This window comes from Schistocerca gregaria, chromosome 7 (assembly GCF_023897955.1).
Source record: "Schistocerca gregaria isolate iqSchGreg1 chromosome 7, iqSchGreg1.2, whole genome shotgun sequence".
In the NCBI taxonomy this organism is placed as follows: Eukaryota; Metazoa; Arthropoda; class Insecta; order Orthoptera; family Acrididae; genus Schistocerca; species Schistocerca gregaria.
In genome coordinates, this window is record NC_064926.1 from 233,959,482 (window position 1) to 234,095,330 (window position 135,849).

Here is a 135,849-nt window from a genome sequence, read left to right on the forward strand (position 1 = left end):
CTATAGCTTACTCATACTTTTCTCAGAATTTCGAACATCTTTCACCATTTGTCATTGTCGAACGCTTTTTCCAGGTCGAAAAAACCTATGAAGGTACCTTGATTTTTCTTAAGCATTGCTTCCATTGTCCACCTCAACTTCATAACCGCGTCTCCGGTGCCTTTACCTTTTTAAAGCCAAATCGATCGTCATCTAACACATTCCAAATTTTCTTTTCCATTCTTCTGTATATTATCGTGTCAGCAACTTGCAGGCATAAAATTTTAAGCTGATTGTGCAGTGATTCAGGCACTTGTCAGCTCTTGCAGTCTTCGGAATTTTTTGCATGATATTTTTCCGAAAGCTAAATGGTATATCGGCAGACTCATACATTCAGCACAACAACGTCAATATTGGTTCTATTGCCACTTCTTCCAATGATTTTAGACATTCCGATGGAATGTTATCCATCCATTTTGTCTTATCTAATCTTAAATCTTCCAAAACTCTTTTAAATCCTGGTTCTAATAGTGGATCTATCTCTTCTATGTGGACTACTGTTTCTCCTTCTATGACATCCGATAGATCTTCATCCTCATAGCGACCTTTAATGTACTCTTTCCACCTATCAGCTCTCTCCTCTGCCTTTAGCGGTGTAATTCCCATTCTACTCTCAATGTTACCACCCTAGCTTTTAATTTCACATAATATTGTTTTGACTTTCCCATATACTGAATCCGTCCTTCCAACAATCTTTTCTTTTTCGATTTCAGTCACCTCGTCTTAGCTTTCCTGCGCTTCCTATTCATTTCAGTCCTCACAGACTTGTATTGCTGTATTTCTGACTTTCTTTGAACATGTTCGCACATTCTTCTTTCGTCGATCAACTCAAGTATATCTTCTGTTACCCGTGGTTTCTTCATATTTACTTTCTGTATACCTATGTTTTTCTTTCCAACTTCTGTAATGGCCCTTTTTAGAGATGTCCATTCCTCTTCAGCTTAACTGCTTACTGAGCTATTCCTTATTGCAGTATTTGTAGCCTTAGAGAACTTCAAGCGCATCTCTTCATTCCTTAGTACTTAAGCATCTCACTTCTTTACGTATTCATTCTACCTGACTAATCTTTTAAACTTCAGCCTACTCTTCATCACTACTAAACTGGGATCAGACTCTATATATGCTCCTGGGTACACCTTACAATACAGTATGTGATTTTGAAATCTCTGTGTGACCATGAAGAAATCTAACTGGAATCTCCATATATCTCCTGGCGTTTACAGAGTCTGCGTCCGCCTCTTACGGTTCTCGAACAAAGTGTTCTCTATTACTAGCTGATATTTATTGCAGAACTCAATTAGTCTTTCTTGCCTCCCATTCCTGGTATGAAGTCTATATTCTCCAGTAACCTTTTCTTCTACTACTTACCTTACAACCACATTCCAGTTCCCCATCATTATTAGATTTTCATATTCCTTTGCGTACTAAATTACCCGTTCAGTATACTCATATACTTTCTCTACCTCATCATCTTCGACTTGTGTCGCTGGTATGTGTACCTGAGCTATCATTGTCAGTGTCGGTTTGCTGTCGAATCTGATAAGAACAACTCTGTCACTGAACTGGTTGCAGTACCACACTCTCTTCCCTACCCTTCTTTCGTAATGAGTCCTGTTTTCGTATACCATTTTCTGCAGCTTTTGATATTATCGTACTCATTTGACCAGAAAGCCTTGTCTTTTCCCATTTTTTCCATATTTCACTAACCCCCGCTACATCTAGATTGAGTCTTTACATTTATCTTTTAAGCTTTTCTAGCTTTCCTACAACGCTGAAACATCTGACAATCCATGCCCCGAGCTGTAGAACGTTATTAAATCTTTTTGTGATGGTCGCCTTCCCCTTAGCAGTTCCTTCCCGGAGATCCCAATGGGAGACTATTCCGAGATATTTTGCCAACGGAGAGATCATCATGACCGTTTATCAGTTACGGGCCACATATCCTGTGTGAATACATTATGTGTCTTTAATGGAGTGGTTTCCATCACCTTCTGCTTCTTCATCCCGTCGATCGTTTCTTATTTTTCCGCCTTTGGAGGACGTTTCCCACCCGAAGGACAAGAGAGTGTCCTGAACCTCTGTCGTATGCTACACTCTCTTTGATAAGGCTGTTGGAGGAATGAGGATGACTTATCATGCCGGAAGTCTTTGGCCGCGTAGCTGATGATTTTCATTCAGTATTTAAGGGGTGGCGTTCGAACCTGGGATCGAGGAGGTTTTGAGTACTAAAACGCTATCCTTGGACTAGCGGTTGTGTCATAGCAATTGCTTTAACTCCTGATTATTATAATACTATTAATCAGAGTTCTTACCTTAATGAGAAACCTTTTTTAAATTAAATTACAGGAAGCGTAACTTAGAACATTCAAAGATAGTGGTACCGTCGCTAGCTTAAGCTTCGAGTTTGTGACAAAGATTGTCTCTGATTTGTGAATAACCACTGTTACTTCAAATTTGAGTCTAACATGTATTTTACATTTCTTGACTTCGGTAGAGATATGAAGTACGGATAGCCTTGAAAAGATCTTGGACAGCTCACCTTCGTTCAAAATAATGTTCACAAACTCGTAATTTCAACAAACCAGAGATTTAAGCTTGAGTTGAGTAATAAGTGAAACTTCCTCATAGTAAACTTCATTTGGCTGACACAGAATAGGATTTTCAAGTCGCTGAGTCACAAACAATCTTAAAGTGATTCACAAAAAATCTTTAAAACCACTGCGTTCTTGTTTTAACAACTTTATTTCAATAACCGTTAAGCTTCAGTAACATTGGCACGTACTGAACATGTAACGTGCGCGTGGGGCACACAATACTCCTTAAAGCCTGTACTATGGTAAGTGAACGGGCTTCACCTTATGAGAAAGGACTTTCGTATAGATATCGACCTCGTGTACCTGAATGGTGGCAAATCAGACTTGCACCCACTCTGTAATAACAATGATACGTCATGTAAGTTCGAAATGCAAGTACACGTCAGGATGGACAAAAAGCAACACAGAAGATGCTACCAATTTGTTAATAATACGGTCCCCAGCCTAATTAGGCATTAACTGAGTTTCTTCCATGTAGAAGTTGGCAGATATTCGTGCAAAGCAAAAAGTAGTAACACAGCATAATATAGTTTCACGTTCTGTGGTGATATGGAAAAACCATGAATACATAACACTACACTATAATGTGTTCTATAAAACTTCGTACTGTCTATTGATCTGATTAAAACCGGGCATAGATTACCCTAGAAATAGCACTTTCGAGCCACACACAATATGTCAATTTTGATAAAGATAAAACACTGATAAATTTTGAGTTATATTTTGACTTTAACTTTTGCTGGTCACACCAATGTGAAACACTTCAGAATTCAAATGAATAAAGGGGGGGGGGACCCTAAAACTGTTATGATCACTATATTAAAAAAACTGATTACTGAAATTATCATGCATTCAAGATTTCCAGTATATGAGTTACTACTCTTTTTTTCTTATTTACTTCTCTTTAAATACCTTTATATATATCTGTCTCGAAATAATAGAACTTCTTTACTATATCAATATTAAAGTTATCATTCAACTTCGTTAGACCTTCGTTATTCATTTACTAGTTCATTAACGAAACATTTCTTTAAACACTATTCTAACATAACTAGGTCTGCAAGTAATTATTATTAACACAAAATTTTATTTTTCATTTCGGGACACTCGGATTGCACAATATTTGGAAAGGACCCTGTCTATGTTAGCTGTGAGGATAATTAAATGAGGGGAAAGTTCTGGTAAAATTTAGGTTATTATTGAGCAGTTCACTCTGTGGTCCATACGAATACAGTACTAAAAGTTTCAACCTGCTTGCATCGATGCGGCGGTTGCGAGCGGCGAGATGGCGACGCACAGAGCGCACATACAACCACAGCTATGGCTCTTGACGTATCGACACAGTAATTCTTCTTAGCGTCGCAATACTTCTCTATTTAGTGCCTATGGACTTTTGCCATGCTGTGTTGGCGTTGGAACGGCATCCCCGAGGCTCAGTGAAGCTACGTCTTCCATGAGAGCCTCCTCGCTCCAGAAGGTGTTGCTCAGACCAACGCCAGACTCCAACTACTCCTGCTGAGCCCGTTGTGCCGTGCAGTGCGCGCGTGCATTTTCCCGCGCTCGTCTGCCATCCACCTTTTACCGCTCCCTTACAGACAGGGTACTCACCCGAGGTTTTGCATTCTACATATCCTAACACATTGACTACGTATGGACCAGACGCACAGTTACCATTTTAAACATCTTACAACAGTTTCAACATTTGTTACATTTCTATTCTATTACAATATTGCTTGACATTTGACATAAACATTAATTTTCACATTGAAACTCGTTTACAGTTTTCTTAACATAATGGCATGAAACAAAAAAGAAATGAGAGCAGAACATTAATTACACAAGTTTTTCGAAAAATTAGAAGAAAAAAAATTACTTATTGATACAATAGTACAGCGTTGTTGTTGTTACAAACATTAACAACTCATATGCACATATTTCACCTGTTCGTGGCCATATCATGAACTATTAGTATTTAATTCTATTAGAAGTTAACACTATTTATTCCATTTGTTCCAGTTATTAATGTAGGATCGAGCGACTCGCTTCGGGAGGCCGTCTTTGACAAACCACCGTCGTTTTAACGCCAACGTTGACCAGCAGATATGGCAGCATTACGACTGAAGGACTGGTCCTTCTGCTCCTGTCACGCCCCATGCTCAAACCATGGAACGGGAAACAGAGCAATCATCTCTTGCAGTATCATATTACAAAACGCAATACATAAGATCTTTCCATTTCATCATCAGCAGAAATTTTAGGACGACTTACAATCCCTGTGTTGCCAGGCGGGGACTGCTCGATGGTAGAAGGTACTAATCACTTGACCTCACCGCCGGTATATCTTTTTCTATCCTTCCCACGTAATTCTAAGAACACATTTACTGTCACTGTTAAATTTATGACTACTTAATAATTCATGTATTATTTTCGTTAGTCTTTGAAGCAGGAATAGTTTTTCGTAAGGAGATTGGATATAAAAACACGACACACAAGAACTTTCATTCAAACCTGTATAACCATTTTATTTACATAATTGCAACTACATTTGTGATAAATGTAGGCTAATGTGTAATCCATGGAGGATTGCACCAATCAGGTTGGTGCTAATCATAGAAACAGGAAAACTAATAATTATCGCGACGCACAGCACAAGTAAGGAAAGCTGCGTTTTTGGATGTGCATGGTTTTTTCAATATGTCTTTTGCTGAACAACCATGGTTTACATTCTGAAACAATTCTCCATCTTCACACAATTTTGTCGCGTACAAAGCATGTCTGTTTTTATAATTACAGGTAATGAAACAAAAAGGCACCGGAAACGAGATTAGATCCAGAGACTTCGCGATGCTAGCGACCACATGAAACACACAAGGACGCCTAAAATATTCAAACACGATTTTCTCGAATACTGTTAATAGTTGCTCCTCCCTGTTTAAGTATGTTGAAGTTGTAGTTATCCCCTACACGAATCAAATCCACTTTTAAGTAAATCCACTGGAGCTGTGAATTTGGGTATTTACTAATGAGGGTTCAGTATATGTATTTAGGTCTTTACTGCTACCTGCAACTAAACCTATCGGAGTTGTCTATTTGGGTATGTACTGAGAGCTCGATTAGATGTCAAAAACTAAACGTTGGTAATTGTCGAACTGAAAAGGAAAATATCTAAATGGAGATAAAATATCTCCATATATACACTCCTGGAAATTGAAATAAGAACACCGTGAATTCATTGTCCCAGGAAGGGGAAAATTTATTGACACATTCCTGGGGTCAGATACATCACATGATAACACTGACAGAACCACAGGCACATAGACACAGGTAACAGAGAATACACAATGTCGGCACTAGTACAGTGTATATCCACCTTTCGCAGCAATGCAGGCTGCTGTTCTCCCATGGAGACGATCGTAGAGATGCTGGATGTAGTCCTGTGGAACGGCTTGCCATGCCATTTCCACCTGGCGCCTCAGTTGGAGCAGCGTTCGTGCTGGACGTGCAGACCGCGTGAGACGACGCTTCTTCCAGTCCCAAACATGCTCAATGGGGGACAGATCCGGAGATCTTGCTGGCCAGGGTAGTTGACTTACACCTTCTACAGCACGTTGGGTGGCACGGGATACATGCGGACGTGCATTGTCCTGTTGGAACAGTAAGTTCCCTTGCTGGTCTAAAAATGGTAGAACGATGGGTTCGATGACGGTTTGGATGTACCGTGCACTATTCAGTGTCCCCTCGACGATCACCAGAGGTGTACGGCCAGTGTAGGAGATCGCTCCCCACACCATGATGCCGGGTGTTGGCCCTGTGTGCCTCGGTCGTATGCAGTCCTGATTGTGGCGCTCACCTGCACGGCGCCAAACACGCATACGACCATCATTGGCACCAAGGCAGAAGCGACTCTCATCGCTGAAGACGACACGTCTCCATTAGTCCCTCCATTCACGCCTGTCGCGACATCACTGGAGGCGGACTGCACGATGTTGGGGCGTGAGCGGAAGACGGCCTAACGGTGTGCGGGACCGTAGCACAGCTTCATGGAGACGGTTGCGAATGGTCCTCGCCGATACCCCAGGAGCAACAGTGTCGCTAATTTGCTGGTAAGTGGCGGTGCGGTCCCCTACGTCACTGCGTAGGATCCTACGGTCTTGGCGTGCATCTGTGCGTCGCTGCGGTCCGGTCCCAGGTCGACGGGCACGTGCACCTTCCGGCGACCACAGGCGACAACATCGATGTACTGTGGTGACCTCACGCCCCACGTGTTGAGAAATTCGGGGTACTTCCACCCGGCCTCCCGCATGCCCACTATACGCCCTCGCACAAAGTCCGTCAACTGCACATACGGTTCACGTCCACGCTGTCGCGCCATGCTACCAGTGTTAAAGACTGCGATGGAGCTCCGTATGCCACGGCAAACTGGCTGACACTGACGGCGGCGGTGCACAAATGCTGCGCAGCTAGCGCCATTCGACGGCCAACACCGGGGTTCCTGGTGTGTCCGCTGTGCCGTGCGTGTGATCATTGCTTGTACAGCCCTCTCGCAGTGTCCGGAGCAAGTATGGTGGGTCTGACACACCGGTATCAATGTGTTCTTTTTTCCATTTCCAGGAGTGTATATATATATGTGTGTGTGTGTGAAAAATCAGGTTACCTTCCATTTGGAAAGTGGGTGCACTCAGCGACTGTTATGTGACTTATAAATTGTAGGGTGCAGAAATCAGTTGTTCTCTTTTAGATTTTATTACGCAGATACAGATTTCGGCTAGTAGTTAGTAGTCCCTGTTGTTCGGGCGTCAGTCACAATCAGTCAGTATTGAAAGAAATGTGACTGATGCCCGAACAACAGGGACTACTACTAACTACTAGCCGAAACCTGGATCTGCATAATAAAATCTAAAAAAAAAGGACGACTGATTGCTACACTATATATATATATATATATATATATATATATATATATATATATATATATGGAAAATTATCTCTACGAATGAGAATCATCGACAAATGTCGCCATTTGGCAGGTGTTGAATGCTTGGAGATCCATATGTTTCACGTCTTACCGAGAACAGCTATTGACCAAAATATCTTAGTGTGTCTGTCAGAAATTAGTCTCATTAATTTTCACAAATGATAACCAAGAACTTGGTCTGATATACAAATGACTAAACCAGTTGGCTGATACAATATCTTCCTATCGATGATTGTACATACTAGGCTACAAAGCTGAATTTCATGAAATCCGAAGCTGTAATTTTTAAAAACAAATTGTTTGTGATACTTGAATTTGAGTTTGAGTAGCTTTCAATTGACAGACTTGATATAGAAAATCACTGACATTTGAATACATGTTGACTTAATCTTCCTGGCATCTAAAAAGCTGGCACGTACAGTGACTTTACAGATGTTGGTCAAATGGTACAATTGTAGTCAAACTGTAGTTAACACTGGTACTTAGAACCATCAGTTAAATGGTACGCGAATTGCAATAATGATCATAATTATACATATAAGCTGGTTTAATTTTTTTGTAATACCTTAGGTGTGCTATATTCGTTTTCAAACTGGAGTTGTTACCTTGTCTTGTTTAGTATTACTGACCGGCGTAGTGTATGAAGTGAAGTGTATGAGGAAACAGGATTGGTGCGTTATAAGAGTGAACCTGGTATTGATATAAGTTTATAATGATTTCGAATTGCACGCTATTGGATCTGTTCCTTCCGCGCTTTTAATGTGATATTGATAGTTCGCACTCTAATGCCCAAGTCATTCACGCTCTAGCATCAAACATACATCCTCTTACTTTTGTTTGGATCTTTGTAAGCAACGTAACAATTGCCCCACCTAGGAATCAGCTTGTCAATGAGAGGTGTCATTTCACGCTGCTAACATCATGTCTAGATGTGTGTGCGTACACCAATAATTGCAAATGCGTTGCTATTCGTATCAGTATTCATCAGAAACATCCTCAACGTTATCCACTTATTCTCTTCAGTATACTTCATTAGTTTAAAAACAAAAAACTAACGTTATCTAATCGTGCAACATATTTAATTTAGTTTTGTTTTACAACAGATATTGTTTGTCATTAAAATATGTATAGAAGAGTAAAATAATGCACCATTGCAGCTCTGGCTTCGCTGAAACAAAATTAGAATGATAGTTGACGGAGGGCGAAAAGAATACATGCAGCAAGATTGGTCTACATGAGGTTTTCCGAAGTCTTACACATATGAGATGACAATCAAAATTCTGTATTGATGAGTCAATTTCCTGTAAGCTGATTACGATTGTGAAGTATACATAATATCATTTGGTCACTCTGTAAATTCTGTTTCTTACGTAAATACCGATGTGCATAGCTCACACAAACAAAAACCATGTAGCTGAGTAATCTTTGACTATTGCCACAATATCTTTGTGTTGCTACACCGTCTCAGCCTGAAAGATTTAGCAAACTTAAACGCTTTGTAAGTCGAGCCGTATTTTGAAAGATGGTCAGGAAATTTTCTTTATAAGTGAGATATGAGACTGACGGAATTGAGTATGAATATTTTTGATGTAATTATGGAGACAGAGACTAAGGAGACTAATATTAAATTTTTATGGAGTGCTGTGAAGGTGAGGTAAGGGCGCGAAAGCGTAGCATTGTTTTGTGTTGTTGAAATTGTATTACCGAAGCTCAGTTAATAGGACTGTTACAGTATGCGTGTTACTCTGATAGGAAGACTGGGTTCCCCTTGCTTAAAATTATTTCCTGAAGTCAAGTTAGGTAAATACTATAGTGAACATTCAGTTGATTTTTAAAGCATTATGAAACTTCCTGGTAGATTAAAACTGTGTGCCGGATCGAGACTAGAACTCGGGAGCTCGAGTCTCGGTCCGGCACACAGTTTTAATCTGCCAGGAAGTTCCATATCAGCGCACACTCCGCTGCAGAGTGAAAATTTCGTTCTTTAAAGCTTTACTTTTCAATGTACAGAGTCATTTCAATTTTGTCGGAAGTCATTTCTTATTAATTAAAATTCCTACCCTTTATTGCATTCTGCAGTATGGAATTTTAATTTTACTTTGCTGCTGTATGCTGAGAGCTGCTTTCGAGAAATCTGCAAAAAATGTTTCTCAAGACACAAGGTAAGTGAAAATACACTTGAAGACCAGGAACTTCTTTGTAAGTTCACCTACACATTTATTTCGGAATTCGGATTACATTCAGAGTAGCACTGCTTCTTTCCAGAAACAGTTAGCTTCAATTTGCAGACAGTGTTGAGCAAATCGTAAGTTGTGCACATTACTCGTATTTGAGTAAGCTATTAATTTGTTTGATAATCATTTTTGAGAAGGTCTGGTATACAGTTTTAGGAATAATCACTTAGAGAGAAGCAGACAGGTGGTTAAGTTACACGATGAGGAAGAATATGTTGCTCAAAGCGGAATGATAACACAAAATAGTTGAAATCACATTCTGTTTCACTGATAGTAGTTACACTCAGTCACGCGGGGAGACTGTTCTCGGAATTTTAGTTTAGATAAAAACCCCAAACATCAGTTGGACAACAGCGATCAACGCTGCTACCCAGAGGTGCACTCCAAGCCGCATCGCAGCAGACGTTTCATTGGACGAAGTAGACGTTTCGGTGGACGAAGTAGACGTTTCGGAGGACGTAGTAGAGTTGAAGTAGCTCTCTGGGATTTCGCGCGTAGCCGCAATGTTCTGGAACATCTCCACAGACCCTTTGGGAGTGCGTGTCCTGTTGGGACTTTCGAAGTCCACGTGGTAGATGCCAAATTTCTCCCTGCAGGCAGACAGAAGAGACACAGTAGAATTATTCAGCGACTGCGAAGCTAGTGAATATACTTGTGATAACGATACGATTGGGCACCTAAAGGAGTTTAAGATTAATTCCGTAGCTGCAGTGATAATGAAGTGTCAACTACCGCCAGTAAACTGTGGGCTCTGTTCACTTAACTGCTGAGGTAATCAGTCCCCTGGAACATAGAACTACTTAAACCTAACTAACCTAATGACGTCCCACACATCCATTCCCGAGGCAGGATTTGAACCTGCGCCCGTAGCGGTCGCGCGGTTCCAAACTGTAGCGCCTAGAACCGCTCGGCCACCCCGGCCGGCCCAGTAAATTGTCTAATTATGTAATGGACATCTTGTGTCCGTTCTTTCGGACATGTCGAGGGCGTGCTATGGTAATTTGTGTAGTTGTAGTGCCCACTGTGTCTGGATGGCGTACTGGTCAGCACATCTGCCTTGTAAGTAGGAATCCAAGACTGGGATAAATTTTGAACTTGCCCCATGATGTAAATCACTGCCCACTTGCAGATAAAGTGTAATTCTTTTGTGTCTTAATTATTATAGTAGTAAGTTTTACCAAATTGTAGTGGTTATCGTCTCAGGTAGATTCTGTCTCAGATAAGAAACACAGTTGAACAAACCAAAACTGTTTCCAAATCCGCAAGGGTCTTCATAGGGCTATAGGTATCAACGCACTTATCAAGGTCATTCCAGACAGGCTCTGTTTTCTGTTATGTCAGTCCCAGTGATCGCCCCATGAATTGCCACCTTGTGTCATCATACTCCTCTTCACTTAGACATTCCTCTTCTCCTGTTTCTGATCACTCCATACAGTATTTTCTTATTTCCTTTACTCTCCAGATCTATTATCTTGACCCATGTTTCCACCCATTCACTCTTTTTCTACAACCACTCCTTGTGTCTTTTCCATTTTCCGTTTTCCATTGTATCCGATGTCCTTTCCGAAACCGTAGTCAAGATTAGTAATGGAATATACCGGAATCCGGTAACAGTTGCAAGTTGCCTACATACGACTTCCAAGAGCATAAACTGGATTTTCAGTATTTCTCATAATTGTTGACCGAACTTAAAAATTTAAAATGCCGTCATAATCTGATCATTAATAGGTATCATATTAGGTTCAGAGTTTCACGCAATAAGACAGGTATTACAGTTATAAACTGTGCGTTTGTCTTGAGACAGCACTACTGGCAACACGGTAAAAGCCGGAATTTATTCATCCAGTATTTGAAGGAGAGAAAACACAGCGTCTTCCAACAAACATCACACATAACTCAGTTTTCACAACGTTTCTCTTGGAGAACAGGGCCGGTATAAAAGTGTTTTAAAAACAAACGCAAACAGTTTCGACCATAAAAACATTTATTTTGATGGTAACCGGTTTCGGTCAGTTTTTGACCATCCTCAGACCCTCATAGCAGGCTGGTAGGCGGAGGCGGTGAATGGAGCGGGTGTTGTAGCTCCACGAACTTCAACTGCTCAATCCTCTACGAAACTTTCTTCACTAACACGTCCCACAAAATGATGAAAGGATAAACGTTTATCGCTTATTAAATGTTCGTACCTTATACAGTAAAACGTCAGCATCAGACATGACGTTTCAACTTATTCTATCTTTACTAGGGACTCCTTTCGCAACCCAACATACAGACAGAATCCATGTATACCACTGAATTTACCTGCAAAATTATGTCACTGTGCGAGACATTTAAGAATATGTTACCTCATAGATACACTCCTGGAAATTGAAATAAGACACCGTGAATTCATTATCCCAGGAAGGGGAAACTTTATTGACACATTCCTGGGGTCAGATACATCACATGATCACACTGACAGAACCACAGGCACATAGACACAGGCAACAGAGCATACACAATGTCGGCACTAGTACAGTGTATATCCACCTTTCGCAGCAATGCAGGCTGCTGTTCTCCCATGGAGACGATCGTAGAGATGCTGGATGTAGTCCTGTGGAACTGCTTGCCATGCCGTTTCCACCTGGTGCCTCAGTTGGACCAGCGTTCGTGCTGGACGTGCAGACCGCGTGAGACGACGCTTCATCCAGTCCCAAACATGCTCAATGGGGGACAGATCCGAAGATCTTGCTGGTCAGGGTAGTTGACTTACACCTTCTACAGCACGTTGGGTGGCACGGGATACATACGGACGTGCATTGTCCTGTTGGAACAGCAAGTTCCCTTGCCGGTCTAGGAACGGTAGAACGATGGGTTCGATGACGCTTTGGATGTACCGTGCACTATTCAGTGTCCCCTCGACGATCACCAGAGGTGTACGGCCAGTGTAGGAGATCGCTCCCCACACCATGATGCCGGGTGTTGGCCCTGTGTGCCTCGGTCGTATGCAGTCCTGATTGTGGCGCTCACCTGCACGGCGCCAAACACGCATACGACCATCATTGGCACCAAGGCAGAAGCTACTCTCATCGCTGCAGACGACACGTCTCCATTCGTCCCTCCATTCACGCCTGTCGCGACACCACTGGAGGCGGGCTGCACGATGTTGGGGCGTGAGCGGAAGACGGCCTAACGGTGTGCGGGACCGTAGCCCAGCTTCATGGAGGCGGTTGCGAATGGTCCTGGCCGATACCCCAGGAGCAACAATGTCCCTAATTTGCTGGGAAGTGGCGGTGCGGTCCCCTACGGCACTGCGTAGGATCCTACGGTCTTGGCGTGCATCCGTGCGTCGCTGCGGTCCGGTCCCAGGTCGACGGGCACGTGCACCTTCCGGCGACCACTGGCGACAACATCGATGTACTGTGGTGACCTCACGCCCCACGTGTTGAGAAATTCGGGGTACTTCCACCCGGCCTCCCGCATGCCCACTATACGCCCTCGCACAAAGTCCGTCAACTGCACATACGGTTCACGTCCACGCTGTCGCGGCATGCTACCAGTGTTAAAGACTGCGATGGAGCACCGTATGCCACGGCAAACTGGCTGACACTGACGGCGGCGGTGCACAAATGCTGCGCAGCTAGCGCCATTCGACGGCCAACACCGGGGTTCCTGGTGTGTCCGCTGTGCCGTGCGTGTGATCATTGCTTGTACAGCCCTCTCGCAGTGTCCGGAGCAAGTATGGTGGGTCTGAGACACCGGTGTCAATGTGTTCTTTTTTCCATTTCCAGGAGTGTATTTAGAAACGTGAAAAACTAGTTTCTGCTTAAAACAGGACGCAGTAAAATACGTGAATTCCTAAGAGAACAAACTTCTGAGGTCATCGGTCCGTAGACTTACGCACTACTTAAACTAACTTATGCTAAGAACCAACACACACACCCATGCCCGAGGGAGAACTCGAATCTACGTCGGGAGAGGCCGCGCAATTCGTGACATGGCGCCTCTAACCGCGAGGCCACTCCGCGAGGCAGCACGACGTAATTTTGCATACAGTACCTGGATGAATCAGTGAATGTACCTACAGAATTATATTATTGCACGACAAGTAATTCAAGAGATATGAGGTCATAAACACTGAGATGCTTGAAAAATTCGTTATCGCCTAAAACGGCCCACAAATTACGCATACTACATTGATCCACTATTTTATAATGAGATCACTTGGATACTTCCAACAGACTTTAAGCACAATCTGAAACATTTAACAAACTTCGTCTCGCTTACTCCGTTAACTTAAAATATTTAACATATTAAACAATTTGTACTAAGGTGATTGAAATTGTTTTTATACATCGGAGTTCGATTCTTTAAAGAATCGGGGTTTTCATACTTAACTGTTTTTTTTTAAACCAGAAATCCACAAAAGCTTCTCATTGTAACGTCTCCAGTGACCACTTCTTGAACACATCCAGCGGTTCTGTTTCTTATTTTGACAGTCGAAAAATATGAGAATGTAAAAAGTGGTTCATAAATATGACAGCCCGCATCTCGTGGTCGTACGGTAGCGTTCTCGCTTCCCACGTCCGGGTTCCCGGGTTCGATTCCCGGCGCAGTCAGGGATTTTCTCTGCCTCGTGATGGCTGGGTGTTGTGTGATGTCCTTAGGTTAGTTAGGTTTAAGTAGTTCTAAGTTCTAGGGGACTGATGACCATAGATGTTAAGTCCCATAGTGTTCAGAGCCATTTGAACCATTTGAACTATAAATATGATAACTACGGAGGACCACTTCAGAGAACTGTGTATCAGTTACTTAATTCAAATGGAGAAGCGAAGCAAGATAGAGGTATAGAAGAGACAGCATATGGACTGGAAATGGATGGAAGTGGAGGAGGAACTGAAGAAGTCCTGGGGTTGTGTGAATTAGGTGTAGAAATAATCGTAGGAGCGGAAAAGCTGAGTACGCAGTGCCTGTAGAGAGTTATGACTGCAGTACAGAGGGAAATGAGAACTGCATAAGCCTGACTGGTGACGAGTTGAGTACGGTGAAAAGTTTCAGTGAAGGAAGAAGGAAGATTAGAGTTTAACGTCCCGTTGTCAATGAGGAAATTTCTAGCATTTGTGGAGTGTAATACAGGTAAACGGAAGAAGTCACAGAGAACAGAACGTATAAGACTAGCTGATAGCTGTGTGAGACATGTGAGAGAAACGATATTGAATAAAGAAAAGTAAGAAGGTGATATGCTAGTTCTGGGTCATGAAGGACAGGGAGGGAAGTAAGGGGCGAGCCAGTGAAATGATACTGAGTAGGTATAATAAAAATGCAAAAGAAGAGAAAAGACCATTGTAGCTACATAATATTTTCCATTTTTGTTTCTCCTATTTTGTAGCATAAGGAACGCCTACCGAACAAGATTAAGCAAAGATGATTACGATATGGGCACACGAATATGTAACTGTTGATACGAGGATGCCTAAGGAGGTGCACTAGATGAAGATGGAGAGCAAGAAATCCAGGCAAAATCTAAATGATAAGTGACTAAAAAAAGTAGAACAATACAGGTAGAAGACTAGGCCACACTAGTGGCAGAGTAGTAGTGGCAACACTGGAGACAATGGAGAGACTTGACTTCCAGTCAGGCCATTCCATTGGCGGCAAATTGTACGAGATGGTGACGATAATGAAGATGAATAAAATGGTGGTAATTACGACAATGAAGAAAATGGTGGTGGTGATGAGTCTTCTTACTGGTAATGGGAGAAGTGGTGGCAACACTGGAGAAAATGTAGAACGAAATTTTCACTCTACAGCGGAGAGTGCGCTCATATGAAACTTCCTGGCAGATTAAAACTGTGTATCGGACCGAGACTCGAACTCGGGACCTTTGCCTTTCGCGGGCAAGTGCTCTACCACTGAGCTACCCAAGCACGACTCGCCTCTCCTCCTCACAGCTTTACCTCTGCCAATGCCTCGTCTCCTACCTTCCAAACTTTACAGAAGCTCTCCTGCGTGCTTGTGTAGCTCCGTCGGTAGAGCACTTGCCCGCGAAAGGCAAAGGTCCCGAGTTCAAGTCTCGGTCCGGCACACAGTATTAATCTGCCAGGAAGTTTCATAGCAGCGCACACTCCGCTGTAGAGTGAAAATTTCATTCTAGAAAAATCCCCCAGGCTGTGGCTAAGCCATGTCTCCGCCATATCCTTTCTTTCAGGAGGGCTAGTTCTGCAAGGTGCGCAGGAGAGCTTCTGTAAAGTTTGGAAGGTAGGAGGCGAGGTACTGGCAGAGGTAAAGCTGTGAGGACGTGGCGCGATTCATGCTTGGGTACCTCAGTCGATAGAGCACTTGCCCGCGAAAGGCAAAGTTCCCGAGTTCGAGTCTCGGTTCGGCACACAGTTTCAATCTGCCGGTAAGTTTCACTGGAGAAAATGACTTGCCTTCCAGTCACGCCATTCCATTGGCAGCAACTTGTATGAGATGGTGATGATAGATGAATAAAATGGTGTTGGTTACGATTATGAAGAAAATGATGGTGGTGATAAGTCTTCTTACTGGTTTGATACTGTCCGCCACGACTTCAGACTGTAAAAACCTCTTCATCTCAAAGAAGCAATTACACCCAACGTCCTCAATTACTTGTTAGCTGTATTAGAATCTCTGCCTTCCTCTACAACTTTTACCGTCTAAAACTCCCACTAGTACTTTGGAAATTATTCTCTGATTTCTTAATAGTATCCTATCGTCCTATCCCTTCTTCTTGTCCGTCTTTTCCACATATTCTTTCCCTCGCCTATTTTAGGGGAGAATCTCGTTATTTCACACATTATCAGCTCACTTAATTGTTTTACTATTAATTTGTTTTATCATCATAGCATCAAATCATAGCTTATTGCAGCGGTGTCAGGACGTATATCCTCAAAATAAATTGATGGGGAAATATCTCTCAAGTAGTGCGTAGTATTCCCGCACTGCCTTTTGTAACGATGATACCAGAAATACACGGACACCACGGGAGGCGTGTGGTGCGTGGGGAGCCATCCTCATCCACGACTGCTTAACCACCACCCACAGCTCACAGAGAAACGTCGGAAAAGTGCCCAACAAGCACTTATTGTTTTCATTGGCCTTCAAGATGTATACAGTAGGGATGAGTTCCAGTAATCAGAAACGTTATACAATTGCCCTAGTGTCTGTGGAGATTTCCTCAATTGTTTCAGACACGTCAACCATGTGCAGCATTTTTGTTTGTTAATGTAACAAGTTGCTCGTGGTATGTACATGATAGAACAGTAATTTCCAATGGAACTATTCCATTTCCCGTGACAAGGGCCTCTCTAACACCAATCAGCCGCCTCTAATATATTGACACACGACTGTATAGCAGCAAATATTGTCATCTAAGAGCATCTGTTTCTTGGTCATACTAGTCCGACCATTTCGGATACTGAACTTTCATTGTTTAGATAAAAGAGACACCAACATTTAATTATCTGACAGCGTAAGTCATCGTTTGGCTTAATTCCTTATTGAAATTTAGGGACTATGTAAATTATTTTATATTATCTTTTGCTACCGCTTTTTTGCTTTTGCCTCATTTATGGTACCTAGCTGTTAAGAGTTATATCGTTTGTTTGATGCGTTTAAGTTGACCTCCGTGTTTCAAGATGTATTCAGGCATACACAGGCACAGCACTTCAAAACTGAAATGCTTAAAGGAAATGATTAAAGACACTAAGGAATCAATGACATAAGCTAACAGTGGTCAATTGTTTAAATCAATGGAAAAAAGTTGAAAATTGGGACCGGACTGGGATTCGATCCCGGGTCTCCTGCTTTTTTTTTTCAAGCAGATGTTCTGAATACTTGTTTGCGGAGGGAGGGGAGTTTGCGAAGAAAATAGCAAGCCAAACGCTATCCAGAAGTAGAATCGTCTGGGACTGGATCGGGAGGCAGGAGTTCGGAATAAAAAGAACGAAGTTTTATTTTTATTTTTTTATTGTTTATTTTTTCTCTTTTTTTTACAGTCGTATTGACCATCTATGATCACGTTAACAACTTCAGTTCCTCTTTTTCCTTTGTTGTTGTTTCCTATGTCTCCACTATTCCCTCATTTTCTCCCCATGAAGTTTCTTCCTTTCCTCTGTCCAGGTTCCCGATTTGTTTTATATCTTCTGCTTCGAAAGCCTTCCAAATTTAGTATATCATTTTTAAAACTGTTTCTTTATGCTATTTCTGATTCTTTTATGTTGTTTCTTTCTAGATCTTTTCTTACTTGTCTTGTTGGTCTATTTCCATCCATTCGGTAGAGGTGTTCGAAAAAGTTTAATCTTCGTTTGCCCATTACTTCATATATTTTCTTTATATTTTTGTAGATCTTCTCATTACTTGTTATTTTCCAGCCATCTGCAGTTTATATTTTTTCTTCATTCTATTTCATTTTATTCATTTATTTATTTCTTTATTTTTTTTAAAGGAAAGAGAATTCCGTCCACCCAACTGAAAGATAATAACCATTCTACTAGTTGTTGCCACTAGGGTCCTCGCATTGCCTGATCATCCTAGCGCGTCTTCTCATTTCTTTCGCTGGATCAGAGTTGCTCGTTTTAAAGTCATCTACATTGCAACACCTTCACCGTTTCTCGTCGTAGACGATGCAGCTGCGCGGCGCATTGTGAAGTGCACTCAAGAGCTAGTTCGAAAAATACAGTCTATATTTGGGGTTCGTAACTAGCGCACAATACCAATCCTGCATGTAGTTCCCGATATCAGGTACATTCATTCGGCCGTCACTGAATAAGTGATGGACTGTACGGTCTCGGATCCTCGTGATCGTGGAAGTGGCTGTGCGATGTGTGGAATGTGCGATGCTAGGTAGACATTGGCCATTGACATACTGTGTCCTCTGGAGCATGTTCAAGATCAGCAGGTGGTGATTTGTTATCCCTGCTCTAAGCTGGTGCACGAGGTACCTATAATTGTGGGTTGTCGTACGGCGTATATAGTTTGTGAAGTCTGAAACCCAAGCATTTCATCTGGTCGCTAAGGCGCAAGGGGGTGACACTCTCAGATGGTAATACCGTCCCGATTTGCTTGGCTACTGACTTCTCGACGTTAACTCGGCTACCTGAGACTGTGGCGAATGTTCTGATCCAATGCATGGCGAATCGCATATCATCACCACTACGGAGTACCAGCGTCACGTAGTCCACGTAAGCGTTGCATCGGAAGGTGGCGGTATCGAGCATTATCCCACTCAGTCTATGGCGCAGGCCGCATAATAGGGGTTCTAAGGTCAACGCGTATAATATCATTGATAACGGGCAGCCTTGGTGCACTGAGCCGTGAATCTGGACGGTTGACATTAAAAGACCATCAACGAGCGCTATCGACGACGCATCGTGTTGCAGGCGCATCAACACTTCGATAAAGGGATCTGGAGATCGTGTGCTCCGGAAAACTGCAGACAAGAATCAGTGGTCAACTCGGTGAAATGCTTGACTAAAGTTGATGGATGCCAGCGCACGTGGTATGCGCCAAATCTTCGCCTGTGTTATCAAGTCTCTGTATCAGCACAGAGTTGCGCGATCGTTGTGGGGACTCACGAACGATGCCTGATCCTGCTAATTACATACTGTATAGTTCTAATATTAGAACTACTGACAGTCTTGGGAGAGCCAGTCCTGACAAAACTCTACCATATGGTGAGCAAGATGTATGAGACAGGCGAAATACCCTCGGACTTAATATAATAATTCCAATCCCAAAGAAAACAGGTGTTGACAGATGTGAAAATTACCGAACTATCAGTTTAAAAAGTCACAGCTGTAAAATACTAAGGCGAATGTTTTTCATGTGAATGGAAAAACTGGTAGAAACCGATCTCGGGGAAGATCAGTTTGGATTCCGTAGAAATGTTGGAACACGTGAGGCAATAGTGACCCTACGACTTATCTTAGAAGACAGATTAAGGAAAGGCAAACCTACGTTTCTAGCATTTGTAGACTTAGAGAAAGCTTTCGACAATATTGATTGGAATACTCTCTTTCAAATTCTGAAGGTGGCAGGGGTAAAATACAGGGAGCGAAAGGCTACTTACAATTTGTACAGAAACCAGATGGCAGTTATAAGAGTCGAGGGACATGAAAGGGAGGCAGTGGTTGGGAAGGGAGTGAGACAGGGTTTTAGCCTCTCCCCGATGTTTTTCAATCTGTATATTGAACAAGCGATAAAGGAAACAAAAGAAAAGTTCGGAGTAGGTATTAAAATCCATGGAGAAGAATAAAAACCTTGAGGTTCGCCGATGACATTGTAATTCTGTCAGCAAAACACTTGGAAGAACAGTTGAACGGAATTGACAGTGTGTTGAAAGGAGGGTATAAGATGAACATCAACAAAAGCAAAACGAGGATAATGGAATGTAGTCGAATTAAGTCGGGTGATGCAGAGGGAATTAGATTAGGAAATGAAACACTTAAAGTAGTAAAGGAGTTTTGCTATCCAATATATACTATTCATGAAGAGAGGATATAAAATGTAGACTGGCAATGGGAAAGAAAGAAATTTGTTAACATCGAGTATAGATTTAAATGTCAGTAAGACGTTTCTGAACGTATTTGTATGGAGTGTAGGCATCTATGGAAGTGAAACAGCCGGCCCCGGTGGCCGAGTGGTTCTAGGCGCTACAGTCTGGAACCGCGCGACCGCTACGGGCGCAGGTTCGAATCCTGCCTCGGGCATGGATGTGTGTGACGTCCTTAGGTTAGTTAGGTTTAAGTTGTTCTACGTTCTAGGGGACTAATGACGTCAGCACTTAAGTCTCATAGTGCTCAGAGCCATTTGAACCATTTGAAGTGAAACATGGACGATAAACAGTTTAGACAAGAAGAGAATAGAAGCTTTCGAAATGTGTTGCTACAGAAGAATGCTGAAGATTAGATGGGAGGTATTGAATAGAATTGGGGAGAAGAGGAGTTTGTGGCATACATAACTTGACTAGAAAAAGCGATCGGTTGGTAGGACATGTTATGAGGCATCAAGGGATCGCCAATTTAGTACTGGAGGGCAGCGTGGAGGGTAAAAATCGTAGAGGGAGACCTTGAGATGAATACACCAAGCAGATTCAGCAGGATGTAGTCTGCAGTAGCTACTGGGAGATGAAGAAGCTTGCACAGGATAGAGTAGCATTGAGAGCTGCATGAAATCACAACAACAACAACAACAACAACAACATAGGACTACTGAAACTCTGAGCTAGTAACATGGTGAAAATTTTCATACGACTATCCAGCAGCGTCACGAGTCGGTAATCAAGGATACAGGACCCACCATTCGGTTATGAATAGGCACTGTCAGTACTCGTAAGAAGGTTACAAGGAAGTGGTACATCTGGAGGTATCAGTTCTTGGTGTGTCTCTTTCCAGCACGGCACCAACAGCAGTTTCAAGGTCCCTTTTGCTGGCCGCGTGTCGGTCTCTGGCATGAGAGACTCCGCCTTCTGGCACGTCTCCTATCAAGTCCGCCTCCAGTGCCTGCGGCACGGGGCATGGATCAGTCCTGAGACGTCTGTAACGACAGCCAGATCCGGTTTCCGTGCCGAAAACACTCGAACTTAATGGTCATCAAAAGCCTTGGCTATATCCCGTTGTTCATTGAGATGTCTACTGCCCTCCATGTAGCTAACGTGGACTAGCGCCTGTCGCCGCCTTTTGCACTCTGTCGGTATGTCAGATATTGAAGGTGGTTATGTGGACAAGCCTCGTTCCAAATGGAGGTGCACGACACGATCTATACTTTGGCACGATTGAGTGATGCGTTTTTGTCTGGTGAGGGCGACCGCTCCGAAAACTCTCTGAGGACTGTACGCCACGCAGCTGCTTCCCTACGGTATATAATTAAAGTTCGCCAGAGGGCCGGTTTCGCAGTTAGTCCACCATCTTATCATCTTACGGCCGAGGGGTAAGGACGGCAATGACGGACACACTTATTCCATGTATCTTCCCCATCTACACGACGGACTGGAGAGGAGAGATGGGTGGTTTGAGCTTCCATGGGCTCCTGCTTTCCCATACCCTAAGGGAACTGAAAGCTGTGGCACAGATGTAGGCCGAGTGATCCGAGAATATTATTGACCATAGTTTCGCATTACACATCGCCATCTGTAATTAGGAAATTCCGTAAAGCCGTCCGGTCGGCTGGATGAGTGACTGGTGAAGTGAGTATAGCAGCGTCTATCACAGTGGATGTGGCGTCATGTGCCTACCAGCTGAAGATTGTGGATGAGTATGTCAAGCTCAGTGCTCGGGAAATGGCGCGGAAGTTGGTCCGAAGGTGCTTATGTACAACAAAAGTCCCTGCCAATAACCAGAACGTCAAACCGATCCTGAGACAGCAGCCCCATGTTCTCTGCAAAAAATGCTGAAGCGTTCCCGCCGTCGATCTGCACCGGTAGGGGTATAGGAACTGATGACTCAGACTCCGTCCACCATGGGGGCTATGCTCCGTGGGCTGGGGAGATATCGAACGTCATCTGCTGCCAAGCACTAAGAATGTCGGCGACGACACTGCCGGCGGGCGAAGTTCAGCTGTGTAACCGAAGAGGTCAGGAAATCCAACTGCGTGGATCTCTTGCAGGAGAGCGATGTCGATGATCGTAGCATTAAGCATATCCTGCAACTTGGAGAATTTATGGCACGTTCTGATAATGTTGAAGTTGATTCTTGCCTTCCTTCTACCTCAGATGGTGTTGTCATCGATGGCGACACTGTGGGGTACTGTTAACTGCCACTCTCTTGGTCGCCGCAGCGGTAAGGGCACGCTGGGTGTCGCTCTTTCGTCCTCCCTCTTTTCTGTCGTCGACTCACATGCAACGTCGTATGCCCATGGGGCTGCTGTTTCGTAGAATTTCCAATGGTCGAATCCCGTATCTCTTTCCTATGGCAGCTGATACAGGGTCAGCTTCCCCTGGTGTCGCAGCCAGTAGGTCAAGAGGCGACGACGGGGTCGCATCTTGAGCGTAGAAGGTGTCTGGTCAGCTCGCCCGGCGGCGGGCGCCTTCTCTATGGCTTCTGCAAACGACGTCACTTTCCCGTTCCGTCGCGCGAATGAGTCAATCGTCGGAAGGCGCCCCGTGTCGCCTTTTATGTTTGCGAGCTAATCGTTGCTTACGGAGATGAGTTGCCCTGTCGGAGTGGGAGTGCTGATCGGTAGCCGTCGCTCCCTCAGTAAGAATGGTTGAAGTCGGCACGACCCTGTAATCGATGTCCGTATTTTCTTGAGGTTCGCCTGTTGACTGCACTTGTGGGTGTTGCAGTGTTGTCGCCTGGAGAATCAGGACGTATATGATCGGTGCTTCCTTCGTCCATGGGAGATGTCTCCTCCACTTTGACGTAGCCGAGTCTCCGCTGGTGGCGCCGAATCTCCGACCGGTGTTTGCGCCAGCCGGCGTTGAATATACTCCGAATTGACATGGCTTTCCTGGGCCCAGCCAGAACAAGTGCGTGGCTGGCCATCGCACATTAACATCACACAGCAACCGCCGATACTCAGGTAGGACGGAACGTATTTCTGTCAGTTTGATTTTTATTTGGCGAACACCATTGTACACCTTAAACGTCTCGGCGATTTCTCGACCACATGGGTGATAATGTTTCCGTGCGGTCGGAAAGCCGCAGTTAAGACGTCGGCCGGCACCTCTAAGTGGAGTTCAGAGACTATAAGTGTGCGGAAACCTAGGCCCGCATGGTCCACTTTAACCGTCCTGACGTGTCCATCTGAGTGTTTCAGCTTTAGTGAGTTCCTGAATTTCTTCACTACAGATGTGCACACCTAGACATTTATCATCTTGACGTAAACGACTCTGGACGTAACTGAGAAGTGGATGCCCACGATTTCCAGGGTGTTCAGACGTAGATGGTCTCGTAGTATTCCTTCATCCTCATATGCACTTGGTTTGTCGCGTTTCTGTTGAAACGTGATTGGAACGTTGCCTGCCTAATTGATTGCACCATATTTGGAATGTGTGCCTAACGACTCGCGACAGGTAGGAAGTAAACAACTGCTCTCATGCAGCTCCGCTGTCGAGGCTCAAACAATACTTTCGCACCTCGCCGGTGCTAAGCGTAAAACTGTTTGCTAGGAAGATGCATTTTCGGCTACGCCATCCCGACATAGTGGTCATCGCAACTGCACGGACTACAGTAGCGCGCCTCCCGTCAGATCTAAGTTTTCAACTTACCAGCACACTTCCCATGTAGTGCTCCTTGCCCATTAGCCTCATCACTCGCGGAATTTCACCGATTCCCGTAAGAGTTCGAACATCCTCAGTAAAGTGATCATTGGCCATCATCGTCTTAATTATACACGTGGTGTATGCTCTATCGGACATCTCTAAAAGAACAGACACCACATACACATGAATTGCGTGAGACTCTGCAGACCAGTTTGGCTACTAATAGATAGAGCTTTGTTTCCAAAAAATATTCGATTCCACAACTTAGTACTGAAAGTGGGTCTGAAAAATATTGGGACAGATATCGCGTTCCCAGCAGGCTTTTTAGTGTTATGGCTAGAAAAAAATCAATGCGAATTGATTATTATGACTAAACAGCAATAGTTGAGTATGTTTAAAGCTATGAATACAAAATTTTGCTATTGCTACTGTTAGGGAACAAGGAACCGACGTCAGACTAAACCCGTCGTCAAAATATCGTCAAGCTATAAGAGTAAAAACGGGCAGGGAGCTGGCATCCCCATCATATAAATCCAACAGTACTATAAGAAGTTTGAACAAACAGATAAATACACATTCATAGAAATATAACTGCTTTCTTTACCTTTTATTCTGGGCAATAAGTATCCGAACTTTGTGGTTCAAAGATGGGTTAAATTAGTTGGACTAGTGCTTCAATCAAATCATGTTGAACAAAGTAGGATTACCAGGAAAGCGTCGATGAAAAGAAGGCTAAATGGAATAATACTCATGATATATGAAACATCCTGGCAGATTAAAACTGTGTGCCCGACCGAGACTCGAACTCGGGACCTTTGCCTTTCGCGGGCAAGTGCTCTACCAACTGAGCTACCGAAGCACGACTCAGGTCCGGTACTCACAGCTTTACTTCTGCCAGTATCTCGTCTCCTACCTTCCAAACTTTACAGAAGCTCTTCTGCGAAACTTGCAGAACTAGCACTCCTGAAAGAAAGGATATAGCGGAGACATGGCTTAGCCACAGCCTTGGGGGATGTTTCCAGAATGAGATTTTCACTCTGCAGCGGAGTGTGCGCTGATATGAAACTTCCTGGCAGATTAAAACTGTGTGCCCGACCGAGACTCGAACTCGGGACCTTTGCCTTTCGCGGGCCATGTCTCCGCTATATCCTTTCTTTCAGGAGTGCTAGTTCTTCAAGGTTCGCAGAAGAGCTTCTGTAAAGTTTGGAAGGTAGGAGACGAGATACCGGCAGAAGTAAAGCTGTGAGTACCGGACGTGAGTCGTGCTTCGGTAGCTCAGTTAGTAGAGCACTTGCCCGCGAAAGGCAAAGATCCCGAGTTCGAGTCTCGGGCGGGCACACAGTTTTAATCTGCCAGGAAGTTTCATATCAGCGCACACTCCGCTGCAGAGTGAAAATATCATTCTGGAGTCATGATATATGTCCACTGCAGAAGAATGGGGCTGGGAGGAGAATCAGATATAGACTTAAGTGCACATAACAAAACTAGAAACTAAAGAAATTTGTTACAGTATTCCAAGTCTTGTGTTAAAAATAAACGTAAGATAATTCACGTCTCTGCATCGAAGTTTTCCAACAAAGATATGGTGATACAAGATTTATATGAAGATTTACAAGATCAAATTCCATGACGTGAAAAAAAGGAAAATTTTTTTTGGGTTGCTGTTGTCGCTGCTGGTGCTGTTGTTGTGGCCCTCAGTCCGAAGACTGGTTTCATACAGGTCTCCATCGTAGTGTATCCTGTGCTTTCCTCTTCATCGCTGCGAAACTATGGCAACTTACGTCAATTCGAACCAGTTTAACGTATTTAAACCTTAGACTACCTCTACAACTTTTATCCCACACAGTTACCGACATTACCAAATTGGCGACACTTTCATGCCTCGGGATGTGTCCTATCAACCGATAGGTTGTGCCAAAAATTTCATGATCAGTTATTTCAGTGCAAAAATAACAGAATTAATCCGCTAATTTTAGTGTCTTATTTCCTAATCTTATTTCCTCAGCATCTTCTGATTTAATTCGACAACATTCCAATACACTTATTTTACTTTTGTTGATGGTGACCTGTAATCTGTTTTCAAGACAACTATCCGTTCCGTCCAACTAGTCTTCGAACTCCTTTGCTGTCTCTAACAGAACTATAATGCCATGTTAAATATTACATTCTTTGTACCTTCTTTCTGGCGAAAGTTCTTCTTGGTTTCTACGTATATTACTAAAACAGTTGAAGACTTGAATTTTCCTCGCTGAGAACATCTTTGCTCTTAACACAATATTCCCTATAACAAATAGAAAATGAGTATGGCAAGAACTAAAGTGAGTTTGCCAATATATATATTATCAGGCAAAGAAATTGCATTAGATGTGACGACCCTGAACGTCGGCGTCCGCAAGTTGGAGGATTTGTGTGTGTTTGTGGGGGGTGGTTAGAGTGAAGAGCAGGGGGCTTGAGGAGGCAATTCCTACCGCCTTCCCCGAATGGAATTCTCTACTTCTCTAGAATGTAATTAGGTTTCTTGAGATGTCTAAAGATTTACTTCTTGTTGCGGGATGCGTTACGAAACTGAAAAAAAAACAGAAAAATAAAAAATGGAACATGTGGTATTTTGCCGCTCCCAAGGAATCTTGCTTGTGGACAGAGAAGTATTACTAATGCGAAGAATGCCGTCTAAAAGGCTTGACATACACAGTACTTACGTGTAGCCGCTCATCCATTCGAAGTTGTCCATTAAGCTCCATGCTGTGTAACCAATGACGTTGTTTCCGTCGATGTTTACGGCCATCAGCAATTGTGCCAGGTATTGCTGCGGAAAAATGATGGAATTTTTTTTTTAGCGTGACAAGAAGTTTCAGATTAATAATAACAACCAGCCGGAGAAACATTTGCCTATATTTAAGAAAGTGTTTGTACACCAATAAGCTCTGCATGGAACTACATATTTTGCTCCTAATGTACACATATATTTTGTAACACGTATAACGCTCATGCATCAGTAAAAACAACAGTTAATTTGCAATATACCTGAGAAATCTTGACCATGCAAAAGACGACTTTAAAATTCACCAACAAACACAAGTGCATTATGTTACTGAAAAAACTCACCTTATAATATTCTTGGCGGTCCGTGTCATTCAGTGTTCCTCTGTCTGAGAAACCGTTTTCAGTTACGAAAACAGGTGGGTTGTTATAGTTTCTTGCAATCCAGTTAAGCAGCTTACGGAAACCCCAGGGAACGACCTGTAACATAGAAACCGTTCAAATTACCAAACCTTCCTGTGTTCTGTTCCCCTATAACTCTTCGCTAAATACATCTCATGGAATATTCAAATACCACTTTGCATAAATCAGATGTTTCAAGCTAAGTAGCAAAAGTTTATTTGTCTTATTATAACTTCTCCTCATGCAATAACCGTTGCAGTGCACGAACCACTAAGGCCATTACATAGTCTGTTGCTATTTAACGTGTTAACTGACGAAGAGAATGGAATATTTGGGCTCCAAGATCAGGAGAGAATTGTTCTCTCTGTATCTTTCACCTTCGCACACTTCGCGACAGTGAAGTCCCTAGGGTGGAAATCGTGCAGCCTGTTACCGCAGGAAGTGTGTGAATTTGGCCTTTTCCTACAGCCATAAGTGACGTGCACCTACAATGTTTCAGTGAGGTGTAGGAAACTGAAGAGTGAAATCCTGTGTTTACTGCTCGTTACCAATGGAATGTCGGAATATCGCGCAACTTTATATCATCTTTTTCTGTATGTAAGTCTGTGAGAATTCCTCAGTAACATACGATAGGCTTCAGCAGGCTTTTGGAAACTGAGTTTTATCTAGGGCACACGAGTTTAGTTGGCACGGAATGCTTTCTGAAGGCAGAGTCAATGTCGAAGATGAACAACGCACTGGGTGACCGTCAATAGCACGAACAGATAACAACATACCCAGGGTGAGTGGTACGGTGCGAGCTGGCCGTAGATTAACCGTGAGAATTACTGTAGATTTATCGGGAAACTGTTCTAGTGTACATTAATCGGGAAACTATTCGGCTGATTCTGACGTAAAACCTGGAAATGAGCCGGCCGTACTGGCCTAGCGGTTCTAGGCGCTACAATCTGGAACCGCGCGACCGCTACGGTCTCTGGTTCGAATCCTGCCTCGGGTATGGATGTGTGTGATGTCCTTAGGTTAGTTAGGTTTAAGTAGTTCTAAGTTCTAGGGGACTGATGACCTCAAATTTTAAGTCCCATAGTGCTCAGAGCCACTTGAACCATTTGAACCTGGGAATGAGAAAACTTTGTGTCAAAATAGTTCCCAAAAAGTTCGAGGGCGGACTGTGACTGCTGATCTATAGGAAGAAGTTGAACACAGACCAAAATTACTGTAGCGAGTTATCACTGGTAATGAAGTTGGTTTTTCCAGAACGACTCCGAGACCAAACGTCAATATTTGCATTTATGTTAAAAGAATCGCCAAGACCAAAGAGACGGAGCGTGTAGAAGTCAAAGGGGCAATGAATGCTGGTGTGTTTGACTCCACGTGTATTGTGTACAGAGTTGCTGCCTTTAGGCCACACAATAAATCGGTATTACTACCAAGATATTTCGGAAATACTTTTTAAACGGGCCCGTTGTGTTCGTCGACAAATAGCTAACAACTAATCCCGGATCACGAATATGCACCATACCATATTGCATTGTTTGCTGGGAAGTTTTTAAAGTCAAAGTCAGTTGCTTATTCAGCCGACATGGCCTAGAGTCATTTATTTTGCTCCTAGTAAGTCACTCGTTAAAATACACCACTTTGCAACAGTTCGGCATACTCAAACAGCTGTAGCAAAGGCTTTTGCTGATACACAGGAAGATGAGTTTCAGAGACGCTACCAACACTGGAAACACCGGTGGAGTAAGTGTGTGCAGACACAATGGAATTATTTTGAACGTGGGCACCATTGCAGTTGGTTAAAAATGTTTGTAAGCGAGTTTTTCTAACCAGTTTCATAACTTTTCTGTCGTACTTCTCAGTGTAGCTCAATCGACCGTGAGTGACTGTAGATACAAGATAACTTAAACAAAATTTCTAGTCGGTGTGAAGAATGGCAGCTACCTTTAAATCTAGAAAAAATATAAGATGATGGACATGAATAGGAAAAACAAATCCACAACGTTCGAGTACTGCATTAGTAAATTCGATCAAATGTCTAGGCATAACGTTGAAAAGCAATATGAAATGGAATAAGCATTTCAGGATTGTAGTATGGAAGGATAACGGTCGACTTCTTTTTATTGAGAGAATTTTAGGAAAGTGTGGTTATCTGTAAAGGACGCAACATGTAGGACACGAATGCAACTCATTGTTGAGAACTGTTCGAGTTTTTGGGATCCGCACCAGATCGGATTATTTGAAGCTGGTGCAATTCAGAGGCAGGCTGCTAGATTCGTTACCAGTAAATTCGAGCAACATGCAAGTATTACGGAGATGCTTCAGGAACACAAGTGGGACAAAGACCATGTTCTTTTCGAGGAGCACTATGAGAAAATTTCGAGAACCGGCTTTTGAGGCTGACTGTAGAAAGATTCTGCTGCCGGCAACGTACATTTCGTGTAAGGACCATGAAGAAAAGGTTAGAGAAATTAGGGCTCGTACGGTAGCATATACACTACTGGCCATTAAAATAGCTACACCAAGAAGAAATGCAGATGATAAACGGGTATTCATTGGACAAATATATTTTACTCGAACTGACATGTGATTACATTTTCGCCCAGTGTAGGTGCATAGATCCTGAGAAATCAGTACCAAGAACAACCACCTCTGGCCGTAATAACGACCTTAATACGCCTGGGCATTGAGTCAAACACAGCTTGGATGGCGTATACAGGTACAGCTGCCCACGCAGCTTCAACTCTATACCACAGTTCATCATGAGTAGTGACTGGTGTATTCTGATGAACCAGGTGCTCGGCCACCATTGCCTAGACGTTTTCAGTTGGTGATAGATCTGGAGAACGTGCTGGCCAGAGAAGCAGTCGAATATTGTCTGTATCCAGAAAGGCCCGTACAGGACCTCCAACAGTCTTTTTTCCCTCGCTCTATTTGCGAGTGGAATAAGAAGGGAAATCACTAGCAGTGGCACAGGGTACCCTACGTCAAACAACATACGGTGGCCTGTGCAGTATGTGTGCAGATGTAGAAAATTATAGAGAAAAGACTTGTAACCTTTGCCCATGGCCAACGGCAGCCATGGTTGTTTGTTGAAGAGTGTAGTCGTTATACACGGTGGCTGGTGTACTTCCCAATAAGCATATATATGTGATTCGTACTTGGGTTTTCGAGAGTCACAGTTCGATTCCTCAGTTGTTTATAGCAGCTCTGTTATTCCATGACAGATAGGTGTATATATAGTGCCAAATACGTGAGTGAAGTGGTTTGATTTGTGAGCGACCACATGAGCGTGCGATTTGATTCCAATCACTGCTGTAGGGCTTGTAGACGATTCCGTTCTACAGTGGCAGTTTGTAAGAAAGAGAGAAGTTGAGACATGAGGTGTTTAGTATCTGACAGTGATTCGAACGCTCCCTAAGTATCGATATGGAGCTAAGATCAGAGATACTCAAGCTTCATACGATGGCTGCAGTTTAATCTCGGGGAGGTCGCTGCTGCTGGCTTGTCATGTGGACCCGTTCACTAACGCTGTGGTGGCCGTAAGTACCGCTGGCGCACACTTGTCCGGCAGTACTTGTTATTCTCCAAAGTAGAGCTGTGAAACTACCTTAGGCTACGGCAAAAATCTAAAGTAAGCGTATACTACGGTAGTTTTCCTAGTAGCTTTAGCCAGTTACGGACATAACCGCATTACCTGTACTTTAGATGTGTTGCATACCTGTGGGCGTCACCCCATAATGATTACTTTCTTTACGTAAGCGATCAGTGTCTTATTAGATTCCCTAACAACTGAGCCCTCTTGAAACTGAGTGACGATAAATAAAGGATTGGATAACCTGTAGAACATTTTTGGTCTACATAGTTATGATCCTGTCTGCGACTTGAAAGTAAACGGTACCTATAGCAAAATTGAAACTGTCAGTGTGTAGTTTACGTCTTATTCGAAAATTTTCGATTTGTGACATGAGGGATATTGTAGTAAAAATAGAGAAAACAATACACATTTATAGAATGAAGGCTTTCACGACCGGGTGACATGGCTGTTGATATACTTTCTGGGATGTGAGGTCGTGGTCCAAGAACGTTTCTGCTCCTTACGTTTCGTCCAGGACTACGCTGGACTTCCTCAGAGGCGCTGCTCCGCTGAGTCTTGCCGACCTCACATTTACCACATAGAGTTAGAAAGCGCAGTTTCCTCAAAAAAGCTGTGAAGCAAAAAAAAAAAAAAAAAAAAAAAAAAGGGATGCAAAACAAAAATATACCAAACATCGCTACTTCTTCATTACATCCGAACTTATGTAAATCGTATTTCTGTTAGTTATAAACAGCTTTCGCATTTATCAGGATAACAGGGAAGTCTTTGATAATGATAAAGAACGTTCTATTGAGTCCAAAGTAACAACAATAATTATATATATAATTTTTATGTTAGTGTGTGTAAACTGTACTTGCAACAAAAATGATTGCTTGGTTTATATAGGAGTACATAAGTTACACAATCAACTAATTTATATTACTTATTCTATAAGGATAAGGATATAAAATACACAGCGGACTAACGCTGAATTATGTGTGGTTATAATTATGTGCTAAACAAACAACCAAACAAAACATATCAAAGAGTGTCTTTCTTATTTATGTTTCTTTTCCTTCCAATACTACCATTACGACCGGTAATACTGAAATTTACTGCGTCATTTACGTAGTGCACCAAAACTACAGAACCGTTATTTTGATAGATCACAACTCTGCTCTGAAACCTTCGATACGCGCCATTGATAGCAAAGTAGTTAACCTTTTCTGGGTTTACGTTTTTCGACACGAATTGTTCCTGGACTGTTTGCGCACACTTTCGACAATTTTTACTGCTCTGGACTCTGCCTCTGGCTAGCCGTTCACTTTGTGAACTACACCGTCATCGCCCACAGGAACCGCCTTTGTGTTACCACTCTCTGCATCACTGTTAGTACGAGTGATCGTAAACGGGGTTTTAATTGTGCCGCATAAGGCAGAGGAGTGCTGACTGTGTAACTACTCAGTATGAAACATGGGTGTTGACTTTATAAAGTTGCTGTAGCAGAAGTTTCATAAACAGCAAGAGCCACAACAGACGTTGCTGTTACAGTCGGTGCAAAACCAACAACAGTCTGGGCTGCGGGATCATTGCTTTCTCCTTTCATTTATCTGCTCCGACAAGGCAAACGAGAGTTGGGAGGTCAGTTTACTTCGTTTCGTTCTTCTCTGCAAGGCAAGACACGTAGCTGATCCTGTACATCAGTTCTAGTAATGAACTGTACAAAGAGATGTACAAATTGCGCCCAGTCTCAGATTGCAGTAATTTGAAATTTCCTGACGTTTGTGGTTTGTTTGCGGCCTTTAGGAGTCACCAAACCCAAGTACATGCAACAAGGCTCAAATTTAATCATTGCACTGACAGTGTAAGTGAACAAATACAGCATGGACTCTTGACTTTCAAGGCTTAGCAAGCTGGTGTGATTTTTCTTTTAAATAGTGTGGTGCATAGTGGGCGGAATCATTATTCCGTGTTGTACTCACACGCCCAGCTCCTGGTAGAGAAGTAACAGCGGGGCTTTGGAATCTGATCAAGCCATGAGAGCTGCACTCCAAATTGCCAATTCTCACCCAGTAACAGCATCAGTGCAAACTGTGTTTCACTATACTTCTGGTGTCGACTTTCTTAGCAACAGTAATAGTCGCTGTTTCCTACGATCACCAGTCAAAGTCGTCATCTGATTTCCTGAGCACCTGGCTGTCCGGTAACTTAGCAAAGCGGGATTCAGTAATTACGGCAGCAATTACTGGTCCACCGGTCTCATCATGGACAAAGAGTGGAGTTTTCGTTTGCCATTGGCATCCCCCAGAGCAAGCAGAATCTCAAACAAAAGTTTTCAAAGACAGTTAGTGCAGTCATTTCGTTTCCAGATGGTGGCCGAACGTATCAGCAATACACTCTTGCAGTCGGCGCTTGATGGAGTGGCTGATCCAGAAATTTCCTTTTCGGATAAGGTACGGCGGCATTCGTTGGGATACGTGGAGTCGCAGATCTGCAATTTCTCATTTATATCAGAAGACTTGCGCGAGGTGGAAACAGCACTGTGGTGTGCAATTATTCCAATACGAATTATTGGACCACTATTTTTGAAAAAAATTGTAAATTCTGATAGTTATGCGGACATTAAACTTGCAACATTTTTGCAGAGGACTAGTTAGTAACGACTATGGTTCAATGGCTCTGGGCAATATGGGACTTAACTTCTGAGGTCATCAGTCCCCTAGTGCTTAGAACTACTTAAACCTAACTAACCTAAGGACATCACACACATCCATTCCTGAGGCAGGATTCGAACCTGCGACCGTAGCGGACGCGCGGTTCAAGACTGAAGCGCCTAGAACCGCTCGGCCACTCCGGCCTGCAAGGTTACAAATTTAGGATACATGTGACATAAGAAACGATATTCATTTCAGTATGAAATGTCAGAACGAAATTAGTCAATAAAAAAAATGCGCCCTAATCGAAGGTTGAACCCTCGACCACCTGCATGCTAACCCAAAACTCTAGCCACTGCACCAACTGCACAGCACAAGTAAAATGTGCTGTCAGAGGTAGTTACCATTCATGTGGTTACAATATTGCCAGACTGCCACTCTTTAACGTCATTTTTCTGCCGGATGTACCCGCCGGGCGAAATTTTGTGACAGACATTTTTTTCCGCTGGCATATGAGGAGTCGCGCTGCGAAGCCCGAGTCCGCAAATTTCGCTTCACTCTGTGTATATATTCAGCTAATGTCATGAAATTCGCTTTCATCGAATTACCCTGAAGCACCAAAGAAACTGGTATAGATTTGCATATTCAAGTACAGAGATTACAGAGATATGCAAGCAGGCAGAATGCGGCGCTGCTGTCGGCAACGCCTCTATAACACAACAAGTGTCTGGCACAGCTATTAGATCGGTTGTTGCTGCTACAAAGGCAGTTTATCAAGATTTAGGTAAGTTTGAACGCGGTGTTATAGACGGCGCACGAGCGATGGGACATAGCATCTACGACGCAGAAGTCAGGATTTTTCCTTACGACCATTTCACGGCTGTACCATGAATATCTGGAATCTGGTAAAACATCAAATCTCCGATATCGCTGCAGTCGGAAAAACATCGTGCAAGAACGGGACCAATGACGACCGAAGAGAATCATTCAGTTTGACAGAAGTGCAACCCTTCTGCAAATTTCTGTAGAAATAAATAGTGCGCATCAGCAAGTGTCAACGTGAAAACTATTCAACGAAGCATCATCGACATGGGCTTTTGGAGCCGAAGGCCCACTCGTGTATCCTTGATGACTGCATGACAGAAAACTTTACGTATCGCCTGGGCCTGTCAACACCGACATTGGGCTGTTGATGACTGGAAACATGTTGCCTGGTCGGACGAGTCTCTTTTCAAATTGTATCGAATGGATGGATGCCTACGGGTATGGAGACAACCTCATGAATCCACGAAGATTAGGGGACTGTTGAAGCCTACATGTGATTAGGGGACTGTTGAAGCCGGTAATGGTGTGGGTCGTGTGCAGCTGGAGTGCATTGGGACCCCTGATACGGCTAGATACGACTCTGACATGTGACATGTACATAAGCATCCTGTCTGATCACCTGAGTCTACTCGTGTCCATTGTGAATTCCGACGGACTTGGGAAATTCCAGCACGACACTGCGACACCTCACATGCCCAGAATTGCTACATAGTTGCTCCAGGAACACGCTTCTGAGCTGAAACATTTCCGCTGCCCACCAAACTCCCCAGACATGAACATTATTGAGCACATTTCGGATGCCTTGCAACGTGCTGTTCAGAAGAGATCTCCACCCACTCGTATTCTTACTGATTTATTGATGGCACTTATAGTGTCCCCAGTGAGGTAATGAGAAAACACTTAAAAAACAGTATTTGTAAAGAAGAGACATTTTAAACTTAAATGATACAGATTCTTTTAATAATGTACCCGTAAAATAATAATTTCTCTGCGTAAGTTTCGAGTGCAAAGAAATATAACAAAATGATCTAAAGAGGCGACAAGATACGCTCTTCTGCTAATTTTTTTAGTCGTCTTCACTTCTCGCCTTGTCTTGGTTGTATGTAGACGGACATCTTGCGAGTGCTGGTAAATGTAAGCATATTTGTACGAATTAAGCAGATAATATATTGATTTAATATTATTGTGCACTTTTAATTTGTAAGAGGTGATCCCGATTTCATGTCCGCCTTCCTTGAATTAACCTGCATTCAAGTAATTTACAGTACAACAATCGCAGTGGCCGATGCAGCCAAGCCTGCATCTCGTGGTCGTGCGGTAGCGTTCTCGCTTCCCACGCCCGAATTCCCGGGTTCGATTCCCGGCGGGGTCAGGGATTTTCTCAGCCTCGTGATGGGTGGATGTTGAGTGATGTCCTTAGGTTAGTTAGGTTTAAGTAGTTCTAAGTTCTAGGGGACTGATGACCATAGATGTTAAGTCCCATAATGCTCAGAGCCATTTGAACCATTTTTTTGATGCAGCCAACTCGCCCGCTATTAACGTAATACACATTTTTCTCCAGAGCCTCACGAAGTTGCAGAAAATACGTAGCTTTAAGATTCTTATTTTCAGTACCATAGCCGAGAGCCAGAGCCAGGACTCCGACTACAATACAATGGTTAGCGGAGGTAAGAAAAAATACTCTCGCGCGTGTGTGGGCTGCAATTGTAATTAATAACCAAAGACTTTTGCTTTAAAGTGAGCTGACTAGTCGAGAAAATTAAAATGAAAAGTTTATTACATTGTTCAGCTTATATGCTCATGTTTTCAGATTCAGCGAGTCTAACATTCATTAACGTAACAAACAATTTAAGATTAATATTGTTAAAAAGGAGAACTTTACAAAAACATTTAATCGTAAATCAAAATTGAATGAAATATCATTTTTAACAAGGCCCACCACGTAAGTCGGCAACAATCAAATAATAATAATAACAATAATAATATATTAAATTACGACGGCCGACGGAGCGAGACCCTGCAGGATTCATGGCGTCTGTTCCCTTCAGCAGTATTTCAGACACGAGTCGGGTGCATGCGTGCTCGCTCCTCAGTGTATTTACGACCTGTGGAATAGGTCGGAGGGGGTTGAAAACGGAGATTTTCCTTTTTTTAAAATATGTTCATAAGTTCCTGAACTAAACGAAAGTACGATTTGGAGAACAACGTGATGCTACCCGTTCACCAAAGTCAAATTCTACAGGTCGCATCAGGCGTACTATGGAGTGCCTTAAGCTCTAATACATTCAGTATCAGTAAGGTACGGCAGCTCTAGAGGGGTATCGAGACTTCTGGGTTTGCCAGCGCTCAGTCCACTTACGATACCACTATGATGAATTCACATGATTATCTTTCAATGTGTACTCTTATCTAGAGCGACGTGTTCATTCTTATGAAGAACTGCTTCCACTAAAGTGATAAATCTGTTTCTGCTCACCACAGTACTAAATTATTGCTATATGTCAATCTAGCTGTAAACTTCCATCACTTAATCGAGTGTTTCAAGAGACAAGACAATTATCAAATATTTTCCTGGAGATAGAGAGACGGGTTTTTCTTTGCTTTCAGATACAGTTTATCTCACACACAACTTCACCTGAAGTGCTACGAAATGTTTATCGGGTGATTTGATCAGCAGCTGCACTGGACGGTTATGAGAGGCATATCGTTCTTATTAAATAAGTAATCTGGGGAAAACATGTGAGACACATCTGATTGCGATCTGAGAGCGATTTCTATTTGAATGAATCTGTCGAGTACTTGTGGAAGCGTTTGTCCCAGATTTCTAAGTAATCGTGCCATGAACTGTGTTAGGGGAGTTTACCTGAAATCGAACGAGCTGTCTTCCAAGAGTGACCCACAATTTTACTGCTGATGGCCTTCAGTCATCTCTAGTAGAACAACATTAATTGAATTATCAACCGTTTTCAGTGCGCGTGAATAACTGATTCCTAAATAGGCAGATATTTTCTCTGCTGATCCCCTTTTCGGATGGAGGCGAACAATACAGAAACAGAGCATTTGCGATGGTCCTCGTCATCATAAGGACCTGCTTGCAAGTGAAATGGAGGTACTACGGTATTTGAAAATGAATCAAAGTAAGGTTAGGTTGTTGTTATATATTTTTGAATATATTTTACAAAATGTGCTTATTTCTTCATTCAGATGGTGTTTGCCAATAATCGGAATAAGGCCAATCATAAAAAAGTGCATGTAAGTGACACGGCTGATTCGTTATTCAAACGGTAATGAATCCGTTTGTTGTAATGTAGCATACAAGATGCACCAAATGAAGCAAGCACAAGGGAATATAGAATCATAAAAATGAGATTGACAGGAAGTGAAAAATGACAAGCAGTAGAGGCTAGATGAAAAAAGCAAGGCTTGGGAAGCATGCATGCAAAAACAGATATGTCTACGGAAAAACTCAAGAGGCTAGGAAGCCTTTGAGACAAGAGAAGCATCTGTATGAATACTTCAAGTCCAAATGGCAAGCTCTTACTGAGCAAAGTAGGTTGAAAAATTAAGGAAATTATAGAGCGTCCGTATAAGGGAGATAAACTATAATATAGTTTGATAGAAAGAGAAGAGGGAGTAGATGATGATGAAACGGGAGAGAGGATGCTGTGGCAATAATTTGGAAAATCACTTAACGACCTATGTCGTAGCAAGGGCTCCAAAGTAGATGGCATTCCTTCAGAACTGCTGAGGTACTTGAGAGAACCGACCAAGAAAAACTTTCTCCATCGGGCATGAGACAGGCGAAATACTTTCAGACATCAAGTAAAATGTAATAATTCCCGCTCCGAAATAGGCAGGTGTCGATAGATGTTGGTATTACCGAACCATCAGCTTAATAACAATAGCAAATTGACGTACGGATTGTTTACAGAAGAGTGGAAAAACTCGAAAACGTCGTCCTTGGGGAACATCAATTAGAATTCCGGAATGTAGGAAAACGCGAGGCTGTTGTCATTGTCATTCTGTCAGAGATGGCAAAGGGCCCAAGACCAGTTGAGTGGAATGGAAAATGAAAAGAAGGCAAAAGATGAACATCAACATAAGTAAGACCAGACTGATGGAGTGTAGAAGGATGAAACGAGTTGAGGCTAATGGATTAGAAAATGAGAGGCTAAAAGTAGTAGATGGGCAGCAAAAGAACTGATGATGGTCGACTTGGAGAGGACAGAAAATGCCGACTGGTAACAGAAAGAAAAAAAATCTGGAAAAAGATGAAATACTTAACACTGAATGTAAATTAAAAGTTTAGGACTTCTTTTCATGAGGTATTTGTATGGAAGGTAGCTCTGTAAGGAAGTTAAGCATACATAAACGTGCTATAGCATAGACGATGGAAATAGTAAAGGGCACATAAATGCAGACTTCACGGTCAACGTAATCCACCAGAGAAATATCCTCTCGCATTCTTTACAGTTCTAAGATTGTAGGGTAAAAATTGAATCGTAAATTCTCAACTGGAACCTCATTTCCTGTACACTGTTTGGAACAGTTTTCAACAGCATTTCAGAAGATTCTCTAATCTGTTTTACTTCCTTCGTCTTACGCAAATAATTTCATAAAGAATTTGATCCATCTTCTCTTTTTTTTATTTCCAAGATTTATCCACAAAGAAAAGAAAGAAAAGATGAACTTTTGACACATCACTTGTCTTCTGTTCCCGAAGTCGAAATTTACTTCTTGATTACAAGGAAGCCAGTTTCTGAGTCAAATTAAACACCAATGCCACTTTTTGTACATAAAATAGTTAAGCGTGGAAAGAGATGAACTTTTTGAAACATGGTCTGCTTTCAATACGTCTTCTGTTCTCTAAATGTCCTAAATATTGAAACTGATTGGAAGGAAGCCATTTAGCCATTTAAACGTCACACCGATGTAAGTTTTTAAGCGCAAATAGCTTGGTCTTGAAGAGACGAATCATGAATGTTTTTTTACTTTTACATATTTTGCTGCAGCTGTTAGCGAAAAACTTCAATATTCCTTCAGAATGATATGTTTCTTCGATTGACTGGAAAAATTCGGAAATAACCAACCGTGTGATTTCTAGAGTTCCTTGTTTTCGCTCCTCTCAAGCATCCGACCAATACTGGGAAACGTTAGTACGAAAAAGCTATAATAATGCCTCAGATTACTGCATTCCATTCCTCCATTCTCGATAATATCTAAAATAACTTTCGAACGCTTCCCTCAGTGTTGTGGTAGAATTAAACTTGTGCAAGGACGGGACTTCTGAGGTGTGACTGGAGGATATATATTGCTGTAGATATATGTAGCCACTGATTATTAACTAACTTAGGAAATAAGATTTTCTTCGTCAGGGAGGTATTCTACCTGCTGGTTCCTGAAACCGCGGAAACAGTTTTTTGGTTCCTCGCTCTCCTTCATAAAATGCGCCTTGCAACATTCTCACATGCTTGGATTGCGGGATAACGTACAAAACACATGGCAAGTGGTCACTTTTATACAGTCGATGGATATCAAAAGAATTACAAAGTCATAGAGAACACTTCTTATGATGAAGGCTTCATTGTGATTCTCACTGACTCGGACAGAACAATCCTTGCAAGGAAAAATGAACCTATTTCTCATTCTTCCTATGACAAAAGTATAGCACCAAGAAGAAAGGAGGTAAGGAATAAAGAGTACACCATGCTAGGATACACAAATGATTGTCATTTCAATACAATTTAGGTAGGATTGCTCCACGCAGATGAGTTGCAATTCTCTCTGACAAACGAAACGGTCGCCACAATGCATTAGTGTCATTCGCGTTTAGAGTTGTCACCAGGCCTGGTACGGTATACGTTGCATGAACAATTGAGTGATCATTATAAAGGAAAGTGAGATGCATCGTACTGTGTGAGACAACTTTATCGGCACTTCACAGAGTTTGAACGGGGACTCACTGTGGATCTCCATTTAGCTGGCTGGTCAAGTCGTGCAGTACCCAGAATTGTGGGCCATTCAGATGAGACAGTGACCGAAAGTCGGACTGAGGGATCGTGAGGACCGGCGCAGTCGTCGTCAAACTTCCGGTCTACAAAGTTCGACCACCACAAGGAAGGGTCGCCGTATTGTACAACAGGCACATCTGAAGCCCTTCACATCTTCGCTTCCCATCTGAGGACCATAAAGGGACTCCCTGCAAAATTATGTGTTATCCCGCACTGCTGATCGGAGACCAGTAGCAGCGGGCTGAGGAACTGCCGTCCCACGCGTAGACTGCCGTTAACATCAGAGTAAAAACGGCTGCCTCTGGAATGGTGCTGTGAAAGGGAAGCATGGATAGCCGCTTAATAGCGTCGCTTTATACTCAGAGATGAATCGCTGTTACGAACTACACCTGGATGACCAGCGTCAGCGAGTACGGCGCCAATCTGTAGAAAGCTCTCATACTTCCAACCGTTTTGGAGACGCACAACGGACTTACTTCCGGTGTCACGGTGTTGGGAGACAGCCGGTGTGACTACAGGTCAAGACTGGTAATGACTGAAGCACTCTAATGGCACAGCAATGCGTCTCGGACATCCTACGTCCTCATATGTTACTTCTCATGCGACTTATGAAGTTGGCATTTTTCAATAAACAATGTTTGTCCATTCAAGAAGTTGTCTGTATGAACTGTATGTGTGATGCTGAGGTACTCTCATAGCTAGCAAGATCCCCAGATTTGTCCCCAATATAACACGTGCGGGACTAGCACGGACGTCAGGTTTGTCCCGGTACCAGTATGAGTGATAGCAAGGTACAGCTACAACAGTTGTGGACTATCCCACTTGAGGAGAGGATACAGCGATTTTACTGCATCCTCCCTAGCCAAAGTAGCGTATAGATCCAGTCCATAGGATCTGTAACATCAGACTGATAAGTCGATGGTAACGTTCTTTACAAATAACTTTGTACCATCCAAATTTACTGTGTGATGTGTCGTAGAGCAAATGGTGTGCTTAATCACTTTTACTGTCATTCAAAGAAAAATTAAACCACTTAATCTGGAAAACCAGTATGTAATTCCTATAACGAATTCAACCGAGTTCTATGGGCCTGTGCAATGAACTGATAAAATTATGCAAATAAACAACGAAATACTTTTTTTTCTCTGGATGCGCAACGGATGTAATCTTGGTATTCTGTTCTCTCCACAGTAGGCATACAAAATATTCAGTCTTGGTTCAGCGAAATGCAATGCCAGCCGTGAAACAGCTTCATACAAATGATGTCAGTATATTAGTTGATAAATGAATGGCTGTTACAACGTGATTACCTGTAAATACCACATTAATGCAATAAATGCTCAAAATGATGACCGTCAACCTCAACGCATTTGGCAATAGGGCTAAGTGTAACGACATTCCTCTCAACAGCGAGTAGTTCGCCTTCCGTAATGTTAGCACATGCATTGACAATGCGCTGACGCATGTTGTCAGGCGTTGTCGGTGCATCACGATACAAATATCCTTCAACTTTCCCCACAGAAAGAAATCCGGAGTCGTCAGATTCGATGAACGCGCGGGCCATGGTATGATGTTTCGACGAACAATCCACCTTTCATGAAATATGCTGTTCAATACAACTTCAACCGCACGCGAGCTATGTGCCGGACATCCATCATGTTGGAAGTACATCGCCATTCTGTCATGCAGTGAAACATCTTGTAGTAACATCAGTAAAACATTATGTAGGAAATCAGCGTGCATTGCACCATTTAGATAGCCATCGATAAAATGAGTTTCAATTATCCTTCCTCCCATAATGTCGCACAATACATTAACCCGCCAAGGTCGCTGATGTTCGACATGTCGGAGCCATCGTGGTTTTTCCATTGCCCAATAATGCATTTATGCCGGTTTACGTTACCGCTGTTGGTGAATAACGCTTCGTCGCTGAATAGAACGCGTGCAAAAAATCTGTCATCGTCCCGTAATTTCTCTTGTGCCCAGCGGCAGAACTGTACATGACGTTCGAAGTCATCGCCATGCAATTCCTGATGCACAGAAATATGGTACGGGTGCAAACGATGTTGATGTAGCATTCTCAACACCGACGTTTTTGAGATTCCCGATTCTCGCTTAATTTTTCTGCTACTGATGTGCGGATTAGCCGGGACAGCAGCTAAAACACCTACTTGGGCATTATCATTTGTTGCAGGTCGTGGTTGACGTTTCACGTGTGGCTGAACACTTCCTGTTTCCTTAAGTAACGTAACTAACGGCGAACGGTCCGTACCCTTGGATGATGTCGTCCAGTATACCGAGCAGTGTACATAGCACACGCCCCTAGGACATTTTGATCACAGTAGCCATACATCAACACGATATCGACCTTTTCCGCAGTTGGCAAATGGTCTATTTTAACATGGGTAATGTATCACGAAGCAAATACCATCCGCATTGGCGGAATGTTACGTGATATCACTTACTTATACGTTTGTGACTATTACAGCGCCATCTATCGCAAAACGAAAAAAGTGGTCCAACTAAAACTTTCATATCTCTTTACGTGCTACACGTATAGGTAATAAAAATGGGGGTTCCTATAAAAAAAAAAAACAGTTGATATCCGTTTGACGTATGGCAGCGCCATCTAGCTGTCAAACCATAGCGCCATCTGGTTTTCCCCTTCAACCTAGACGAGTTCCGTTCTTTGCAGTTTTTTCGTTTGATGCTTATTTCGTGAGATATTTGGATGGGTCAAGAACAATGGAACATCCTGTATATCACACATTCATATCCAGTGCGTACAGTGGGTCTTCGTACGCTTGTTTCTCAATATCCCAAATTAGGCGGTTCCGCGTATTCACTCCACCGTAAAGCGTAAAATGTGCCTCGTCACTCCACAGAATATTGACCGGCCACATATCATCACCTCCTATCCGTGCCAGAAACCGAAGAGCTTATTCAGATCGTTTTGCGCATCGTTAGGTTTCACTTGCTGCTTCGTCTGGACCTGGTACGGGTGTTAGTGTATTGTTGACCGCAAAATTTTTCATACTGTTGACCACGGGATGGACAATTTTCGTGACACTGCCGGAGCACTAGAACTACCTGCGACACGTACTGAATGTTCAGTTACAGCAGTAGCAACCTTGTTAATAACTTCCACCGGGATAGGGCGCGTTCCTTTTGCAGGTGCCAGAATAAGCTTATCCGTGTTTTCGAATTTCATTATCATCTCCTTTAAGGCATTTAATGACATACAACCTCTCCTCAGACCTTTCGGTCGGCTATACTCTTTCATTGTTACACTTCTCGATTACAGTTAGTCAACTGATAGTGTGGATATCATATTGTCACACAAACAGTGTACCGCGCCAGATTTTCACCTGGTGACCAAAATTGGAACTAATTTTTTTCGTCATATATCGGTTCCGCATTAACGCATTTGCACGTCTACCAAGTTTCGCAGCCATACGATAATTACCACCCACAATGGACCTCACTGAGTAGCTGCACCTCAATTATAACCACCCGTTATTTGGAAAAAAATACTAAGAAAGTGCACAAATATTCTATAGGATCGTGATAAGATTTAAAAGAGATTGAAATACTTGCAACTTGCGTTAAATATTCAGAAAAGTAAAATTGTGTATCTCATAAAATGAGGAACTGTAGTATTCTGTGACTACCGCATAGAGGAGTCACAATTAGAATGGGTCAACTCATACAAATACAGATTTAATGATTTGTAGGCGTGTGAAATGGAATGATAACAACGTTCAGTTGTACATGCAGCACGTGACAGACTTCCGTTCGGTGTTAGAATACTGGGGAAATGAAATCAGTCTACAAAAGAGCTTGTTTATAAAATGCTCATGCGACCCATCCTAGGACAGTATGCGGGGCTGACACTCGTACGAAGTAGGACTAACACAGGATACTGAAAGTATACGAAGTAGTGCAGGTCGAATTGTTGTTTGGCCCACGGGAGAGTCTCACGGAGATGCCTTAGGGGTTGGTGGTCTAATGGTAAAGTGCGATCAATGACACATAAGGAATCCCCGCCAGATAGTGGAACTTTTCAGTCTTTATGGTAGCCTTCACCTCTGAGTGATATGAAGATAAGCAAGGAAGACTCTGGTTCGGATTCCACGTAAACTGTCGGTCACTCTCCCTCGGTATGACTACCGAGGTAGGTTAGGGGAAAAGGTCGCCGAAATCGATTCCAGATATCTTAGAAGCGAGCAACGGAACACACCTCTTCATGGTCTCAAAGCGGATGCTTGAAGGCAATGCATAGTATTCCCGCGAAAGTCAGCGCACAGTTTCAAGAAACAGCTGCAAGTGAAGAATAGAAGCCTACACTACGGTGTGTAAACTATAACTTGACCAACTTCCTGAGGTTTTGTGTGGAGCGGAGGAAGCAAACCGGACTCCAAAGAGACCGCCACAGAGTGCGCTGTCGTGCGGGGGCGAAAAGACCTACCTGCCTGCAACAGTGCGAAGCGCACTAACATGCGTTTCATGCTTCCGCGAAAGCACAAGTCACGAGAGACAAAAACCTCGTAAATGTTTTCCGACCTCGAAACTGACATCGTCTTATGTACTGACATGTTTAATGACAGTGCTAACTGTAACAATTCTGTATACTTTTGATAAGAAAGGAAACGGCTCAACTGACGCGTTTGATATCCCTTTTCCAACTCACAGCCAGTCAGATTTCAACCTCACTTATACCTCAGGCTGCGGTAAGTATAAGTGTGCCATCATATCTCATATTTATTTATTTATTTTTTAATTTATTGGCTTTTGGACGAGCCTATAAAGCTACCTCGACAGTGTAAGATACGACAGTGTGGTTCGACGATTCAGAACGTCAATAGGGCGAAGCAGCACCCTGGTACGAAATTACACACGACTGAGACATTTTCCTGTTAGTTATCATGGCAAGAAGATAAGGACAACGCAACACCCATTCTTGGAGTGGAGAAACTCTCCGACCCGGCCGGGAATCGAACCTGGGCCCATTCTGCTAGCAATGTCTCTCAGATTTCTAACTCATATTCATTAGCTTCGGCAACTCAAAACCCACTGTCACCTTTCAACCTCCCCTCGATATCGAGCTACACTACAGATCAGTCCGTCACCATAACCCACATTCTAAAAAAATAATATAGACGGAAAATAAAAATGTCGGTGTTCTGATCTCTTTCTGTTTGCGCTGTATGACGTCCCACGCAGCATCATAATTACGATACTGAACGAAAGCGACGTCCTATATTGGTAGTTTGGAAAGTTCATTTGACCCAAGCAAACAAACGAAATAGAGTGAAGGACAACACTGTAACACCGTTAACAACGGAGGTTACCACATTCAGAGTTATCGGCTACGTAACGTTGGCTGAAGAAAAAGGTCTACTGGCCGAAGCCTTCCGACTTCTACCGATTTGTACCGATTTAGGACCAGGGAGCTGATCCAACCTAACGGTTAACGCACTGAGCAACTCCCTGCCTATCGCTCCCAAAGCGATCACAAAAAGAACATCAGACTAATTACAGGGCACAAAGAAGCGTTAAACAATCATTCATGCATCGCTCCATTCCTCCCCCTCTCACTTTTTCGTCGAATTGATTCTGTGTGATAGGAGTCACTCACCTGTCAAGTTATATCACACTTACTGACCTTCAGCCAAGAAGATGCGGACACGGGCCAGCTTGGGTCTACAGTCTTGATTACTCCCGTATCATGCAGGATGGACGGTTCCTGGCCAGACAAACCATCCGTTACCAGATAAGTAGAATAGTGGTTGAGACCAAAGAAGTCCGCAGATCCTGTAACAGAAAGCTACATATCAAACCGATGTGCGCGTTCCTTAAATTTATAATGGAAGTTTTGAGACTATTCCTATTCTCAATGCTATGATGATGATGTCTGTCAGAATTTTATTCTTCAATGCTTGAACATTGAGGTTCCTCACTGGGTAAGGTAGAATATAAATAAGTTTCGCTGTGACAGCTGCAGATTCCTACAAGGTAAAGGATCCACCCTGAAAATCATAATTGTGCCAGCTTGAAATAAATTTCATCTCCTTCACTCAAGTTAGAAATTTGAAATACCATGTGTTCATGTGCCAGATAATGTTATTACATTGCCTCGCCTGCTATCGCGTTGTTATGACTGACATAATTCTAATGCTGACAAGGTAGAGAGGCATTCGTAGAAATTCACTGAGCAACAAAATTAAACGCTTATACATTCTAAAACCTAGTAATTGTATCCCATTGTAACTAGAAGTTTGGAATTTGGTTCAAAGGAGCCTACAGCCTTCCTCTGTAGTGGTGCAAAACCATGGCGCCTTGTGACGTCACAATCGGACTCACGACGTTTCAAACAGCAAGGCGTCTACACATGCGAAAAGAAGATAAGAACCATGACGCAGCTTTGAAAACAAGTGGTTTTCTTATGGGGCGCATCGTCGTTCAGAATCTACACGAAAAGGCTTTGGAAGCCGGCATACAGGATGTCGTTGAAATGACCCCTTCCCTTGCGGCACTAATTGAAATATATTTCGCGTCCGAAATGATGGTTCACAGTACAACGAGACTTTCTTGACAACTTTACCACTACTGAGACTCCCCTCCGCAACCTCCGGGCGATCCAATCCTTCTCTATGGAGATCACAGGCTGTCTGACTATTAAATGTGACCTTTCCAGGAGTATAGCATAACTGCAGTTTTTGGATTGGTGTATAGTATGGAACCTGCAGGGACTGTTCACAACAGCTCCACGACATACACGTATGAATGATCCAAAGCAGAGGAGCGTGTTCATGATTGGTGGCACTCGAGCACCGCTGTTGGGCACTTAAAAATGTCGCTGTGCAAAGTTACCCATTCACTGACCCGTACCCCGCGGCAGAACAGGCAACTCGTTAAACACCCGTGCTGTTGGCTACGTCCGAAATCAGAGGGGTGTCCAGGGTTTGGTAGATGGGTGTGTCTCATGCACACTCCACAGGAGGGCGTTAAAAAGGAGGAATGAAAAAGCTTCTGCTTCTGCTTTGGATTACTTTCAAGTATCGTCGAATTGTTTGAACGGTACTTAATGGTACAATCGTGTATATCAGAACAAAAATTATAGTCACGCTGGACTCGAAGGGTGGGATCACATTCACTGGGGAAGCAGCCTTCCATGTTCATAGAGAAGGACTGAATCGTCCGGGTTGTATCAGCAGTGACAAAAGTTATCAAGACCGTCGTCTAGTTGCTCATGGCAATGCGAATTATCTAGTGTGGCGTTGGACAGAATTGTGGTCCTAATATAACATCATTAATTCATTTTAGACTTCCCATGAATTTCTGACCTCTTGCCTTTTTTCCTGTTGTTGACACCTCGCTGCTTGAAGTATCTCCGGAAGCGATGGGGACGTCACAGGATGCCATACTTTTGCACCATTACAGAGGAACGGTGTAGGCACGTTTGCGCCAGTTATCAAACTTCTGTGTCGCAATGGAAAACAATTACACGGTTTCAAAGTAGATGACCCTTTAATTATTTTTTACAGTTTAGTTATCACACCACAGCTAAGAAGAAAGACGGAATTTTAGTAAATTGTTGGCATCGTGAACATATTTGTGCACAAATTGCATGTTTGTAAGTCCTAAGTACAAACATATTAGTTTCCAGTAATGATTCTTAGTGTGCAATCCACGCCTTCATGAATTTCGTGGAAAATCATAGGGCTTTAAATTACTTATTTATCGACTTTACCGTTAGAAGCTGTTATCATATGGCACAACCTCCTTCCGATCAGCCAGATGACAGATTGGTAACATGCTCATGGAGTACAAGTTGTGACACGGATTTTCATCTTATGCAATTTGTATGTATTAATTCGACAGCATGACCGTTTGGAACGACAATATGTCAACTAACAGTTCACTCATTTCGTATAAATTGATTTCAATGTTTCGTTAGCTAATTATTCAGTTGTCTTTTCAGCTACATTAGTAATTTTTTTGATGTGATTCTAGTCAAGTTTGTCACAACGAACTGTACAGGACACTGCAATAAGAGAGCAACGTAATTGTTTTAACTTTCCCCCTATCTCATTCTTTCTAAAACTGACAGTCTCTGAGAACTACAAGAAATTTGTAGCTGATCATGACATTCGATCATTTAATGTATTTTCGCTTGTTATTCACCTCTACGCTTGTTTCTTTAGTCACTTTATAAGAGCAAATTTCCTTTCTCTGGTTCTTTCGTCCTTCCAAAAATACTCTCTACGTTTAAGACTAAATGTTTGTCGGGATAATAATATTTGATTAATGAAAACTAATAATTATACAAACATTCAAAATTACGTATCGCTACCTACTAGAAAAGTAATTTAATAATAAAAAATAAGATCTACTCAATTTTCAGTTCAATGAAACCAGCTTATTTATCATTTATACATAAGGAAATTTAATTTCATGAAAACTTTATAACATTTTTGATATACAGGAGGCACTTCTACAACGTACCATTGACATCTTTCTTCTTATATTCTGATGTAATGATTTAAAGTTAAATTGCCTATTCAATTGTGTACATTTATTATCTTCAGAAGTGAATAGTTGTGTCCTTTGATTGCGTTCAATCTCGCCAAAATTTCAGATTGACTTTTCTCATAGTGTTTGTAGTGAATTATGTTTGGTTTGCAAAATGTACTAGGCTTTCTATAATTTCAATGAGGTTACTTGTGCAAATGGAGCAACTTGAATCTTGAAGTTCTTCGACACCGATCCAGAGTCATAACAAATTGCATTGCAAACCTGTATTGATCGTAGAGGATCTTTTTTCGATTTACTATTTTTGAATAATCGTACGAATCCAGTTAGTGACTTGAACTCATTTTTTCAGTGGCTTTTTCAGTGGCACAATGTGCACTATCAAACTTCTGCATGCATTACTGTCCAGGCATGGAATGAAACATTGTAATTTTATCTACACGAAGATTTTCATTGAGAAAATACAAAACGACATAGCAAATAAAAGAATTCCGATTCTGTAGAACGTAAGGATTAATCCATTTTATCGGCTCAGTTATTTGCACGTATACTATTCACTTTGTCTAGAATGGATTTAAAGACACTAGCAGAGCCACTTTTGGATCTGTCAGACAGTCCTTCTGTCCACAAAACACAATATAGTTTTACTGCTCGAATAATGAGCTGTTAAATTATATAAATACAATTTTGTTTTGTAAAAAATGATAACTTTTTCTTTGATATGAGATTACATTCTGTAGGTCAAACCAAAGCGCATAAACAGACTTCTGTTTCCTGTGCACATCTTTCAGTTTTCTCATTGCTTCTTTGTCTTTAATATGTTTACAGAAATTTTCCCCCTGTGTTCAGTGAGTCTGTTGTATGTTTTCGACGCTTTATACTCTTATCGTAGGTCACACCGATCAGATTTTCTCTCGTTGAATCTCACACTGGATTCAGTGACAACAATATGCACACTTGGCCGAAGTTTTAACTTCTTCTCAACGCGTACACTGATAAACAGAATACATTTCAAAACGAGATAAACCAGAATAAAGGTATTTTCTTGCGTTCGTCAGAAAAAGTGACTCCACTGTTGGAAAAGAATTTATATATTGCTTCTGCAAGTAGGCTGTTTAAGTTTTTTTATTGGTAACGCCGCCGCCACGTAGCGCTCTGTATGAAAATCACTGGCTGTGCCGTGTGCAGTCTGTGGCTGGTTTGCATTGTTGTCTGCCATTGTAGTGTTGGGCAGCGGCAGCTGGATGCTAACAGCGAGTAGTGTTGCGCAGTTGGAGGTGAGCCGCCAGCAGTGGTGGACGTGGGGAGAAAGATGGCGGAGTGTTGAAATTTGTAAGAATTTGTGTCATGAACTGATATATATATATATATATTATGACTATAAAGGTAAATACATTGTTTGTTCTCTATTAAAATCTTTCATTTGCTAACTGTGCCTATCAGTAGTTAGTGACTTCCGTAGTTTGAATCTTTTAGTTAGCTGGCAGTAGTGGCGCTCGCTGTATTGCAGTAGTTCGAGTAACGAAGATTTTTGTGAGGTAAGTGATTTCTGAAACATATAGGTTAATGTTAGTCAGGACCATTCTCTTGTAGGGATTATTGAAAGTCAGATTGCGTTGCGCTAAAAACTATTGTGTGTCAGTTTAAGCACAGTCGTGTATAATTTTTCTAAGGGGACGTTTCATATAGACCAGTCGTGTACAATTTTTCTAAGGGGACGTTTCGCTTCTTACATTCTTTTTCAGCCTCACAAAGCTTCTTGGAAATGTTCTGATTCAAACCTCAGTTGTCACCTGATGGTGTATTACAAAAGGAACTCTTATTATTAGGGACACGGTATACTGGTTTCGTGAACTACTACGTATGGAAAATATTTCTTGTATTCAGGGATTTTTCTCCCCGAACATAAAAAAATTATTTGATACTGACAGACGTGTAGGCCTTTCAGTATTCTTCATTCTTGGATGCCCGGTTACACTTAGTTCAGTATAATTCGCAAAAAGTGGTACTTCTCATTCTGGTTTACCGAATAATAACTATGAATTAATTTTTTCGTGTCAATTTTTTCAGTTTTTACAGTGCACTTCAGTTTCCTCGTATTTAAACAGCCTTTGAGTGTATTGGTGAACCGGAATCGTATAATAATTCAGCTATACATTAATAAGTTCCATTCATAATTATTAGTTAGATAAAAAACAGTAAACCAGAAAAGCAATGCTTTTAATGATTCACGAATAACGGAAAAAATATCGAGTTGCCGAAACAAGGGTTCTGAATTCAGTGACTAGAGAATATTCGTGTGACAAGATTCGAACTGAACACTTGGAACTCAGTCACTGATACGTGAAATTTGTCTGTAGAAAGACACAGTTCCATTTCCCAAATTAAACATTGTCTCCCTAACCAGTAAAAAGAAGCGATATTGATTGGAACATTGGCGTTCTTGTAACTCGGCTATTTCTTCGCCATTTGCAACAAGAGTACACTCTACTTATAGCAGAAGACAGGCAGAATCTTATCACACTAACATTTTCTTTAAGTTTGTCACTTGGAAGCTTGTCATTCAAAAGGACATAGTGGTTCCTGTTTTGCTAATTGTCAATAGTAACAATGTAAAGTTATAGCATATTTTGTTCACCGATCTTATTAACAAAAATGTTGTATGTGAATGTATCTGAATGCATGAAACTTTGTTCGTATGTTTTCGTTCGCGTAATTTTAATGAACTGATGAACCGAGTGCACGCTATGCAAAGTTCGTGGCCAACGTAGTCAAATACTATGGCCGTTAGTTCATATTTAATGTCTATGTTTTGTAACCAAGGAAGGGGGTGGAAGGCAGTTGAGAGACAGCGAACTACAGCAAACTAGGAAATAATCTCATGTCTCAGACGAATATAAAATGATCAATGGCTCTGAGCACTATGGGACTTAACTGCTGTGGTCATCAGTCCCCTAGAACTTAGAACTACTTAAACGTAACTATCCTAAGGACATCACACACATCCATGTCCGAGGCAGGATTCGAACCTGCGACCGCAGCGGTCATGCGGTTCCAGACTGTAGCGCCTAGAACCGCACGGCCTTTTCGGCCGGCCACAGTGTTTAGAGCCACTTTTATTGACACAGGATGTGATGTTATGGAACTAAAAGAACTTTAACAAAATTTTGCCACTAGATGGCGCTGTAAACGTGTTAACTTAAATTGGATGGGCTACAAATTACAGAAGAATTGCAGTACGACAGCTTTGGTTTGAATCGCACGTTACACCACCCGTGCTGTTCAGCGTGCCGGACTGCACAAGTTCGGCAGTCAACAGTTCTAGCATGGTTAGTAAGATAAGCCCATCAACCACACAAGGTCGTTCCACATTAGATGGGAAAAGTCGGTTTTTAGTTGCACTGAGGCCATTAACCGCATAAAATGCTACACTGGTGTCCAAAATTAAAGCAACAAACTGAAAGTTTGCGAGATTGCGTTTGTTTTGCCATAAAACAGTGTACACAGGTGATAGTAAAGTAGAAACTATGTAAAGAATTCAGAAAGTAAACAGTTGCAACATGCAGAATGGTAGACAAGAATATTCTTCGTTTTTTCCAACTTAACGGATTTGCACACACATTCTGACAACTGGTTAATGTATTCAGTATGGGGCGTGACCACCGCTGGCAGAAGCACAGGTATGACAATGACGGGGCATGCTGTGAATGATGTCATCAGTATGTTATTGAGACAATAACACCCGTTCCTCCTGCAGAGTTGCGTGCATATCTTGGAGAGTGATTGGTGGATGCTGACAAGATGCAATCAGTCTCCTCGTGTATCCCAGCCTTGTTCTATGGGATTCAAATCGGGAGAGCGAGCTGGCCACGCCATGCGTGCAATATCTTCCGTTTCCAAGAAAACGTCAACCACCTGTGCTCTAGGAGGATTAATACGAAGTCTGTGCCCACAGCACATCGCAAAAACCTCACATGAGGTCCCAATATTTCGTAACGATACCTGACAGCAGCTGAATTTTGCCTGTTCACCCGTAGAATTAGTAGAACAGGTGTTCGTGTGGTTAATATAATCGCTGCCCACATCATTTGGGATCCTCCTAGATACTGGTCATTTTCCACAATGTTTGAGTCCCGAAATCGAGTTACACGTTCCCTCCAAAGTTGAAACCGTCGAGAATCACACTCCAGACCAAATCGGGACTCATTTGTGAAAAGAACATTAGCCCACTGTTGGACATGCAGATGGCATGCCGACGACTCCATTCTAGAAGTTCCCTACTGTGAAGACGCGGCAAAGGTACACATACAACAGGTCTCGGAGAGTAAAGGGTACTCTGCCGAAGCCTTCTGTAGACCGTCTGCCTCGACACAACACAACACGTCCAGTGGATGCTGCGAGGTGAGATGTCAGTTGCCGTGCATCAGTAAGGCTGTAACGGAGTGCCCTTACAAGCAAGTAACGGTCCTCTCTTCCGGATATCACATATGGTAGGTCCTGACCTGGTCTTCGGGATACGGTTTCTACAAAATGTCACCACATCCGAGAAAGAACAGAACGATCCACATTAAGTCATCGGGCCATATCAGTTTGCGACTGTCCTGCTTCCGTTCTTCTCTGTGACATACTGCACTGTCTCTCACTGTGTAGACCACAGTTGTGGGGGCGGGACTACCCGGAAAACACTACTCTGATACTTCTTCTACGTCTTCGTTGGCGCTATTGTCCGTTGACCGGAATGCCAAGTTCCGTACAGAAGACGATCGTATTGACATCTGTTGACACTTTGTATGATTATATCGTCAATTAGACACAGAACCTGGAAATAGCTGTTGTTGTTTTAATTTTGGATACCAGTGTAACTAAAATCGATTTTTAGCTGTCCTGGTGCTAAAAACCACATAGAGACTAAAATGACATCGGTTTCTAATTGTCGTGTGACAAGCGCAAGACGTGTTGAGTATGCCGTCCATCGTTTTCTGACATAAGTTTCAGTATAGAAAAAACATGTTTCACAACATATTGGAGTGTCTCGCGGGTCATGTTCAGAATGAGTTGCTTAGAGCGAGCCCTCAACTCAGCTACGTTAGTAATTGGGGCATTGAACATATCTTTCAAGTAACCCCAGAGGCAGAAGTCACACGGATTGAGATTAGGTAATCTGGAGGGCCAGGGTGTGATAAAATGACGGCTGATGATTTTAGCAGTTCCGAAGTGCCTCTGGAACAGCCGCTTTCTGACCATGCAAGGTGCGGAGAAGCGCAGTGCGGAGAAGCGCAGTGTTGCATAAAAATTTATCATGCCGATACATCCAAGCTGTTGAAGGGTTTATCAGTGACGGCACAGGTAACAGAAACCGCAGGACTCTTCTCCTCGAAAAAATACGGCCTTATGACAAACATTGCCACCAACACGCACCACACACTCACCTTTGCAGAATGAAAGTTGTACTGGTTGACGTGCGGGTGGATTTTCAGATGTCCATATTCTGAAATACCGCGTATTGACATGTCACTGAAGATGGAAGTGGGCTTCGTCTGCCCACATCAGGTTTCACGGCCAATCACTGTCCACCTACACGAGAGCAAGAAATTTTAGAGCGAACATATTTCTTGCTGGTAGGTCAGCAGAATACAACTCCTGAACATGGATGATATTGTATGGACAGCAGTTTTTATGCACCGTGCGCGCAGGCATGTCCAACGTCTGGCATTCCCGTGCAATACACGTTTTCTCACACCTGCTCTATCCCTCCTGCAGTGCTGTGGCCACATCTCCGACAGACGTCAAATCAATTGCTCTCCACCCTCAGCTACGTTGCAATTGAAAAGAACCAGTATTTTCCAGTTTTGTAACCATTTTCTGTATATCCTTAGCATACAACGGACCAATGCCTTTCTTCACACCCCTGAGCGTCCGGAACTTGTGAAGAGCTTCTGGCGCACAGTCACCGTTCTTGTAAAAGAGCTTTACCAGCAGCGCGCGATCCTTAAAGGAGGGCCGGCTTGTGCGACCGAGAGGTTCTAGGCTCTTCAATCTGAAACCGCGCGGCCGCTACGGTCGCAGGCTCGAATCCTGCCTCGGGCATGGATGTGTGTAATGTCCTTAGGTTAGTTAGGTTTAACTAGTTCTAAGTTCTAGGAGACTGATGACTTCAGATGTTAAGTTCCATCGTGCTCAGAGCCATTTGAACCATTTTGAACCTTCAAGGAGACGGCCATTTTGGGCGTCTCTGACGCAAACAAACAGGCGTGTGCACCGCGTATGTTGGTGTGCTTATTTTGTTGCTTACAGCGCCATCTACTGCTCAAATTTTCCTTAAATATTTAGTTCCATGGCGTTTCCCCTACATCAACAATATACTGTTACAATTTGACGTCATTTTGAGTATTGGTTTTCTTTCTCCAGCATTTTGAAATTGTAACTTCAATTATGGAGACGCTATATTTCCAAGATCAATTTCCCAGACAAATGTTGATTGTTTTTGCTCAATGTTAAAACAATTTGCATAGAATGTCATTGTTCAGTAATACCTCTCGTAGATGAACTAAAAACTATACGTACGGGAACTGCACGACTCATTTGTTAAAAATAAACATCGTTTACATGTCGCATTACGTAGATGTGTAAATGAAATGTTGTGTTTACCTTTCAGATCCTCTATTTCCTGAGCAGTGAACTTCGGCAGCCGTGATATCCAGATGCCTGCCTCCAAGCTGTTATTGTCTACCCGCTCTATCATAACTGCGGGGTAGTTTCCCTCTTCCGAGAATATGGGGTGCGCAAACCACCCGAGCTGAAACAAAAGGGGTTCGTTAATTGAATTTATGTAGATCACCATGTAGGTTATACAGTTATCTACACTTTATTTCTCAATCGGCTAACGAAACAATGTTAAACACAAAATGATCTCCCGAACTGATTATTTATACACAATGAAAGAAATTGAAACACACCACACACACACACACACACACACACACACACACACACACACACACAGGTATTCGTAGGTCCGTTGAATATGACTTCAATAATTGCCACCTAATAAATGTAAGAATAGGAGCTACCTGTATAAGTTTGGAAAAACATTATGAATTTCCTCGAAGGAAACGGTCTATTGACACACAGTCAACATGGGTTTAGAAAACTTCCTTCCTGTGAAAGACAACTAGCTCTTTATTCAAATGAAGTGCTGAGTGCTATTGACAAAGGATTTCAGATCGATTCAGAATTCCTCGATTTCCGGAAAGTTTTTGACACTGTACCACAGAAGTGGCTCGTAGTAAAATCGCGTGCTTATGGAATATCGGCTCAGTTATGTGGTTGGATTTGCGATTTCCTGTCAGAGAGGTCACAGTTCGTAGTAGCTGACGGAAAGTCATGGAGTAAATCAGAAGTGATTTCAGGCGTTCCCCAAGGTAGTGTTGCAGGACCTTTGCTGTTCCTCATCTAAATAAACGATTTGGGAGACAATCTGAACAGCCGTCTTCGGTTGTTTGCATATGACGCTGTCGTTTAACGACTAATAAAGTCATCAGAAGATCAAAACAAACTGCAAAACGATTTAGAAAAACTATCTGAATGGTGCGAAAAGTTGCAGTTGACCCTAAATAACGAAAAGTGTGAGGCCATCCACAATAGTGCTAAAAGGAACTCGTTAAACTTCGGTTACCCGATAAATCAGTCTAATCTAAAGGCCGTAAATTCAACTAAATACCTAGGTATTACAATTGCGAACAACTGGAAAGAACACATAGAAAATGTTGTGGGGAAGGCTACCCAAAGGCTGCGTTTTATTGGCAGGACACTTAGAAAATGTAACAGACCCACTGAGGGGACTGCCTACACTGCGCTTGTCCGTCCTCTTTTAGAATGCTGCTGCGCAGTGTGGGATCCCTACCAGATAGGACTGACGGAGTGCATCGAAAAAGTTCAAAGAAAGGCAGCACGTTTTGTACTACCGCGAAATATGGGAGAGAGTGTCACAGACATTATACAGCATTTGGGCTGGAAACCATTACAGGAAAGGAGTTTTTCGTTGTGACGGAATCTTCTCACGAAATTCCAATCACCAACTTTCTCCTTCGAATGATAAAATGTTTTTTTGACACCGACCTACACAGGGCGGAACGATCACCACGATAAAATAAGGGAAATCAGAGCTTCTACGGAAAGATATAGGCGTTGGTTCCTTCCGCGCACTATACGAGATTGGAATAATAGAGAATTATGAAGGCGGTTAGATGAATCCTCTGCCAGACACTTAAATGTGATTTGCAGAGTATCCATGTAGGTGCAGATGTAGAACCAAAAGGAGTTAAGAGATATCTTCCTGGGACGGAATGTGTGCAGCCCATACCCCATCTGACTGCGTCTAATATTTTTGCTATGTAAAAAGGTGAGAACGTTTTCGGAATGTTTGTGAATCGTGTGGCTCAAGGGGACTTGGGTAGCAGCCCGCAGTGTTCCTTGTTGGGTGTAGGAAACTGCCTAAAAACCAAATCCAACCGCCCGGTTAACCAGCCGCACAGATTTGATCCTGTTTTGGTTCACCTATTAGCACACTGCCCGGCTCGCTACTCGAGGATACATGTATAATTTTATGATGTCGTAGAAAATTTGTAGCCAGTACTCCAAGAAGACTATTAGCATCTTTCATGTTTACGCGATCTATTATTTCGGTTTGTGTTTAGTTTTCTGTTTATATCCATCACAAAATTTTCACTTACGCTTCATTTCAGGATTGACAGTGTGTGACAGTGACAACGAGACTCAAATTGTCGTGGCATGCTCTTTTAAGCAGAATTTGTCTTTATTATTTCGTTATTCTTAAAAATAAATAAAAGTAATGCTTCAGAGGAATTCCTGAATATTATAGTTAATGGCCAATATTGTGATGGTTACTAGGACAGTTGGATTCACGTATTTTCATTGTGTAGCCGAAGATAGGTATAAAATTTAGTCTACGTTTTGCCACGTCTGTAGTTTCCATTTGGTGCTAGCCGTTCGCAGTACCGTCACAGAATAGTTATGTTGGCTGATGTGACAAGGCCAGATAAGTCCATCACTCAGACTGTTACCCCTGCAACTGCTGAAACGGTTGCTGCCTCACTTCAGGAACTACATGTTTAAATATAAACGTAGGTTTCCGCGGCCATTTTCACATCAATAAAATTTTTCTGGTTTTTTGACCGCATTGTCAATATATATAAAACTGGCGACGTTTCGCTCCCTGTTGCAAGCGACCTTCAGTAGACAAAAACACCTTGGAGGAGGTCGCTTGCAACAGAGACCGAAACATCGGCAGTTATATATATATATCAACAATACGGTTACAAACCCCCAAAAAAATTTTTTAACTACATGTTTGTTTGGCCTCACCTTAGATATCCCTCCAATGTGGCTTCTCCTACGGTGCAGCTGTTTGTATTGTTGTGGTACGCAAAGCATCCCATCTCGACAATGTCTGTGGCTGATCGGGCAGATGTTTATATCCCACCCCATACAAGTGATACACTGTACGCCGCAGCATTTGACGGTTTTATCTGAACGATAGAAGAGGAAACACTCCTTCTATCAAGGTTATTATAGCCTAACAATTTTAGATACAGTTGGACGATACTGTGTACCTACATTGCATGCTCTTGATTTTCCAGCAGTTCGCACAAATTTGTTACATTGGATTCAATAACTACAGCTGATGTCTGTACAGTTTTAATAATGTAATTGTCACACAGACACAAAAATAATGGAAACTGGTTTAGCCTGACAGAGTTATATCAACATTAAAAAAAGAAAAAAGAAAAAGGAGCCGACCGCCGGGTCCGAACGGTTCTAGGCGCTTCAGTCCGGAATCGCGACTGCTACGGTCGAATCCTGCCTCAGGCATGGATGTGTGCGATGTCCTTAGGTTAGGTTTAAGTAGTTTTATGTTCTAGTGGACTGATGACCTCAAATGTTAAGTCCCATAGTTCTCAGAGCCTTAAAAAAGTAAATGTAGGTATTAAGTTGCTGCGTTTTGTATGGTATGATAAGTAATGTGTTTCTGTATCTAGTGCCCTGAAGATGGTGGATTGTATCACAGAAAGCGGTCGGAAATAAATAGGAACTAATACATACTGCTGAAAGTTAATACCACTGTTGCACACACACAATATATACAGAGGGTGTCTCTCCTAAGAGTTGTCAGATGCATATTATTTGGTGGTTCAACAAATATTTGCAGCTTTATTTTTGCATTGTTTAGCTGATGCCAATCCGTAAAAAGCGGTGAGCAATATTTTGGAATGTTTTATCATCATCATAATCGCGTTAACAGTTTAATCCCGTCATTAATATACATTCTTGAATTCATTCTTCAATCGGTGTAACTATTAACGATCATAAATTTGTCGCTTGGAACTGGAACCCGAATGAGTTTTGAAAAATCCTGAAGCTTGTTATCGGCGAGAAAAATGAATATAAAACACTGAAGGTGGAGCTGTCAAAAGGACACAATGATTAAGGACTGGTGTGTTTGTAAGCACAGATCCTTTCATTTTCGTAATTTCCTTAAATCTAACACTAGACTTTTCCCCTATCCAGGTCTATTGGTATTTTATACTTGAAATATCTGTATCCGGGCTTATAAACACATCAATTTTTTACCGTTGCGCCGTTTTGACAGTTTCACTTTCAGTGTGTTATATATGTTTTGCTCAATGGTAGTAAGCTTCATGATTTTTGAAAATTCATGCGGGTTCGTGATTCATGCGGACGAAGGTGAGGGAAAAAGCTAGTGAAACATAAAAAATAACTAGCCAGTTTTTGTTTCGGATCATACCTACTCAACCAGAACTATAAGGTTAAAAATGTGGAAGCGACGTGGTTTAGAATACTAAATTAGTTGGTCCAATTGGCTCTGAGCACTATGGGACCTAACATCTGAGGTCAACAGTCCCCTAGAACTTAGACCTACTTAAACCTAACTAACTTAAGGACATCACACACATCCATGCCCGAGGCAGGATTCGAACCTGCGACCGTAGCGGTCCCGCGGTTCCAGACTGAAGCGCCGAGAACCGCTCGGCCACATCGGTCGGCGAATATTAAATAAAATAAAATTTGCTTAGTATTACATTTTAGTACACGAAATACTTGTCTGCTAGGCAAAATAAGCTTATTTAAGTCCTGTTCTTCGTTATAAATAGTAAATGAACTACTAATACGCTAGGTACAGGACAATGCTGCTGCTAACTTCCGCCATTAGCCTGCCTGTGGGGCAGATACGCTATGTGACAAAGCTTTTAATTCTGAAAGAGTGCACGCAGAACCTCTTTAATCGTACTGAACATTATAAACACCGATATACTTACGAATGATAGAGCAAATTCTCCATGGTTTCTGTTGTGTCACCGCCAGACACCACACTTGCTAGGTGGTAGCCTTTAAATCGGCCGCGGTCCTGTTCCAAGTAGTACGATATATCAGTACGACAGGTGGCTGTTGTCTGGTGTTATGCTGTCATCAAAGACTGTACAACGTGTGGTGTCACCGCCAGACACCACAATTGCTAGGTGGTAGTCTTTAAATCGGCCGCGGTCCGATAGTATACGTCGGACCCGCGTGTCGTCACTAACAGTGATTGCAGACCGAGCGCCGCCACACGGCAGGTCTAGAGAGACTTCCTAGCTCTCGCCACAGTTGTACAGCCGACTTTGCTAGCGAAGGTTCACTGACTTCTACGCTCTCATTCGCCGAGACGATAGTTAGCATAGCCTTCAGCTACGTTATTTGCTACGACCTAGCAAGGCGCCATGATCAGTTTCTATTGATATTGTAAATCATGTAATGTCAAGAGCAACGTTCGTCATTAAGGGATTAAAGTTAGGTATTCCACCAGCTACGTCCGTTTTTCTCAAGTCTAATTCCCTTGCCATGTTCCAGACCTCACGCCAGCCTGCGTGATCTCAAACGCGTGCATTTCGGCCTCCTTTAGTTATACGGGTTGGCTCTCCTGCCAACCACAACACAACGAATCTTCAGTTTTCCTTTATTCCTTGCTCAATAACTATGTTGTCTTCTTTCTGCATCGTATAATAATTTGAGAGTTTAAAGCGCATATACCTTTTCTGTTTTCGTGTTTGCATCATGTGATCCTAGTATTTTTTCTTGAATTTTTTTGTTTGTTTGACCGATGTTCGTAGTAAGCATCATACATATGTGTAAGAAACAGTCTGTTCCTGTCATTTTTTCTGTGCTATTTCTGTTGTACTGTATGAAGTCACGTTACATGTTTCAGATGTGAAATTACCTTTCAATTTTTATATTTTTATTTCACTTTATCAAAGCCTCAAGGAGTGAATAACTTCCATATGAACATATAGTATCAGATTACAGTTTTGCGGAATTGGGGGAAAGGGCTTTGGTTTTAATGGTGTGACATTTTCAAAATCTTCAGGCATGTAAACTTCACTCTTTGTATAACAGAACAATGATGGAAAAATCAACGAAATTCGATACGGTGAAGATATATCGTTGGAAACAAGAGACAGGGAAACCGTTGGATAGAAAGTTCTCGGTTAACTTGCCGCGTCACGTTCGGATAATACCCAAAGCTTTAGATGATTGTCCCCATCTTAGACGTGACGGACTGAACCATCAGGAGTAAAACTGACAAGGCTCCCATTTTTAAGTCCAAGAAAGGTATCTGGTCGCCTAGTGTACGTGATGATGACATCACTTACATGGCTCATGCCGAACTGTCGTGCTCTTTGTCCATAGGTTATTTTTGAGCTTACTGTCCATCGTCGCTTCTAGGGCTAACACTCATATCAGGCAGTAAACTATATGATGTCTTCGTCTGTGATCTTTCTTTATCAAGTGCACGCTCCCATGAATTTCTGAGAGTTATTGAACTTCAATTAAGACACAGAGGAAGACACGGGGGATGACTTCACGTAGTTTGCCACCAGCCTTTGCTGTCTCTGACAGAATTACAAAGTCATCGGCAAACCTCAACGTTTTTATTTCTTCTACTCCGAATTTTTCTTTTGTTTCCTTTACTGCTTGCTCAATATACAGATTGAATAACATCGGGGACAGGCTACAACCCTGTCTCAGTTCCTTCCCAACCACTGCTTCCCTTTCGTGCCCCTCGAGTCTTATAACTGCCATCTGGCTTCTGTACAAATTGTAAATAGCCTTACGCTCCCAGTATTTTACCCCTGCCATCTTTAGAATTTGAAAGAGAGTATTCCAGTCAACATTGTCAAAATAGTTCTCTAAGTCCACAAATGCTAGAAATGGAGGTTTGCATTTCCTTAATCTATTTTCTAAGATACGTCGTAGGGTCAGTATTGCCTCACGTGTTCCAACATTTCTGGGGAATGCAAACTGATTGTCACCGAGGTCGGCTTCTACCAGTTTTTCCATTCGTTTGCAAAGAACTCGCGTTAGCATTTTGCAGCTGTGACTTATTAAAGAGATAGTTCAGTAACTTTCACATCTGTCAATACCTGCTTTCTTTGGGATTGGATTTATTATATTATTCTTGAAGTCTGAGGGTATTTCGCCTGTCTCATACATATTGCTCACCAGATGGTAGAGTTTTGTCAGGACTGGCTATCCCAAGGCCGTTAGTAGTTCCAATGGAATGTTGCCTACTCCCAGGGCCTTGTTTCGAGTCAGGTCTTTCAGTGCTGGAAACAAAATAGAGGGGAAAAATAACATGGTTCTCAAAATACATCACTTACGTGGAACTGCTGTGCCCGCTCCGCGGCGTCGATGTCCGCCTGACTGTCAGAAGCCGGCTCGTAGAAGTCCGAGTTGAGGGTAATGCCGACACTACCTGCGAACAGAACACGCCGACGTATGACCAACTGCAGCTCTTGTATCATTATTGCCTGCTTAGCTTTGTTCGTTATGGCGTGACAGTGTCAAACATATTCTTGTATGAGTCAACTGAGCACGCCGAACAAAACTATATTCCAAGGAGACCTTTTCGATAATGCCCTGAAGTATTATACATCCAGCTGAAACCGTTCTTTGATTGTTAGACTCCGTAGAGCCACATCTCATCTACTGTTCCAAATACTCACAGACATACTGAAAGATGGGAACATATTCAGCATAAAGAAGTAAGAACAAAACCATGTACAAACAGAATTTAGATGTGAGCTTCCTAATTCATTTTGTGACTTAGAACGATTGAGTGAAAGTGGTGGTACAAAAACCCTGAAAACATAATAACCACCTACGGCTTGAACTGTACCCTCTACGCATTGCTGGTTAAAAACTTCATTAAGGCGTTGATGCAATCGAGGTCTACATCTACATCTACATCCATACTCCGCAAGCCATCTGCCGGTGTGTCGCGGAGGGTACCCTGAGCACCTCTATCGGTTCTCCCTTCTATTCCAGTCTCATATTGTTCGTGGAAAGAAGGATTGTCGGTATGCTTCTGTGTGGGCTCCAATCTCTCTGATTTTATCTTCAAGGTCTCTTCGCGAGATATACGTAGGAGGGAGCAATATACTGCTTGAATCTTCTGTGAAAGTATGTTCTCGAAACTTTAACAAAAGCCCGTACCGAGCTACTGAGCGTCTCTCCTGCAGAGTCTTCCACTGGAGTTTACCCTTCATCTCCGTAACGCTTTCGCGATTACTAAATGATCCTGTAACGAAGCGCGCTGCTCTCCGTTGGATCTTGTCTATCTCTTCTATCAACCCTACCTGGTACGAACCCCACACTGCTGAGCAGTATTCAAGCATTGGGCGAACAAGCGTACTGTAACCTACTTCCTTTGTTTTCGGATTGCATTTCCTTAGTATTCTTCCAATGAATCTCAGTCTGGCATCTGCTTTACCGACGATCAACTTTATATGATCATTCGATTTTAAGTCACTCCTAATGCGTACTCCCAGATAATTTATGGAATTAACTGCTTCCATTTGCTGACCTGCTATTTTGTAGCTAAATGATAAGGGATCTATCTTTCTATGAATTCGCAGCACATTACACTTTTCTCTTTGCAAAACTTGCAAATAAGTAAAATCGTGACTCTTAGGACCAGAATAGATGCTTTGAAACACCGACTGTCCGATTTTTGTGTTCTTTGGACCACTAAAGATGTGTCCCTATCATGACGGCTTTTTGCGAGGTACTCCACTATGAATGTCCCTTCCAGGCGTTTCGTTTCACAGTGTTCTGACGGTAACTTTCTGAGATGGACCTGTTTTCGCAGTTCCCATCAGGACTGAAGCCGATTGTCCTTGATAAAGCGCAACACTGAGCTCCAATCTTTATCCCTTCGGATGTTCTTACGAGTTCTACCGCCGTGTTACATGGCTGCGACTGGTACTCCATTTCTTGTACACACGTTCGAGAGTGAGCGTCAATACATGAAGAAACTGACAAGCTTAGCTCTTTATTCACACTGTGGTCAGCTCGTAGTGTAGACAGGAAGAGTGACTTCTCCAGAATCAGAGCGAAAGGGAGAGAGCGAAAGAAAATTAGTTTGAGATATTTCTGATTTATTGTTTCTTCTCAGTTGCACATTTTTAATTAGATTACATATTTCCATCATCTTTGGAGAAAAGTAGTTGCTTGGACTTTGGCACGGGGATTTGAGGAGACAAGACGAGTTGCTGATGCAGCTGCGTAGATCATGAAGATGATCCTGAGTGATTGAAACATGTAATGTATTTAAAAATGTGCAATTGAAACGGAACAGTAAATAAGAATTATCTGAAATATCTATATAGTTGCTGAATCTCTCGAAAAATATGTCGACTGTATTGAAAATCGGTTTGGATAATCCGATTAGTGATTAACATTGCTGGCGAGATAACGAGTCAATTGGTACCGCGCATGGGTCGGTTAGTATGTTATTTCAGTAATTCCTTAAGTAAACATGTGACTTGAGCACGAAGGAAAATTTTCTAAGACCTTGGAACCACACGGAAGTACCGGCTACAAGGCGGATTGTCGGCTGGAGGAGGCTAAACAATTTTCCCGTTCCCTGATTAATTAATGTTATACTTCGTCAAACTGGCGGGCTGCCTTGAGTTTTTTAGCCGTTAGGTTCGAACATGTCCAGTAGGAATGCGGTCAGCCAGAAACACCAATACAGGTACCTGGGGACGAATTGCCTCCTAGACGGACCCGGTAACCTAATCTTCATACGGCCACGCTTCCACCAGAACCACGTCGACTGCTAACTTCTCCCTCCCCGGTTAAGTTGGTACGGGCAACCTTTTCGCGTTTCATGGAAGTGTTGTGTGTGGAAGTAGGTGTTCGTGTTAAGAAAACTCCGCGGAGGGCAGTTCTCAGCACAGACGTACTTAGTTCTTCGGAGATGTCAGACTTGCGGCTCCATAAGTGGCAGTAACGCAAAAGTGGCCTCCGTTTTAGTCCAGATTACCCCTTCGACGCGTGGAAGCAGTTTCGGTTGACGTTCCGTTGTTATAGTGTACGGTGAATACCATTCCGGATATTGCAGTGACTTCGGGGGTCGCTCACACAATGTTGCGTGAATTTCTTTGCTTGTGGCTAGATTTGCGGCTACGACGGCAGTAATGTAATCAGCTACATCTTGCCACCTCTGCTCCTGCTTTATATCTCAGCCCTCGTTGTTAGCCGTTAACGTGAATGGGGTAAAATTACTTCAGGCATTCTCACTCTCTCACTAGAGTCCAAATCTCAATTTATTGCTTCTTAGAATAACAGGTCTTTGTCGCTTGTATCTTCTGGCGTGGAGCAGGATAGAAGCTAGCCATTTACTTTAACATTCATTTTGACACTGTCTGTCAGTTAGTAAGAGGGCTGCCTCTGTTTGGGTCATTATGAAAAGAATATACTTGCAATTGAACTCCCAGTTTTCCCTTGTGCGCTTTCAACTAAAACCTGTCAGCAACTAGACAAAGACACGCGCTACGAGAAGGTCAAGAATCGGACAGCCTACGCCGTGGGCGGCTGTTAGAGGAAACTGGGACAGGTTGGCCCACGTTTCTTTCATGATGCTTCTCCTGCTTGAATTTTTTATGTATCCATTGATCTTTATATGTGAAAACTTTGGTACATTGTGTCAACACTTTTACAATTAAGTAATTAAGGCATCTCACTGAGTGTTAGTTCGCAAAGAACATTTAGAACTGTAATACCACATGGGCCAAACTACGGCACCCGTGGTGCAACTTAGCCAAACTCTGTGTTATTTAATTTTCTTACATCGGCTGTTTAGCTAGAAATATATCGACTTTAATGCCCACAGTTTATTTTAATACACATCCCTACAGCTGTATGACAAAAACTACCACCAAAAACTGCTTTATCATTGTTATAATAACAGTTTGCCAGAAAAAAACCATATCCGAAATATTTATTTGTTTTTATCTCAGAGCCGGATAGCATTTTCACAGTTCAAAAATTTAAAAAAATACTTTCATTTCATTTTTAACACTTCAGTACGATCTTCAACATGTTTAAACATCTTCAGTTTCAAACTCCTGGAAAGTGAATTTGTCTTAGTTACGTATTTACATAATCCTTAAGTGAACAACTCTTCCAGAAAATTATTAGCGAACACAATTTTGTACATTTATTCCATTTTATTTGGTGTTATTACTAAAGTCCAACACTAAAAAATGAAAACATACGTTATCCGATATCTTTTTACGAAGAACACCTATCCCACAATCTTGTCACCGTTTAAGACGGTTATAAATTTTTGAATTTGTTGCAGTAACACTGTATAGCTGTTCTAGGACTATTAAATTCCTTGTTTACTTGCATAAGTCACATTTCATACCGTTTTAGTTTTATTACTGATAATCACATTCATGCTTCAGAAATACTATCTGTTTCTTCTTGTTTTTATAACGTAGAAGAATCCTAAAAACAAAACGGCAGAAAGGCGATGAGTAAAACCATGAGCGCATTCGATGATAACGGACGTTTGATACTTGAAAATGTAAGTCCTCCACTGGTCGATAAGTAATACTTTCATGTTTATATTGCAGTGATTGTAATTGAACACTTGATCACAGATTATGGTTTTTGAAAGGAAGAAAGATCAAACATTGCATTGATGTTACCGGTTTAAATTTGCTTACTAAAAATTGTGTTGAGTATGATCTAAACCTTTTATTACTGTGGATCAGTTAAACTTAATAAGAGTACTTACATAAAGACAGCGAGGGTTTGCCCTGTTGATCGACGTGTCCTTATTTAAGTGGGCGATTTCGCCCCATCGCCATATTGGGATTATTTTAGTTCGTCTACGAAAACGTAGTAAGTATTTATCACACTATACAATGTCAAAACAATCCTTAATATACAGAGTAGGTATTAAAATCCATGGCGAAGAAATGAAACCTTTGAAGTTCGCCGATGACATTGTAATTCCGTCAGAGACAGCAAAGAACTTGGAAGAGCATTTGAACGGAATTGATAGTGTCTTGAAAGGAGGATATAAGATGAACATCAACAAAATCAAAACGAGGATGATGGAATGTAGTCGAATTAAGTCGGGTGATGAAGAGGGAATTAGATTAGGAAATGAAACACTTAAAGTAGTAAAGGAGTTTTGCTATTTGGGGAGCAAAATAACTGATGACGTTCGAAGTAGAGAGGATATAAAATGTAGACTGGCAATGGCAAGGAAAGCGTTTCTGAAGAAGAGAAATTTGTTAACATCGAGTATAGATTTAAGTGTCAGGAGGTCATTTTTGAAAGTATTTGTATGGAATGTAGCCATGTATGGAAGTGAAACATGGACGATAAATAGTTTGAATAAGAATAGAATAGAAGCTTTTGAAATGTGGTGCTACAGAAGAATGCTGAAGATTAGATGGGTAGATCACATAACTAATGAGGAAGTATTGAATAGGATTGGGGAGAAGAGAAGTTTGTGCCACAACTTGGCTAGAAGAAGGGATCGGTTGGTAGTACATGTTCTGAAGCATCAAGGGATCACCAATTTAGTATTGGATGGCAGCGTGGAGGGTAAAAATCGTAGAGGGAGACCAAGAGATGAATACACTAAGCAGATTCAGAAGGATGTAGGCTGCGGTAGGTACTGGGAGTTGATGAAGCTTGCACAGGATAGAGTAGAATGGAGAGCTGCATCAAACCAGTGTCAGGGCTGAAGACCACAACAACAACAACAACAACAACAACAAGGGAACATAAAATGTGGCCCTTTCTCGCTCGACAATCTGACTGCATCGACGGGCTGGAAAGACGACAGTATATTTGACACCAACCGCCTCAGTCGGTGGCGTTTTCGAATGGCAGTTTAACGAAGTAATACCAAAGGGCCATCGTACCCATGTGGGCAATGTGCCCTGGTCTCCCCTGTATCAGCGGGTGGGTAGACACCTCTCTGGTTGTTAGGGAAAGGCTGTGAGGTCCTTCACTATATCTGATTCCAGTAGCCGCAGACGCAACGATTGTGATAATTACCGTAACCGTAGAAAGGTAGCCAAAAGAATGACTTATTCGTTTTTCCTTCAATAAAATGGAATCTACCTGAGCTGGGCGCGCGCTCTTATCGATTGCAGCCGCTGGTTGGACGTCTTTGGTTTCGTTCCCTAGCGACGGCCTTCCTGGCATGTCTATAGGGGGCACCCTTGCGGCCTGAAGGGCTTTTAACGCCATACGCAGTTCTAAGCGGAGGTGTGTCTTGCTGCCTCTTCCACTCACTAAGGGGACTCTCATCGGTGAGGACGGAGATGTTGTCGTCGTGTTTGGCGACTGCTTACCATGGAGAGTGTGCCGACATCATTTGAAGATTCGTGGCTACCCGTTTCCTTCGTAGACGCAGCCACAGCATCTGAGTTGACCAGTTCGCGTTTCTGAAGCTTTCGTTGATGAATGTGGCACTGCCAGTTTTCCCTGTGCCTCCACGATCCAGCACAGAAATAAATGGTGAGCACCTCGTTTGTGTGTGATTAAGTGTTGGAGACGCGATTTGCGGAAGCTCCTGTTCCTTACTGAGCCCAGGTAACTGAGACTTGTGTTGGTTCAGTCTTATAGCTTATGTAATTCTCTCTACTAGCCGTTAGTTAATTGTGGTTCTAATGGTGAACCACCATCCTTGGTACGCGGAACATGCCCTAGTAATTGTAAGACTATTTCAAAGCGGCTCACATTTTTGTCGTCCTTAGATCCGTTGTTAACTGATTAAGCAAGGAGATTATATGTTAAAAATTTTACTCTGCTTCTTTTTTGTATTTAAAGCACTCGTGAATTGCCTCTTTGAAATCACATTTGTATTTCATTCTGAATAATCTGTTACTCAAATGCTTGTAAAATATTTGTATGTGCGACTATCTGTCTGCTTCTGTGAGCTAAACGGAGATAGCTTGTCTCGTGCGGAGAGAAAGATCTCTATTTTGTACCTATTACACTCTGAGGTGACAAAAGTCATGGGATAGTGGTAAGCACATATGAAGATGGCGGTAGAATCGCAGCCAAAATGCATAAAACGGCATTGCATTGGGGGTGCCGTTATTTGTACTCTGGCGATTCATGTGAAAAGGTTTCCGACGAGGTTATCGCCACGTGACATTTGTCGTATGGTAGTTGGAGTTATGCGTGAGACACTCCATTTCGGAAATCAGGGAATTCAATATTCCGAGATTCACAGTGTCACGAGTGTGGCGAGACTACCAAATTTCAGGCACTACCTGTCACCACGATCAATTCTGTGGCCGACGGCTTTCACATAACGACCGACATCAGCGGCATTTGCGGAAGCAATTGTCAGTGCTGATAGACAAGCAAAACAGTGTGAAATACCCGCAGGAATTAATGTTTCAGGTTCGATTAATTTGTCCGTTAAGGCAGTGCGGTGAAAACTGGCGTTAATGGGCTATCACAGGAGACGACCGACGCGAGTGCATTTGCTAAAAGCACGACATCGCCTGCGACGCCTATCCGGGGCCGTTGACCATATGGCTGAGCACTGTTGTTGTTGTTGTTGTTGTTGTTGTTGTTGTGGTCATCAGTCCTGAGACTGGTTTGATGCAGCTCTCCATGCTACTCTATCCTGTGCAAGCTGCTTCATCTCCCAGTATCTACTGCAACCTGCAGCCTTCTGCATCTGCTTAGCGTATCCATCTCTTGGTCTCCCTCTACGATTTTTACCCTCCACACTACCCTCCAATACCAAATTGGTGATCCCTTGATGCCTCAGAACATGTCCATCAACCTATCGCTTCTTCTAGTCAAGTTGTGCCACAAAGTCCTCTTCTCCCCAATTCTATTCAATACCTCCTCATTTTGTGATCTACCCATCTAATCTTCAGCAATTTTCTGTAGCTCCACATTTCGAAAGCTCTATTCTCTTCTTATCTAAACTATTTATCGTCCATGTTTCACTTCCATACATGGCTACACTCCATACAAATACTTTCAGTAACGACTTCCTGATACTTAAATCTATACTCGATGTTAACAAATTTCTCTTCTTCAGTAACGCTTTCCTTGCCATTGCTAGTCTATATTTTATATCCTCTCTACTTCGACCATAATCAGTTATTTTGCTCCCCAAATAGCAAAACTCCTTTACTACTTTAAGTGTCTCATTTCCTAACTAATTCCCTCAGCATCACCAGACTTAATTCGACTACATTCCATTATCCTCGTTTTGCTTTTGTTGATGTTCATCTTATATCCTCCTTTCAAGACACTATCCATTCCGTTCAACTGGTCTTCCAAGTCCTTTGCTGAACACTAGGCGACTGGAAAGCCATGGCCTGGACAGATACCTCCCGATTTCAATTGGTAAGAGCTGATGGTAGGGCTTCAGTGCGGCGCAGACCTCACGAAACCACGGACACAAACTGTCAAGAACGCACTGTGCAAGCCGGTAGTGGTTCCATAATAATGTGTTTACCGTGTTTACATGGAAACGACTGGATCCTCTGGTCCAACTGAAGCGATCATTAGCTGGAAACGGTTATGTTCGCCTGCTTGGAGACCATTAGTAGCCATTCATAGACTTCGAGTCAATAAACAAATACAGTTTATCGTCATTACTGTCAGTAATAAATGAAAGAAAGGATTATCAGGCTACATTACTCGTGACTAAAATCTTGCACTTCCACCTGTACTCAATGTCGCAAGTAGATCTTCTGTGCAAGACACAGTGTATAGTTGACAATCCAGTAGCTGCTCCATGATGTGTGGTTCTCTGAAGTCACAGTTGGCGGTATCTACAAGGAATTACCAGTTCTGGAGGCTACTTCTCGATCTTCCGTTTACAGAACGAAAATGATCGAGTGATCTCCACACGAACCGATTTTGTTCAAGCAGAGGGAGAGGGCTTCCGAAGGAAGAATCATTTACTTTCAAGTCAAGCAATCCACCGTTGTTTTCGTGCTGTAGCTTGTCTTGAGATAATTTTTTCGGCTTCAAATTCGGTTTCCCACGCAGTGGACAGTTTTCCTTGTGGTTTGTTCTCTCTGCTTTGTCAGCTAATTAGTTACGAAGTCACCGGCAAACCTGAAAGTTTCTTTTATTGAATAACATCCGCGATAGGCTACAAACCTGTTTCACTCCCTTCTGAATCACTGCTTTTCTTTCATGTCCCTCGACTCTTTATAATTGCCGTCTGGTATCCTTACAATTTGTAAATAGCTTTTCGCTGCCAGTATTTCACCCTTCAGAACTTCAAAGAGGGTATATCAGTCAACATCGTTAAAAGCTTTCCCTAAATCTGCAAATACTGTAAACGAGCGTTTTTCTTCCCTTCACCTAGCTTCCAAGATAAGATGTAGCGTCAGTATTGCCTCGCGTCTTCCTACATTTCTCTGGATTCCCAACTAATCTTCCCCGAGGTGGGAAAAAATTCGTGTTAGCATTTTGCAGCCTTAACTTATTAAACTGATAGTTCGGTAATTTTCACAGCTACCACCAACCGATTGATTTGAAATTTGAAATATTACATTCTTCTCGAAGTCTGAGGGTGTTTCGCCTATCTCAATACATCCTACACAACAGATGTAAGAATTCTGTTACCGCTTGCTCTCCGAAGGCTCTCAGTATTTCTGACAGAATACCGTCTACTGCGGCCTGGTTTCGTCTTAGGATTTTTCAGTAGTCTTTCCAGATTCTTCTCCCAGTTTCGTATCTCCCATCTCATCTTCATCGACGTTTTCTTCCATTGCTATAATATTGCGATCACGTTCGTCTCCCTTCTATAGACTTATCACATTTCAGCTTTCCCTTCTTTGCTTAGGAATGGATGTTTATACCACTACTTCTCTTTTCTCCAAAAGCGTCTTTAACTTTTTTATAGGGCCTATCTATCTTTCCCCTAGTGAAACATGCTTCTAAAAGCTTACATTTGTCCTCTAGTCATTCCCGATTAGCAATTTTGCATTTCATGACAGTCTCATTTTTTATGTATTTGTATTCCATTTCACCTAACTTCAATTGCTGCATTTTTATATTTTCTCCTTTCACCAATTAAATTCAGTTTTCCAAGGATTTCTATTGGGTCTTATCTATTAGCCTATTTGATCCTATGCTACACTGATTATTTCACCTCTTAAAGCTATCCATTCTTCTTCTACTGTTTTCCTTTCTCGTGATCAGTCAGCCGTTGGCGTAATGCTCTGTCTGAAGCTCTCTGCAATCTCTGGATCTTGTAATTTATCCAGGTACCATCTCCTTAATTTCCTACCTTTCTGCAGTTTCTTCAGTTTTAATCCACGATTAAGAACTACTAAATTCTGATCGGAGTCCACATTTGGCCCTGGAAATGTCTTGAAATTTAAAATCTCGTTACAAAATCTCTGTTTTACCATGATGTAATCAATGTTAAACCGTCCGGTATCTGCAGGTATCATCCATGTATACAACCTTCTATCACCATTCTTAAACCAAGTGTGAGCGATAATTAAAGTATGCTCGGTGCAAAATTCTACCAGGCCACTTCCTGACTGTAATTATAGCACAATATCCACAAGTCCTGTTCGTCCGGCCGCCGAAATTCACTAATCCACAAAATATGTAACTTCACTCAATCCGCAGGCCAGTGTGGCCGAGCGGTTCTAGGCGCTTCAGTCTGGAACTGCGCGGCCACTGCGGTCGTAGTTTCGAATCCTATCTCGGGCATGGATGTGTGTGATGTCCTTAGTTTAGTTAGGTTTAAGTAGTTCGAAGTTTTAGGGGACTGATGACCTCAGATGTTAAGTCCTATAGTGCTCAGAGCCATTTGAACCGTCTTTTCACTCCATCCATTTACATTTTTAAATTTTCTAACCTACCTACTCGATTATGGGATCTAAAATTCCACGCTCCGAAATGTAGATCGCCAGTCGCGTTTCTCCTGATGACGGCCTCCTTCTGAGTAGTCCCTTCCCAGAAAAGGAGCGGTGATGGACTACTTTGCTGAGGAGTATTTTACCCAAGAGGACGCCACCATCATTTAACAATACAAGAGCCGTTTGCAGTACGAGCACAGAAAGGCCGTTGTGGTCGATCTTAAAAGACAAGATCAGTCAGTCATCATGGCTGTTGTCCCTGCAACTTCTGAAAAGGCTGCTATCCTTTTCATAACACACCTTTGTCTTGCTTATCAAAAGATACTGCCCTTTGTGGTGACAACTACGGTATAGCTGTCTGTATTGCTGAGTCATGCAAGCCACCCCAACGACGGCAATATCCAAGGTTTATGGGGAGTATTGTCTTTCAAATGTATATTTTGCTAAATGTTTCTCGTGTAAAGTACCATTTAAAACATTTTATCCCTAAATTAGTGTTAACAGTCTTGATTACCTATAGGATAAGATTTTAAAGTTTGCTGGATTTGAGAAAACAAATTTGTAAGAATTGGAAAATAAAAAAAATGTAATAAAAGTAAAACTTTTCAATTTTGTATGTCCAGCACCTTATCAGTCGCAGATCCATGCTCTACCATTTAACTATCGACATGGAATGGCTGTGCCTTGATAACAGACCAATGTATAGTGTTACAGGATTTTATACACAACGGCTTTATAACAGAGCATGCGTATATTGTTACTGTGTGATACGTACGAGTATAACTGCTGGTGTCCACTGCCCCTTATCTCTTGTTCAGTGCTTCTCCTACTAATCTGGTCTCCACTCATGGTCAGTCATGTACGAGCTACCATTAGAAAAGGCAGTTCTTGGATGTAAACGCTGTACAGGTAATCCCCTATAGTTTCTAAATAATTAAAGAACGACGTATTCGACCAGACAAATTACAGATTCGAAAAGAATTTCTATTTCTTTTACTGCCAGTTTCGATAACACTGATCATCATCAGGTATCATATAATATCATGGAAATACTCTTATCGTTGATGACGCTATTATTTATCACAATAATATCGCTTATTTTCATTGAATTTAGGATATTACACGTGTTACTTTTTATCGGGTGATTATCTGTGTGTTCAAAAATTAGTAATAATTCTTTTGTTCGTGTAGCAGTTTCTGATGATGAACATTATATTCAACAAATGTAAGAAAATGTAAGGTCGTGGGACAAGCCTGTTGGTCTAGTCAGTCCAGTCATGATCACATGATTTTTTATTATGGACCTCCATTATTCGTCACATTAAAATTTGTAAATATTATTTTACGCAGACGTCTAGGTGAGTCATGGAAATATTGAGCATAAAAAACCAATCGTCGACCTTTCTGAATGCACGAAAATATATCATGAATTAATCAAACTGTGAGATCATCTGAAATAACACAACAAATTTTTGTCAGTCAGTCGATACTAATGAGCCACACCTCAAAAATTGCACTGTGCCCCTTGGAGCGGAGAATCAAAGAAAAAGAAGAGATTCCATGAAAACTGTTGAAGCACTGAACAAGAGACACCTGACTCTTCAGGTCTATGTAAGTCACTTACAAAGGATCTCCAGCGACAACGTAAACGTCATGTCAGGTAGAAGACGTCTTGTCGAAATCATTGTAGTGAATGCACGCTATCTTGCTTAGTCTAACTGCTAATTTATTCACACAGGTGATGTGTACATTCAGGTATCGATTATACAACTCGAAGCGTAGAAATCGCTGTGTGAGTGGTGTTAGTCAGCTATGATTGCGCGGTAGCACTTGTCACTATCGGGGAGAGCAGACCCTCAACGATAGCCGTAATTGTATTGGTTAGTGAGAAAGCACATTTTTGTTATGAGTAGTATAAGAGTACCTTTATGGTGATGATGTTTGAGTGAATTTAAACGGCGGTGTTCTCTTCTATTGACTGGTGACTTGTTTTGTGCCAAAATTCAACGATAATTTCTACTACAATGGAACCTTAACTCATTTCAATATTACAGGGGCGTGCTGTAAAGTAAGGCCTCAGAATTTTTTATGTGAAAACTCGTAACGATCTTTATATATAACAATCGTTATTAATATTCTACATCTTTATTTCTCATATTTATACATTTATTTCTCAACATAGTCACCCTAGCGATGAACACATTTCTCCCAAAGGGAAGCCAGTATTTTGTGCGGTCACTGTACAGTGTTAGGATTTATTGACCACAATCTTATCTCGATGATAGTGAAGTCCTTTGAGAAGCTTATTAAGTTTTGTAAACAGATGAAATTCGGATGGAGACAAGTTGGAATTATATAGAGGATGATCGGTTACACTGTTTTGTAGATGTCGCAGCGCTTGTGTGTGGTCTGGCATTGTGTGCTGTAGTAGAGGGTGCTCCACATGTGGATGAGTTTTTCGAATTCTTAACTAGATTGCATCATACTGTTTCCCATGCATCGACATAGTGGCATTATGCACTAGATGCTACAATTTGGAGCCGTGTAGTGGCAGACGGTTGCAGATTTGTAGACACGAAGAATCAAGATTTGGAATATTAGTAACAAATGTTTTATTTAAAACTACTTAAAAGTTTTATTATTGCAACTCGGAGACAGTACTTTTCAGCACGTCCTCACAAAATGTGGGCCTTTACTACCGCTGTAACATTTCCTTTTCTGAACCGATCGGCATTGTCACTTAGTCCTGGTCATGAATTAACATTAGACTGCTTTCTGTGTTTCAGTTAACAGTTTGGAAACCCAACAGTGTTTGTTACAACAAGGCTGATCCGACATTACCAGCTTCTCTCAAATTCAGTATCTAAAAAACAATGTTTCGTCTGGAAGCTTTGCAGTCCACGGAACGATACTCATTGCCTGTATAGAAGCATGGTTTTGACGTGTCTGTTTGCAATGAAGTTGCATTCACAATGGACACTCCTTTTCGTCAGCGGTAATGTCGTCTAACTAAGCGCTCCGATGAAAACAGATTTTGGAATTAATTTTTTTGGTAAACATTACTGTGTTTCATGCCACGGCAGTTGTGTTTTAGTGTAAGAACAGATAGAAAGCCGGTAGTCTGCTTTCTGACTCGTCGCGCTGTCCAGTACAGTTGCTCGCTGATAAGCCAGAACATTATGACCACTGACCACCGCGACGATGGATGCCACATGTTGTGTTGCGGGCACGTGACGCGGTAACAAAAGTATGTAAGCGGAGCAGACACGGACGGGGGTTCACCGTAGAGAAGATATGGGCTGCAGATGGGGAAATTAATTGAGATAAGCGACTTTGACAGATTATTATTACGCAAATCTGTGAAGGAGTATCTCGGAAACCGCGAAGCTAGTCGAATGTTAACGTGCTACTGTCGTGACACCTACAGAAAGAGGCAGAAGGACAGTGAAACCACCACTAGTCGACAAATAGTTTGACGACCACGACTCTTCACAGAACATAGGATTGGGAGGCTTACGTGATCTGTAGAGCAGGAAAGATAGTGATGCGCGGCATTTCTGCTGAAAGAGCACGACGCTAGTACATACACAAGTGTATTGTGTTTTCATCGTACATTGTTGAATAGGGAGCTCCGCAGCAGACCACCCCTACGTTTTTATATGGTGACCCAATGACATCGCCATTTATGGTTGCAGTTGCCTCGGGACCATCACGATTCGACCGTCGATCAATGGAAACGTGTCGCATCTTCGAGTGAATCACATTACTGCTACACTAGGCTGATGATCGTCTCCACAAACGCTGTCATCAAAGTAAACGGCGGCTCGAGACGTGCAGCGCGCCACGGATGCAGGCTGGTGGGAACAGTATCATACTACGGGAAACTTTCTCCTCCGCTTACAAGGGCCTGTGGTAGTAATCGAATACACGCTGACAGCTGCGAACCACCTGCACCCTTCATACATTATCTTCCCTGACGGTAATGTCATGTTTGAGCAGTATAATTGTCCATGTCTCTGAGCCAGAATCGTGCTATAGGGGCATTATAGCGCACTCACGTTGATGCCTCGGCGACCAAATTCACTGGATGTAAATCCTGTGGAACCCATCTGGGTCATTGTCGGCGCTAGCACCGTGCACGCCGATCAGCGGTCCGTTATATACATCAGTTACATGGCCTGTGCGTAGACATCTAACACCACGCACCTCTACAAACCTACCAACAAACTGCCGGGTCGCTGATACGCAAGATCAGTGATGTATTTCGTTCCAAAGACGGACAAACAAATTGTTAAGCAGGAGGTCATAATGCTTTCGCTCATCAGAGTACGCGCCTACGGCTGCACAGGGGACAAAGCTGGTTAACCTGCGAATCAAGGTGCACCAGTGCCATTGCAAGTAGAAAGTCGAGCGTGATCCGTTAGCAGTGCTGTCTTTGTTACACGATTTTGCACGAACTGTTCTGTAAAAAATTGATTTTTATGTTCCTTATAGATTTGTATATCGGCTTCATGATGAAGTGCCCATTATTTCCTTAATGATTATATTTATTGTGATGTTTCACATACAGATAATATACGGAATCAAATTCGAAAATTGCACATTAGTCCAAATGTTGCAGGGTATGAAATGTAGATAACATTTCGAATCTTTCTTTAAACTTTGGAGGGATGAATGTCTGTCTCCAGTCTAGACAAAATTGATTTTTTGTAGCGCGATTACTTCCGATCGTAAGTGCGTGAGAACGAAATACTCACAAAGTCCCTCAAATCTCCCAAAACGTTCGACATATCCAAACGAGAGTTGGACAAATGAAAGCATGCCAGGAGGACAGTATTTTGCTATATGAATGACGTGTGGAATTTTCTTAACTGCAGCGATGTATGAGTAACTACATATTTTGCAATGAAATAATGTAATTTTAAGTATCATCAATATCTGATGAAATGTGCATCAGCGTGGTTTTGCAACAACACACTTGAAGAAATTACATGTTTGTTTTTAAGCTGAAGATGAGCTTTTTGATAAGCTATTGACCTGACTTACTATTAGATCCTCACTTAATAAACCACTGTTTCAGGAAGGTTCAGGTGAAGAAAGAAAAATCCTTTAGGAAGTTTCAGTACCAGCTATTCCTTATTAACAGCTCAATGGGTGACAAGATTCCAATGTAATTACAGCACAATCAGCGATTTATTTACAACTATCGTGTTAACCTTTTATCCTTCACAAAAGTATCATCGGTGGCGATTTTAGACTAATTAATCTACTTTTCTCTTGTTGCCATGTTAAAATTAGCCTCTATTGTCGAAACACAACGTAAATTGCTCAGACTCATATTGAAGTATTTATTGTGTCAGAATCCAGAATCAGAGCGTCTCATTAAAAAAAAAAAAAAAAAAAAAAACTGGCGACCAGAGGCATCAACAGCTTACAGATAACCGCTTGCTTCTTTTGATAGTAGCAAATTCTCTTTTCACTAACTGTCGATGACTCTTAAAACATTACAGTACTGGACTGAAAAAAAAGCAAAGTTAATAGCTTCTACCTGTATTGTTCTAGATAAGAAGATATGTTAACTATATGAAAAAATACTCTCCTGTTTGTGTACTATCATTTGGCGAAACCTCGTTTCAGTATCTCGAGTTCCTTATGAGACATGAGGGATGTCGTGGATATTACATTCTCGCGCACTTGAGGTCGGAAGTGAATGCGTTGAATACAATCCGTTTTCTGGAGACTGGAGGCATATATTGATCGTAGCGCAGCTTGCAAGATCCCCTCGCTTCTAAACTGATACTGTTATTACTCAGCTTAGCCGCGAGTCCGTAGAGGGTGGTATACGTGACGTACAGTACAACTGGTCAGCATTTCCAGCCGGGATTTGCGAGTGTAAGTCGGACCTTCCTTGATCCCCCGTGGTGGGTCGTGTCGTCGGATTTCCTCCTACATGTGCGCGGTGCACCTCTCGTAAATGTCGTCCCGTGCAGATTCTTCATTGGCGCAACGGATGTCTCTGTCGGTGGAAGCTAATTATCTGAAATTTCTGTCGATCAGCTTTGGGGTATCTATTTACTCGAAAGTAACATTCAGAATATCGTAACATCACTTTCACTGCTGTTACATCAATAATGAAACACTCATGACACAAACTACTCGTAACGGAAAGCATGGCTACCATCGACCAAGACAGGAAGTGCTCTTAACGCCGACTGCCGACTTTGGCGCGCAGTCCGTATATCTTACTAGTTTCGTCACAGTTCGTGGATTTCCGATCAAGTTCTTTGCATTTATCAATGAACTGGTGTGAATTTTAACGAGGCAAGATTATGATAAATAGTTTTAAACATCCAGAGGCTCCTCCTAGTATTCATGTTGTCATAAATGACTTTAATTATTAAATATTAATAAACAAAGTCAGTGACTTTGGCTCCAAGATAGCATTACTTCCCGTCATGTATATTTCCCAGGCTGACGCTTGTTGCTACGCTCCAGCGCCGAGCCCCACCCCACTACGCGCGACATAAGGTCGCTTCGTCACCTAGCCAGCCAGCGTGGGAAATGCTCTCCGACTCATGGCCAGCTACTGACTGCAGCACTTTCTAACTATCGTGAATACATCAATGAGAGACAATAATTTATTAAAACTGGTAAAAATGTCTTACTTAAGAGGCACCTTACAAGGTTTAAAGAGAAATTCAAAATATAAGCTGCCTTTCATACACAGCAATATACAGGGTGAGTCACCTAACATTACCGCTGGATATATTTCGTAAAACACATCAAATACTGACGAATCGGTTCCACAGACCGAACGTGAGGAGAGGGGCTAGTGTAATTGGTTAATACAAACCATAAAAAAATGCACGGAAGTATGTTTTTTAACACAGACCTACGTTTTTTTAAAAATGAAACCCCGTTAGTTTTGTTAGCACATCTGAACATATAAACAAATACTTAATCAGTGCCATTTGCTGTATTGTAAAATGTTAATTACATCCGGAGATATTGTAACCTAAAGTTGACGCTTGAGTACCACTCCTCTGCTGTTCGATCGTGTGTATCAGAGACCACCGAATTACGTAGGGATCCAAAGGGAACGGTGATGAACATTAGGTACAGAAGAGACTGTAACAGCGCATTACGTCCACATGCTAACACCTTTTTATTGGTCTTTTTCACTGACGCACATGTACATTACCATGAGGGGTGAGGTACACGTACACACTTGGTTTCCGCTTTCAATTCCGGAGTGGAATAGAGTGTGTCCCGGCATGTCAGGCCAATAGATGTTCAATGTGGTGGCCATCATGTGCTGCACACAATTGCAATCTCTGGCGTAATGAATGTCGTACACGCCGCCGTACATCTGGTGTAATGTCGCCGCAGGCTGCCACAATACGTTGTTTCATATCCTCTAGGGTTGTAGGCACATCACGGTACACATTCTCCTTTAACGTACCCCACAGAAAGAAGTCCAGAGGTGTAATTTCAGGAGAATGGGCTGGCCAATTTATACGTCCCCCACGTCCTATGAAACGGCCGTCGAACATCCTGTCAAGGGTCAGCCTAGTGTTAATTGCGGAATGTGCAGGTGCACCATCATGCTGATACCACATACGTCGACGCGTTTCCAGTGGGACATTTTCGAGCAACGTTGGCAGATCATTCTGTAGAAACGCGATGTATGTTGCAGCTGTTTGGGCCCCTGCAATGAAGTGAGGACCAAAGAGGTGGTCGCCAATGATTCCGCACCATACATTTACAGTCCACGGTCGCTGTCGCTCTACCTGTCTGAACCAGCGAGGATTGTCCACAGACCAGTAATGATGCATGTTCCGTAGATTCACTGCCCCGTGGTTTGTGAACGCCGCTTCATCGGTAAACAGGTAGAACTGCAACACATTCTCTGTTAATGCCCATTGACAGAATTGCACTCAATGATTAAAGTCATCACCATGTAATTGATTACGTAGCGACACAAGAAACGGGTGAAAGCGGTGACGATGCAATATGCACATAACACTACTTTGACTCAGTCCACCGGCTCTCGCAATGTCCCGTGTACTCATGTGTGGGTTCAAGGCAACAGCAGCTAACACACCAACTGCACCCGCTTCTCCTGTGACGGGTCTGTTACGGAACCGTTTGCGTGCTACGACCATACCTGTTGCATACAGTTGGCGGTAGATGTTTTGCAATGTGCGGCACGTTGGATGCTCTCTGTTGGGGTGCATGTGGAGACGAATGCAAAATAACAATAGCAGCAAGCGGTACATGCGATCACTGCGACAGCTAGACCAAACTACAACAGTGCACTATAGCCACACTCGTAAACACGGTCGTCATCGTAAACATGTCCCTGCAGATGCTGCTCGCCGAGCGTGGCGCGTGTTTGTTACAACATGCAACTGAACGTCGGAGGTTTCAAGCGTCAACTTTAGGCTACAACATCTCCGGATATAATTAACATTTTACAATGCAACAAACGGCACTTATTACGTATTTGTTTATATGTTCAGATGTGCTAACAAAACTAACGTGGTTCCAGTTTAAAAAAATTAGGTTTGTGTTGAAAAACATACTTCCGTGCGTTTCTGTATGGTTTGTATTAAACAATTTCTCTAGCCTCTCACGTTCGGTCTGTGGAATCGTTTCGTCAGTATTTGATGTAGTTTACGAAATATATCCAGCGGTAACGTTAGGTGACTCACCGTGTATGGCGTAATATGCATCAAACGGAGATTCATTGTGACCTCTATTTTTCATTACAATGTAACAGAATTTGACGCAATATGTTATGTATGTGTGAAATACCGCAGTAACTCTGACTACTAATGAATTAATGGGAACTTCTTCATGAAGCCGACATTTGAAGCTACAAGCATCATTGAAATGAAATTATTTTACAACATACTTCTTCTGAAATCTCTTGAGAAGTACTGCAGGACGCGCACCTCGCTTCTGTCTGCGTGTCGCGTCGCCAACCGGCACGCTGGAAAGCGGACAAAGTATGTCTCGTTCATTCCGGCTCCCGGCAGTCGTGGGTCTTCGCCACTCGGATCCTTCATCCGGCTGCCGTTGTGCGCTGCCTCTTTAGATAACAAGGGGATATTTTCCGTGCTGGGATCCTCTCCGCAGGTAGCCCACTTCCTTTCTGTTCGCACCCTTACTTAAAGTGGGGAAATAACGTGCACCACTTGTCTCTGAACTGTGTAAACAATGATGTGTATGTGCCTATATTCTATCTGTCTGTGTATCGTAATTACTAAAGCGGAAATCGGTAATCAACCAAGCTGGGCGGTGCAGCAGCCACGGCTTTTAATCCACTGCGCTGATTCGACCCGGCTTTGGATCACTTTCATGTCTCACACGCTAGCGTACTGCCTATAATGCTGCCTGAGAAAGTCAAAGAGAGTGAATACTGATGCTCTGAAATCATTTTGAAAATTCTGCTCCAATTGAATGGAGCGACATACATTATGAATGGAAACACACAGAACACTGGTGTGATATTCTACAATATTCATTGCTTATTCACAAACTGGTTATGGGTTGTTACGTCATCCTCAGGTACAAAGATTAGTATGTGGTGCAGTGAAATATTGTTGGATCAAAGATTTTAAACTAGTGCATCTATAGAGTATCTCCTTTCCGAGAGGAAAAATTTTAATGTTAGATTTAGGTATAAAACAAGAAGGATTATTTCACTGTAAATGTGATGTAAGATTATTTAATGTAACACATTATCTGATGAACTGTATACAAATTGGAACAGTTTTTCATAGAAGAGAATAAATTGAACAATCAAAGAAATAGCATCAAAGAATATTCATCCTCCTACCTTGGTGGACTCCATAAAAAGCAGAAACAACAGTTGTACTCTCTTCTTTATCGTGTTCTTGATCAACCGACTCAAGAAAGAAATAAACAGAGCACAATTCCATGTTTAGGAAAACTCTTACTGGATGTAGCTAGAAAGCTACAGGAACGTAAAAACATAATTTTATGTACACAACACTGTTGGATACTTTTTGACCAATGATAAAGACAGAAATCTAGCTTGTAAAAGAGTGGAATATTCAAAATTTCTTGTAATTGTGGCAAATTCTATATAGAACAGTCTGGCAGGAGGATATGCTTGAGGGCTCACCGCCGAAGCTGGAAGCTTAGAAAAGGAGACTCAACTTTTTCAGACCACCTGCTTAAAAGGCCATAGTTGCATGGTGAAAACATGAAGTTTTACATCACATCAGTAAAGGAAGGAAGATGAACTATCTTGAAATAATGGAAATCAATAAATATATGTCCATCAGCCCTAGCTTAGCACTAAATCACTGTGCACAGTTCCCTCAATCACCAGTTCGGACTGCAGATACTACTCAAACTCCCATTCAGGTCAAGTTATAAATAAAGCCTATTACCAACATGCCCCGTTTTCCCTTATTTCACTTGCTATAATTACTCTTGTTGTGTTGTGCTGTGTTGTGCTTCGCTTACCTGCTTAATATCACTAGCGTATATACTATCTGTTCATACTTTAGGGCCTATTAAAGATAAGATTATTGTGTTTGGCCACATCTGCAGAACATGTCACCATAGGTAATTGTTCAATTTATTTGCATCCATGAACAACTGTTGTAATTTGTGTATGGGTCGGTAGTTAATGTCTCACATATTTTATCTTAGTTAAATAATCTTCCTTCGCAGTTGCACTAAAATAATCCCTGTTGTTTTATTCCTAAATCTAACTTCGACATTTTTCATCTCTGCAAGTGTAGATGCACTAGTTTAAAATCTATGATCCAACGAAATTTCATTGCACCACATACTTACTTTTGTACCTCATGATGGCGTAACAGCCTAAAACCGGTTTGTGAAATAATAATACGTATTGCAAAATATTACACTAGTGTTGTGTGTGTATTTTCATTCATATAATCAGTCGATGTAACGGAGACTTACCATTCTGAGTTGCACGGTACTCTGAGTCATAGAGCCTGTACGCTCTGGCGTGCCCTAGCAGAAGTGTATACCCGCACATGTACTCTCCGAAGCCGTGGGCGTTGATTGCGGGAGCCTTCTGCCTTTCTTCCCCGTAGCCAGTACACATCACGTTCGGTTCGTTGAAAGTGAGCCACCATTTCACCTGCGAAAATGCGTCGAGTGGTATATCAGTAAGCGTCGAACTGACGACAGTATCTTGCTAGTATTTTCTGGACATAGCACAAATTCGGTAATGGAATATAAAGAAAGACTTACACATTTTCTCCGAACTGTGACTGCTTGTGCTTACGAGGAGACCACACAGAAATCGAACTTTTGTATTTTTTTTTAATAAGTACGTGAAGTTCAGAGATCAGACATAAATCCCTCAAAGAATATCAATGCAATTGTAATAAATTCTCGAGGAAATCGACTTTGAATTTTGCAAGCGACTTTGATACGCACACACTTTTTCGCCCGCCACGTAGGCATTAAAGAGTTGATCCCCACACCTTGTAGCTATTTAAACAACGGTGCTCGTTCTGCAGCATTTCCGTGAAGCACCAAAGATACAAAAATAAAAATAATTTAATTTGTAACGTTTAACTACTGAACCAGTCTTTAAAATATTGGTAATAAAGGATTTTTTGTCATGTGTAATTAGAAACAATAACATATGCATTTCTAATAAAAATGACACTTAGATAGATGTTAACTAGCATGTATTTGGTGCATTTTATACTTAAATTACGTAGGTACCAGAACAGAACGAAGGAAAAAAAAACACGAGACAAACAATGGTCGACAGGAGAGTCGAACCACCGATTACCCAATGTCGAGTATGACCAATATTTTTTCCCATTTTTACGTACTTTAAGCTTCACAGAAATACTGTAGAGAGTGCACCTTTGTTTAAAGATTGCCGTCGGCTGGAAATCGAATCCAGGCTGCATAGTTGATAGACGAGCATACTTAGACAGCCACATGGCCAGCTGAAAATTCGTCCTTGTTTTAAGAATTGAAAAATGCATGCAAAATTTCAATGTCGATTTTCTCTGTGATTTTGAGGATTACATGAAATATTGTGGAAGACTGACATTTGAGTTCTGAGATTCACGTACCATAAATATAAAAAAATTACAAAAGTCGGACTGCCGAGTATCTCCATGTTAGGTTATGTCCAAGGAAAGGCATTGATTAAATTCGCTGCGAGTTAGAGTTAGTAGATTTTCAGCAACAAGAATGATTGTGTAGACTGAAATATTTTCGAACATCCGACACACTACTTAAAAATTCCTTCGTGGTGTTCGAAACATATTTATTTCATCTGCCAGGATTAAAGCCTTGAGACCATCCCTTACATCTAACCAGACGTCCTTAGTCAACATTACAACATTTATACAAAACGATAATTGCAATAGTAAAACAAATAAGGAACGAGACCTGTCTGGGGTTGTTACATCTTCCATCGGGCGCCTCCCCAGGTGGCCGATAGGTGACAGCCTTCCAGATATGGATGGTACTGGGGAAATGATATACCCAGGGTGGACGAAATACTAGCTTGGGCCTAAACCCATTAGTGTGTCTTCTGGCATCAAGCAGCAAGTGGTCAGCGTCTGTTCTCCAAATTGGTGCGGCTGCTACAAATATGTTTTTATCTCAACAATCAAGTCTTTAACATTTCTGTTCTCCAACATAGATCACGACAGCAACCTTCAACTTGACAAAATCATAATGGAACAAAAGGAAAACTGTCCACTACGCCAGGCCCCAGTAAATATACTGGACTTTCCCGGTCATCGGATTCTGTGGGACCACAAACATAATCAAAGGAGAAGATTTGGATTTTCTCAAAACCGGTTACCAAAAACTGTACTGACACGTTCAACAAAAAATGGTTCAAATGGCTCGAAGCACTATGGGAGCTAACATCTGAGATCATCAGACCCATAGAACTTAGAACCACTTAAACCTAACTAACCTAAGGACATCACACACATCCATGCCCGAGGCAGGATTCGAACCTGCGATAGTAGCAGTCGCGCGGTTCCGGACTGAAGCGCCTGGAACCACTCGGCCACCTCGGCCGACCACGTTCAGCACAAATATAGGTAAATTCAAACAGCTTACGGATGATCCGGAAAATGTCACATCAAAATCCTCGCAATATAAGACACGCATTTCACAGACGGAAACCACTTCAATACCGAAAACTACAGGATATACAAAGAAAAACATGCTGCCAGAAGAGGAACATCTATAATGCTTTGGAGAGGTTTTGCGGTTCTCGAACAAGTCATTGACGACGGCCTAGATTTCAGTTGAGTATCAGAAAGACTCTCTACAGTAATCTTCAAATCAGGAAACAGAAGATACATAATCTGAACGCACATCCATCGACAAACGATCATAAAAGAAAGAAACCACAAGAAGTCGAAGACATTTGGGAAGAATGGAAGAAATAACAAAATACCAGAAGACATGTTAAAATTGTATTAGGAAACTTTAATGCACAACTAGGCAAGGAGAAGTACAAGCAACTCACAGGGCCATACAGAACACACAAACGCACAAACAAGAATGGTAAACATCTCATACTTTGCTGTCAAAATTTTAGCTTAAAAGTTATGTCAACAAAATTTCAAAATCCAAAACGAAAACTCACAATAGGAAAACGCCCAAAAACATATGGGGAAGATTTGAAATAGGTCAGGTAGCCATCACAAACAAAAATAAAAGCGGAATTCTTAGTGTGAGAACACGCAATGTAGTCTTCGAGTCTGACCATCACTTGCAAAAAATGAAAAGTAGGCAAATCCCAAGAAACAGAAAGACAACAAAGGTAAAGATTATGAGGCTGGACTCAGTACAATTAAAGTTAAACAAAGTCAATATTATTGAGGCAATTAATCAAAGTTCAACAGAAAGTTGGACAGATCTCGCGAAGGCTATTCAGAATGCAATGGTTTCGGGTCAACCTCCTGGGAAATGGAAACATAGATAGTGGAACGCAACTAGTGATCAAGTCATTGAACATAGAATCCAGGCCTGGAAGAAGTTTAGCAGGAGCAGAACAAAAGTGACATGGCAACATTTGCGCGAAGCCCAGAAACAATCCTTGAAAGATATTACAAACATTAGAAGAGTGAGAAGGACAAACGACAAAAACAGACTAAATGAAATCGAGAAAGACTTCAAGGGAAATAACACGAGAAATTTCTACAGAATTTTCAGGAAAAATATAAAGCGTTATAGGCCTCCAATTATTTTCTTCGAAAGAACATACAGATCTTTCGAAACAAATACTAAAGAAAACGGCGAAATTCTTGAAATATTTTAATAAACTCGTCAGTTGCGAGAAGCTTGAAGAAAAATTACTCTTCATGAAATCGTTACCAAACCCAAATTCAAAGTAACAGATGTAGAAGAGATTATAACACAATTAAAAAAAAAACGACAGAGTCCCAGGAGAAGACGGCATCATTTCCGAGTTCTGGAAACTCAAAGATGAAACCATCACGAAGAAAATCCATGAAATTTTATACATTAATGTGGAATACAGAGAAAATTTGATTCACCCACTCCACAAAAAGGGACAAGGCAGTCCCTAGCAACTACAGAGTATCTCATTATTACCGATTTCCTACAAAATTATCTTCAAGGCGTCACTCAACAGACTAGAACCAGAAGCTGATACAAAGATTGTTGAATACCAAGCAGGCTTCAGAAAAGGAAAGTCCTGTATTGAAGAAAGTTGGAACCTGCAAATTCTGCTGAAGGTCAGACAGACGAACAACACTGTAGTCACATAGGTGGACTTCAGAAGACCTACAACCCATAGGCAGATTCTTATTGATACATTAGAAGAATGTGGAATAGACCGAAAAACCAGGAAACTCATACATCACACACTTTGAGACGTGTATGGCTCGCGTTCTTGCCGTTGGTTCTTCGGCATTTTTACATTGATTGGTGCAACCAAGTTGCTGGCTTGCCTCCTTGCGTGGCAGCAGCATCGCTTATCGATACTAGTACTGGCGTACTATCTTTGGTGTGACCACTAGTATTTCCGGGTGGTGGTGTGTGTGGTAGTGGGTCGATTGGGATGGAGCACCAAGCAAGTCTCCACGGCGGGAGGCCACGCCGGGGCCGCTGGCGGTGTGCACGCACAGTCGGATCGTCCGGCTCTAGCTGCAAGAGCGACAAGCTCGTTGCCCACCGAACCTGGACACTGAAGTTGAGTGATCAGTTAATCTGTTATGAAATCTCAACTATTTCGACATCTCTTCGCTCATTTGCGGGTTGTTGCCTCCTTGGCCGTTTGGGCTAGCATCATCGTATGATGTGTTGGAGTCGGCGAAATCTTGCAGCCGTCTTCCTATGTTGTGATTAATTACTAATCTGACTGTTACTTATTAGTGAAGTGTACCAGCGGTATTTCCTGCCTGTGGCCGTTAACTCTCCAGTTACCTGCCATGGATGTTAGCGCAGTTTGTAGGCAGTGTGCCTTTCCCTCGCCGTGTTGTTGCTGTTCAGCATGGCGAGTAGTTCGACAGCCTTTAACTTGTATGGTTGATATTTGCTTAGAGTGGTTACTGTTCCCCTGGCTGTTTACAGACGACAATTTCTGGAGGCATAGTGTTGTTCGTATTCTCGTCCTCGGCCGATATTCTCCATCGTTGTGCCGTTGGTCGGACAGAAGGGAATTGGTTAAATTGTTGCCTGGTCCTTGGGCCGTCCCTAGTCTTGGCTGCCATCTGATTACCTACTCCAACTATTGGCTGTCTATCTCACCTCACCTTTTGTTTGAGCTACCATCCCAGGCCGACCCTTGGAACAGTTCTGAGCACCACTTGTTCTGTTTGTTTTAAATTGTGATTTTCATTTTAGTTGAAGTATTGTGCGAGGCCTTTCACCGTGCATTAATTCAGTTTTTTTTAAATTTTACATAAAGGCCTTCAGCCACGTAAAATTAAAATTTTAAGCATTGATTGTTTTAGGAGAGATTTTTTTTCACTCTTAGAAACTGTTCTATCTGAAATTGTTTGTAATCCAGGCCCTAAGCCGTTAGTTGATCCATGTGTTATGTGTGGCCTTCAGCCGAGGATTTGCTTGAACCCCATAATAAGGGCCTTTAGCCGTGTATATGCTCTTAAGGAAAATTTTTTGTTAGAAGCAAGGGGTTTATTCTAAACTATTTATCTGACTTGTTGTTCACACCGTCAGCCGTTGTTTCAAATTTGTTTGTGGCCTTCAGCCGTGCTATAAGTTAATCAGGTTTTGGTCGTTGTGTTGCAAGTTTAAAAAGAAATTTTCTTGCTTAAAAAATTGTTCATTAATGTGCCTTGATTATAGTTGTTCTCCAGACATGTAGTGTAGGCCTTCAGCTGTTAATTGTTTTCATTGAATGTTTTTTTTTTTAAATTTTAAGTTGTATTTTTGCTTTGATTTCTAAGTCGTTCTTACGTTCGCTGTGTGGTTTCGGGCCTTCAGACCAGAAAGTATCCCAAGTTTTCTTTAACTAGGCCTTGAGCCGTATTGTTTGATTGTGATCTTTTAAGCCAATGAGTAAATAAGTGGTTCTTAGAAAATAAAATTATGTGTTTGATTGTGCAACTCACAGTAACTGTTTTCGGCCCTGTCCACAACCTTAACCTTATCCTGTGCGCTCTCTGATTACCTACCAATCAGGTTTCACAATTACAGACACCACGTAAAAAATAAAATTTATGGGAGAAATATTAGACTCGATCGAGAGACATACGGGGTTCGGACAAGGAGATGGTTTCTCACCTCTATTATTCAACATTGTCCTCGACAAAATCATCAAACAATGGGAAGAAAAAGCAAAAAGAACTCAGTAAGGAAGAACGTGTGCAAACAAGAAGACCATAAAACGCATGAAATTTGCAAATGACCTTGCAATACCCAGCAAAAAGTGACAACGAGTACTGGAATACTGAAAACAGGTCTACAGAAATCACATGAGAAGACGCAGTGCATGGAAAGAAAGAACAACAACCAACACATGTACACAAAATACGGAAAAGGTAAAAGAGTGGAAAAACTCAAATATCTTGCGAAATATATACAAATCGGAGGATCAAACAAGGCATCCAACACGCATAGAACAAAAAACTTCAGAAAGCTTACAAACTGGCATGGACGCACTACAATAAAAGAAACATTTCAAGACAGACTAAACTCACGCACTACAGTACAGATGTACTATCAGAAGTATTCTACACATCTGAAGCGACCACAATCGGATCATCAGGCATCCCAGAGACATAAAAAAATAGAACGCAAATTCCTGAGAAAAAAATTGAAGCAGTACAGAGAGATGGTATATGGATGAAGAGAACTACCGAAGAATTATATGAACACACAGACAGTCTCACATATATAATCAGGAAACGCCGACTAACATTCTATGGAAACATACATAGAATGAACAATAAAAGACTCAGAAAGAGGACTTTTGATGTAGTAAATAGTTCACTCATAAAAAGAAACCAAATGGCTTCAAAAATAGGAGAAGACCTAAAACAAGCAATTATCAGTATCGAAGCGATAAATGAAAGAGGCAAATACAGAAACAAAATTATGAACACGAAAATCTGAAGTAAAAGGAAGGAAGGAAACAGGCAAAATATGGACATAGAAAATGAAATGGAAACACAACCAAAGAATGAAGAGGTTTTTAGAAGAGAAAAAGAAGATGGAAACAAGAAAAAAAATAATCATTTAGTAATCAAGTTAATCACTGTCCTGGAGACAAAAACTTGTTATAATATATATAAAGGAAAATCCATGATCGATTGTAACAATATCAGTTGCCAGAGGCTGCAGTCATGTGTGGGTTTGCGTGAGTATTTTTGTGTGTGTCTGTCGCCTATTTTTGACGAATCTGACTGAAAGCTTATTTGTGAGTCTTTTGCTGTGCCTATTTGCGACTCAGCATCTCCGCTATATGGGGAGTAGCAACTTTCAGGACAGTGATGAATGTGAATGTTACATGATTATTCACTTTTTCCTACTGTCCTTCATCTTTTTCTCTTCCCAAAACCTCTTCAGTCTTTGATTGTGTTCCTGTTCCCTTTGCTCTGTCCATGTTTTGCCTGTTTTCGTCCTGTCTTTTACTTCAAATTTCGTGTTTATAATTAATAAAACAACTGATATGTGTGTGTGTGTATGTGTGTGTGTGTGTGTGTGTGTGTGTGTGTGTGTGTTTGAGAGAGAGAGAGAGAGAGAGAGAGAGAGAGAGAGAGAGGGGGGGGAGAGGGAGGGAGAGAGATTGTTTTGTCGAACCTGAACACAGATTGTTTTGGATATAGAATTTCAACAGCTATAGTTTAACCTTCCGTTTCACGACCAAGTACTTTTTCAGCTACGACCCTGGAAATGGAATTCTCCTTCGAATATAACAGAGAAGATCATTAATTCATAAAGAGTGGTGCATGAGTGGTTGACACATTTTGACATTGAATAGTAATTGTCCTTCTAGTTGCATTTAATTCAAAATTCGCTCCAACGTGTTTTGTTTCGTGGAAATCCCCGTAGAGGTCGTGTTGCTGCAATGTCACCAGTCTCTTGTTTCGTAGTTAGCGTTTCACCATGAGTGGGCTTAGACGATCATCTGTTCAGCAGCGTATTAAGGCAGTTCTCCGTTATGCTGAAATGAGAAGTTTCACAGAAATGCAAACAAGTTTTAGGGCAATATTGCACACGCGATGGGCTCCAACAGAGAACAAAACTCTCGATTAACGAGAACATGTGAAGAAGAGGCAGTTTGTTGGAAGGGAAACGACCTGGGGCACTGACTGTTCGTTCTCCGGAAAACATCACAGCGTTACGGTCGCCAGCCAACGAAGTCCAAACAAGTCATCTCGGCGGGCAGCATGGCAAATGGGGATATATCGTCTTTTTGTACAAACATTTTTACGGAGTGATCTCAAGCTCTTCCTTTATAAAATGACTGTGTTGCACAAGAACAAACAGAGAAGACTGGAGTATTCATTATGGCACCTCAGTGGAACCGTAAACAACAAAATGTTCGATTTTGGGAGAGAGAAGAACCACAAAACGTTCGTGTTCATTAAAAAACAACGCATGGAGAAAAAATGAGTGTGTGTAGCTCTGTCCATTTTCGGCCTAATCGGAAGAGTATTATTCAGTGACACTGTCAGTGCTGAACGATAAAAGATAATGTAGAAAAATGACTTTGCTCTACATCTTCTTGCCACCAATGTTCCAACGAACACATAAATGGCACAACACCACATACGACTAATGCTGTACTGAATTCTCAACAGGGTCCGTTTGGCGTCCTTCGAGTCCAAAATTAAGCCCTTGTGATTTTTTCGGTGCGGATATTTGAAAGAGAAACTGTTCCCTTTGAGACCACAGAATGTTACGGAAATGCGTGTCCGGGTAGCGCAATTATACAACGAGATAATAGGAGAGTTGTGCCCCGAAGTTGAAAGGAATTTGTGTACTCGCCTTCGCGAAGTTGTCCGCTGCAGTGGAGCGCATATGGAACACGTGATGAAGTGAATAGGATTTCCAGCAACCGCATCGTCTTTGTGTAAAGTTTAAATATTTTCATTTCAGAAATAAAAGTGATGCGACAATATTAAATGTGTCAACTACTCATGCGACGCCCTGTACATTGCTTCAAACGCCTCTTGGGCAGTCGTCAGGTAACTGACAGAAAATGGGATTTAATTTCTTCTCAGGTCGCCTTGTCGCACCATAATTGCCGATTGCTTCAGCTATCAGCCGTACTTGTGATGCGACTACTGAACTCTAGTGAGAACCAGAAATGTTTCATACTTTAAGTTTCCACAGCGAGAATGGAGCTTGGAATCGGTTCAGGAGGCAGCTCTAGATATGGAATGAGGTACGTACGTCACATCAGAGTCTTCTGAGCAACGACGAGACTGCATATGAAAGCCTAGTCTGCGGATGGTTCTATAGTTTCCAGTCTAGAGACTTATTTGATGCATTTGTCCACGGCTGACTATTTTGTGTAAGCTTCTGCATCTCTGGAAAATTTACTTTCATTTGAAAACGCTCATTGTAGCCAACCTTTGATCTCCATCTACAATTACCCTTCCGTCCATCCCATCCTGCGCACTTTCCCCTGTTACCAAACTGATTACTCCTTGATAGCTCAGTATGTGACCTTACAACCTGCACCTTCTTGAATTCAGTTTATGAGAAAAAATTCTCCCCGATTTAGTAGTGTATCATTAGTCGTCTGCTCTACCCACTTTCCGCATCCTTTTGCAACACTATATTTCAAAAGCTTCGGTTCTCTTCCTGTCTGTAGTGTCCATCATCCACTTTTCACTTCCTAATAACTTTCACTCCATGTACCTGAAGGAAACACATCCTAATACATGAACTTTTTCTCAATATGAACAAATTTGTCTTCTTCAGAATGCCTTTTATTGCTAACTTTTTCGCTGCTGTGCATGTGTATATACGTCCTGCTATGCCCGTCCCCGGGCGTTGTAGACGTGTACACGCACGCCGCTAGCGTTTTCTTACAGTGCTATGGACGTCTATCCGCTGACCTCTCACTGCTGCGGACGAGTTATTTCTATAGCTCAGTAAATAGCAAAGCTTAGAGTATTTATCTTATAACATATGTGCTCAATGCGTGTTGTTATTTGCAAAACACTCAATATCACATCTCCTTATCCTTTGTGAGATATGATTATTGTTATGACCACACAATTAGCTTTTTGCAATGACGAGAGTAGGTGCGTCGCGCATGACCGACTGTCGGATATGAAACCCAGTAATTCGAGAACGAAATGAGATATCATTCTGCTCTTAATTTTAAAAAAAAAATTCGATACCTTATGTAGACTTCATTCACTGCAATGCTTGAGCTAAAATCGACCTTACAGAAAGTTTGCGCAATGCGTTTGTACTTGTGCTAAGGTTTTATAAATTCGCGAAATTTTTTGGTTAATTTGAGGAGGCGCAGTGACTATGGCATACGACGAAAGAAATGCAGTCCTCTTTCGAGCGCAGATATCAGACTGTAAGATGTGCAAAGATTAAGTTTCCGTTTTCAAAAGACTGGATGCTAATTATTTCATATCAGCCTGAACGCCGTATGCCAGCACAGGCAAAAGCATTTGGCGAGCAGTGCAGCTATAACAAAAGAAGCCGCAGGGAATGCGTAGAGCTAGACTATAACAGCAAAATGTCTAATGTCAGACTACATTTTATATTCTCTTCAGCACCGCCATTGTCACTTATTCTACTACACAAATCACAAAACTCATTTACCACTCTGTATGTATCATTTCATAATCTGTTTTCCTCAGAACAGTCTGATTTCATTCTACTGAACTAGGTTTCTTTTGCTTTACTTTCGTTGGTATTCATCTCAAAACCTATTTTCAAGACACTAGGCAGCGCGTTTCACTGGTCTTACAAATACTTCTCAGAAATACAGTGTTGTAGGCAAACTTTAAAGTTGGTCTGGAGACGCACCATGGATAAGTAGATGCTCAGCCATCTCCACTGGCACACGCTGCAAGAGAGGCGTTCTGTATCACTGTCCCATCTACTATTGAAGTTCCGAGAGCGTAGGTTCCAAGGAGAGTCAACCGAATGTTGCTTTCCCGTAAGCCTATCTCGTGAAAAGGCTACCAACATAAAATCAGAGAGATTCAAGCTCACACGGAGGCTTACAAGCATTCGTTCTTCTTGCGAACCATACGCGACTGGAACAGAAAAAAAGGGAAGTGAGATCAGCGCACAAAGTAGTCTCCGTCACACACCCTAAGATGGCTTGCGGAGTGTAGATGTAGGTACCAAATGGGGTACATCTAATGCTACCTGCTGACGCTGACGTCGAGAGCACAAGGACCAGTGAGCCAGCGCAAAGCAGGGTTCTCTGATGGTGAATTTACTGCCAGGTGTAACTACACAGTGCGCCGTCTTTCAGAACATCGCTCATACTTTGGCTAATCGACTTTGACACGAGAATTTCATTTATCTGACACAGTAAATGTATAATAGCTTTGTGTCTTCGTTGAGTCATTACTTCTGAAACTGAATCAAGTAAATTAAATGTAAATTCTTTCAATTTAGTGTCTGGTTCAGTACGGTTCCCTGTTAATTACGTTTCTCGAGTTAGAACACATATTCAGTATCAGACTGTTATGTGACAAACCGCACGTAGCCTTCTTCGTAAAAATTCACTTTCATCCTTCCACTGTATTATGTAATTTGGATAGACAATATGTAAGGATTGAAGATAGTTTTCAACTCCTCTCAAAACTATTTTATCTTTTTTATTACCAAATGTAGTCGACATTGTGTTTCCCTTCCTTTCTAGAACTTTAGAAGTCTAATTATCGCTCCGTGAGTATCTAAGTAATTACTGAAGAAACGCAAAATACATTGGGGTGTATAGTGTCGATCAAGTATAACTGTATTTTTGATTCTGAGTCTCACAAACACTTGCTCTGCACTGTAGCTCAAGAATTCAATTCCGTTCTTCAAGTGTGAGTTAGCCTCTGCTTTTCTCTATTCAGTTCACTGAAATAAAAGAACTGTTATTTTTACTTTCCCTAATTTGTTCCCTTTGTACGTCGTTCGCTAATTCAACCTGAACTCTGATTGGAGGATTTAGAATGGATCTATAGAAATTAATGTAGCCAGTAACAGTTTGATCCGGCTTACAAGAAGACTGAAAGAGAATACTGCACGCTACTGAAATTTATGTAGAGGGTAGACATTTATGTGCAGACTATGTATAAAAATTGCTAAGTATACTCACTCTGTCGCCGAAGTTCTCGAAAGCCAGTCTCGCATACTCTTCGAAGTAGTCAGCGATCCTGGGATTTGGCCATCCACCGATGTCTTGCAGTTTCTGTGGGAGGTCCCAATGGAAGAGCGTCACCTGGTCAAAAAACACGTTTGATGTTAATAAATGTGTGTAAGAAATGTGAATTGCCCTCATCACTAATAATACATAATTTAGCCTTAAGCCAATTTAAGTGCTAATACAATTCGAATGTTCAGCACACTGTGAAGGAAACATTGACTTACGTTAAAAGTTGTTAAGTGATGGAAAGCATGGACATTACGTATGATAACACTCGAAATACTGAGTTTCTCTTTATGTGTTTCGTCGCGTCACTGGCGGTTCTGCGTCCTTACATAAAGACTACTGGCCCATTGTGGGTCTTTTTGGTACTCTGTTCCATTCTTCGCATGTCATATGTTTCAGCACAATGTCACATTTTTTGCGAAGAAAAAATGTATACTTATTTTCTCAGAGTCATAGAAATTTTGTACTGTACATTGTGTTTAACTGTTGGTGTATAGCGTTCTCCGAGTCTTGTACAGAAACCATCTCTACATTATCAAAATGACTGGAAGAAATCTCCTAAAATCCACTTCTTGTAGGAGACAGAATCAATAGTTGACACAGTGGAAATGATAAGGAAGAGGAAATAAACTCTTATTTGAGAAAAAATATCCCTGCTACAAGAAAGTATTTTTTATCTGTAAGGAATTTATTTGGAATCACCAGCTGCATGTGTGAGGGTCGCCCAGAAACTATTTTTTTTTGTCGTGTCCTATCGGAAGTCGTGGGAGGCACTTAACAGTCGCTGTAGGTCAGTGTATTTTCAGCCACGTTAGGGAGAAAGGCGCGTCGCTTTAAGTTCGTCTTCAAAAGCCGTCGAAAGTGAGTATTGTAGTTATAAATCCAGCTAAATCTGTAATCAGTTCTATAATACTGTTTTAGGACTAAAAATTTTAAAAACACGCTGTGTACGAGTCGACTGTGATGAGTCAAAGTATCCTGCGACAGTGGTGTCGTTTGTTTAAGAGTGGAAGCACGAATATCTATTATGTTGGCATAAACTGTGGTTCGTCTGTAGTCAGTACTGAATTCTTCAGACGACTGACGAAAAGTTCACAAAAACTGGCGATTTGTGACATCTTACCTGCTGGTCGACTTCCCACAGATTTCTTATAGTATTTTGCATGTGATGAAGACTAAATAATTTTGGTACCTAAAACTATGTGTTTGTGGGTTATGGAAGAGATTGCCGAAAACCACGAGCTTCAATGGATGACTATTCAGTTGAATTTCTTTTGCATTACAACGCATACGGAATTTTTTTTTTCTGAACAGAATCGTGGTGATTTCGAGGCTTGAGTTTCCGAAAATGAAGACAAGATAGCAGTCAACGCTGTGAAGTCACACCCTCACGCGATAGTAGCATTCTCAAAATATTGACAGAAAAGAGCATTCGGGCGAATATGGAAGATGAAGTCTAAGCTTTCAAATGAGGGCTTGCCAGTGGTGTGCCAAAGCAGACGTGAGCCGGGTGTGCGGACCGTGTGCGGGCCGAAGCTTGATCTGTCTCGGCTCTGCTCGAACTTTCTCGGTAGTACTCGTTAAAGTGAGACATTTCGTTTATTACTGTGGTGTGGTATTTTTCTGTTTGCACTACTCCCTTCATTTCGGCAGAATCGCGGTGTCAGCGCTGTTTATCTTTCGCTATTTTCTCGTCTTATTGAAGACGTTCTCTGGTCCAGTGGCTGTTTTGCACAAAAAGAGGCCGTCTGACGACCTATTGTCACAATTCTTTATAAATGTATGGGAGTGACCGAAGAGAAGCGTAAAAATCCTCAATATACGTTACGCAGTCACATAAGTAACGCGTATTGCAAATATGCTATGAAACGACATTGCGATTCCACGCAGAAGGAATTTAAAAATTTAGTTGACAATGAAAGAGCTAAAAATTACAACGAATTTGCAGGCATGCAACACGTTATGAAATCGGTTGTATAAACAGTAACATTTCTGAAGTCCCACGCATTATTCCATTGTCAGTTGCAACAGTTTTCGACAGAGATTATGAAGACTTTATACAATAATGCAAAATACGTAGGTTAAGTCCAGGGCCATGCTTGGAACGACCTTCGATTTAAAACTCACCATTGTTGAATTATGGACGAAAGAGTGCAGAAACGAAAATTAGAATTACAACACGTGAAATTAATTGCTATACATCGCATTTTAATTAGTCTTACTGAACACAGTCCACAGTAAGATATTGCAAGGTGAGAAACAACTTTTTCATGATTTAAAAAGAAAATCGCTTTGTGGAAGAGATACATTATGAGGGATACAGCCCAGTTTTATGAGCTCACTGGCGTTAAAGGAAACGCGAGGTTCGAAGAATTCATTGTGACCTTGAAGCTATTACGACAGTTTCCTAAACTTTTTAAAGACGGTACCAATTTTACAGCTGTCTTCCAGCTGCTTTTGAGACTGTTTGTGTGGTGTCACCACCAGACACCACACTTGCTAGGTGATAGCCTTTAAATCGGCCGCGGTCCGGTAGTATACGCGGACCCGCGTGTCGCCACTATCCGTGATTTCAGACCGAGCGCCGTCACACGGCAGGTCTAGAGACACTTCCTAGCACTCGCACCAGTTGTAAAGTCGACTTTGGTAGCGATAGTTCACTGACAAATTACGCTTTCATTTGCCGAGACGATAGTTAGCATAGCCATCAGCTACGTTATTTGCTACGACCTAGAAAGGCGCCAGTATCCGTGCTATTGATATTGTGAATCATGTACCATAAAGAGCGACGTTCTCCATTAATGGATTAAAGTTAAGTACTCCACCACCTACGTCCATTTTTTCTCAATTCTACACTCCTGGAAATTGAAATAAGAACACCGTGAATTCATTGTCCTAGGAAGGGGAAACTTTATTGACACATTCCTGGGGTCAGATACATCACATGATCACGCTGACAGAACCACAGGCACATAGACACAGGCAACAGAGCATGCACAATGTCGGCATTAGTACAGTGTATATCCACTTTTCGCAGCAATGCAGGCTGCTATTCTCCCATGGAGACGATCTTAGAGATGCTGGATGTAGTCCTGTGGAACGGCTTGCCATGCCATTCCCACCTGGCGCCTCAGTTGGACCAGCGTTCGTGCTGGACGTGCAGACCGCGTGAGACGACGCTTCATCCAGTCCCAAACATGCTCAATGGGGGACAGATCCGGAGATCTTGCTGGCCAGGGTAGTTGACTTACATCTTCTAGAGCACGTTGGGTGGCACGGGATACATGCGGCCGTGCATTGTCCTGTTGGAACAGCAAGTTCCCTTGCCGGTCTAGGAATGGTAGAACGATGGGTTCGATGACGGTTTGGACGTACCGTGCACTATTCAGTGTCCCCTCGACGATCACCAGAGGTGTACGGCCAGTGTAGGAGGTCGCTCTCCACACCATGATACCGGGTGTTGGCCCTGTGTGCCTCGGTCGTATGCAGTCCTGATTGTGGCGCTCACCTGTACGGTGCCAAACACGCATACGACCATCATTGGCACCAAGGCAGAAGCGACTCTCATCGCTGAAGACGACACGTCTCCATTCGTCCCTCCATTCACGCCTGTCGCGACACCACTGGAAGCGGGCTGCACGATGTTGGGGCGTGAGCGGAAGACGGCCTAACGGTGTGCGGGACCGTAGCCCAGCTTCATGGAGACGGTTGCGAATGGTCCTCGCCGATACCACAGGAGCAACAGTGTCCCTAATTTGCTGGGAAGTGGCGTTGCGGTCCCCTACGGCACTGCGTAGGATCCTACGGTCTTGGCGTGCATCCGTGCGTCGCTGCGGTCCGGTCCCAGGTCGACGGGCACGTGCACCTTCCGCCGACCACTGGCGACAACATCGATGTACTGTGGAGACCTCACGCCCCACGTGTTGAGCAATTCGGCGGTACGTCCACCCGGCCTCCCGCATGCCCACTATACGCCCTCGCTCAAAGTCCGTCAACTGCACATACGGTTCACGTCCACGCTGTCGCGGCATGCTACCAGTGTTAAAGACTGCGATGGAGTTCCGTATGCCACGGCAAAGTGGCTAACACTGACGGCGGCGGTGCACAAATGCTGCGCAGCTAGCGCCATTCGACGGCCAACAGCGCGGTTCCTGGTGTATCCGCTGTGCCGTGCGTGTGATCATTGCTTGTACAGCCCTCTCGCAGTGTCCGGAGCAAGTATGGTGGGTCTGACACACCGGTGTCAATGTGTTCTGTTTTCCATTTCCAGGAGTGTAATTCCATTGTCATGTTCCAGACCTCACGCCAGCCTGCGTGAGGCATTTCGGCCTCCTTTAGAAAAACACGGTTGGTTCTCCTGCCAACCACAACAGTTTGCGATTCAATTAGAGTGTCGCTGTGCTTTTACAGATGTAACTTATTGATCAGAAAGATAATTCTCATTTTAAAGACAAATCCTTCTATGTTAAAACTGACCAAAACGTCTACATTGCTTTCCTCAGGTAGAGTTTTCCCGTCTCCATAATGCGGTTGCAAAAGTGCTGCAATATTGCGCTCAACATATGTTTGTGAAAGCCCTTTTTTCGCTTATGAAACTAAATAAATCACGATTACGTGTCAACCTGAGTGCGAAAATCTGTGAAATTGTGTTTGCCTACATGCTGACAGTTTATACCGGATAAAAATTATATTACGCCAAAAATAATGAAATAATACTGACAATTTGTTTCGTTTGTGGTTTACGTTGTTGAAAAATGTGAAATATAAGCCAAGTCGGTGCAGTGAGACTGCACTGTCATTTAAATACAGGTCGCAGTTTCCCCTCTTCCGCGTCAGCCCATGTTTACTAGACATTTTTGTTGCGAATAATCGTTCCTGTAGTACCCTGAATATTAATCATTCCTTCTGCGGCACCCTGTGTACAAGCAATATTGCATCACTGCAAATAGGGCGATTTCGGTCGTCCTATCTACCATATAAACTTTGTTCGAAACATTTGGTTTCAAACTCAGGTGGCTAAATTTTGTGGTAGGGGATTATTTAAGTGATACAACAGGGGCTTAAATCCCAAAGATTACTATGCAGAACCGGCCACTGTGGCCGAGCTGTTCTAGGCGCTTCAGTCCGGAACCACGCTGCTGCTACGGTCGCTGGTTACAATCCTGCCTCGGGTATGGATGTGTGTGATGTCCTTAGGTTAGATAGGTTTAAGTAGTTCTAAGTCCAGGGGACTGCTGACCTCTTAGAGCGATTTGAACCATCATTATGTAGAGAAGAAATATAGAGCCGTAAATTCAATGTCTTTTTAATACTTTTTATTCAACCTAATACAGGTTACTTTCTGGATAACTGTTGTACAATACCACACGTCGTGTTCATTATCTGTTGTTTTACCGTCACAAACTCTGGGCTTACAATTTAGCTACTACGCACATTTCATGGATAGTTGGGAGAATTATCTAAACAGAAGAAAGCCCTGATGGAGCCGCAGGTGCTTCCCTCTGTATCAGGCACTCCTGCTGAGGATTATGAGTTCACCAATCGGGAGAGTTTAAATATCTCACTACGTTTCTGGTAACCTTTATGGTCTACACATGGTTACATGAAAACCAGAACAAAGGAATGCAGCCGTAATGGGGTCATAGAGAACTATCGTAGAGAAGTATCATAATTTGCACAATACGAGCAAAGATCACCCTTATAGACATCTAGAGGAAATGAGGATATTTGTTATGTGAATTATTCGTAAGCGCTATCAACGAGACGTCGCAACACTGTATGGGCAGGCGAGCGGGCCTTGTGAATTTCAATGAAACTGAAGGTTATCTTGGGAGTACATGGGTGGTGGGTGGCAGTCACATGGGCCCTTAGCTGGCATCACTTCCACTTACTTGTGTTAGGCCTCTGATGTTTATTTTGGTATCAGGTATTAGGTTTCGAGGCCCGAGGGTATTTCTCTCTAAACGGGCAGAGAAGCCAACTTCTCATTCCTTAATGAAAATCCTGCGAGTCTGAAGGTGGCTTACATAGAGCCCACAACTCTATCAAGTAAGATATTAAGATATTCTTATTAAAATGCTTCATAAAAATAAGTCACACTGACAGCAACAAAACGACTGGGCAAGAAAAAGGGTAAAGACTTTGTAATATGGGACAAACCACTCTCAGAAACATGGAATGTTCGTAGTTTAGCTAAGAAGGCAGCACAACCCATTCGTTTTAAAGAATTAGAGGGAATAAAATCTAATATAGCGGTTCTAACATAAACGAAAAAGGAACTGAAAGGATCTCAACATATAGGAGACTATTCATTGATTTATAGCGGAGCTACAAAACAACAAAGAGCAGCTTTTGAAGTTGCTATAATTATCGCTGACAAATGCGAGAATTATTGCACAATCAGCTTAACAGATCATGCATCCAAGTTGCTGACAAGAATAATATACAGAAGAATGGAAAAGAAAACTGAGGATGCACTAGATGACGATCAGTTTGCTTTTAGGAAAGATAAAGGAAGGAGAGAGGCAATTCTAACGTTGAAGTTAATAATGGAAGCAAGACTAAAGAAAAATCAAGAAACGCTCATAGGATTTGTCGACCTGGAAAAAGCAATCGCAATGTAAAATGGTGCAAGATGTTCGAAATTCTGAGAAAAATAGTAAGCTATAGGGAGGGACGTGCATGTACAATATGTACAACAGCCAAGAGTGTGCGACCAAGAACGAAGTGCTCGTGTTAAAACGAGTGTGAGACAAGGATGTAGCCTTTCGCTCCTACTCCTCAATCTGTACATCTAGGAAGCAATTATGGAAATAAAAGAAAGGCTCAGGAGTGGAATTAAAATACAAGGTGAAAGGATACCAGTGATACGATTCGTTGACATTGATCTCCTGAGTGAAAGTGAAGAAGAACTAAATGATCTGCTGAACGGAATGAACAGTCTAATGAGTACACAGTATGGACTGAGAGTAAATCGAAGAAAGACGAAGGTGATGAGAAGTATTAGAAATGAAAAAACGAGAAACTTAATATCAGGATCGATGGTCACGAAGCAGATGAAGTTAAGGAATTCTGCTACCTAGTCAGTAAAATAACGAGTGACGAATGGAGAAAGGAGGACATCAAAAGCCGACTAGCACTGGCAAAAAGGGCATTGCTGGCCAAGAGAAGTCTACCCAATATCAAATATCGGCTTTAATTTGAGGAAGAAATTTCGGAGACTGTAAGTATGGAGTACACCTTCGTATGGTATTGAAGCATGGACTGTGGGAAAACCGGAACAGAAGAGAATCGAAGCATTTGAGACGTGGTGCTACAGACGAATGTTAAAAATTAGGTGGACTGATAAGGTAAGGAATGGGAAGGTTCAGTCCAGAATCGTAGAGGAAAGGAATAGGCGGGAAACACTGATAAAGAGTAGGGACAGGAAGATAGGACAACTGTTAAGACATGAGGGAATGACCTCTATGGTAATAGAGAGAGCTGTAGAAGGCAAAAACTATAGAGGAAGACAGAGGTTATAATACATCCAGCAAATAGCAGAGAATGTATGTTGCAAGTGCTACTCTGAGATGAAAAAGTTAGCGAGGAGAGGAATTCGTGGCGGGCCGCATCAAAACAGTCAGAAGACTGATGACCCAATATAACAATAATAATATGTATAAATAAAGAGTGAGCTAATAAGATAAGATCTCACACTTTTGTAAATGACAGAATTGTAACTGTTAGATTTAAAATTCCTAGGGGTCATTTGACTTTAATTGGATTATATCCCCCCAGGGAAGACAAGAAGAAGAAAGTGAAAGATTCTATGAAGAACTACAAAAAGAAATCTGTAAAAGTGTGAAATTAGTCATTACCTTATATTATCAAGAGATATCAATGCAGAAGTGGATAAAATAACTATTAAAGATGTTATAGGTATTTTGATAAAGATACATTGAAGAATGATGGAGAAAAACTGAGGTAGTTTGCAGCATTTAGCAAATTAAGCATAAAACATACGTTTTTTTTAGGTAAAAGACATCCTTAAGTTTACTTGGTGCGCAAGGGGACATAAATCACAAATGGACTACGTCATTACGAATAAAATTAATTTTCATTGAAAGTAAAAATATAAAAGTCTATCGAGGAAGTGATATATCAACTGAACACAATTTGATAATATCAAAAATTCATCTCCTAACAAGGTATTCCCTTGCCCACCGCATTACGATGCTGGGTTAGGAACGTGGAGGGGGTAGTTATTGTTTTACAGTTTTCTCTAACGAAGCCACAGAGGTCGTAATGATGATATTTAAATCGTTACGTACTGTATAGTTCGATGCAGGCTTCCCAATGAAACAGCACGAAGTTCAGTTGCATTCTCATTGGGCTGTCTACAAGCCATAAACAGCGGAAAGCTGTAACCAGCTGCTGGTGCTGGCCGCTGGTGACAACCAGGAGGTGGTAGTCCTTCGATGTTTTCTGAATGGCGATGCCCGGCGATAGCGAATGAATGTTCGAATGACGTCATCACGGTGGACACTAATTCGGTGGACATCTTCCCGGGCCGCTTTCCATTCGTGCTGTAGACTGCTATCCGCGCACCGTCTTAACTTCAAATTATTTTTCGAGGCAGGTTGACAGACTGTACACATTCTCCATATCACAACTGAAGACAGGGCGTACTCTGCTGAACTGCATTGATGTGAAATGAAGGTTTATTCTCACCCCCATTATACAGATTACTGTACATAGCCTCATCCATGTAGTCTAATGGATATTAAGAACGAGGTTTCCGATACAAATTTCCGATGCAAGTCATGAGTACGGTGCACCGCTTTTTGACAAGTCAGTTTGCAATATCCAAACTTCGTAATTGATTTGTCCGGTCTGTATTTTATTTCGAATTTCCAGTTTTCACAAGTATAGTTTGTGTAGCAACTTCACAATCAAGGATCCATCTAGTACCTAACTAACTATACTTTTCTAGCTAATACAAAGGATCCAAAAGCTTACTCATGCATGGATATTTAACAAATTGTGAATGAAATCAAATGTAGTTATCAATCTCCCACTGTAATATAAAATTTTCTCGGATGATGGAAAAGATATAATTAGTTTGTGTGTGGAGAAATCGGAAGAGAATTCAACAAGAAAGGCGGAAATAAAGTTTTCCTTTTGCAGTGGAAGGCTGTATTGACATGCAGAAACCTGAAAGCAGAAAAGATGACAAAGAGAGTAATGGAATATACATAGAAGTCAGACACTGTAAAGATCGTTGGTGGATTGTTTAATCACTACTATTATGGCTGGGTTAAGAGGAGTGCATTAAGCGAAATGAATTGAGGTACCACTACTTATGTATGATATCCTTTATTGAAAGACATTGCTGAATCAAAGCCATAAAATCATGCAATGAGTCACGAATTATTCATGAACGCATCAATGGGAATCCACGACTCACCACACCAGAACTTTCCATCGACGTTTGCCGCGCTGATGCTTGCACAAAATCACGCCTCCATAAAACTCATTCTTGGCTCCTGAGACGTTAAACCTAACGTTGTCGCAACTCACAGTGGTTGTATTTGTTCTCATACTGATCGAGATTGAACAACGGTGACCTCACACTAACTAAAATGCCAAAAAATGCCCCTTGGCCATGTGCGCGCGATACAAAGGTACAAAGATTCAGAGACTATAATCAAGTACTGCTGCAGGTGTTGTATTGATGTGAATCTTGACACGACCGTCGCAAACATTTACAAATCAACTTACACACAAAACCGTTGAATGGGCTACTAAGTGAGAAGAGTAGTTTACAAGAACTCCGTACGTTTGGGGCGAGGGCGTTCCGCGCCGAAGGCTTGAGTATCCTGCGACTGGTTTGACGTATCTTTCGCAATATGTCGCTTTTGAAGGGAAAGTTCTCTGCTCGGACGAGGTGCTGATCGGCACTGTGAGTCGCGGCAGTTGCGTGTGCTGGGATTCCCACTTTTTCGCGAAATTGTTGCGTACAGAAATTTCTCGTAACTGTGAATCCTAGAAAGGCAACACATGATAACAATTCCGCATTCGGAGTTCGACATTTCTTACTTGTACGTTGCATACACGTTAAGCATACTTACTGAGGGCTAAGCATACTTACTAAGGGCTGAATATTCCTTTCCAGCAGAGCGTCTATGAGGTTGTTGTAATACTCTATACCAGCTGGGTTTACTACGTCCCAATCTCCGGATGGTAACAACCGCGACCATGACAGGGAGAAGCGGTAAACATCAAACTGAAACAAATGAGAAAAGGTATATTTTCAGCGCTATAGTCTACTCCACTTCTGCAATTAATTACTATCTAGAAAACATCACATTTCAAATCTTCATACATTTGTTTTAAGCGGTCATGGGGAAATACCATGTTAACTCAAATTCCTACTAAATCTGTCAGTAAGTTCTGATATGCATCTTTTCATACGCCGTAGTTGGTTTTGCTTTTGTAATATTTATTCTAATAATACTGGGAATTGAAATCAAACTGTAGAAAAAAAAAGTTAAGTTAATAGTGCGAAAAGTATTCGGTCGGAAAAGATTTAAGATCCACAGTTTCACAGTAAACCGATGTTCACAAAACTTGAAAACATTATTTGTTCCGTTATTGATGGGAAGTTATTATAGAAGAAAAAGAAATTACCACTCCCTAAAGAAGCATAAGCTTCAGTGGCTTCGTGAAAGGGAAAGCTTAAAACATTGGCCGTTGGACCTTACGCATCATAAGCTACATCAATACCCTGTGCGTTGCAGTTACATGTTCCATTGAAGCTGTTATGAAAGTCACAAAGAAAGGAAATTACAACCAAGAACCCTCGTTCAGATCGTCTATTCACTCACACTATGTGATCAGTGGAATCCGGATACCCCCAAAAACATACGTTTTTCATATTAGGTGTATTGTGCTGCCATCTACTGCCAGGTACTCCATGTCAGCGACGTCAGTAGCCATTTGACGTCGTGAGAGAGCAAAATGTGGCGCTCCGCGGAACTCATGGACTTCGAACGTAATCAGGTGATTGGGTGTCAATTTTGTCATACGTCTGTACGCGAGATATCCGCACGCCTAAACATCCCTAGGACCACTGTTTCTGATGTGATAGTGAAGTGAAACGTGAAGGGACACAGCACAAAAGCGTACGGGTCGACCTCCTCCGTAGACTGATAGAGACCGCCGACTATTGAAGATGATCATAAGGTCTAATAGGCAGACATCTGTCCAGACCATCACACAGGAATTCTAAACTGCATCAGGATCCACTGCAAGTACTATGAGAGTTGGCGTACATCATCCCCCAATGTGTGTAGTGCCAACAGTAAAGTTCGGAGGCCGTGGTGTTATGGTGTGGTCGTATTTTTCATGGAGGGGGCTTGCACCTCTTGTTTTGCGTGGCACTATCACAGCACAGTCCTACATTGATGTTTTAAGCACCTTCTTGTTTCCTAATGTTGAAGAGCAATTCGGGGATGGTGACTGCATATTTCAAGACGATCGAGCACCTGTTCGTAGTGCACGGCCTATGGCGGATTAGTTGCACGACGATAGCATCCCTGTAATGAACTGGCTTCTGCAGAGTCCTGACCTGAATCCTATACAACCCATTTAGGATGTTTTGGAAAGCCACACCCACACCCTGCCATCGGATCGCCACATTGTGTACCGTGATTCGTCACTCCACACAAAGTTTTACCACTGCTGAATTAATGTTTACGCTCCTTATACCAAGCGAGGCGTCGTTTGGCATTTACCGCCGTGATGTGTGGCTTATGAACAGCCTCTCCACCATGAATTTCAAGTTTTTTTTTACTTCCCTCCTAACTCTCACAGTAGTTGCAGTAGCTCCTGATGCAGTTTCGAATTCCTGTATGATGGTGTGGATAGATATCTGCCTGTTACACATTACTACCATCTTTAATTATCGACGGTCTCAGTCAGTCAACAGAAGAGGTTGGCCTGCACACTTTTGTGCTGTACGTGTGCCTTCACGTTTCCACTTCACTATCATATTGGAAACAGTGGACCTAGGGAAGTTTATTCGTGTGGAAATCTCGCGTACAGACGTATGACATCACCTGACCGCATTCGATTCCTTGAGCTCCGCGGAGCTCCCCATTTTGCTCTCTAACGATGTCTAATGACTACTGAGGTCGCTGGTATGGAGTACCTGGCAGTAGGTGGCAGCACAATACAACTAATATGAAAAACGTATGTTTTTGGCGGTGCCCGGATAATTTTGATCACATAGTGTACAAGGACTTCATTCTTGTCGTCATTGGAGGAGTGAGCCCCAAAGCCGTCGTGTTACATTTACTTTTTTAATAGAGTGAAATAAGGGGATGAAAAGACGTGGTGAAATAAATGTAGGTTCCTTGACCTTGCACAGAACGTTTCGCCACAAGAGAAGGTAAAAGAAATGATGGAATTTGTATCTAAATGAGGCGATTTACAGGAACCGTAGACGTTTCCCCAAAATCGCACCCTCTGGAACATCCAGCATACTCACCCCGATGTTTGCTACCAGCTCCGCGTCCTCCTGGTACTTGTGGTAGGAGTCGCAGGCAATGTCCCCGTTGGAACCGTCAGCTATCCAGTCTGGGTGCTCGTGGGTCAGTCGATCCCAAATATTCTCTCCTTTACCTGCACATGATCACGTTTCACACATAATTATTTGACGGTATAGCTTCCTGTAAAATACTTCTGCGTACAGACAGCAAACAATTGAAATATTTATGATCAGAATTCAAGATAAAAGGAAAGCTGTCGCCAACTCAAAAGTAAGTTTTAAGACCACAGTTGTTTGCTATGCTTGCTCCAGTTGGAGGTGGTTTCCTCTCTCCCTCCGTCGACCTTTGAACCGACGTACTGGAGAAGTCTTTCCAACACTCTGTATACCTACGATGTCAACCGGTTTACCCATTAAGATTAACAGTCCGCCAGTGTGATGACCTTTATATTTCAAGTTGGTGAGTCAATTCTCTCAGACCCTGGCTAATTAAGTGGGGCGTGCAGTTGAACTTGGACTGCAAGCCACGATGCTATTCGGGATTTTTCACATTTGCCGAAAAGGAGGTACTGGTAAGTGACAGACAAGTATATTTCGAACGAACAGACATCGAACCCCAAGTCTCTAAATCTTTAGTTTCGCTCTCTATCACTAACAAGGGAATGGTCATACTTGTCATGTCGAAACGTGCCTTCATGTTTTTTCACTCATAGCTAACGTAAATTAAATCCAACATGTTAAATTTCCGCTGCCTACTCGATCTGAAAAACGAATATGAAATGTGAAATTTTTGCTACGGTTTCCACGCTTGAAACTGCGTTGTGCACGGGCGTGATTTATCGTAGCGTGACGCAGCATTGTCTTGTCACCGATCCTATCGGCTTGCTAGGCGAGCGCTGAATCGCCGATTGAAAGTGATCGCAATTCAATGTAATATCCGATTACTACTCGTATTTTATCCCTAAAATTACATTAAAATTGGTATGAAGCATATGCCAATAACTACACTCCAGGAAATTGAAATAAGAACACCGTGAATTCATTGTCCCAGGAAGGGGAAACTTTATTGACACATTCCTTGGGTCAGATACATCACATGATCACACTGACAGAACCACAGGCACATAGACACAGGCAACAGAGCATGCACAATGTCGCCACTAGTACAGTGTATATCCACCTTTCGCAGCAATGCAGGCTGCTATTCTCCCATGGAGACGATCGTAGAGATGCTGGATGTAGTCCTGTGGAACGGCTTGCCATGCCATTCCCACCTGGCGCCTCAGTTGGACCAGCGTTCGTGCTGGACGTGCAGACCGCGTGAGACGACGCTTCATCCAGTCCCAAACATGCTCAATGGGGGACAGATCCGGAGATCTTGCTGGCCAGGGTAGTTGACTTACATCTTCTAGAGCACGTTGGGTGGCACGGGATACATGCGGCCGTGCATTGTCCTGTTGGAACAGCAAGTTCCCTTGCCGGTCTAGGAATGGTAGAACGATGGGTTCGATGACGGTTTGGACGTACCGTGCACTATTCAGTGTCCCCTCGACGATCACCAGAGGTGTACGGCCAGTGTAGGAGGTCGCTCTCCACACCATGATGCCGGGTGTTGGCCCTGTGTGCCTCGGTCGTATGCAGTCCTGATTGTGGCGCTCACCTGTACGGTGCCAAACACGCATACGACCATCATTGGCACCAAGGCAGAAGCGACTCTCATCGCTGAAGACGACACGTCTCCATTCGTCCCTCCATTCACGCCTGTCGCGACACCACTGGAGGCGGGCTGCACGATGTTGGGGCGTGAGCGGAAGACGGCCTAACGGTGTGCGGGACCGTAGCCCAGCTTCTTGGAGACGGTTGCGAATGGTCCTCAGCGATACCCCAGGAGCAACAGTGTCCCTAATTTGCTGGGAAGTGGCGGTGCGGTCCCCTACAGCACTGCGTAGGATCCTACGGTCTTGGCGTGCATCCGTGCGTCGCTGCGGTCCGGTCCCAGGTCGACGGGCACGTGCATCTTTCGCCGACCACTGGCGGCCACATCGATGTACTGTGGAGACCTCACGCCCCACGTGTTGAGCAATTCGGCGGTACGTCCACCCGGCCTCCCGCATGCCCACTATACGCCCTCGCTCAAAGTCCGTCAACTGCACATACGGTTCACGTCCACGCTGTCGCGGCATGCTACCAATGTTAAAGACTGCGATGGAGCTCCGTATGCCACGGCAAACTGGCTGACACTGACGGCGGCGGTGCACAAATGCTGCACAGCTAGCGCCATTCGACGGCCAACACCGCGGTTCCTGGTGTGTCCGCTGTGCCTTGCGTGTGATCATTGCTTGTACAGCCCTCTCGCAGTGTCCGGAGCAAGTATGGTGGGTCTGACACACCGGTGTCAATGTGTTCTTTTTTCCATTTCCAGGAGTGTAGTTTGCCACTTTGAAATCATTAATTTTATTCAACACATAGGGGAATTAAAGCCATTAGCTGCCAGGAAGCATTGATTTATATCAATGGAGCAAGTTGAAAATTTGTGCCGGACCAGGATTCGAAACCAGGTTTCCTGCTTACTGGGTAGGTGCACTAACCAGTACGCCATCCAGACACAGTGGTCAGCACAAGCGTATTGTCTACCCCAGCACGCCTCCCGTCAGACCGAAAGTCTCACCTTATACCACACACTACTGATGTTGTGCCCCACCTCATTATCCTCATTACTCGCAGGATCTCACGATTTTCTGTAAGGGGTCGAGCTAGGTGCACATCTGCACCGAAGTGATCCCTAGCCTTACTTAAGTAAACATGTTATGACTATTCTTTCGGACATTTTTGTCTGAAAACGACTACGTCCTTATGTGACTAATAGGACTGACGACTTTCTTCCTTATTAGTATATAAATCTGGGACACAGCATCAGTGTTTCACATTTTAGCAATAGCTACAACTAATTAAATTTATTATACTGCATTCGTATCGTCTGTTCTTTTGTGCATGTCTGAGAGAACAGGCACTACATATATAATTAATTAAGGCGATGACAGCCGATGATCTCTTCAGTGTTGATGCACACCAAACTCGAATTCTCACGGGAATCGCTTAGACGCAGCGAATAATGAGGCAAATGAACAGCACAGCTTCGTCGTCAGCGTGTGGTGTAAGTTGAGAATTTGGGCTTGAACGGAGGCGTGCTAGGGTACTCCGTGCGATTGTGGTGACGCCTGTTTCTGGCAGACGTAGTGGTCAGTATGTCTGCCTAGTAAGCGGGAGACTCTGGTTCGAATCCCAGTTGATCACTGATTTTCGACTTGTTCCATTGACACAAATCCATTTCCACTGGCAGTAAATACGTTTAATTCCTTTCTGTCTTGATTTATAGTGTCTGTAGGATCAAACTGATGTCTGTTCTTTCGGATATGTCGACAATAACAGACATTGCATATATAAATAATTTTATTAGTTGTGGTTAATGCAAAAACGTGCGATATTGGTTTAGCGTTCTAAATTTACCTACTATTAAGGAAAAAGTTTGACAACGCTACGAGTTGCATACAGACGTAGTCGTATTTAGACAAAAATAGGGCACTTTGGGGAAACCGTTCGGACTAATATTTTGAGCAGTGCCGTGCATATTTAACCAGATTTTGAAGCCGGAAAGAGGTAAACTGATAGTGTACTAATGATTGCAACGTGAGAATATTTACGGAGCTAAACTGGAAACTGCAAGTACCTGTCCATAACGAATTCCTGTGTTATTGTTCTTCAAACTGCTTTCAACAGACGGAAAAATTCCGTCTGTCGGTCAGTACATTCGTAGTAGGAGGCGGAACCTGAAGCACACGTAGTTCTTTGGAGAGTGAGCTCGGAATGCGGCCATTAATTAATCAGCACTCCCGTGAACTGAAAATCTATCAGGAGAAGAAATTCGTTCCTAGAAAATGGAGGAGAAATATCTAAAGCTTTCGTCTCCCAATCATCAGACCTCGATGAGTCTTCCACACGATTGTCTGTATAGGACATTGATCTTTTCACAGATGTTCAAAAATTTCCTTTCGATTCTTGAAGAAAAACATTTTGCTTAGGTAACAATGAGCTAATAACGGCTGATGAAGTTGGGTACTGAATATAAAGCTTTGAGTGCAGTCGTGACTGTGCATTCGCCTCTGCATTGTTTTCCTCTGTCCGTGAAAGTGTTCTTTTAGCTGGCACTTCTTATTCAAATTTCGTATCATCTGTATTACGACCTGTCTATCATTGCAAATTTTATTGTTCTTGATTTTGACGCGGTTTTGAAGTTAATACTACAAAAAGCTGTAAATTCTTTTGTACATATATCGCTAGCATTATCTGATTCCTAGTTGCACAAAGTGGTACCGCTGAAACTGAATGACTTTGTCTGGTTTCAGAAAAAGAAAAGTTCAAAACGACTCAAGTTTAACGTTCTCAACAATACTCACACTTAGACATTTGTTAGCGCTTTCATTTACCCTAAACACCACCGCTTTTTCTTTGTCTGGTGTGGTAATTTTAGTTCTTTGCTTTTTTCACGGACATAACTGATAGTTAAATGTCCAGTTGATAATTATTTAAGATTATAGTTGTTTTCAGTTTTTTCGTCATCGTAGATTCGCAGTCTGTAGCATGGAGTATTTCAGTCGTTTTTAACATGTCCACACTAATTAACTGTTGAGTAAAACTTCAAACATCATTCCGCTCATCATATAAGACTCAAAAATATTTTCTGCTGGTATTCAAAACTTTTACATAGTTATCCATAAGCAGTAACACATACTACATATACAGAAATATTTTTAAAACTCTAACGAGGGTCAGAAAGATGTTTCCACTTACTGACAGAAATTAAAAGAAAGAGCCCAAAAATATACATTTGCTACCCTTTATAACAAAGCTTTGAAATGATGTTCCTTTTCAAGAAACACTGTGACGGTAACAAGTTGATTACACTTCTCCGATCATGCACTCTATGTTTGACGTAAAAACCAGAGAGATCCAAGTGTATCCATCTCTGAGTTGCATACGCCAAGCAGGGAAATACAAGTTTCCGTGAATCTTTTTTTTTTGTTTTGGTTGCTTCTAGGGGTCGTTTCGGCAACTGAAATTTAGCATGCAGATTCTGATTATTATTAAGCACGAGTGCTAAAAAAGTCGCGCCAGGTTTCTACATCACAAGTTTCATCATTCCCTTAAGAGGCACCAAGTCACGCCCGAACCATCAATACAATTTTGCACTACTGCTTTAAGAAGATGTATGTAACAGAGAGTCATGTATCGTATTAATTAATGTTCCGAGGTGTTGTAACGACACTGATTAAAAAGCTATAACGCCTTTTTAACTTTAACAGCTGTTCTTCGGTATCGTATTTTGACAAAATGAATGCCATATCGTGGCAACAATATACGAGGTGACTGCTGCCCTACAGAAGACATTCTACATAGCTAATCCGCAATTCACAATTAAGTGCACTGTCAGTGAAATCTAATAAAAGAGGGGCAGAACAGGTAATCAGAGTTTGGGCTGCCTAGAATGGTCGAGAATTTATATAGAGAATGGTCAATTTGAAGTAGGCGAAGTTTGAACTCGGTACCCTCTAGAATAATGTGGTTTTGAATCATAACCCGATACAGATTGTACACTCCTGGAAATTGAAATAAGAACACCGTGAATTCATTGTCCCAAGAAGGGGAAACTTTATTGACACATTCCTGGGGTCAGATACATCACATGATTACACTGACAGAACCACAGGCACATAGACACAGGCAACAGAGCATGCACAATGTCGCCACTAGTACAGTGTATATCCACCTTTCGCAGCAATGCAGGCTGCTATTCTCCCATGGAGACGATCGTAGAGATGCTGGATGTAGTCCTGTGGAACGGCTTGCCATGCCATTTCCACCTGGCGCCTCAGTTGGACCAGCGTTCGTGCTGGACGTGCAGACCGCGTGAGACGACGCTTCATCCAGTCCCAACCATGCTCAATGGGGGACAGATCCGGAGATCTTGCTGGCCAGGGTAGTTGACTTACACCTTCTAGAGCACGTTGGGTGGCACGGGATACATGCGGACGTGCATTGTCGTGTTGGAACAGCAAGTTCCCTTGCCGGTCTAGGAATGGTAGAACGATGGGTTCGATGACGGTTTGGATGTACCGTCTACTATTCAGTGTCCCCTCGACGATCACCAGAGGTGTACGGCCAGTGTAGGAGATCGCTTCTCACACCATGATGCCGGGTGTTGTCCCTGTGTGCCTCGGTCGTATGCAGTCCTGATTGTGGCGCTCACCTGCACGGCGCCAAATACGCATACGACCATCATTGGCACCAAGCAGGAAGCGACTCTCATCGCTGAAGACGACGCGTCTCCATTCGTCCCTCCATTCACGCCTGTCGCGACACCACTGGAGGCGGGCTGCACGATGTTGGGGCGTGAGCGGAAGACGGCCTAACGGTGTGCGGGACCGTAGCCCAGCTTCATGAAGACGTTTGCGAATGGTCCTCGCCGATACCCCAGGAGCAACAGTGTCCCTAATTTGCTGGGAAGTGGCGGTGCGGTCCCCTACGGGACTGCGTAGGATCCTACGCTCTTGGCGTGCATCCGTGCGTCGCTGCGGTCCGGTCCCAGGTCGACGGGCACGTGCACCTTCCGCCGACCACTGGCGACAACATCGATGTACTGTGGAGACCTCACGCCCCACGTGTTGAGCAATTCGGCGGTACGTCCACCCGGCCTCCCGCATGCCCACTATACGCCCTCTCTCAAAGTCCGTCAACTGCACATACGGTTCACGTCCACGCTGTCGCGGCATGCTACCAGTGTTAAAGACTGCGATGGAGCTCCGTATGCCACGGCAAACTGGCTGACACTGACGTCGGCGGTGCACAAATGCTGCGCAGCTAGCGCCATTCGACGGCCAACACCGCGGTTCCTGGTGTGTCCGCTGTGCCGTGCGTGTGATCATTGCTTGTACAGCCCTCTCGCAGTGTCCGGAACAAGTATGGTGGGTCTGACACACCGGTGTCAATGTGTTCTTTTTTCCATTTCCAGGAGTGTATTAAAGGAATATCCGTAGCCGAACATCAACTGTGAAACGTTTGCTCATGACTGAGAACACGGTAGCAAGACGGACACTGCGCTGAAACAATGCTAAGCAGACTCACAACGGCTGATAGATAGTCAGATGGCCATCTATACTCTAATAACTGCGCAGGTTTAAATATGATGGACGTCCAAAGAAGATAATGCCTTTGGCTACTTATTTCCTATCCTCCAGCATCAGGAAGTCCTGTGAAGGGTTGAGTGATTTACATAATCTCGTTTCTCGTATTTATTGCTGCAGGAGGGACAAATCGAGGGGTATCACAGATCTTATTGTACCTCAGCAACCCATTACGAATCATGTTGACGAAGGCACTGGATACACTGAAATATTTTATGTATCTTACATTTTAGTGCAATAAATCGTAGTTCACCTAAATATTGTTTCCTCCAGGCTGAACTGCCTCCTACAAGATTTGAAGGTAGGCGTAGGGTTACCGCAATGATCATAAAAAGTTTCATAATTTATCAAAACTCACAAATGTATCGATATGAAGGCCTAAACGAGTCGAAATACGTGAGAGAAACTAAAAAAATTGTCATATTTACCCTTGGTCTGCTAACGATGATTAATATCCAAGTAGAGATACATTTGTAATAGTGATGTCTGTCTGCACAGCTTGCACAGAACACTTCATTTCTCAAAGTGACATCCCCAACCTCTAGGCAGGTATGTCAGCGCAAGTTCTGTCAGAGCCAGCGTTGTTCGAACAGCCTTAAAGGCATCTATAATTCTAGCTAGAAGATCAGTTGCGGTACTGATAGGTTTCCAGAAGACAAGATGTTTAAAAGGTCGCCCCAAAAGGATGGGGTCAGACGAGGTAGGCCACAAAACGTCCTCGACTGCATTTCAGTTTCTATGTGATTAAATACTGATTTTGTTAATGTTGATGTTAATGTTATCATACACACAATGAATTTCATTTCTAATCCCATCTGCTGTTGGAATGCATAATTGTCAGATTACTATGAATGATGCATAACAATCAGCTGGGCCATAAACGTTGTTTCCGTTTGCAGGAAATAACTCCATATTCTTTTCATAATTTTCATTTTACCCCTACCATCTCATTATCTGATCCAATATCAATAATCTTACGATCCTACTCCTAAAGCTTCCATCTCTTGGCGATCGCATCTCGCTTTTTCCTAAGGTATCTGTTAATATACCTTCCATTTCTGCCTTAATAATGTTGTACACTGCTTTAGCGATCCAACATTTCATGTAGGCACCGTAATTAGAATTCACCTACTATTGGGCAGTCTCCGCTAAGGCCGTTAGCAGGCCAGATTTCGTAATGGAATCGTCAGACAGTAATTTCATCTAACCGAAGGTGTAAATAACATGCAGCAGCAAATAATTTCAGAAAACACACATTCGTCTACAAAATTTCTAAATGGGAAGAATTCATCACACACCAACCACATTACACGAATATTTTATGGACTGGATTTACTCGGGTCAACTTTTACCAGAAACACAACAAACCGTCTCCAGTCATTTTTTGTAAACTTTATGTTGATTATTTATTTCCAGTGATGATCTCCATACAACTTGCCACGAGTGTAATATTATTGTCTCTTACCATACATACGACAAGGCAGTTCATTCCATGTGTTACAGGAATACTGACTAAGCTTATGTAGTGTTTCAAACGACAATATCTAATAGATTTATTGAAAACGAATTGTAGAGGGCTGGTTTTCAGTTTATCTAAAACGCAAGAAGAAAATAAAAGTTACAAATTCTTCTTTTGAACACTTAATGCTACCTAGCTGCAATGTGCACCAGAGACAGCATGCGTAAAATATTCGTTGTTCTGCTCATTTTTTGTTGTTGGAGGGGGACGATTTTATACAAATTTCCAATCACTTCTCTTCACCTGTCAGTCGTCTGTTATCTCTGTACGAGACGTGCGTGTATCGGTGTCTGATGGCCTTTACCCTATAAAGTAAGTGTCCAGTTTCTTTGCGTGGAATATGTGTAATTAGTTTTACTAAGTGTAATCGTGGGTTGCAACATGATAGACACGTATTTTGCACACGATCAGACACTTAATAATGGTATTTTACTGATAATGGCCGTTTACCGTAATGGCAAAGTTTCTTTAGGAGATAAATTGAAAAATCTTTGATAGAATCAATGATAGGTGTGTTTTTGGTTGTTAACACGTAGACGTAACTGCGACTGATTGGCGATTTAGCGTGAATTTGCGTTCTGCTCCTTTAAACTAAACGAGGTGGTCTAGCAATTAAAACACGGGACTGAAGAAGACTAAACCTCCATCAAGATTAAGAGTCCCTGTGGCTTAAGTAAATCACTAAGGGCAAATATGACAACTATCTTTTTCCCCATACTCCCGAAAACTTGGCTTGTGCTCCGTTTCCAATGACCTTGTCATCAAGAGGACGTAATTTCCATTCTTTCTTCCTTTCTTCTTTCATTCTTTCATTTTATTTCATTTTTTTTGTTTTCTGAGATATTGTTAAACAGATGTATTTGAGTCGAAATGGTTACATTATTTGGCAGTACGTTAAAATGAATATGTAATTAATTCAGAAGCAATTACTGTTTCTTAGGCTCGAGCTCACCACTTTCATTCCAAGCGCCCTCCACCTGGTAGGACGCTGTTGCTGCCCCCAGAAGGAAACCATCTGGGAACTTGTTGACCTGTTGGCAGTAGGCGCCGAGTAGGCAGCATGACAGCGTCAGCAGGAAACGCCACATTGTGCGGGACGAACTCGTTGCGTTCGCGTAGACAAACACGCCTTTGTCTACAGCGGCATCGTCGCCTTATATAGCGGTAATCTCGAACTTATCGACAGGAGATCGCATCTCACTAATTAGCTACTGTTGCTCAATCAGAAGAAACGCTCTAGAGATAAAAACAATACAGTTTCTCAACATTAACTGATACCGGATCTAGCTTCAACATTCTTCCACTGAATTCTTAGATAATGTCTGTTACTATATTTCAGTTTTTAATATTAAAAGCGCCTTTCGACTGGTTTTACACCATCCCTTATACAGGGTGTTACAAAAAGGTACGGCCAAACTATCAGAAAACATTCCTCACACACAACGAAAGAAAATATGTTATGTGGACATGTGTCTGGAAACGCTTACTTTCCATGTTAGAGCTCATTTTATTACTTTTCTTCAGATCGCATTAATCATGTAATGGAAACACACAGCAACAGAACGTACCAGCGTGACTTCAAACACTTTATTACAGGAAATGTTCAAAATGTCCTCCGTTAGCGAGGATACATGCATCCACCCTCCGTGACATGGAATCCCTGATGCGCTGATGCAGCTCTGGAGAATGGCGTATTGTATCACAGCCGTCCACAATACGAGCACGAAGAGTCTCTACATTTGGTACCGGCGTTGCGTAGACAAGAGCTTTCAAACGCCCCCATAAATGTAAGTCAAGAGGGTTGAGGTCAAGAAAGCGTGGAGGCCATGGAATTGGTTCGCCTCTACCAATCCATCGGTCACCGAATCTGTTGTTGAGAAGCGTACGAACACTTCGACTGAAATGTGCAGGAGCTCCATCGTGCATGAACCACATGTTGTGTTGTACTTGTAAAGGCACATGTTCGAACAGCACAGGTAGAGTATCCCGTATGAAATCATGATAACGTGCTCCATTGAGCGTATGTGGAAGAACATTGGGCCCAATCAAGACATCACCAACAATGCCTGCCCAAACGTTCACAGAAAATTTGTGTTGATGACGTGATTGCACAATCGCGTACGGATTCTCGACAGCCCACACATGTTGATTCTGAAAATTTACAATTTAATCACGTTGGAATGAAGCCTCATCCATAAAGAGAACATTTGTACTGAAAAGAGGATTGACACACTGTTGAATGAACCATTCGCAGAAGTGTACCCGTGGAGGCCAATCAGCTGCTGATAGTGCCTGCACACGCTGTACGTGGTTCTCCCGTAGCACTCTCCATACAGTGACGTGGTCAACGTTACCTTGTACAGCAGTAACTTCTCTGACGTTGACATTAGGGTTATCGTCAACTGCACGAAGAATTGCCTCGTCCATAGCAGGTGTCCTCATCTTTCTAGTTCTTCCCCAGTCGCGAGTCATAGGCTGGAATGTTGCGTGCTCCCTAAGACGCCGATCAGTTGCTTCGAACGTCTTCCTGTCGGGACACCTTCGTTCTGCAAATCTGTCTCGATACAAACGTACCGCGACACGGCTATTGCCCCGTGCTAATTCATACATAAAATGGGCATCTGCCAACTCCGCATTTGTAAACATTGCACTGACTGCAAAACCACGTTCGTGATGAACACTAACCTGTTGATGCTACGTACTGATGTGCTTGATGCTAGTGCTGTAGAGCAATGAGTCGCATGTCTACACAAGCACCGAAGTCAACATTACCTTCCTTCAATAGGGCCAACAGGCGGTGAATCGAGGGAGTACAGTACATACTGACGAAACTAAAATGAGCTCTACCATGGAAATTAAGTGTTTCCGGACACCACATAACATCTTTTCTTTATTTGTGTGTGAGGAATGTTTCCTGAAAGTTTGGCCATACCTTTTTGTAACACCCTGTATATACTTACAGATGGGGATCCAAGGGGGTGGTCATAAGAAGCCCCCCGTAGCTACTTTGGATGTTGTACAAATTGGACTATGTCAAAACTGAGACTTTGTACGGGTGCTGATGACCGCGCAGTTGAGCACCCCTTAAGCAAAAAATCATCATAGGAACACCCTCCCCAAAAATATGTTAATGTGAGTGAATTCCTAAGAGACTAAACTGCTGATGTCTTCGGTCCCTAGATCTACACACTACTTAAACTAACGTATCCTAAGAACAACACACATACACGCATGCCCGAGGGAGGACTCGAACCTCCGACGGGAGAGGCTCCGCAACCCGTGATATGGAGCTTCCAGCCGCGTGGTCACTCTGCGCTACCGAATATGTTACTAGATGCGTTTATAGATCAAATTTCAAATTTCTCTGCGAAGTTTCGGAGAAAAAAATAGCGTAAAGGCAGAGCTCTGCAATTTAAAAGTACTCTGGAAAATATGAAGCTATATCTACCACAGAGAGTTTTAAGTTTCTTGCCTGAGAAGAGCAAAGTGAATTAATCATGGATGAACCACTAACCTATCTTCTTCTAATAAAGATTTTCTGTACATGTCTGCTCTCACCTGTTCCTCATGTGTCTCTGCCTACTTCTGCAATATCATCAAGTTCCAGACTCTACCCTGCGTTCGATTTGCCGCAAATTTAACTTACATACAATATTATGCTCTATGCATACTTTCAAAATATTCTTCCTCGATTTCGTATCAAATTTTGACGTCAGGGTGACTGTTTTATTCGAAAATACTTCCTTCGTATGGGCCAATCTACTTTTCATATCTTACATACTTCTGATACTATGTAAACCACTTCTTAGGAGAAATCCTTCACTTCAACTACTGTGTTAATCCTACGTTTGATCATAGAATACTCGCCTTTATTCTTTTTACTGCACACATTATGATTTGTCTAAGTTTTAATTATCCTGCACCAATATTCTTTCGGAAGAATGTTATCCATCTGCCAGTTATTCCTTACTTCTGTTCAAATGGACTGTATCCACTGAGAATCTTAACAGTTGTACCTAGCTCTGAAGTATGATCGGTTAAGTCTGTAATAACAGGAGCACTGACAAAGTAAACAGAACACAGCACTGATTTCTGAGCTGCGTATTGTGGCAGTCACGATGGGCCATGAGACAGACAGATGTTCATTGTAAGCTGCTGTGGCCTAGGTTAGGGCAAAACTCATTATTAAAGGTAGAAGCTCAAACGCTAATTTGTTAATTTTTCAATTATGTTCAATACTTTTAAAAGTGTCATTCACTGTTATCACTAATACCCTATCTTGTGACTTTAATTCTCCATCGTTGAAACGCATGATGCGAGATATTTGGCCAGTCACGTCGTTGGTTTAAATGTATAGCTCTGAGATTGTATTAAATAGATGATGTCCACCCATCTTGAAGATGGCCAGCGCAACTGGACAGCTATGTGATGAGCTAACAGTCGGTGTACTGCAGTACTCTGAAAAGTGAAATATTGTTAAAGAGGAAAGAAACAGGATAGGAATCATTGACAACAGAAAATAAAAAAGAGCTATCAAGCTGTACATTCATTAAGATGGCAGATAGAATGTCACTTCCGGCCGGAGTAGCAGAGCGGTTCTAGGCGCTACAGTCTGGAACCGAGTGACCGCTGCGATCGCAGGTTCGAATCCTGCCTCGGGCATAGATGTGTGCGGTGTCCTTAGGTTAGTTAGGTTCCAGTAGTTCTAAGTTCTAGGGGACTGAAGACCTCAGAAGTTAAGTCGCATAGTGCTCAGAGCCATTTGAACCATTTTTAGAATTAGAAATAAGTGGCTGATACATAGTAAAATACAACAGTAACTAGCTTCTACCCTTGGCTGTGCTGAAATATAAGTAGAATGAACTGATTTGTGCGTATAGCTTATGTTTAGCATGTTCACTCACTTGGTATAAGTGTTTTTATTTGATGCTGCTACGGTGACTTGGTCTTCGATGGTGATAAAATGATGAAGACAATACACATATTGTACCCGTAAAAAAAGTTGACACTCGGCGCGGTGGCTGACTGGAGCGACTGCGAAGGCATTTATTATTTACAGCTGATCCCGTTAGTCAACGCGCCTTGTGTCAACTTTGTTTGTACGATTTACACAATCCCTAACGGAGAAAATCTGACCCAGCCACAAATCGAACCTCCAACTCCGTGATCGACTAGTGAGCAAAGCTAACTGCAAGACCACGGTCTGTTGATACATATCAGTACTTTTGTTATCTTGGGTGTCGTGACAGAGTTAAAATAAAGTGTCGACCTACTAAAATTATTAAATAGTATTAAACTGATGAAGAAAGAAAATGAATAATTTGTAGTTTGGTGCAACGCAAAACATTTTACGATGAATAACGTCAATTGCCCTCACGTGTCTGCCTCTTACCTGTGGTTGCATTCGCACATCCCATGTTCTACATGTAAAGGCACAACGTCTCTCTGTTTATCCTACAGCATTTAGATAAAGACGTTGTTGTAAGTGTTCATGAGTCTCAGAAGCTATAAGGACGTATGACGCTCAGCAAATAAAATGTGATGGAACTGTGACCTATATTGGTATGGAACAATGGATTAAACACATTGGGGATTGTTTAAGCATTGTATTCATTACGTAGAACCGTATTATGAAGAACATATGAAACAATAAAAGCAATTATGATAAAGTTCAAAAGTCTAGGAGTAAACAGCTCTTTCAAAGAGTAATTATTGTAGCAATATTTTGCGTTATATTCTTCAAATCAATCCTAAAGTACCCTATGTTGTTTCTCAGATTTCAAGATAGCTACATACCAAATTACAATAAATACAGTTTAGCTGTTCAGTCGCGAAAGTCCAACAGACAGAATTACTTTCGCATTTATAACATTAGTGTGGAAGTACGTATATTATTGATATCGATTAGCCAGCAGTGAGTATTCACAAGAGTGTGAATAAAAGTAAATCAAAAAGCAATTTTTGACTCACACATTCCAGCAGCATTTCTGAAACGAACATATCTACAACATATTAAACCGTGCAATTATTGTCATTGGTAATTAACAGGAACTGTTACTGAAATAGTTCCTTCGGAAATCCATTGACTCAGAGGGCAAGAAGGAAGATCACAACCAGTAGTAACGAGCAGAAAGATGGGCTGTAGGAATGGACATCAAAATGGTATGTTATACTACAAATGAAATGGATAATAAATTCGACAAATAGCTGTAATCTACAAGAAGATTAGACAAAAAATTTGGAAGTTTCTCTTGCAAACGAATACAGAATCAGATGATAAGAGTGCGAAGAGAAACAACAAACTTCAAAAACGGTTCCGCTCTGTAAGGAAAACCTCAAAGGCAAGTTATTGCAGAAAACGAAAAAAAAAATTCAAAAGAGCTCAGAGTGGGTTTATGTAAAGTTAATGTCAGTTGGTACTGTTAAATAAAAAAGTGAAAGCTTTGTGCGATTGAAGCCATGTAATGGATACATCGTTGCACTTCAGTGAAACTGTAGCTATTTAGAATTACAATTTGGTACACCAGAGACTTATGATAGATCAAGGTACTGAGTTCATATTACAAGAGATAAATCTGCTCTGTCCTTTCTTTGTTTTTTTTTTTTTTAATCGGTCTACTGACTGGTTTGACGCGGCCCGCCACGAATTCCTCCCCTGTGCTAACCTCTTCATCTCACAATAGCACTTGCAACCTACGTCCTCAATTATTTGCTTCACGTATTCCAATCTCTGTCTTCCTCTACAGTTTTTTCCCTCTAAAGCTCCCTCTAGTACCATGGAAGTCATTCCCTCATGTCTTAGCAGATGTCCTATGATCCTGTCCCTTCTCCTTATCAGTGTTTTCCACATATTCCTTTGCTCTCCCATTCTGCGTAGAACCTCCTCATTCCTTACCTTATCAGTCCACCTAATTTTCAACATTCGTCTGTGGCACCACATCTCAAATGCTTCGATTCTCTTCTGTTCCGGTTTTCCCACAGTCCATGTTTCACTACCATACAATGCTTTTCTCCAGACGTACATCCTCAGAAATTTCTTCCTCAAATTAAGGCCGGTATTTGATATTAGCAGACTTCTCTTGGCCAGAAATGCCTTTTTTGCCATAGCGAGTCTGCTTTAGATGTCCTCCTTGCTCCGTCCGTCATTGGTTATTTTACTGCCTAGGTAGCAGAATTCCTTAACTTCATAGACTTCGTGACCATCAATCCTGATGTTAAGTTTCTCGCTGTTCTCATTTCTACTACTTCTCATTACCTTCGTCTTTCTCCGATTTACTCTCAAACCATACTGTGTACTCATTAGTCTGTTCATTCCGTTCAGCAGATCATTTAATTCTTCTTCACTTTCACTCAGGATAGCAATGTAATCAGCGAATCGTATCATTGATATCCTTTCACCTTGTATTTTAATTCCACTCCTGAACCTTTCTTTTATTTCCATCATTGCTTCCTCGATGTACAGATTGAAGAGTAGGGGCGAAAGGCTACAGCCTTGTCTTACACCCTTCTTCATACGAGCACTTCGTTCTTGATCGTCCACTCTTATTATTCCCTCTTGGTTGTTGTACATATTGTATATGACCCGTCTCTCCCTATAGCTTACCCCTACTTTTTTCGGAATCTCGAACAGCTTGCACCATTTTATATTGTCGAACGCTTTTTCCAGGTCGACAAATCCTATGAACGTGTCTTGATTTTTCTTTAGCCTTGCTTCCATTATTAGCCGTAACGTCAGAATTGCCTCTATCGTGCCTTTACTTTTCCTAAAGCCAAACTGATCGTCACCTAGCGCATTCTCAATTTTCTTTTCCATTCTTCTGTATATTATTCTTGTAAGCAGCTTCGATGCATGAGCTGTTAATCTGATTGTGCGATGATTCTCGCACTTGTCAGCTCTTGCCGTCTTCGGAATTGTGTGGATAATGTTTTTCCGAAAGTCAGATGTTATGTCGCCAGACTCATATATTCTACACACCAACGTGAATAGTCGTTTTGTTGCCACTTCCTTTGTTATGAATTCATAAACAAAGATCAAGCATGTTACTCTAACAAGCAAATGACGGAACTGAATGCCTTCACAGGGCAGTAGAGAAGATGTTGAGTCACTATCTCAACGGTCATTATTACGACCGGGGTACACTATTGTTTTATATGTGGTGTGTGTTCTCTCAGATATGGGCCTAGCTGGGCAACGGACCCACCTTCTTAAATACATATGCACAAGCATGTCCGACCTCCATTGGTACTCTCAGAGAGGTAATATGGAGGAAGTGGGCATGCACTGCGGATAGGTAGCGCTCGATGGGAGTGTGGATCGGCTGCGAAGACTGCCTAGGTAGTCCGCGCTATTGCGACAACACTGTGTCGTCGATGGCGCAGTGGTTAACACACCTGTTTAGTAAGATAGTGTCGCCTTGCGCGTCGAGCCAGCAGGTTGTCGTTAACTTCCGCCTGTGCCGCAGCGCTGCTTGTGTCGTAGCTACTCAAGTCTCGTCGGTGTATCGGCCGGAGTCACATCGTACTTGCATATCGGAGTTTGTTGGTTTCCTGTTCGCGGCAATGTTTTCATCCCGCGCCATGGTGTCTGTCGAATCTCCCAAATCTGTTCCTGATCAAGCTACTGTTTGTTCCAGTTTTGACAAGAGTACGCGTCGTGTTCACAAATCTTTGAAATTCACAATTGGTTGTCTGATGTTATCCGCGTTACACCTGATCAGGAAGATACTGCTTACTTTGATTCTGATTTGCATGCATTCTTTGTGAAGTTTTATCATCCCGTTCAAGTAGAACGACTTCTCTCCCTGGCTAGTTCTAAAGTGTTGTTAGTCTTCGCGATGGTTCCGTTAGTCAAATCCTACTTGAAAATGCGGCACTCGAATATACTCCAGTTAGAATTTATAACCTTCCTCCTGAAGTGGAGGATTCATTTCTTAAAACAGTGTTGCTTCCGTTTGGAGTAATACGGCATATCCGATGGGAACGCTGGTCAGCACAACATCTCTTCCAGTGTTATAATGGTATCCGGACTGTTGACATGTGCGTTAAAAAGAATATTCTTCCCCACTTGCTTGTGATTACCGAATCCATGTTACGCATACAGTGCTAGGAGGAACATGTATTCTCTGTAACGAAAGCGGTCGTCTCAGATCTGATTGCCCGCGCCGTACTACTGTTCTGACGTCGTCTTATCAAAAACGTCTTCCTTTAACGTAAGCAGACATAGTATCTTCGCAGTCAGCTGTCAGTCAGTCTCCAGCTTTAAGCGATGTAGGGGCAACATTACCCCCTACTCCTCGCGAATTTCCACCGTTAGCGGTGCGACCCAGTGCGGCCTCTGTCCATGAGTGGACAACAGGTGGTGCAGCGCAAGTCCTACGGCGGCGGACTGAGGACGGTACAGATTTCGAGGACGCCCCACTCCAGTCTCGTTCTTCTGACACAGCGTTGACAGAGGTTACACCTTGTGGCGGTAATGAGTTGTCTACTGATGTTAATTGTGATTCCAGTATTATCAGAGATGATGTAGCTGCTTCTGTTGATGTTGAAATGTGCGTTCAATGTGCGTCCCCCACTTCACCCGTCGACGTGACGGTTCTCGTAAGTTCCGTTGTTCCCTCAGAGAGGTCGCCTGCTGTCCAGTCTTTATAGTTTTTTAGTGCAATACCACCCCTCCTCCACGCCGAGACGGTAGAGCAACAGTATTCTACGGGTTCTCTTCCTGATGTTCAGGAAATGCCGCCCGACACTTGTCTATTTTGTACCTGATGTTGCTGTTGGTCGTTCTGAGTTGTGCTCCCGATTTCCGGTAAGAGGGGTGGCGGTGGCTCCTCTATGAAATCGGAGCTTTACGTACCCCCAACCCCTCCACGTCAAGAGTGTATGTTTCCACAGAGTGGTGTGAAACAGCGTTTTCAATCTGCACGCTCCGCGGCGCGTCGTGCAAAGAAAAACGGGTATTCCTCGGCGTACGGTGGGGAGGATTAGAATTATATCTTCTTTCCCCCTTGTCAGGACGTTCAGGAGAGACGGACGTGATAGTGCTTTTTCCTTAGTGTTGTTTTATTGATCTATGTTAAGGGATGTAGGCGTATACATTTCTAACCCTCAGTGTCAGTAGGATACGTTCCTAATTACGGCTGCGTTACGCCAGTTTATTTACGATTCCCAAGCTGATGTCGTGTGTTTACAAGAGGTGTTATTTGATGTGTTTTGTCTTCCTGGATATTCTATGTTTTTCAATTTCGCGCCTGAAAATTCTACCGGTATGACTTTGCTTTATCGAGATGGAATCCCGCTGACGGACTTCGAAACGCCAAATGATGTTCGCGGTATAGGCTGTAGTTATTATGACCTTACCTAAATTTTTCTTTACGCTCCGTCTTGATCCGGTGGTTCATCCGATCGCGCGCGGTTTTATAAGGAAGGAGTTGTATGTTTAATCAGACGGAACCCGCGCAAGGTTTTGTTAGGGGGCGATTTTAACTACGTGTTACGTCGTGTAGGTCAAATCCCAATTATACATTTCATCATGAAATTAATTATATGGTGACGTCGTTGCACCTCTAGGATGCTTGGGTTTGCAGATATCCTACATTGGTGCGGTTTACGTTTTTTGCAGCCATTTCAAGTAGCCGACTCGACCGCTTTTATATATTTGCCCTCATATTTAGTCAGCTTCTATCGATTGATGTAATTCCTGCCGGTTTCACTAATCACTGTGATGTTTCCATTACTTTTAAACACGTTCCGCAGCGGGTCCATCTTTCGCGCTTTTTGTGGAAGCTAAACACTCTACATCTCACGGACCTCTCTCTGGAAGGTATCATTGCAGACGTCTGGCGGGGGACAACCCAGTCCCAGACACATGATTCCTCACTTCTGGAATGGTGGGTTACCTTTGCTAAACCCCGGCTTCGAAATACACTCGAGCATTTTGGCGCTGAAAAAGCGGCTGAAATAAGGCGCACTAGGGAATTTTATTATGCAGTTCTTCGCGATATTTACGATAATGCTCTTGATGCCCCCTTGCGGGTCGTCGACGTCCACCGTGTGAAGGCGAAACTTCTCCAACTCAAACGTAGGCAAATGGATGGTGTCCGACTGCGTTCCCAGCCTCGTTCAATCGTACATGATGAGTTGACCTCTGTCTATCATCTTCTCCGGCTTCACAAGCGATCTCAAAGGACTTGTCTATCTACCATTCGTTCTCTGGATGGGCGTGAGTGTTCCTCCAAATTTGATATCATGCGTGAACTTTACCAGTACTATTCCGACCTTTAAACTGAAGTGGATTCCGACGGTTCACCGTCTGTTGATTTCACCTCCTTTCTCGATAGTGTTGATACGCCAGCTCTCCAGGAAGAGTTTTTCTCTGTCTTCCATCGCAATGATAGACTTGATATTATGGCTTATTCTCCCTTCCACAAATCGCCTGGCCAATATGGCCTTCACAAAGAATTTTATATTCGATTTTGGCCCCTAATAGGAGATGCGATAACTACCATGGTGAATGAAGTGTTCCACGGAGGCCGTCTCACGCCCAGTTTTAAGGTTGCTAAAATTGTCCTGGCGCCCAAAAAATCGGGACGTTTGCGTGTGGATGAGGTCCGCCCGATAACCCTCTTCAACTATGATTATAAAATAGTCGCGCCTGCTGTCAATAGCCGATTATCGGTATTGTTGACTACCATCATCACGAGCCATCAAAGTTGCCTTCCGGGTCGTACTCTCCTGACTCCCGTTGCTCAATATAGTCATTTAATTTCGGTTGCTTCCACCATTTCCGTGCCAATTGATTTTCACCAAGCGTTCGACCGCGTTAGTCATTGATTCCTTATGCGAGGTTCGAATGGTTCAAATGGCTCTAAACACTATGGGACTTAACATCGGTGGTCATCAGTCCCCTAGACTTAGAACTACTTAAAACCAACTTAACCTAAGGACAGCAAACACATTCATGATCGAGGCAGGATTCGAACCTGCGACTGTAGCAGCAGCGCGGTTCCAGACTGATGTGCCTAGAACAGCTCGGCCACAGCGACCAGCTATGCGAGGTTCGAATCCTGCCTCGGTCAAGGATGTGTGTGATGTCCTTAGGTTAAGTTAGGTTTAAGTAGTTCTAAGTTCTAGAGGACTGATGGCCTCAGCAGTTAAGTCCCATAGTGCTCAGAGCCGTTTGAACCATTTGAACCTTTTGCGAGTATTGACCATTTGAACCTTATGCGAGTATTGACGATGCTGCACGACGGGTGATTAGCTCTCTAATCACTGGTATTCGGGTGTCCTTTGACGTAAATGGCAATCTTACTTCCCCCATCGCGGTGTCCATTATCCATGTCGCTCCACGGGTTGTTTCTGGAACCCTTATGGCTAACTATAGCTGCTCGTTTGAGTGTCTGGTCGCTGCTGGGAGAAAGGTTCACCGTTCGTGCATATTCTGATGGCGTTATGGTTCTTTTCCGTATCCATGATTATATACCACTGCTGAAGGAAGTTTTGGATGCCTTTTGTCGTCTTACGGGAGCGCGGGTTAATGACCAGAAATGTCAATTACTCAGTTTGAGAGGCTGTTGAAAATCAATGGACTTTGAAGGTCAGCCGATATCGATCGTTGGGTGTTATAATTAACAGTTGTCCGCTAAAGATGGCTACCATAAACTGGAACTCTGTCACGGATAAGATTCATGGTGCAATCATTGAACACGAGCGTTGCTCCCTCTCAGTTCTAAATAAGGTTCGGGCCATGGAAACGTATGTGTTAAGTAAGGCTTATTTTATTGCACAAATCTTTCCACTTACTGCGATGATGTACCGCAAGATGCAAAGTTTAACTGGCAGGTTTATCTGGCACAACTCTGTATTTCAGGTGCGTAATGGGGTAATGGCGTGGCCCCGCTTGCAGGGAGGTTTTGGGTCTCCGAGAGATTCGGATTAAGGCGTCTGCCTTATTCATCCGTACAGTGTGTTAACGTGTCAACACTCCCCCCAGTCACTTACAACTCGCCTTTATGACTGTATCCAACCGGCGAGTTTAACACCTCCAGTAGCTACTGGAAGGATTAGTTATAAATTACGGCACGTCAGGGAATTTTTTCTTGAGGTCAGTTATTTAAGAGCAAATATGCTTTCCCAAGAGAATCTCTCCCTAAAAATGCTGTTAAGCAGCTGGCCAGTTTCTTATAGTCTTCTCTCTGTGTAAGCCATGTCGCCAGAAACGAACTGGAAGATTGTTTGGTCTAACATCAGCCTCCCGATTTTCTCGGTTGAAGTGGTGTCCTCGTGGTACCAAGTTGTTCATGATATCGTACCTACCAACGAGGGACTTTTTCATATTGGCCTCAGTGTAACGGATCGCTGCAGTCGTTGCAATGAAATTGATGCATAATCTCATCGGTTGATTTCCTGCAGTCATGACCATTGGAGATGGCTTCTCCGACAACTGGCTTTTCTCCTCAGGACGTCGGAGGCGGCTGTCTCGGGGAAGATTCTCGTGCGTCAAGATTCAACCTTCTTTCCCCGATCGAAGAACAATAACATCATGTGGCTTGTAGGACATTACGTCCACTACTTGATGTTGAGCGGATATGACGCAGATACGTGTGGCCACCGCCCATCGGACTTGGCTCAGGATGCACCTTTATCGTGAATTTTTTTCTAATGTGTTGTATCTCGTTTTTCATCGACAGGTCGTTGGATGAGTTGTGAATGTCCCCTTTTTATTTTTTTTTCATCTTTGTGAGCACTTCTCTGGATTCAGATGTTCCACGACGTAGAAGTGACGGAGGAAAGAATGTGTGGGCATGTTAAAATAACAAAAAGTAAGCAGGAGATCCTTGGTTCGAATCGTGGTCTGCTACACATTTTAACTCATCGCCGCTGATTCTGTGTATTGTCCTCATGCAGCTGACAGCAGTGATCCACTCCCTTTCCTTTCCTTTCCTTTCCTTTCCTTTCCTTTCCTTTCCTTTCCTTTCCTTTCCTTTCCTTTCCTTTCCTTTCCTTTCCTTTCCTTTCCTTTCCTTTCTTCCCTTCTCCACCTTCAATTTACACTACGTTTTACATAGTGGCAGCGCAGAATTGAAAAGCTCAGAAGGATATGTACTTTCGCTATACAATCTAATGACTGGACTGTACATCCCCTTACCAGAGTCGGGGAAAATGGAGCATCAGTGCGGAGGTTTGCCAAATCCCCTTAGGACACCCTGGTGCTAAGTATGGCGCTAATTGTAAAAATTGAACTCGAAGTCCCTAGAATAGCAGGAGTAAATACGACAGTGGACTACAAAGAAGGGACACACATAAAGACACCCTGATGCCTATGGTGTATTTGTAACTTTTACACATACTGTTGATCGTGTAACTCCTGTAATCTTTAACTTCTTTGACTTGACATGCTGGAAATACTTTTTATTATTCTGTAAATTTATGTAATGCGGAAATATACTTTAAATGTATTTTTCAAAGCTATATCAATTTGCATTATTTATCTTGTAGATTGTAACTATTGTAACTGTTTCATGCTTAGAGATCCTAGAATTGTATTTAATAGCAAAGATGGGGGGAAGTCACACCGTATCGAAAGGGTTTAGGGATGAATAAATGTAAAAGATAGATCGGCGTGAGTATGAGTTAGCGAGCCAACTTTTCTGTGACAAGGACTCTGTGGCCAGCCTTCCAAGAGAAAACATCCCGAGTGCACAGTGAGCAAGAAATGATGGAGAGTGGATACTCTATTGAGCCTCGGATGACCTTTGTTATCGGTCGCGGTTTCATGCTATTTACTGATGTACTCTGAAATTTTCAATCCTGACGCCAAGAAGATATATACAGAGCATTTTACACTATGACTGCATTACATGGCATTGTTCAGTTGTCACAGGAGATCGCTTCTGCATCCATTTTCAGGAAAATTAATGTTTAGTTAGTGTTCTGTTGCATGTACTAGAGTTCGCCGGCAGTTTTCATATTATAAATGCTTAATATCGACTGTGTGTCACCAACCTTGATTTGCTCTAAGTCACTAATCTTGTCTGACTCTTAGGCCGATATCACGAATAGTCCAAACTTCAAGACCAACTTAAAGTGGTTAAATTAAAATTTGAAACCACTGAGAGAAGCAAAGTGATTTGAATTTACAAGTAGCCTTTCGTTGAAGTGCTCCATGTGGTACTTAGAATCATAATTACTATTAAGATTAAAATACTGTTTTCTTACAGTTTCGTATAAAGAAGCAACCTTATAGAATTTTTAAAAGCATTTCACAGAAACATCATTGATTATAAACAGTGAATGAAAAGTATATTAGTGCTACGTACTGTTTGGAGGTCTAAATCATTTCTACTTGTATAACATGTTTGTAACTAGTGTTGTTCTATGTTTATATTTATGCATACGGTATGTGTTGCCATTGGTTAGTGTTGAAGTGTTGGTGAAAAAGCATGTTAACAGACAAATCGGTTTGAGAGACTCCCTCTGTGTTAGTCAGCGTGTTAGCATTTCTGTAGTGAAAGGTACTCGTAGTATACAGTACAGTTAATTATTCTTAAAATTTTGGTACTTTTCAGATTATGATTTGCACTAATTTACCTAAACTATAAGATTTTCAGGATTCCAACATATAAATTATGATCTGCGCAATGCAATAAAAAAAAACCGACGTTCACGTTTTTAAAATAATCGCTTAGTAACTACCTGAGAATGGCTTCTTATTAGTACTGCAGTTTCAGGAATAACCCGGATGAAATTGATTGGTACTCTTCCCCAGTTAAGCGGCATTCTGGGATTAGCATTTTTAATTATACACTAAATCAATTAGTGTACATTAAAGTGACGTGGTTTATTACCGCGATACTTAACCAGAAAGCAAATTAATTCATGACTAACCATATTCTTAGTGCATGCTACTGTTGTCGTCTCCAATTACTAAACGAAGTCCTTATTAGAGCAAAGCTTAATTGATCAGATGTTTTACTTTTTGCTGTACATTTGCCTGAAAATAATTTTGCGTAATTTAGGCTAGTGACCACATACTTGTATTCCGTAACAACAGAGCGTTGGATCGATTTCCACTCTGACAACTTTCCCTTATTTCAGTAACTAACTCACGCAAGAGACGAAAAAAAAAATAAATTAGTAAACGACCGCGGTCATTTAAAACCCTCGTAAAAGTGTAGGTTGGAGTTTTCCACATCCAACAGGGTATTACAAAAAGGTACGGCCAAACTTTCAGGAAACATTCCTCATACACAAATAAAGAAAAGATGTTATGTGGACATGTGACTGAAACGCTTAATTTCCATGTTAGAGCTCATTTTAGTTACGTCCAACTACGCTCAATGGAGCACTTTATCATGATGTCATACGGGATACTCTATATGTGCTGCTAGAACATGTGCCTTTACAAGTACGACACAGCATGTGGTACATGCGCGATGGAGCTCCTGCACATTTCAGTCGGTCAACACATCCGGTGACCGATGGATTGGTAGAGGCGGATCAATTCCATGGCCTCCACGCTTTCCTGACCTCAACCCTCTCTACTTTCATTTATAGGGGCATTTGAAAGCTCTTGTCTACGTAACTCCGGTACCAAATGTAGAGACTCTTCGTGCTCGTATTGTAGACGGCTGTGATACAATACGCCATTCTCCAGGGCTGCATCAGCGCATCAGGGACTCCATGCGACGGAGGGTGGATGCATGTATCCTCGCAAACGGAGGACATTTGGAACTTTTCCTGTAACAAAGTGTTTGAAGCCACACAGGTAAGTTCTGTTGCTGTGTGTATCCATTCCATGATTAATGTGATTTGAAGAGAAGTAATAAAATGAGCTCTACCATGGAAAGTAAGTGTTTTCGGACACATGTGCACATAACATATTTTCATTCTTTGTGTGTGAGGAATGTTTCCCGAAAGTTTGGCAGTACCTTTTTGTAACACCCTGTATACTGTATTGCACAGCTATTTGGCGAAGCTGGACAAGCCTCACAAAAGGCGTTTGGTTTGTTGCGGCCAGTCAGGCGCTTACCGCAAGAATTTACTTTGAAACTGACGTGGTGTGAAGTTCAGTTACAGGGTTCTCGTCTCGAGTCTCCTCGGGCAATGGTTGCCGTTTGCTGTTTCACTTCATGTTGCTACAAATCTGCCACTTAATTTTCAACATTCTTCTGTAGAACCACATCTCAGATGCTTCGATTGACTTGTGTTCCGGGTTTTACGCAGTCTGTCTTTCACTTCCATACAATGCTGCGCTCCAAACATACATCCTCCGAAATTTCTTCCTCAAATTAAGGTCTATGTTTCATACTAGTAGACTTGTCTTGGCCAGGAAAGTTGTTTTCTCCGCTGCTAGCCTGGTTTTTATTTCCTCTTTGCTCGTCGATTATGGATTATTTTACTGCCTAGGTGGTAAAATTCCTTAATTCGTCTACGTTATGATCCTCAATTCTGATGCTACAACATGAAAAACTTCACCTAATGCTGCCGAAGTTCCGGCAGTTCCAACACGGTGGGGTCCGTTGATCAAAATTTCATCTGTTTTCAGTACAGAAGAACCCTTTGCCACATATGGACAATGGTGGGATACTGATGACTGTTTGATGTGCCTGACCTTAAGTATTCAGTTCGAGATGTGCACAAACGACTTACAGCTATCTTTCGGACGCTGAGAAAATCCGAACCGTTTCCGTAACAGACGGAAGCAACATACCAACCGACTGCTCTGACAGAAGACTCAGAACATGTGGTAAGGAAATCGGTTCAGGACAACGATGTGACAAAGAGTGCAGGCACGTTTCATTTGGAACGACTGCATTATGAGAGATCGCAGTATCGTTTGACTGGTTCTGAGGAATAGATGGTTATCAACCGATGTCCAGACTGCGTTTTTAGATCTAATGTCTCTATGAACCGTCAGTAAGAGGTTACTGGAAGCACAGTCAAGATCTCGAGTTGCCAAGCATCGTTTACCGCCGACACTACACCACAGAAAATAAACACTTGTACTATGTAGAGCCAGAGTCAGTTGGGACTGTAGTGTTCAGTGGCAAATCAGATGGATGTCGATATCTCCATGGACGGCCTGATGACAGGTGACAGGAAGCAGCAGCTGCACAAGTCAAGAGAACATATTTGGCACCGCAGGTGTCAATGCAAAGCTGAGTACTCGCTAGCATGCAGCAAGAATAATGAACCTAGTTGTTACACACTTCGTCTCCAGGGTGACCCAGATAGTTAAATAATTTACGTCATTTGAACAAATTTCTTATCAAAATGATATGGAGCGAGTCAGTTTACATTTGTACATTTGCTTAGTGTTAAAATCAACGAACACATATTTTAGTCCTACACATGCAGCTACATTTAAAAATTGTTTTGTTTTTTTGGTTCACAGGCTGCTAGTTTCTAAGTAGAAATTCGTCTGCGGAATAGGAGTGGTCAAGAAGGAATCAGGCTCCCAATTTTAAAATAGAAATTCGTCCACAGAATAACAGTTGTCAAGAAGAAATTATTTTAGATAAGATTTTTAATTTCTTTGCTATATGTCCAATATTTTATGCTATTGGGCAAATACTCAAAAAAAATTGTTGCTGCATACTGTATTTCGTTCTCAGCCACAAACAATTTCAGTAATGGGCAGTAAAGATCTTTTTTCCT

The 135,849-nt window shown here is 42.3% G+C and overlaps 1 protein-coding gene across 1 annotated transcript; it reads right to left on the reverse strand.

The window, feature by feature from the left end:
* Positions 1-9,801: 9,801 nt before the first annotated feature.
* LOC126281951 (myrosinase 1-like) lies at positions 9,802-118,322 on the reverse strand. The gene is made up of 11 exons (XM_049981313.1): positions 118,148-118,322; positions 108,439-108,572; positions 106,039-106,173; positions 95,853-95,975; positions 84,023-84,206; positions 62,537-62,631; positions 55,449-55,596; positions 45,931-46,079; positions 27,148-27,282; positions 26,742-26,848; positions 9,802-10,432 (listed from the first exon to the last, which is right to left on the reverse strand). The coding sequence occupies exons 1-11, from the start codon at positions 118,281-118,283 to the stop codon at positions 10,162-10,164; spliced, it is 1,617 nt and encodes a 538-aa protein (XP_049837270.1). The 5' UTR covers positions 118,284-118,322; the 3' UTR covers positions 9,802-10,161.
* Between the last annotated feature and the right edge of the window lie 17,527 nt (positions 118,323-135,849).

Bases quoted from the DNA above. Each gene is read 5' to 3' on its own strand.
- LOC126281951 (XM_049981313.1), bottom strand. From the start codon at position 118,283: ATGTGGCGTTTCCTGCTGACGCTGTCATGCTGCCTACTCGGCGCCTAC. The intron at 55,597-62,536 runs GTAAGTGATGTA...CTTTTGTTTCAG, and splicing joins AGCGGGCACAGCAGTTCCAC to CTCGGGTGGTTTGCGCACCC. The intron at 10,433-26,741 runs GTAAGTACTGTG...GTCTGCCTGCAG, and splicing joins GAATGGATGAGCGGCTACAC to GGAGAAATTTGGCATCTACC.